The following is a 144,179-nucleotide window of genomic DNA, read 5'->3' on the forward strand; positions in this document are numbered from 1 at the left end:
TCCTAGGCCAGCCCCAGAGTCACTGCTGCTGAGGCCATGCAGTCCTGGACCGGCCCTGGAAGCGTTGCTGCCATGGCCACGTGGTCCTGGGCTGGCCCCAGAGGCACCGCTGCTGTGGCTATGCAGTCCCAGGCTGGACCTGAAGATGCTTCTGAGGAGCCTCAACCCCAATTCTGCCTCCTCCCACCACAGCCTAACCTGCTGCAGGGAAGAGGGAGGACTCTCCAGTGGCCGCACAGGGGAGGAGGGTAAGGGCTGAGCTCTTGCCCTGCATGCTGCTGAAAATTGGCTCACGTGCCACTTATGGTACATGTGCTGGAGGTAGCCCCTATTGCTCACACCATGCTCTAAGGAGTCAGGGAACCAATGGGACTTCAACAGCAAGAGGCAGGAATTTTCAGGGTGGGGAGAAGGAGACAAGATGATGCTTTATAAAGCACACAGAAAACCAAACTGTTCATCTTGCAACACCTACCATATCCTCAGCTGGCTTTTCCCGCAGCTTCTTGTGCCATCCTGGTTTTGCTTTAATATGTACACACAACACCTCTGCTTTGCTTGATGCCCAGTGCTGAAAGACAGATGTGGCTGGAAGGTCCAATCAGTGAACAAAGTTCAGTCTTAAACACCTGCTAAAATATAAGCAGAAGAATTTGGCAGTAGTGAATCGGGCATTTTTCATAGCCCAGCCTATTTGAAATTCTGGGGCATCTGAATGCTGTACAAAGCAGACTCCTAGCCCTAGACCATCCTTTCCCTGAGGATGCTATGGAACCTAATAAGTTAACTAAACTGACAAAAGTTGCAGGATCACCTCCAATGAGAACCCACTACAGAGAGAGAGTCAGCTGGGAGCCTTGGGAGCAGGAATATGCCAGTCTGCACTCAATCCACTTCAGCTACTAGTAGTAGTTAAAACTGTGAATCCTCCTGTCTGTTTCACCAGGCCAGGAAAACATTCATGGCCAGGTGGAATGGATCAGACTCAGGCACCAGTTTGCATTTTGAAATAGTTCACAATCACTGCTGGCCAGACTCTGGAGAGGGAAATTGTCAGAAAATGCTCATTTGACAGAATCAACAAATTCCGTCCAGGTGCTGGAATGGAAAGCAGACAGGCAGGCCAGCCTGAGTGCACCCAGTTCCTTGGGCAGATGCCTCCCAGGGGTGCCTTACTCCCCAGCCAGCCAGAAATTTGGGAGTCAGGCAGCTCCTGAGCTCCAAGGCCCGGGGAGCAAGCAAAAATATTCTAGTTTGGTTCTGCTGAAGTTCCACTTGACTTTGGTCTTACCAGAAAGACATTTTAAAGAATTTTTCCTTTCACTTCAGGAAGTGGACATTTTCCATCAACATTTTCCATAGGAGGGAAATTCCATTTTCTAGCTAGCTCTGCTCTCCCCATACTGGCCCACTGGCTGGAAAGCCATCAGCATCAGGCAAAGAACAGCTCTCGCAAGAGCTGCATCTCGTGGTTCTCACCCCCAAATGCTTCTGTGTCCTCTCTCCCCCTCACTCACTCTGTTGTGCTAGAGAAAGGGGAGGGCAAATGTTTCCACTTTCCGTGAACGTTGCACCGTCACATGGGACCGTATTCCCTTGCAGAGCACTGGCAGTGCTCAATGCTTCCCTCAATGTGAGGCACAAGCCTGGGATGGCTACACATACCTGATCTATTGCTTTTTGTGCGGCTGAATCTAGATGGCGTTGGGGCAGGTCGCAGTAATACTTTAAGGCTAAGTGAGTTTGGGCAGGATAGACTCACTCTCTTGGAGGGAGCTCCAGTGCTGTCAGATCATCACACACGGTCCCTCCCAGAGATCCAGAGAGCTAGCTGCAGCTCATTAAGATGTTTCAGTGTGCTCCCCACTCCATTGCAGGACATCTCCAGTGGGTGGGAATCTTTTGGGGAAATGGTTCAGGCACCCTCTTTAGTGCATGGAGGGAATAGTCCTGAGCTTCCCAAGACATAGGCACAATTGGGCTGAGTGTTCTTTTGTTCCCTTCTTCCTGCCTAACTGTGAATTGGAGCAAGGGACAATCGAATGTGTAAATGTTGGTTCCTTTTCAGTTGTTTGCAATTTATTCATTGTCATAGACTGACTACGAAATTAGCAGCATCAGCCTGGTAGCATTTCTGCCCTGGTTATGCCATCTCCTGTTTCTGGCTCTTCATTCCCAGTTGTCTCATTTATTCAAAATCTCATTTTTCTCTCAGTGACATCACCCGTCCCTAAGAAGAACCCATAATGGAATTTGGCCAGGACATTTGGCTTGTCATGCTTCCTTTGTGAGTGGCATTACTGAGCCTTTAGCAACACGTGACCAGAAAGGATGTCCGCTCTACAGGTTGTCACCACCCTGTCTCTTCTGCCTAAAGTATAGCTGCTATCTTTTGACTTGAGGCTTCACCGGAATGTCTTGGAAGTATCTAGTACAGTGCATCCAAAAATATTAAAGAACATTTTCTGGATGCACCTGGCATGTCATTCAGAACCGAAGCGGTTAATCGTCCAGTTGTGTTACTGCAACCTCTTCAACTTTTATTTCCATTCTCTTTTATAATTCTCTAATAGGCTATTGCCAAACAACCTAGACATTCTTAGTTGGTACCTGGTGAATAATAAATCTAGGGATAGTGCCCTCCAAAAGAGAGCAGATGTGAATTATGTCAGAAGATTTCAGTTGCTTGTACATCAGCACATCTTTAGTTTTCTTGCTTAGCTGGTTTAATGGGGGTGTATATTTCATTTATTTCTTAAGCCTTCTGAGTCTCTTGCACGCCACATTCTTCTCACAGGAGAAAAATACACGAACAAATTTCCAAATTAATCCAGACGCTGCAATTGCTGTAACTCTCAAAACCATAAAAATTATACCAAACAAAGCATCCCGCCTCCTCCTCTAAACATTACATTCACAGAAGGGTCAGCGGATTTTCACTGGGCCCACCTCCATGACACCGGTTCAAATCCAGCACATGTTGTTTATTATGCGCTGAGAGGTGCTAAGGGAGCCACCTTCAAATGAATTAGTGGGCTCAGTCAGTTCCTAATGGATAGAAATGTGTATAAACCAACACTATCATTCAAACAGGCAATAATTGGCACCCTTTTTGGCAGCCCCAGCAGGAAGGCCAAAGATTAAAAGTGATAGAAATGTAGCCGTGTTAGTCTGGTGTAGCTGAAACAAAAAACAGGACTATGTAGCACAAGATTAAAAGAGCATGTAAACAGAGCGAATGCCCCTAGAAATCAGTTAAGGCTTAAGGCATACTAGGAAGGCATTAGGTGGACCATTCACTGCTGCTGCCCATGCTGTCCCTGTTGTGTGGCTAAATAAAGGACTCCCTCAGCAGCTGTATCAACCCAGCACCTTACATGAACACTAAAAATCACTAAAAATAGTCACATGGAAACAGAAAACTAAATTAAGTGCTTAGGCCCATTAACATATCCAGCTAGCAGTCTTTATACTAGGAAAAAGGAAAACCATTGTAGTGACGGAAGGCCCAACTTTCAAAGAACTTTACGTGCAGCTGAGCTTGTAGGTCCTTAGTGCGGGGTGGATGCACAGAATGACGTGTGTTTTCACGGACTGGGGTAGGCACAGGAGGACTAGCACTGACTGCAGTCAAGAAATGAGTACATGTGCAGTTTGTTTTGTCCGTTTGCCTCACTGGGACTTTTAAAAGGATGTTTATTGTTATTGTCATGTCACCCTTTCCTTCTCCACTGGGTCAGGTGGGCAACACAGCGTCACCTTGTCTTGTATCAAGTAGCAATGGAAGCTGGAATGAGGTCCAGACAGTCCCATGGAACATTAAAGATGGTTTTGACCACAAGATGGTCAAGTGTAGCTAATTCTGTACAGGGGCTAACTAGGGCAGGAAGTTCTGTGTACCCACAGGGAATTTCTTTGAATTCTTTTCCCTGAATTCCATCGCTGAACTTCACAACGACTGTACACAGATCCTGCAGAGTTTGGCAAGCATGCTCAATATGTTTTAAAACTGCTTTTACTGGAGGGAGAGAGTGGGGTTGCACAGCCTGACAGGACAAGTCTTAACACAGACTATTAGAACATAAGAACGAGCATATTCTTCTGCCGCTCTACTCTGCACTAGTTAGGCCTCAGCTGGAGTACTGTGTCCAGTTCTGGGCGCCACATTTCAAGAAATATGTGGAGAAATTGGAAAGGGTACAGAGAAGAGCAACAAGAATGATTAAAGGTTTAGAGAACATGACCTATGAAGTCAGGCTTCATGAACTGGGCTTGTTTAGTTTGGAAAAAAGAAGATTAAGGGGGGACATGATAGAGGTTTTCAAATATCTAAAAGGGTGTCACAAGGAGGAAGGAGAAAATTTGTTCCTCTTGGTTTCTGAGGACAGGACAAGGAGTAATGGGCTTAAAGTGCAGCAAGGGAGGTTTAGATTGGACATTAGGAAAAAATTCCTAACTATCAGGGTGGTCAAATATTGGAATAAATTGCCAAGGGAGGTGGTGGAATCTCCCTCTCTGGAGATATTTAAGAACAGGTTAGATAGACAGGGATGGTGTAGACGGAGCTTGGTCCTGCCTTGAGGGCAGGGGGCTGGACTCGATGACCTCTCGAGGTCCCTTCCAGCCCTGTTATTCTATGATTCTATGATATTGGGTCAGACCAAAAGTCCATCTAGGCCAGTGACCTGTCTGCCAACAGTGGCCAATACCAGATGCCCCTGAGGGAGGGATCACAACAGGTAATCCTCATGTGATCCCTCCCCTGTAATCCATTTCCAGACAGACACCCTACTCCCAGCCTTCTTCTGCACTCTAACTCCCACCCTGACCCTGCATGCCCATCCTTCTCCCACTCGCTGGCAGGGCTGTCTCACACACCGAACCAGAGTACTGCCTAAGGTGTGCACCTGTGCAGCCGTGCACCCAAAATTTGAGGCCAACCCACCTCCTTAGAAGAGCCGCGCAGTGGCTGCTCAGCTGCCCCAGGGTGAGGCCACATGGTTGGTGGCACCTCCCTGTGTGGCCATGGCCCTAGCTTCAGCCCTTCCCCAGAGCTGGAGTTGGGGGCTGTGACAGATGGTCAGTGGCTGTTCCGGCAGCTTCAGCAGGCACCCGGGCCAGGGCCGGAGCCCCATGATGGGCGGCCTGTGGCTGTTCCAGCGGGCACTAGGCAGGGTGGCAGTGCAGTGCCAGTTGCCCCGGGCCAGGTGGGGATGGGCCAGGCCCCATTGCTGGGCGGGAGTGGGAGCCGGCTGCAGATACCAAGAGCGGCCTTCTCCCCTCAGACGGGGGTCAACTTTCTGCCACCCGTCGGGCTCCACCACAAGCTGGACCAGAATGGGGCATCCCCAGGTGAGTCCCAGCTGCACAGCAACTGACCACACACAGGACTGGTTCGAGGGAAGGTCCCAGCGGCAACTTGGCAGGGGATGAGCCAGTTGCAAGGGCAGCGGGGGAGGCGAGGCAGAGGGGCTTGGCCCCCTGCCCCTGTCAGGCTGAAGGCTCCAGGCAGCCTGGACAGGGCAGCTTCAGTCTGGCTGCAGTTCTGCACTGAGCTGCAGGGGGAGCGGGTTGGATAAAATATCATACAGCTCCCACAGCCTGACAGCTGGCGAGCCTCATTCCTTGTAGTGTTAAAAATCCATCCTCTGGGGATAGGGTTGCCTAAAGCCACGTGTTAATTGGCAGACTTGAGTTCGCTGTTGTTCTTATGATAAGGAAAGTCCCACTAGGGTCTCCTAATTTACTTCTTCAAAGGGTGCTGTTATTAGTCTTTTCAGGTCATCGTTTATGTTTGTGAACACGGTGCAGATGGAGGTCTGAGTGCTATTTAACTTAGATTTCAATAGTGAATGATCATCGAAAATATGTTCCTAATAGAAACCCCTCCATTTTTTATTGTGATTTTGTAATAATAACTTTTGAGTCTACATTTTTGTTTTTCTATAGCAGCAATTTATTCCTTAGGATTATTTGATTTAAAGGCTGACTGACTTCCTGGATTGGTGTCAAATTTTACTTCACTTTCCTTTGATCTGACAATAAGATGCCCTGTGTGAATTTATTTTGATTCTCTGGGCAGCACTTTAGTGCTTTTTCACGTCACCACTTATGTATATAACTATTCACTAAAGGCCAGCTTGAAAGCAACTAGTTGCTTTTGAAAATCTCACTAGTTACCCAAATACCTTTTAAAAATCTGGCCTAAGGATAGTATGCTGTCTTCTATGGAATTCTTTGCAAAGGCAAATTCCTACTATAATTTTTACTAAACATAAATACACAGCCAAGACAGACAACCACAAGAATTAAAAGATAAGGTGTTATGCACCCTAAAGTCATGAAGTTAAATAAATGTTTTGGATGGTTCTTGCTTTTTTGAGTCTTTAGGATGCAGTAGCTGGTAGCTACATGCATGTACTATTCCATCTCCCAAAAAATCCATATAAAAGTACATTTCTATAATATTCAGTACCGTTTTGGACTTCTAGTAACATCCCCCCCCCCCACTAATTAAATATTTATTACTGATTCTTGCTTTTGTAAGTAATTCCTCATCCTACAAACATTGAAACACAAACTTTATTCCTTCATTTGTTGCATGCATCTTTTTTCCTTTTCATTTTATATCCCATTATATGCTACATATTTTATGGTATATTTCAGTGATGCTCTTCATGCCAATCAGTTAACTTTTTTGTGCTGCCAAAATCAAAGACATTTTTAAAACGAATTATTCCATCACTCCTTTGCAACTTTGAGAGGGGAGGAGAACACTTCCCTCATCTACTTTGCTTTTTGGTGAAAACACGGTGTCCTGTCTCCACAATGTTTTTACAATGGGATAGTTACTCTGTGGTAGAAATGTAATCACCAGCAGGACCATTTGAACCTGGGATCTCTGGAGCTTTGTATAGAAGCCTCAATTATCTGAGCTAAAAGCAAGCTGGTTCTCAGCTCATGCTGCAGAGGTCTTTTGTTCTTAGCTGTTGCTGTGGTGTAAGTGCAACTGCATCGGACAATGAACTACACTAGGGTGTGTGGGTTACAGAAACACAAATTTTCATAGCACTCGGGAGCAGCGCTACTGGTGAGTACCACAGTGGCACACATCTGAACAAATGCACATGACCACAAGACAAAACTCACTCCGCTCACCATTGGAAAATCTTAGAGGGAACACAGCACTGAACCCCTCATTTTTGTCCCTACTCCAGAGCCTAAGGGAGGTCCAGGAACTCCAGCATCCTAGAAAAGTAAATCTGGCCTATGGGAAACCCTGAACCTCACATCTCCCTGTCTCTTCTCTTCACCCTATGAGGCTGGATCACCAGAGCAGTGAGGTGTCTCATTTGGAGACCACATCTGTGAGGGTGGGGGGTTTTGGAGGAGTTTTTTTTGCTTCTCACTTGTGTGTTCCCCAGCTGATTTTTCTGTGGGTCATTGGCCCCCGACCCAAAAAAGGATCCCCACTCCTGCCATAAAGAAAACATTGAAACTGACATAAATTAAATATTTTACTTTATTTAAAATGAAGTTTGATAACTAACATGAGAAAGTTAAAATGCTTAATCTGTTTCATAGTATAAATTAAACTGTTCTCCTGAGCGGCAGCTGGTTCAGAAAATATGGTCACTGTACCCAGTTTGCCCCTGCTCCCTTCCCCCACCTTGCCCCAGCACACAGATCTGTGAATAAATTAAATCTTGGCACACCACTTCTGGAAGGTTGCCAACCCTTGGACCTATGCCATACCTGGAAATAAAACACAGGCATCCTGGCTTCTCTGTCTTTGATTCTAATTGTTACACCAGATACACTCAAAGCAGGGTAAAAGTGAAGCAGTGGTCCATATAACCAAATTCAGCTCTGACATGAAATGTTGCACTTATTGATTTTTAATGAGAAGTTGGCCTCAGAGTTTAAACCAAAGAGAGAGCTCATGAATTCATGGAATTGTTTGCTGAGACTTTAGTGTTCATGGTCAACTCAATATTTAAAAAGTTACTGTAGCACTTGAAAATATAATTTATGGCAATGACATTGGATTATTAAAGAGCAGAAAAACTGAACTGCATTTTGGCAAGAGGAAAACAAAATCTGTTGAAAGCAGCTGAATTGACGTGTCTGTGTATATAATGGCAAATGGGATAACATCATGTGCAGTTACTCTTTTTTAGCCAAGTCTAAATAGAACAAGGACGCACATGGAAATAAAGTAAAGCAGATGCTGAGGTGTCACTTGAAGGATATTACATTTATGGAATAGCCTAACAAGCAAGTTTCAAAAGCAAAAAGACTGTGATCATTTATATATAAAAAAGATGCAATGTTGAAAGAATAAAATACCTAGAGAGCTGGAAAATGCCATAAATTTTAGACATATTTTACCATTAGAATTTTTTGTTATTATTTTAAGAAGAATAAGCTTTTGGGGCTCTCATAACGTTTTGCACTAGAGTTAAAAGAAATGTGAACATATCAGACACTAAGGACTTTGTGGAAGCCTGCTTGGGATACATAGTCATGTATTCTAGTTGGCAAAGACATTTTCAAAGCTTTGCCTAGCCCCAGTCTGTTTATGGATTTAATACACAGTTGTTTAGGACCCTGTTTATAAAGCAACACATCTGGGAAGTTGTACATGGATCCTGAATGAAACTCTGTACTTTGTACTTCAGGTCACCTTGGGCCATCAGGCCAGAACTTCAGCTGGTGTCAATCAGATCAATGATTTGATGCTGATTTACACATATTGTGCATCTGAAGTAAATGTTTCATAAGTACCTAAGCAGCCTAAAAGCTTAAAAAAAAAAAAAATAAATAAAAAAGCTAAAAACTCATATTCAGAAATGTCAGATGGGGTAGGTACATGGTAGGGCAACCACAGGCAGGATCAAATGGCTTGGTGGGCCAGAACCAGCCTATGGGCTGCATCTTGTCCACCCCTGCTCTAAACCAAGGAACCCCTATTTGCAGGGTTGTTGTAGCCCTGTGTTTCTCAGGATCTGAGTGCAAGCAGGTGGGTGAGGTGATATCTTTTATCGGACCTACTTCCATGAGTGGTGGGTGAACCCATGGCCCTGCCCCTTTTCTGCCTACCCGGGCCCATCCCATCCCCAATGTGCCAACTGGTCCTGGTCTACTGCTCCAGGGTAGCTGCCCCAGGATAGCACGACTCCAGTCTTCCCAGAGCTCCAGAGACCTGGCAGGCAGGGCCCTAGCCTAGGGACAGGCAGGCAGCATGGTTGCAGTCTGCCCCAGCTCCTGAGCTCCAAAGAGCTGGCAGGCAGTATGGCTGCAGCCTGCCCCGGCCCTGAAGTGCTAGAGAGGGCAGCCTCAGCCTCCCTGGGCCATGACTGCCAGCCCAACTCCCAGCCATGAAGCTGCCCCACACACCACAGCCAAACCTCCAGCCCCAGAACTGAGAGGCCAGAACAACCCCACTGGTGGGAAGACAGGTGGCATGGTGCAGCCCCCAGCCTGCTTGCCCTAGCCTCTGGCCCTGGAACAGCAGACTGGAGGAGAGGGTCTGGGAGAGGAGCATAGGTGGGGTCCGGTGAGGCGGTTTTAGGATATCTGCTGTGCAGGTCCACTTCCGTTGGTAAATGAGGCAAGCTTTCAAACTTCACAGAGCTCTTCCTCAGGTCTGAGAGAGGCACTCAGAGTGTCACAACTAAATACAAAGTGGGACAGATTGTTTAATATAAGGGACACATGCATGTGCAGGTGACCATTTAAGGAGAAGTGGGCAATTCATCCAATTGGGTCCTGGGAAGAAAACCCTACAGCTGTCTTTCTCCATTCTGAAACCGGGGGACTTCTCCCCTGACTGGAACTAGGGGTTTAAAAGCCTCTTTATGCTGCTAAGGTATCATTTTAACCTGTGTAAAGGCTGTCGGGGACCTAAGAATCTCACCCAGAATGTTTTGTTTAAAAGAAGCTAAGCTAATTTTCAGGGCCCAGATCCAACAAAATAACCATCTACTGAGGAAGAAGGACGCCCCTAGAAAAGCTGTTCCATTTGCTGCAGAGTTCGTTAATTTTTATTATTTCGATTCAGTTTGCAATCAAACAGGCTGAGCTCAAAGAATAAAAGGAGCCACATAGCCAAAGGAACATAAAAGAGCCAGGGGGATACTCTCCAGATTGGGATGGAAAGGTTAGAATGGAGTGGAAGGATGGGAATGTGGATGATTACAAGAGCTCTTGCAGACTTGGATACCAGTCAAAGGGAGATTGCTTTGGGGTTAAACTTTTTAACTAGTATGGGAAGCAGTAATTTTTGTACAAGCCAAACCATCTCGTCCCAAATGCTTTAACTAATGCCACTCAAAGACTGTTTCACAGTATGAGACATAACCTTTTTGGGAGGCTGGTGATGACAGGGAAGTTTTCATCTATATTACCCAGAGAGAAGTTTTGCGTTGCATTTCCTTCATGCACATTACTGGATGGCACAGTCTCACACTGGCATATAGCAAGAGTAACTCCACTGAGGTGAATGGAATTGCACCCTTCTAGAATTGGTGTGAGAAGAATGAGACCATTTTCTGCAGGCTTTATATGTAAATAAATGTTCACTTTCACCCTGATCCTGAAAGAGATCTAACCTCATGGACCTATGTAAAGTTTCTCTGCCCACAAGCATCTTGTCTAGGGTTTGCTTTAGCCAGCTGTCCTTCATCCATGAGCTGATCTTTCCAAACATGGAGTTGTCTGGGTGGCATGCTATGGCCCTATGTGGCGACAATAGGTAAAACTGCTTGTCATCTGTACGTGGCTGCCACGTGAGTCTATGTCATTTAACTCTAACTCACCTGTCTTCATTTTTGCAGGATTGGGGCCTTTACCTTAATAACTTAATTCCTTAATAACTGGAGTGCACTTGATCTAATTTGCAACAGACATGTGAGTGAGACACATGCATTACCTTATCAACCAATGTTTCTTCAGAAGAGGAATTTAATCTTTTTTTTTTTTTTTTTTTTTTTTTTGCTTGAATTCCTACCTTGCATACAATTGATAATTATAGCTTCACTTCGCTACCTTTTAGACATCTGATAATTCTTGATTATATATCTGGTAAAGAATCTTGGGAAGCAATACATAATATCAGGCCTGTACATGGGGGTGGGGAGAAGGGTGTGAACGTACCTCCTGTGATCCCCAAAGTCAGCATGAGGGGGCTATGCGGCCGTCTTCCTGGTGGCCCGCAGCTCGAACTCAGCTCCCCTCCTCTTCCCTGCAGCAGGGAGCCTGCACTAGCAGGGAAGCCTTGCCCTCCTGCCATCCTCCCCAAAGTAGTTGGAATGCCAGCATCAGCTTCCTGCTGGGAGAAGGGAGGAAGAGAGAAAGCCCTGAGCCTCGCTGCATGATCCAGTTCACGGGGAAGACGCGCTCCCCCAGCCAGGGGACAGGACGAAGAAGAGGTGCACTTCTTCCTCGCAAGCTGGATCACGTAGCAGTGGTCGGGGTTTTCTCTCTCCCACCCCCAGTGGGAAGCCAGTGCTGGCACTCCTACAGAATTTGGACAATGGAAGCAGCAGGAAGCGATGCTTAGGATTGGCCCGGGGCAAGAAGGAGTGAGTGTCCCCACCCCCTCATGTCCAGACCCCCTCCACTCCCAGCCCCCTCATGCACGACCACCCCGCTGAGACCCCGCACTCCCAGCCCGCTCCTGCCTCCATCCTCATGCCCAGACACCCTACCCCTACCCTGCTCCTGCACCTACCGCTGCTCCTGCAGTCTCCCTCCTGGCCACACATTGCACCTTCCCTTGCTCTTGTCCCCTCCTCCTGGCCAGACACCTTACTCCCAGCCTGCTTCTGCACCCTGCTTCCCATGCAGACCTCATCCCCTCCTGCACTCCACCTCCCACCTAGATCCTGCACCCCCATTCTTTTCGCTGGTAGCCCTGTCTCACACACTGAACCCCACCCTTATTTTTGTCACAACCCCAGATTGTAAGGGTGTCCACAAAATCCACTAATCCTGGAACCCCAAAAGAGTAAATCTGGCCTATGAGAATCCATGAACCTCAGTCCTCCCTGATCCTCTCCCTCTCAGTGGAGCTGGCGCACCAAAGGAGTGAGGTGTCTCTGTTGGGGGCTGAAGGATAAAAGTAATTTGTTGTCAGTATGACCTCTGTATGATCTGGAGGTTAAGCCTGGTCTTTGTAAAGAGGTACGTGCTTGAACACAGGTATACCATCAGAAGGGGATAGGTGAAACTGGTATAAACCTGTTTTACTGGTTTGAACCGTATGTAAGGCCTGAGAAGGGAATGTGAGGGGGTAGGTAATGATTGGAAGAGATTTGGTGCAAGGGCATGATCCGTGTATGCATGCAACTGTAAGTGGTCAGTGGGAAAGGGGTGATTACCATGTAAGATAGTACAAAAGACATTGCCTTTTGTTTGAGAAGTTGTGAAACTTTTCCTGAGAGTATCCTGGAGATTTTTGCCCTGGAATGCATTCCTGAATAATCTGGTTGCTTAAGAAGGATGTCTGGAATTAATTGGGATGGGCTTGGACCCCCATCCAAACCCTCAGATTAAAATTCTCCATCAGGGCCACATCAGTGAGGGTTGGGAGGTTTTTAGAGGGGTTTTTGTTTTGCTTCTCACTTGTGTGGCCCCCAACTGCTTTTTCTGTGGGTCAGTGGCCTCCCGACACAAAAAAGGTTTCCTACCCCTGTCCTAAATAAAGAAAATGTGGGAAATTTTTGTGTTGGACATAAATTAAAATTTTATTTTATTTAAAATGAAGTTTGATAAGCTAACATGATAAAGTTAAAGTGTAGTGTGTTTAATCATTTAAATTAATATTTTCTTTCTTACTGTTTAAATTAAACCATTCTCCCTCGCTGCAGCACTAGCAAAATGGCTGGGGCGTAATTATGTAATTAACAGTGATTTTCCATTAGCAACTGGTGGTCTGCGGAAAGGTTTGCATTAAGCCAGGTGAGCCACGGGCCAAAGTGTTTGAGAACCACTGTATTAGGGGGATGGGGCACCACTGGGTTGCAGGGCCATTAGAGAGCAGGGCTGGTGGCAGCATGGCAGGGCAGAGGCAACAGCACCTCCCACCTGTGAGGCAGCACAGCTCTGCCCCACTGGCTGTAATCCCCACCCACCCTCACTTGGCACTGGCCTTGCTCAGCAGGTAGAGCAGCAGCAGGCAGAGGCGGATGAGGGAGCGAGGGGAGGCCGCGCTGCCTGCCATGATCCCAGAAGGTAATTTCTATAAAACCTTTATTACTGTATACATTTTTAGTGTGTTCTAACAAAATCATTTTACTTTATCGCTGTTTCCACTCCAATTTTTCATTAACCTCTCTTATGCACACTCATTGCATGACTATTTTGAACTCCTTTATATTTAAAAAAATTGCAGTCCACATTTATTTAAAAAGTGCACACACACCCAGATATTCCTGCGTAGGGGCCTGAATATCAACCCCAAACTTAATAATTTGCTTTCTCCAACAATATTTTTAGAGTCAGTATCTTAAATTCAAAGTAAATGAGGCTAGTTTTAGATGATGGAATAAGCTAAACATCCAAAACAGCGAGCATATTTTCCCTCACACCTCTGGTTTGGCTGGTAAGTGGCAGACATTACTCAAGCAGAAGATGGCTACAGTGTATTTAATTGTTACTGAATTACTTTTCATGAAGAAGTATGGAAACACATCTGTGATTTCCCAGAGTCTCTAATGAAGTGCAGTAGTCATTTTTTCCAACTGTATTTCAAAACCCAGAGAATACGGGAAGGTAACAGAAGTTATTTATGTGCCAGATAAAGTTTGATCGAGAATGGCCTTATTGTAGATTTGAAAATAAGCAAATCCAGTTTCTGCCCACCATTCCCAAGTTTACCCCACTGATTATGACACAAAGCTTCTATTCTTTCTACCTAGCTTAATATTATTTATAAGGATATCTGAACAGTTTTTCAATTCACTATTTGCTGTATTTCCAGACTGCATGGATGCTACCAGTTCCCTAGCTGCACTAAGACTTTCCATAGCACCCTTCTCTACCTAGGGTAGTTAGCATTTAATGTCTTTATAATATACTCTTCATCACCCTCCTTAATTTACCTTAAATTAAAGTTTAAAATTTTATCTTGGAGTTGAAATACTTTGAAGGTCTTGAAAACCAGGCAGATCCATAGGCTTGAGTGTTCCTGGAAGAAACATTAATACAGTAAACTTCTGATAACCTGGCACCTTTAGGACCCAGGAGGTGCTGGATTATCAAATATGCTGGACTATCAGAAGGGGGGGGCTATGAAAGGTCTTGGGTGGGGGGGATGCCACCCGAGACCCCTTATAGTCCCCCCTTCCAATAGTCTGGCTCTGCCCCAGGCGTCAGCCGCTGCTGGTCAGTTTCAGCAGCGGCTGAATCGGGGATGCCTGTGGCAGAGCAGATGGGGTGCTGCTGGGTTGGTCCAGTAGCACCACCTCTCGGCATTGTGAGACCCACCCGGCAGCACCCCAGCTGCTCTTGGGGATGCCTGGGACAGAGCAGCTGGGGTGCTGCTGGGTGGGTCCCGCAGCGCCGCGGGGCGGCGCTACTGGACCAACTGGCAGCACCCCAGCTGCTCTGCCCCAGGCGTCCCAGAGTCAGCCGCTGCTGAAACTGATCAGCGGCTGACTCCGGGAAGCCCAGGGCAGAGCAATTCTGCCCCGGGCTTCCCGGAATCAGCCGCTGGTCAGTTTCAACAGCGGCTGAATAAGGGCGCCTGGGGCAGAGCAGCTGAGGTGCTGCTGGGTTGGTCCCGTAGCGCTGCCCCTTGACACTGCGGGACCAACCCGGCTCTGTTCCGGGCGTCCCCGAGAACAGCTGGGGTGCTGCTGGGTGGGTCCCGCAGTGAGGGGCAGCGCTACAGAACCAACCTGGCAGCACCCCAGCTGCTCTGCCTCCGCTTCCTCAATTCAGCTGCTGGTCAGTTTCAGCAGCAGCTGAATCGAGGAAGCCCGGTGCAGAGCAGCTCCAATTGTCTAGCTGCCCCGAGCACTTCCAGATTCCTGATGGCTCCAGACCATCAGGAGTGCTGGAGCATTGGATGCCGGACTAATGGAGTTTTATTGTACTGAGAGATCACTTTTGAGAAAGATTGGTATGCTTAGCTGAGAAGAGAGTTTATCCATCACTGAGATCAGCTATTATTACGGTATGGAGTGCATGATCAGTTTACTAAAGTACAATATTATAAGAATGAGCCACATTTAGGAAACACTAACTTTTCTGTTGCCTTCTTGAAAATTACATTATTAAAAGGATTGTATAATGTAAAGTACGGTATTTATTAGGTCAGGTTTATCTTGTAGCATGATAGTTTACAACTTAGCTACTGACTGGTAACATAATTTTGTAAATGTGTAAAGTGTTGCAATAAATATATTTCTATATATATCAAAAGTTAATTGCCTTTTGAGGGCTAAGCATTTGTCACTGAGCTCACTAACAAGTTTTACTGGTGGTATAAAATTTACTGCATTGACATATCCTTTAAAACACTAAATACTTCAGAGCTAGCAAAATGCCCAGATGACATTACAAAGAATGAGTAAAATTTTATATTAATTTCCAGCCTCTCATTTTCTTTTGCATAGCAACCCAAATTAAGCTCCAGAAAAAAAGTGACAACACTTGCAAAGTAAAGAAGTAATAACTTTTTACCAGAAGCATTCACAGTAAATTTGTAATGAAGCAATGTATTTTCAGCGAAGTCCAGGACACAGCAAAATGGGCTTCATTATGTAGGGCATTTGTTTGAAATATCTCAGCTCTGCAAGCCTAAGATATACAGGACCTTTACATTTGTCAGATAAAATGAACCTCTTAAAGACTTCATTGCAGAAGTGCCTTCTGATTTGCATGAAAAGAAATCTAGTGTTATATTTTCTCTTGAACTGACAATTACTGCAAATTTTACCCAGGAGAAAGGCATGCTGGCATCTTGTAGTTTGACATGACTATCAAGGAGGATTTTTTTTCAAGATAGGAAAAAAGGGGAATAAAACATATCACACTGATGGAAAATCTCATGAAAAGAGTAGTCATTTGAAGTAAAATCAGAGAGTTGAAAATTGTGCCATATAACTGTAAAAGAATACATATGCTATATAGAAAAATAAAACCCATGAACACTGTCTTTAAGAAAGACTCCTTGAAAAATCAGGAGCACCAGGAAAGGTGAATTTTCCTAAGCTCATAATCTAAGTAATGTACAATTTTTATTTTTAAAACTTTGATTTAATCTGTTATCTTTTCATGTGTCTTTTATTCTAATGAAGAGCACTTTCTTAGACACAGCTATTCGCGTACTCAATTTTGCTTAGTGATAGGAATGGTCAAAATCAAAATGACGCCCAGGCCTGATAGACTTGATTGCCTTTGATCCTTTCAGGCAGCTTCAAAAGCCATGTTATTTTAAAACATTCTGGAGGCGTTTTGCAGGCACCCTGTGGGAAACTAGAAAACGTAGCTTCTACAACAGCCACAATAAGGTTAATGACAGAAGGCTTCTTGTGAAAAAGAAGTGTCACAAGAACGCACTGAAGGTATGAGGATTGATTTTTATTAAAAGGAAGAGAGAGAAGGAATGTACTCAGCTGTTAATAAACAGCTATTCCTTAAGAATGCACGCACACACAGGCATGTGCAAATAATGTTACATGCTTTTCCAGACAATGGGATTTTATGCATTCACTCCAAATTTTCACTATGTTAAAAACTTCAGCAAAAACAATCGAGGTGATGAAGAAAAGAATAACTCGCCTCCCTCATGAAAAATAAATCTCTCCCCCTTTTTGATTCCATCTAGTGAACAGTAGAAATGGTTCAAGGTCTATTTGCTTATTGCTATGAATTGCTTGAGATGTAGCATGATAAATTAAATCATGGTTATTGCTAGTAATATAATATTGGGGCCACACCCCCAAGGGCTGACAATTTCAGAATATGTCCAAAGATGACATCTGGAGAAACAAGCAAAGGAGGAGGGCACGGAGACACAAAAATGGAGGCACAGTTAACAGCAAAATGTCTGTGGTTGGTATAAAACCAGGCAGTTACCACAAACCCAATGCTTAGTCATTGTAACATTCGGAGCTGAAATGCTGTGCATTAAGACTTTTTTCATTTATGTTTATTTTACTTTCATTGCACAAGAAGCAAAACATCACCAACAGATTATAAGATGAACTACAGCAGAAGGACATCTGGGCCAGGATGGTTACAACTGAACACATTCTAACCAGAGAAAAATCTATTTTTTAAATAGCAGACACCCTGGGTGCACCCATTTTGTATTAATGTCGTGGTCATATTTTTACTGAACTTTCACTGGCTGGGATAGGACCTCAGGTCTGGCTCCTTTATGCCCAGTGCAGAGCTCCAGTCAGAAAAAGGGAAGGTAAACCAGCAATTATCTTTAGCTGGCGTTTTAAAATGAGGTTTCAGCATGCTTTGTGCTGCCCTTGTGGCAAATGTCAGAGAGGCTGAGGTTTTGACTTATTACATCTCACCGATAATTATCCACAACTTTGTTCCAGAAATTTTTAGAAATCCAGCCAATGCTACATAATTATTTTTGCCAGCTATTAATTTTTCCATTACTTACCCGGCTTGTGCTCTCTTCCCAGTTTTCCATGGTCAGCAAAGATTTTTGGCTCCATTTTGTCTGTTTTCATACATGAGCCCTTAATGTTCAACCTTTTTGTCCATATGTGTCTATTACTGGGAGACATCATAATACAGTATTGTCATTGGATCGAGGGGACAATGGAGACAATGCAGTTACACAGAGCCCTATCTGTAGATGTTTAGAGCTAAAGTCAAAAAGTTTAAAGCTAAAGTCAAGATGAAGAGTTAAATTTTTTTCATCAGACTCTTTTTACCTTTTATGTATGCTGGGATGGGTGAAAACATACAGAGCCTTTCCCTGGGTCTCGCCCATGTGCATCTTGGGCCTAGGTCAGCAACAAATTTCATTGTAAGATCTTTGGCACAAGGAACAACCATCTTTTTATGGTGTGTGCAGTGCCCTGTACTATGAGGTCTAAGACTGGGTTTTCTAGGCTCTACTGCAATGCAAATAAATAATAAATATCATAGTGCAGGGATTATATCCTTCAGGCACCTGCTGGTGCACTTCCTTAATTGCAGGCCTGTTTCTGTCAGGCACAGCCTAACCCTAAGGCTGCGTCTAGACTGGTAAGTTTTTCTGCAAAAGCAGCTGCTTTTGCGGAAAAACTTGCCAGCTGTCTACACTGGCCGCTTGAATTTGCGCAAGAAAACTGACAATCTAATGTAAGATTGTCAGTGTTCTTGCGCAAATAGTATGATGCTCCCGCTCAGGGGTAAGCCCTCTTGTGCTGTAGACAGGTAAAAAGTGTTTTATGCAAAAAAGCCCCGATGGCGAAAATGGCGATCCGGGCTTTCTTGCGCAAACCCGCGTCTAGATTGGCACGGACACTTTTCCACAAAAAGTGCTTTTGCACAAAAGCACCCATGCCAATCTAGATGCTCTTTTCCACAAATCCTTTTAATGGAAAAACTTTTTCGTTAAAAGCATTTGCGGCAAATCATGCCAGTCTAGATGCAGTCTAAATGTTTTTGTGACTCAGAAAACATTAGAAGCAGGAAAACTACTACAAAACTAGCTGGGCCACTGGATAATCAAGAAACTAAAGGAGCACTGAAGGATGATAAGGTCATTGCTGAGAAACTAAATTCATTTTTTGTATCAATCTTCATGGCTGAGGACATGAGGGAGATTCCCAAATCTGAGCCATCCTTTTTAGGGTAACAAAACTGAGGAACTGTCCTAGATTGAGGTGTCATTAGAGGAGGTTTTGGAACAAATTGATAAATTAAACAGTTATAAGTCACCGGGACCAGATGGCTTTCTCCCAAGAGTTCTGAAATAACTCAAATATGAAATTGTAGAATTATTAATTGTAGTCTGTAACCTATCATTTAAATTAGCTCTGTATCAAATGATAGGGAGAGAGCTAATGTGACACCAAATTTTTAAAAGGACTAAAGAAGTGATCCCAGCAATTACAGGCCAGTAAACCTACCTTCAGTACCTGGAAAACTGGTTAAAACTACAGTCAAGAACAACATTGTCAGACCTATAGGTGAACTTAGTTTGTTAGGGAAGAGCCAACATCATTTTTTAAGTGAAACCATGTCTCTCTGATCTACTAGAATTCTTTGAGGGGGTCAACAAGCATTTGGACAATGGGGATCCAGTGGATATAGCGTATCTAGATTTTCAGAAAGCCTTTGACAAGGTCCCTAACCAAAGGCTCTTAAGCAAAGTAAGCTATCATGGGATTAAGAGGGAAGGTTCTCTCTTGGACTGATAACTGGTTAAAAGATAGGAAACAAAGGGTAGACATAAAAGATCAGTTTTTATAATGGAGAGAAGTAACTAGTGGTGTCCCCTAAGCATATGTTCTGGGACCGGTCCTAGTCAACATATTCATAAAGAAAGGAATAAACAAATGGTGAGGTGGCAAAATTTGCAGATGATACAAAACTATTCAAGATAATTAAGTCCCAAGCAGACTGCAAAAAGTTACAACAGGATCTCACAAAACTGGGTGACTGGGCAACAAGATTGCAGATGAAATTTAATGTTGACAAATATAGTGTAATGTGCATTGGAAAACATAATTCCAGCTATACGTATAAAATGATGTGGATAGTTCTCTGAAAACAGCCACTCAGTGTGCAGCAGTAGTCAAAAAAGTGAACGGAATGTTGGGAATCATTAAAAAAGGGATTGAAAATATATTGCCATAATAAAAAATGTTTAGTACATTCACATATTGAATACTGTGTGCAGATGTGGTCACTCCATCTCAAAAATGATATTATTGGACTTGTAAAAGGTTAAAAAAGGGCAATAAAAGTGATTAGGGCTATAGAATGGCTTCTGTATGAGGAGAGATTAATAAGACTGGGAATTTTCAGCTTAGACTAGAGAAGACTAATGGGGATATGACAGAAGTCTATAAAATCATAGTTGGATAGAGAAAGTAGATAGAGAAGTATGATTTAGTCCTTCACATAACATAAGAACTAGGAGTCACCATATAAAATTAATAGGCAACAAGTTTAAAACAAATAAAAGGAAGTATTTCTTCACACAACATACAGTCAACCTGTAGAACGGCTGTGAAGGCCAAAACTACAAGAAGTTAAAAAAAAAACCTGGATACATTCACAGAGAATAGTTCTACCAATGACTATTAGCCAGGATGGACACACATGATATCGCTAGCCTGGATTTGTCAAAATTGGTCATGAACAATAAGAAATGGATCACTTGATGATTACTTGTTCTGTTCATTTTCTCTGGAGCACTTGGCACTGATCTCTGTTGGGAGACAGGATACTGGGCTAGATGGACCTTTGGTCTGACACAATATGGCCAGTCTTACATTCTTATGAAATTGGAAGGGTGAGGTGCCGGTATATATACACATGCCCAAAGCCTGAATTTAGTGGCAAAAAATATTCATGATTGACATCCAAGTGCCATAAATAAAATTAGTGGCCATCATTCAAGCAGAAAGTTATCATAGGATGCTGCTAAACAAATACAGACTAAAAGTGGAATAGAGATTTTTTAAAATAATGGATGTATGAGTAATTTAACTAATCACTATAGTTAGACTAGCAGAGCACGTTTTTCTCATACATAAGCAAATAGAAATCTGGAAAGTTATGAGCACCACATTTACAGATTAATTTTAGAATATAAATGTCACCTGTGCAAAACTCCTAAATCCTTTAATTTTCTTTTTAAATTATAGGTTCATTCAGTTGTTTTATGTGTTTAATCTAGACTTGCATCCCAGAAACTCAAATGCTGGTGAAACAGGGAAGAAGAGGAAATGTCTTTTAACCTTCTAGTATCCTGGGAACACCCGCATCCAATTCTTGACCAGGCCCTTGGAATCAGCAAAGCACAAACCAGTCTTAAAGAAACTGACGCTGGACTTTGCAGGATGGTGAATTAGACACCAGCCCTCTACAGAGCAAATATGATCAAAGACTCTCATAGTCATGTACTTTCCCACTAAATCTAAGGGTATGTCTACACTACAATGTTAGTTCGAACTAACGGATGTTAGTTCGAACTAACATTCATAGGCGCTACACTAGCGCTCCGCTAGTTCGAATTTGAATCGAACTAGCGGAGCGCTTAGTTCGAACTAGGAAAACCTCATTTTACGAGGATTAAGCCTAGTTCGAACTTACTAGTTCGAACTAAGGGCTGTGTAGCCCCTTAATTCAAACTAGTGGGAGGCTAGCCCTCCCCAGCTTTCCCTGGTGGCCACTCTGGCCAACACCAGGGAAACTCGTTTGCCCCCCTCCCGGCCCCGGACCCCTTAAAGGGGCACGGGCTGGCTACGGTGCCCGTGCCAGGTGCAAGCCTGCCAGCACCCAGCCAGCAGACCCTGCACCTGGCACGGCACAGAGCCACCCACCCGCTGTCCCCCAGCCCACCCCCGCTTCCCGGGACCAGGCTGGCGGCTCCCGGGAGCTTGCCCGGGACCGCAAGAGGCAGGCACCTTCCTGGGCTAGTGCGGACATCGTGGATCTTGTCCACGATCTCCGCACTAGGCACAGGAAAGTGGCTGGCTAGGGCAGGAGAGCTGCCAGCCTGGCCACCAAGGAGCAGGTGTGCATGATAATCAAGGGGGTCCACTGAGACCCCCGACCCTGAGCCCTGAGCTTACAATGGCCGTCCTGGGTCAGACCAAAGGTCCATCTAGCCCAGTAGCCTGTCTGCCAACAGCGGCCAACCCTAGGGACCCTGGAGGGGATGGACCGAAGACAGTGACCAAGCCATTTGTCTCGTGCCATCCCTCTCCAGTCTTCCACAAACTTTGGGCAGGGACACCACTCTTACCCCCTGGCTAAGACTACTCCATGGACCCAACCTCCATGACTTGATCTCACTTGCCTTTAAACTCTGTTCTAGTTGTAGCCTTCACAGCCTCCTGCAGCAAGGAGTTCCACAGGTTAACTATTTGCTTTCTGAAGAACAACAACTTTCTCTTACTAGTTTGAAGCCTGCTACCCATTCCTTTCCTTTGGTGTCCTCTAGTCCTTCTTGATGGGAACTCAGGAAGAACTTTTCTGAATGCACCCTCTCCACCCAACCCCTGCTTTTAGAGACCTCTATTCTGTCCCCGCTCCATCTCCTCTTTTCTAAGCTGAACAGTCCCAATCTCTGTAGCCTTTCTTCATCTGGGACCTGTTCCCAACCCCTGATCATGTTAGTTGCCCTCTCCTCTCCCAGCCTTTCTCTTCCCCTCTCCCACCTCCTTTCCCAGTCTCCCCCAGTTTTGTTCAATAAAGACAGAGTCAATGTTGGAAGAAACGTTATCTTTATTTTGTACATCAGGAAGGGGGGCTAGGGAGGGGTAAGTGGAAGTAGGTGAGGGAGGAATGGGGTACACACCCCCGATGGGGAGGACTGGGCTGGCTCTGCGGGCTTCTGGGGGTGGAAGCTCTCCTGCAGCCCCCCGATTGCCCCCTCTCCCCAGATGGCAGCCTGCGGCAAGTGCAGCCGGGCTGATGGCCGAGTGCTGTGATGTGCCCAGTGTGGGCACTCCGGGCACTCCAAGCCAGGACTGGTTTTCAAGCAGGGCACCCCTGAGAACTGTCTGTCCGGGGTGGGGGTCGGGTCCCTTTAAGCGCAGCCCTTGGCTAGCCTAAGACAGCATCTCCACGCTCTAAGTCCTCCTCTGATGCCCTGCCGGCACTGCTTCCGGCCATCCTTAAGCCCTGTTCAGGGTCCACTCAATGTGGACATGCTAGTTCGAATTAGCAATACGCTAATTCGAACTAGTTTTTAGTTCTAGACGTGTTAGTTCGAATTAGCTTAGTTCGAATTAACTAATTCGAACTAAGTTAGTTCGAATTAGAGCTGTAGTGTAGACGTACCCTAAGTTATTGGGAGGGACACAGTGGCAGCTTTGACTCCAAAACTGAATCATCAAAATGAGCGCTGGTGTCATTTGTTTGTTTAGACTTTAAAATTAATCATTTTAAATAAGAGGCTGGGCCCAAGAGAGTGTTCATTGCCTGCTTTGCAAAAAGGCAAAATGCCCAACAACAGGCCTGAGCAAAATACGGCCCACGGGCTGAATTCAGCCCAACAAGCCACTAGATCTAGCCTGCATACACTGCGGGGAGCCCCAGGCAGGCTCCCTGCTTGCCTTCCCCCACCTGCATGCCACTCAGGAAAGTGGCTGCCAGGCTGTTTTTCTTTCAAAACTGTGTGCCTGGAGGAGGGTGGAGGGGCTTCAGGTGCTGCACCTGCACCCAGCACAATCCCACTGGCTGTTTCTGGCCAGAAACCGGCCAATGGGAGCTGCCTGTTGTTTGAATAACATGCAGCACACGAAACACCATGCCCCTTCCCCTCCAGCTCATAGTTATCCACACACGTGCATGGCCCTGCAGCCTATACAAGGGCGGGTCGGGCTTCCTGCCTGAGAAATGTGCTCAGCTGCTGGCCGGGAGTCACCCAAATAAATCTCCTGGCTAGATACTGGCACCCCAGCCCCTCCCTTCTCCAACCCTCTACTCCCCATTCCTGCCCCCCTACTCCACATACCCAAACCCTCTGCCCCTTTACTGCACCTATACACACTCCTAGATCCGGAATCCCAGTCTCCTGCCCCAGGTCACAACCCTCACAATCCCTTCCTGTCCTAGTCACAACCCAAACCCCAGCACCCAAGTACAGTACCCCAGGACACAACCTCCTCCTTCACCCAAAGTCCCTCCCAGACTCCACTCTCCCTCCTGCACCCCAATCTCTTATCCCCAAGCTCCCTTCTGCACATAGCCTCCATCCCAGACCCCACACCTCCTCCATTAATATGGAAGAGTGCAGCTTTCCACAATCTTGGAGTGCCCTGCCCCTCCAATCAACAATTATTGCCCACCCCTGCCCTACAGGCTGCCTTTGAAGGGCACCAGGAGGATTAATATTTAGAGATGGCTTCAGAATGGAGTAAACTGAGGTGGTGGAGAAAAGCACAGTGAAATGCTATGAGGAAACGTTTCCTTTTTAATAACCTCTCCTAATAAGGCAGCCATTCATTATCCCTAATAACCTTGTCACCCTTTTCTGAACTTTTTTCAATGCCAAGATGTCTTTTTTAAGATGAAGTAACCACGTCTGCACACAGTATTCGAGATGTGGAGATATTATAGATATATAAAGAGACAATAAAATATTCTGTATCTTATTCTCTTTCCCTTTCTTAATGACCCTGCTTGTTTTTTTGGCTGCTGCTCCACAGTGAGTGGCTGTTTGCAGAGAATTATCCACAAGGACTCCATGATCTTGCTCAAGCTAATCCCCGTCATTTTATACATTTAGTTGGGATTGTGTTTTCCAATATCCATTATTTGTATTTATCAGTTCTGAAACTGAAGGAATATTCTCCCTCCTCAAACACATGACTGGTGCTCCACAGCTCTTTGGTCAGTCAGAGTGGGTGCTTAGTATCAGCTCCTCTCCATCACCCCCTTTGGCCACTTGCCAAATATCATTTTGCCTCCTACAGCACATTTCCTTTCCCCATACAAGCTGCCAGTAAACAATGGCCATTACTGTCATGTTCAGGAGTGCTGACTGCCATTCAGTGACTAAGGGGTTAACTCAAACACCTAGAAAAGTTTCGGCTGGGGGGGGGGAGGTTCAGGCAATCAGCCAATAACAATGCAGGTAGGAATTTCAAACTGGAAAAGAGGGGTTTTTCTCTCGCTTTTCTTCGTTTGAGATCAGAACAGTTTCTCCCAGGTACTGAGGGACATGGGAGATGTTTTCTCTCTCCAAGAATGGACTTCTTGATATGTGTAAGTAGGGAAAAGTTTAGATAGTCCATCGGGGTTTATTGTTTTCCTTGTTTGGGGGGTTTGGAAATCAAGTCTGAGCTGGCTAATTGTTTTACTCTTTTGTAACTAAGGATTACAGCCCAGGGACTTTCCCTGAGTATCTATATCAAATTGTGGCTATATATCACCTCGCCAATTTACTATGCTTGCAACAGTAGTTTTGTTTTGATAATAAGAGTTTTCTTTTTATTCTAATTAACCCGTATTGGTTGATTGTTGTGTCCTTAGGACTAAGTTCCTAGTTACAAGATCAGAGTCTATTGTTGTCTGTGGATTCCCTCTGCTTCCCCAACTCCAAGCAAAATGGAGGTTGGGGTGGGGGGCGAGCTTAACCTTAGGGAGGGGATTCCCAAGTGACTCTTCCCTGTTTTTCTCGGCATCACTTGGGTGGTGGCAGCGAAGAACCCGTCCTGTTTTCTTTTTGGAATCTCAAAGGGCCTGAGATTGAATAGGTTTGTCTCTGGGAATCACAGAGACAGGTTTTGCAGAGATTAGTCTGTTAGCTGGCCCCCATCTCTGCACACATCCTGTCAGGTTGGGAGATTGAGCCGTGACAATTACTATTTCACATTTCATTTTGCCTCTTGCTTCTTTCAAAGTTACCTTAAGGTTGAAGGGCCTAGTCCTGCTCTTACTAAAAACAAAGACAAAATGCCCATTGGCATCCAGTGGCTTGAGCCAAAAAGCTGATTGCTGTCTAGAGTTCTCTTCAATAAAGAGACAGAGTTTGTTTGCTGGGCATGCTCTACCTGAAGTTCTAGCAACTGGCCTCATCATCCTTCCTCATATAAACAGTCTTGTTGGGTCAGCCAGATCTCATTTATCCTGATTTGAACCTGGCGTAACTCTTTTAAAGTCAGTTATACACCAGCTATGCACCAACATAGTAAGATTAGAATCTGGCCAAATGACTTTAATTAGCAGGGCTTGACAAACTGCTGTTTCTACGCGCCCGTGGTGACTAGATTTCAGCCGGTTGCTCCGTGCGCTCCATTCAATGGCGCCACGCGCATGTGCAGTTCTGGGCTGGCGCATGCGCGGTGCGGGGCTGGCGAGTAGCTCTCACCGCAGTTGGTTGAGCCCTGTTAATTAGGACTATCCCTGTAAAGGATGACAGCATGATCTGGCCTTTAGTATGAAATTCATTGCAGCTTCCATTTAAGTAGAGATGGTTTGCATTCACAGAGAGTATTTTGTGCTGTTTTGTAATATATGCAGTAATTATGCAGCTAATGGAGCTGCACGTACCTGTTATTTTATTCCTATACATAAATTAACAGAAGGTTTTGTATAATGACAGGATAATGAAGGCCTAGGTCATTGTCATTCATTTGTCGATGGCCTTGAGAAGTTAGGGCAAGGAAGAATTATTTTATTATTTAGCTACCACAAATATAGATCTCTGCTAATTTATATTTTAATCTTATTATGTTTCAAGTCTACTATTAACCCTATGACCAATGAAAACTTTTTTGATGCATGAGGAGAAACATCTTTCCCTAAAGACAGAGTCGGTGCAGGGTTCACACTGAGGGTGATCAGATGTCACGATTTATAAGGACTATCCTGGAGGCTTTTTCTTATATAGGTGCTTATTATCTCCCACCCCATCCCGATTTTTGAAATGGGATGGCGAGACCTGTATGCCCTATGCCAGCAACCTGGCACGCGCCCCACAAGCGGCACGCGAGCTGATTTTTACTAGCACACGGGCCAGGAGATCAGCCCTGCCCTTCCAGCCCCGCCCTTCCCCTGCGCAGCAGCTCCAGCCTCAGCAGTGCAGCTGCAGGCTGGAGCACCAGCTTTGGCTTCCCTGGCTCTGCTTCCTGCTTCGGGAGGGGGCTGAGCTGGGCCTGCTCCTCACAGCTGGGGCTGGGCAGCCAGCACACGTGTCATGCTGGGGCCCAGGCTGTGCCACGCTGCTCCACACAGGCTGTATGCGAGGGCAGGGAGCCCCTTCCCCAGTGCCCCGCTGTGCCTGGCCAGGCTGGAGACAGCCTGTAGGCAAAGGGCTGGTCTGGGCAGGGAAAAGACTCAGTTCCACCTCCCACCCCCCACCTCTCCTTGCCCTAGAGCTGCTCCCAGCACTGTTGCCCTGCTGGGGAGTATACTGGGGCACAGGAATGTGGGGGGCAGGATGGGAGGGGCCAGGGATTGCATTGAGGGGCATAGGATGATGCAGGGGATCAGGCTCAGGGGATCATGGGGCTGAGGGGAGCAAGGCTGGAGCAGAGGGAAGGTGTGAGGGAGGGATACAATTTTACTTTGCAGAAGCTGCACTTTCCTTTACTCCCTGCTTCTTTGCCTCCCTCCCCAACTAGCTATTTGGCTGCATTCTCACCCTCTCATCTTTTCTGCATTATTGCCCCAATTCCCTCTCTCCCCGCACAACTCCCTCTCATATCCCCACCCCACACCCTCTCCTGCGCCAACCTCCCTTCCAGATTCTGACCTCCTCACCCTGTCCTGAACCCCACCTACTGCCCAGATCGCTGGCAGCCTTCTCCTGCACGTTGAGCCCCTCATTTTTGTTCCCACCTCAGAGCATAAGGGGGGGTCCACAAAATCCACTAACTCTGTAACCCCAGAAATGAAAACTGGCTCATGGGAAGTCTGGAACCTCAGGCCTCTCTGCCCCTTCCCCTCATCCTGGGGGAGCTGGAGTACCAGAAGAGTGATGTGTCTCAGTTGGGGCCACATCAGTGAGGGTTGGAGGTTTTGAGAGGAGTTTTTTGCTTCTCACTTGTGTGGTCCCCAGCTGATTTTTCTGTAGGTCAGTGACCCCTGACCCAAAAAAGTTTCCCTACCCCAGCCATTAATAAAGAAAACTTTGAAACCTTTTGTGTTGAACATAATTTACTTCATTTAAAATGAAGTTTGATAAACTAACATGGGAAAGTTAAAACACTTAATCTGTTTAATAAGTTAAATTAAACCATTCTCCCCAGCTGCAGCAGCAGCAAAATGGCTTGGGGATAATTATGTAATTAATGTGAGTTTCCATTAGCAACTGATGGTCCGTGGAAAGGTTTGTCACCCAGGTGGGCCATGGGGTGCATGGTGGAGAGAGCCCCTCCAACCCAGGAGAGCAGCCCGGCTCATGGCAGGAGAAAAAAAACTGCAAGCAAATGGTCTGGTAGCACTTTATAGACTAACAAAACACGTAGATGGTATCATGAGCTTTCCTGGGCACAGCCCAGACTTTGGAAAGGATATTGACCCCTGCACTATGCCAAGTGTGGGCATACCTTGGATTTATATAGTGGCATTCGGATATTTTCTGTTCTAGAATATTTCATTCTTCAATGGTTCCTCATCTTTCTATTAGCTGTTTTGACTGCACATTGAGCAGAAATGTTCAGAGAACCAGCCACAATAATGTCAAGATCTTTCTTGAGTGGTATCAATTAATTTAGACCGCATCATTTTATATGTATAACTGGGATTATGTTTTCCAGTTACCAACACTGAATTTCATCTGCCATTTTATTGTGTAGTCTGCCAGTTTTGTGAGGTCCCTATGTTAGTCTTCATGGTCAATTTGGAGTTAACTGTCTTGAGTAATTTTGTATCATCTGCCAACTTTGCCACCTCAGTGTTTATCCCTTTTTCCAGATCATTTATGATTATGTTGAATAGTGCTAATCCCAATTGTCACCGAGGCGTGTGGAGTCGCTCAGCCCTGCACGACCCCAATCCACAGTCAGAAGAAACAGCCAGCAGGTAGAACAGAAGGTTTATTGGAATACAGAACAGGAAACAGGAACAGTCAGTATAACCCATTTCAGGGAGAAGGGACCCTGTCCCCTGTTCCCCTCTCCTGCTCCAAGCCCCTTCAGAAAAGGACCCACACCCTCTGCAACAGCTCCCACTCTGCAGGCAGTCCTGCTTTCCCCTGTTCAGCTTCTTGGGCAAAAAAATGTCACCTGATTGCACCTCCCCCATCCAAGCTCAGGTGAGTATAAGCCTGGGCTTACTGAATACATGATAGGCTGAACATACTTCCTTAGTGAGTCATATCCAGACTTCCCCTCCTCATCTAGATAGTGCTGCAGTGCCCAGGGAAACTGAGGCACACACACAGGGTGGCAACAGGACAGTAGAAATCCCATGTAACATAACAAAGCAAACAGAGGGTATGTCTACACTACCCTCCTAGTTCGAACTAGGAGGGTAATGTATGCATACCGCACTTGCTAATGAAGCCCGGGATTTGAATTTCCCGGGCTTCATTAGCATAAGCGGGGAGCCGCCATTTTTAAATCCCCGCTGCTTCGAACCCCGTGTAGCGCGGCTACACGGGGCTCGAACTAGGTAGTTCGGACTAGGGTGCCTATTCCGAACTACCGGTACACCTCGTTTCACGAGGAGTACCGGTAGTTCGGAATAGGACCCTAGTCCGAACTACCTAGTTCGAGCCCCGTGTAGCCGCGCTACACGGGGTTCGAAGCAGCGGGGATTTAAAAATGGCGGCTCCCCGCTTATGCTAATGAAGCCCGGGAAATTCAAATCCCGGGCTTCATTAGCAAGTGCGGTATGCATACATTACCCCGCTAGTTCGAACTAGCGGGGTAGTGTAGACATACCCAGAGTGAATACAATCCCCACTTTGTCACAGCAGTATAGTTCCTTGGGGTGGGAGGTGGGTCCTTGCTATTTACCTCTTTAAAGAGTGAAGAGTGACCCTTTATCTCATGCAAGACTTTAGCTTTGCAGACAGGCAGGCAGGCTGGTTTAGTTACTGGCTGGTAAGCCTCCTGGCCAGAACCTGCCTCTGGCACCTCAGTCTCTCCCTTCCCCAACCCTCTGCCCCACATTCCTGCCCCTCTACTCCACATGCATCCATACCCACTCCCAGATCTGACACCCCAATCTCCTGCCCCAGATCACAATCCCCTCCTATCCTAGGTCACATCCCAAAACCCTGCACCCCACTTCCCTGCTCTAGGTCACAACTGCCTCCTTTACCCAAACTCCCTCCCAGACCCCATTCTCCCTCCTACACCCTAATCCCTTATCTCAAGCTCCCTTCTGCACCAAACCTCCATCCCAGACCCCACACCTCCTCCGTTAATACCATGGAAGAGTGCAGCCCTTGACCACTTTCCAAAATCTTGGAGTGCCCCCTCATAAAAAATTATTGCCCACCCCTGCTTTATCCCAATCTTCTTTAAAAAAAAATCTTTTCACTAGTTACTGATCAATGAACGGACCAGGCTCGTCTACGTGAACATCCACTAATGTGATATATGCTATCGAATGCTAGCACTTCCCTTCTGCTATGTATATTGACCAGACCGGACAGTCTCTATACCAAAGGATAAATGGACACAAATCAAACCTCGGGAATAGTAAAACATATAAACTTGTAGGGGAACATTTTAGCCTCCCTGGACGTTCAGTTATGGATTTCAAAGTAGCCAACCTTCTACAAAAGCATTTGAAAAACTGGTAACAAAGGGAAACATCTGACCTGGAATTCATTCACAAATTCAACACTATCAATTTATGGCTGGAATAAGGATCACAACTGGTTAACGCATTACAAAGGCACTTTCCCCTCTCTGAATATTCACATCTCAAGAGCGAAAGCTATGAATGACCCACTTCCACCCTGAATTGATTAGCGTCATTAACACAAGCAACTTCTTTCTTATGAATACTCCCGCTTCTGTAACTTACACACCAATTCATCTGATGAAGCTTATGTCCTAATTAGGGCTGTCAACTGACATGTGTTAATGCCTGCAATTGACACAGTCTAGGATTAATACATTAAATTTTTCAACCTAGCTTAGAGGGACATGTTTGCCAGAGTTAGCCTCTCTGGAAAACACTTTCTTGCAGTTTTAGCTATGATGGAAGAGAGAAGACACCAGCTCATAGATGCATATCAATCATTTAAACTACTTCCTTGTGAAATGTAGAGTTACTGGAGCTAGAAACGAGGACTTATAGAGGGGAAATAGTGAGAAGGAAAGAGTAAAGAATAATGTCCAGAAAGCTGTAAAATACTTGCTACTTGTGTCCACTCTTGAACAGTAATCTCTATATAAGCATTGTTCCTCTCTGATTGGGTTTAATTACCTAAAGTCCTGTTTTGTTTAGTAAAAGTGATCAGTTCTGGAGATTGTTACAGCACCATCAAGCCTATACTTCTGACTGCTCAGGTACCAGCTTCATGACAGAGCCTGAGAAATCTGACCTTTCTCCCTCCCCACCCCCATTCTCATGATCACCCCTTCATCTGTTTCCACACCCATAAAACACGTGTATGATTTGAAACAAACTCAAACCTTTTCAGCTTTGAAAATGGTTCAGTGGACATAATAATGGCTGCCATCTTGTATTTCCTCTGTGAAGGAGAGAGTCTAAGGCACTGCTTTAGAAACTTAAAGATTCATGTCTTCCCTTAACTTTAGTTATACTTAGTATAACAGAAGGACAGCTTTTGCTCCAATAATGCTTTGTTGAGTCAGAGATATTTCTGTCAATTTCCTATCAGAATGTATCCATCAAGGTTGCAGACTCCATTATGGCAACTTGCAATCTGTGACCTTGATCCCATAATCTGGCCCACCAGTTTAATCTTCCATGACTGCATGGAGTCCCATTGACATTGGTGGGACCATAAATGTATAAAGGTCTATCATACAGCTGAGATTATAAACTCAGGATTTGTAATGTCCTCACTTAAATTTGATAGGCTACTGTATCTAATAAGAAAGCAGACTAGATCATGGTGTTTATAGTTTTTGCTTTACATAAACATTCAGCTGTACAGCTGTAAAATACTTTCAACATACTTTTAAAAGGTTAAAATTAATTATTCTAATTACTTATATCATCACAGGTAAAATAGAAAAAACATCAAGAAATACATTAACATGTACATTATAGTGAAAACATTATAATTTCTTACATGTTTTTAGTAGCCAATAAATTCCTAATATTTTTGTTTGCAAAGTGTCAATCTGTGTCAGAGTCATAATCATTTAACTCAAGTGCCATACCTGAGCAAACTTCTAATAAAATTACATCAAAAGCACATATTTATAATAACTTTAAAAGTATGAAAGGTAAGCTAGAGATTTATAAATGAAAAAAGGCCTGAACTAACTAGTAGCTTTCAATTGAAACACTACACAGGCTCTAGTTCTATCCGTTTATCAGTAACAAGCCATTCTATGTGATTAGTAGTATCAGCACACTCCCTGCTAACCAAACCAGGAAGCATAAAGAGGTTAGAAAGTATTTAAGACTATAAGCTCCTAGATCTCCCTCTGAAGGTGTCCTGCTCTTCTTTTCTAATTCATTAGAGAATAAATCTGTGATAAGCAAAGTAAATTAGATTCAGTGACATTCTGCTAATTGAGTCATCTCCTTCTGCCTGGCTTGGCTGAGTTTTTAATTACCAGCTAATCTCATCAATATGGTGGATGACTGGCAGTGTGTAGAACACTGTATTACAACCACAGTGAATTAGGAAAAGAAGTTTATGGCTCATTGCTTGACCCAGATCCCTCTTGTCACACATAGAGGAATAAATTGGGCAATCTGCTGGTCATCTAGTGACCTGAGATTGTGGAGCAGGGAGAGGCTAAACAAACAAAAACACCAGAATTGTGTTGGAGTCACGGCAGTTTTAGGCATGTTGGAGCACCAGGGGCACAAACAGAGCAGAGATTATGAAGTGTGTGCTATAACAGCCTAGCCTAGATCAGAGAGGGACGCCGATTTATAAATGAACTAATATTTAGTTTACACTGGCTAGCTAAAGTGTAAAGAGTCCCATGTGTAACCTGTTGCAGGACTGCATTCTAAAGAAACCTTCACAACATCATCAAAAGACAAGCCTGAGAGCTTAAATTCATGACTTTGTTAGATACCAAAACCCATGACTCCATCTACCTGTGGTCTAGCCCCTATCCTGCCCCTTCTGCCTGCAGCCCCATCTCTTTCTGTCCCTTCCTTGTGGCCCCCATCCCTTTACAGCATGATTACTTTGTGAATATTATTTGCCCATGAGCAATATGGTGGTTTGTTTTTTTCTCTGTAAATTCATGTGAACGCATGGTAATTGTCTGGGTTCACCCCATAGTACCACAATTTGGATGCACTGGCAGTATTAATACACTACTTTATGAGAGCAAGGCAGTGTGGCCAAATGGCTAGAGCACTGCCCTTTATCTCAGGAGATCGGGGTCCAATAGCTGGTATTGCCAGTGTGTGATCGTGGGACTTCTGATGTTCTGGATGAGGTACACCATGGGTTGGGATAAGCCTTTGTAAGACCCACAGACCTTGAAAGGTATGTTGTGAAGTCATACTGATCATCATAACAGTAGTGCGAAGTCTGCACGCTTTGCATCATTTGTTCTGGCAGGGTCTGGTGCCAATCTGAGTTGAGGTCCTGGTTTGTGAGACGCTAGCTGTGACGGACCGGGCCGTGTCTGGGCACAGCTGAGGGCATCCGCTCAGGGCAAATTGCTCAAATCCGGGGTTCCTTACAGCCCCCGACTGGCGACCTCTCCACACAGGCCACAAACCAGTCTCACAGAGCGCTTCAGCTGCCTGCCTGAAGCCTCCCGAGCAAAACCCCTCCGACACCCCAGCAATATCCGTGCCCCAGATGGCCCCGGGCCTATACACAGGTGGGGGGTCCTAGCACCCAATCCCACCTACCCCGAACAAGTCCTGTCCGGTTCCAAGAAACCAGCCACAGATCCCTGGTCAATTTACCCTCTGAGTCTTACCCACAAATCACGCTGGGCCAATCCTTTAGAATCTAAAACTAAAGGTTTATTAACACAAGAAAGAAAAGCATGAGAGTAAGGTTATTAAAGTACAGTACGTTACATGCACCGAATCTCCCAGTTCTCGATGCAGGCTCTAGCAGAGGTGTTGCAGCTGCTGGTTTAAAAGTTCTTATTGCACATCCTGAGATCAGGATGGGTTCACAGGTCTTCCGGGCTCTTCAATCCCTGCAATGCTGCCTCTAGGATGAAGTGCTGAGCTGAGAACAAAATGGCATCGACCACATGGCCTCTTTATACTCCTTCCTGGCCTCTTCTAGTATGTAGCAGGTCACCTGGTCCTCAGCCTTTCTGTGTTCCCTGCTGGCTGCTCTCAGGACAGCCCCCATTCTTTGGGTGTGTCTTTGGCCCATTGAGAACCATTGTCCCACAGGTAATTAGCATGTCCACAGGCTCCACAGGCTCGGCCCTGCCCAATGCTTAACCACATGCAGGGAAATCTTCAGTTTCCACACAGATTACAGATCTACACACACAGACATTATATACTCACATAAACAGTGTACACAGGATCAGAAAACAACAAGCTCCCATTCAATACCCCACATGGCTCCCTTTCATACAGATTTCTGGGGCCAACACCCCCACCTAGGGGTGCAGCAGTGATCTGGCTGCTTCCCTCCAATTCGGTAATGTGACACTTGCTTCCAACGATGAGCATGACACAATTGGGCATTATTTGACAGCCAGAAGACTGTGTTCAGGAAAGATTCCTTTCATGGTTTGGTCCCTTTCAAATATACATTGTAATAGTTCATTGAGAGCTGGCAGGTATATTGAGCAATAAATAACATATGCTAGCATTTCCCCATCCCTCTTTCCTTTTAATTTAAAGTTATTTTTACCTTAGCAGTAAATACATGTATTTGTTTAGGAACATGAGAATTTCTGTTAAATAACAGTGGATCCATTTCAGTTGCATCTTAATTTATTAACATTGGTGAGTGTGCCTAGAGGTGGTTGCTGTATTGTGTGATCATAGGAAGTGTCTGTTGATTATCCTCCTAACACTATTATATATTCAGAGCCATTATTTCACTCTGCCAATCTCTGTTATAATAATGCAAAACCCTCTTATTTTTTTCATTTTCAGTTCACATTGGAAGACTGCATGTCTGATTAGTTTCTTCTAAGTTCCCATATTTCATTTGTTGTATAGCTCAGCCAAAGAATAAAGGTGTATTCAGGATGCAAGAGCTGCTTTGCAGGCTGTGATGATATAAATAAAAATTGGAGGAACATTCTCCCTTTAGAGTATCACTTGAAATGAACAGCAATCCCAGGAAGTCCTCAGGTTATGATATTACTTCTCCTCTTTATAACCCGTTCAGATTATTTTTAAGAGCTCCATGTTTAATCAGACTAGCATATAGATTTCTTTTTGTCCTGCTTCCTTTTTTTCACCCTACTTAGGTTGCACTCTTAGGTCACATTTTCTAGATGGATTTGCTTTATTAGTACTTGCAAGTTCAATAACATACAGCTCGCTGGGGAAGTATAACAGGAAGCTCAAAGCCCCTGCAACAAAAAACTTCCTGTGTATCCAACCTGTCAGCTTATCAGGCAGCAGAGTTCCAGATCAAAAGAGACGGAGAGGTGGAAATACAGAGCTCTGGTATTTTAACCAGCTTTGTGTAGCAAGCACACACTGCCCTCAATAAAAATGGTATTTGTATGTAACCCCCTTTTTCCTCCCTGGGTTACTCAGGAGCAGGCCACACTCACCTGTGTGTCTGATGTTTTTAACATAAAAGGAGATCCTGCGTACCCTAGTGATGATGATGTGTAGTTGCAGATTCCCTATCCACCGCCTTGCTGCAGTTTCTTGCTCCTAAAGACTATACACATTGGCGGTGCCTCCACTTGGCTGGCCCTGTACACACTTAATGTGCCTTGGGAGCCTCCAGGAATAAACTTATTCCAATAATAATCTGGATCTAACTCCAAAAACCACTATTATAACTAATATACATCTAACTGATGACATTAGAAGTAACACACCTTTACTTAACTGAGGGTATGTCTACACTAGCCCCCTAGATCGATCTAGGGAGGCTAATGAGGGCGACCGGAATTGCAAATCAAGCCCAGGATTTAAATATCCCGCACTTGATTTGCATGTTCCCGGCCGGTTGCCATTTTATAAATGGACTAGCCCTCGTGGAATGAGGTTTACCATCTAATTCGATTTAGGGCTTTATTCCAGAATCCCGTTTCACTGCCGTGTGTAGACCCGGGCAGTTACTTCGGGCTAGTCAATTTGTAAAATGGCGACTTGCTGGGAACGTGCAAATCAAACGTGGGATATTTAAATCCCGGGCTTGATTTGCAATTCTGGTCACCCTCATTAGCCTCCCTAAATTGATCTAGGGGCATAGTGTATATGTACCCTTAAAGAAACGGGGTTTAACAGCTTATAAGTGAATAAAATCAATTAACAAAGTGCATAGAAATAAAGGAAACTTATCTAACTGGCATTTACACTGCCACCATTTATCCCACCCCAGGGTGTGCACTCCTTTGGATTCACTTGCTTATGTGGGTGCGCTTGAAGGTCTGCAGCTGGAGTGGAGACAGCACTGTGCAGACTCTGTGTGTTCGTCCAAACTGAGCAGCCAGCTGCAAAATCCCTCTGCCACTGGAGCAAGCCCTTCTCAGCCACAGGCACCCACAGCCTCTGAAGCAGTCTGCTCGATCCAAACCCCAGCAGGCTCTTGGCTCCAGCAGCAGTTTCTGGACTGGAAAAAGGCTCCATGCTACCAATCTGGCTCCTATCTCCCAAAATGAAGCTCATCAACTCTCTCCTTGCATAGCCTGGAAGAGACACCATTCCCTTCTTTTTCCCAAGGGTTCCTCGGAGTTGTAGTCTCTAGGGCTAGATTTCAGCACAAAGAATCCTCCCAGTAAAAGTCAAAGGCTTACCCTGAAAGACTACTTACCCTGAAAGATTATTATGACATCCTTTTGGAGAGCTCTATTTACACTACATTTACAGGGTCCCGTCCCACCCGGCTTATCTGTAGATTTTGTCAACTTTATTTCAAACCCTTTGATTCAAATCACTGTGGTTTTCAACTTTAGTGTGGCTTCATGATATTTTGTGAAAGAATTGAAGTGACCATGTTACTCACTTATACTAACAGAGGCTCTTATTGACCTTTTTCTTCACAGTTGGTGGGCCATTTCAGTTACATGAGGATCATGTGCTGCATAGAAACACACACAATGTGGCATCACCCTGACTGGATTGTTGAAACAATAAATACACAGAGACACCTGGGGCTGTTGATTTTTCCAGTTGTTTTTTGAGGAGCTCACAGGAAGAAAATGAATCTCCGTGAGGGTCAAGTGCTGGAGTCCCATGGATTGAGTCATTTAAGGACTAGTCGACACATACAAGTTGACAACTTGAGCTATATCAGTGTGCTTCAACCAGCAATATTGCTATTAAAGGTGCTTTATATAGATATAGCTTTTCCCATATGGGAAAGGGAACAAGCTATACCTGTTGATGGCACCTTTATACTAAAATAATTGTCTACAACAGCCTGTAATGGTATATTTATATCATTAAAATAATTAAACTATTACCTGACATAAAGTCATAGAAATGTAGGACAGGAAAGGATCTTGGGCAGTCAAGTATACCCCCTGTGCCATGGCCTAGTAAATCTACTCCATCCCTGACAGATTTTTGTCCAAGTTGTTTTTAAAAACCTCCCATGACTGGAAATTCTACAACTCCTTGGGAACCCTATTTCAGAGCTTAACTACCCTTCTGGTCAGGAAGTTTTCCCCAATATCTAACCTAAAGCTCCCTTGCTGCAGATTAAGCCCATTAATTTGTGTCCTACCTTCATTGGACATGAAGAACAACTGATCAACACTCTCTTTATAACAGCTCTTAACATATTTGAAGTTGGTGACTAGGTTCCAACCTTACTCTTCTCCAGACTAAAATGCCTGTTTCAGGTGGTTTTTTTAAACCATTTCTAGTTTTTGTTGCTCAGCTCTAGATTCCCTCAATTTTGGCCACATCTTTGCTAGTGAGTGGCAACCAGAATTGGAAGCAGGATTCCAACTGTGACCTCAGCAGTGTTGAGTAGAGCAGGACAATTACCTTCCACGTTTCACATACAACATTCCTGTTAATACACTCTAGAATGATATTGGCCATTTTTGCAGCTGTATCACCTGTCATGTTCAATTCCCAGATCATCCTTTTCAGCACTACTACCACTTAGCCCCATTTTGTAGTTGTGCATTTCATTTTTCATTTTTATGTGAAGTACTTTGCATTTGTCTTTACTGAATTTCATCTTGTCTCCTTTCTTTTCTCGAAATCATAAAAATCTATCATTTCATTGTCATTTTCTCCCAAATGGCCATCTACCTTCAGTTTCATTACTAATTCCTGTTGGTCAGAATGGCTGTCCCCATGACTACTCTCTCTTCTTTGGGGACAAAAACAGATGTTCCCAATACATCCCAATAACTTATTGGAAATTTTATATTTTGCCTTATGACATTGTATACTGGTAGAAAAAAATGTTTAGATCAGGACTGAGTACCAGACAGCAGGTGCGATTGTTAAAATCCTTGTGAGGAAATTATGTGTTCTGTATTTCATAACTTATCCATGTTTTAGAGGGTTTTTCTAATTTAAGCGCGGTTATCATTTTGTCTTCACTTTCAAACTCCTCAGATATGCTTCAGTGTGTTTACTCCAATTTAGTCTGTTTGTTCAGGTTGAGAGTTGGTTCGTGAGGTGACTTGTTCATGAATTAATCTTGGTTTTTTTTCTGATGTGTTCAGATTTTTGTAAACATTTCCCAAGGAGTATGGACGAATCATTTTCAGATGCAGGGCCATTTACAGGCACTAATTTGCCATTCATTAATTGTGCTGGGCCCTGAATCTGCAATGAGCTCCCACTGAAAGCCTTGAAAGTCATGTCTTGCTCTGGACATGACTTGTGATTATACTTGTTTTGATCTCACTGTAAGGCAGGTGGGATGGTGCACAGAGCTAAGAATGAGGGGCTGCTGAATTTTATCCTGGTACAGGTTCTGGTTAGCTCTTAGATCTTAGGCAAGCAACTGACTCTTTCCAAGACTGAGTTCCCTATTACGGGAATCAGGATAAAAACACTTATCAACGTTGGTCACCATTAACATCTTTACAATTGACATCTAGAAGTGACTAATGTTACCAGCAGGTGAAAGTAACTTACAGGTGCTGCTGTCCTATTGTACCTTAGGTCCCTGCCAGCTCTTTAAATAGCTTCCTGCTGGCTTTTGCCACAGCACAGCCAGCTCTTGCTGGAATTGTACTCCAGGGAGCTCCCTCTTACTTTCACCTATGAACGTTACCATGCTATTCACAATAAGCTGCAAACACCAGGTTAACTTGAAGTAGCCCTCTTGTATTTTAATGGCAATTATTTGCCTAATTGGAGTGCATACAGAACATGGGCAGTTGCTGCATGCTTTAAAATACTGGGCCAGATTGTTTGCTCTGGGCAAAGTGTGCTTGGCACAACACCAGAGGTAGCAATGAGATAAAAAGCCCATTATGCCAACTTAATGCTTCCCGAACCCTAGGGCCATCAGGCAGTGGGCCAGTCTCTGGAACAAAGTAAAGTAACCTGAAGTAGAGACACTTCCCCCCACTAAAATGACCCATTTCAATAGAAGGGGATAGGGTAGATTTGGAGCTCTCTGGTCATATTCCGCTTTTCTCCTGGAAATGCTCTTTGTGCCAGGGGCTGAGAAAGGAAGGGGTGAAAAAGCCAACAGGACAAAACAATTACGTAGAGCAAGTAAATATATAATATTACATGCTCAGCTGAGTTCTATTGTCCTTGTTTCCTGAGTGGCACCATAACATTTCAATTACATAATTATTTGTAAAAGTTTGATGTCATTCCTGTATTATGATAAGCCTCTGTAAGGTATCATTATGGTTAGTTACACTATCAAGGGTTATTTCCATTGTCAATGTCAGTGTTAAAAATAGTAATTAAGGAACAAAAAAGGAAAATGTAAACCTCCAACATTCTTGACACATTAGATGTTGTGTAGTACAATGTCCAGGCGTTTGAAATATAATATGCTGGCTAATTTTCATGCACAGTAGAACCTTGCTAATTCACATGTTGTTAAGCTATATGCCCTATAATTTGCATACATAAACTTGCTTTTTCCTTATTCCTCTTCAAAGATTTAAAAGCCCAGCTCTGTGCTGACAGCTGAGATCAATAAGTCTTCATTACATTAATGGATGATGGCTCACAACATTTACTAGTTGGAATATAAATAATTAAAATTAGTCTACATTTATTTTTAAAAAACACCATCATATGCTGCAGCAGCCTCTCTTTTCCGTATGTTTGCTTCCTCAGTAATTCACAGTATTCATTGATTCACTCTACTCCTCTGATATATCTTATATGTCACCATATCTATTTTCATCCATTTTTATGGTACTGTAAACATGTGAAAGAATAGCAAGGTGCAGACTAAAGCCACATCACCACAACAGATACTTCAGTATAACTATATTATTCAGGCATGTGAAAAAATCCACACCTAATCTCTGGTACAGACTACTGGGAGTGCTTCTCCTGTTGACATAGTTACTGCCACTTGTGGAGATAACTATGCCAACTGGAGAAACTCTCCTTCTGCGTAGGAGCATCTTCACATAAGGGATACAGTGGCAGAGCAATGCAATGATTTGTGTAGACCTCTCCTAAGAACAGCCATTATTGCAGCACTTTATTTTGGGTGCATTCTGGCTGCCAATTCATTTTTGGATTAGATCAGTATTTTGTCTTGTGTTACCAGTGAGCCATCAAAGGGGTATCTTTGTCTTTGTTTCATACATATCAGCACACTCTTGAATAATGCTTTCCTTTTGGGATTCTCCCTAGAGTTCTCCAAGGGAAGAAGGGGGCAGAACGCAGATCTCTCCTCTTCTGTTAAAAACAAAATGAGGGTGGCTCCATCTGCCTGCCCCCAGAACTCTCCCTCCTCCTTGACTGACCCAGTAAGATTTCCTTTCTTGCTTCAGTCCATTGTAGCCACTGGATTACTCTAGGGTCTGGAATGTATTTGCTTCGTTTCAATTTATTTGTATTTTAATTTCGCTGGCTTTTTCTTCACATTTCTGCTCTCACAGAACCTAGGGCAAGATAATTTACCTATGTGAAGGCAGAGGACTGGCAATATGAGCAAGGGCTTCAGCCTTCAGGAGTCAAGGATCATGGGGCTCAGAAGATGGGCAGGACCATCTTTGCTATAGCATTCTGCTTCTGCACTACTTCCTGGTTCCAAACTTCAGGCCACATAACCCATCCTCGGTTCTACCAGCAGCTGCCCATGCAACCTCCTTAAAGAGTGCAGTGAGCTCCGCAATTTTGCTCTATATTCATATCCAGACAGTGACTGATGTAGAGTTAAAACAAAAGGAAAAACTATGTAGCACTTCAAACACTAACAAAATGGTTTAATAAGTGATGTACTTTCGTAGGCCAGACCTACTTCCTCAGATCATATTCCTCAGAGTTAGGGGGCCCTGTACTCAGCTTCATTTTTGTCTCTCCCTTTCAGGACCCAGCCAAGAAAAAGATCATTCTCTTGTACCCCTTCATTTTTCATTCTTTTTTTCTTCAGCCGTCTCCTAGTTTATAAATAGGAAGTAAATGAAAATAAAGTGAGTTATCTTGATTGCTTTTGTAATCTAACTTTTTTCCCCAGAATGCTTGAAAATCCTTGAGGGTCTCCATAGACCACTTTATGATTTTTCCAAATGTTTGTACCATTAGCTGTTGTAAAGTGCTTTGGATAAAAACACTTTATAAAAAACAAACAAACATTTCCTTGGTCCACCTGAATGGAGTTCAGACCACAGTTTGAGAACTTCTGGTGTAGGTGAAAGCTTACATCTGCATTATGCTTATGTAAAAATGTGTACAAATAAAAAGTATAGGTGATGTGCAACAATTATTTTATTATTTTCCTCAGCGTGACTTACAGGAAGGGCAATCAAAATCAGCCTGGCAGAACAACATGCATGAGAACTGTTTCTGGTCACATAAGCAATTGATCACAATCTGCTCTCTTGTTGGACCAAATCTTGTTCCCACTGAAATCAAAAGGAGTTTTGCTATTGAGTTCAGTAGAAATAGGATTTGGCATTTGGAGAGGAAAGACAAAAACCATTCAAGCAAGGGCTGTGTTGCATACCACAAGTATCACAGGCTGCTGAGTCATGTGAGAAAGTCAGCAGATCTCTGATCTTTGTCCATTGCAAGAGAGAAATCAACAATTAACAAAGCTAGAAGAAACTTAAAAAACAACAAATAATCCTGCAGCATCTTAGGGTATGTCTACACTACCCCGCTAGTTCGAACTAGCGGGGTAATGTATGCATACCGCACTTGCTAATGAAGCCCGGGATTTGAATTTCCCGGGCTTCATTAGCATAAGCGGGGAGCCGCCATTTTTAAATCCCCGCTGCTTCGAACCCCGTGTAGCGCGGCTACACGGGGCTCGAACTAGGTAGTTCGGACTAGGGTGCCTATTCCGAACTACCGGTACACCTCGTTTCACCTCGAGGTGAAACGAGGTGTACCGGTAGTTCGGAATAGGCACCCTAGTCCGAACTACCTAGTTCGAGCCCCGTGTAGCCGCGCTACACGGGGTTCGAAGCAGCGGGGATTTAAAAATGGCGGCTCCCCGCTTATGCTAATGAAGCCCGGGAAATTCAAATCCCGGGCTTCATTAGCAAGTGCGGTATGCATACATTACCCCGCTAGTTTGAACTAGCGGGGTAGTGTAGACATACCCCCAGAGACTAACAAAAATGTAGATGGTATTATGAGCTTTCGTGGGCACAACCTACTTCTTCAGATGAATGGAGTTAAGGGGTCCAGGTAGCAAAATAAGCAGAGAAAGAGAGAATGTATGGGTAGGGAAAGAGAAGGGGGGGGGGAATGTCAATTAGAGTGTCCATGCTAAATGAAGCTGATCGAGTGTGTTCTAAATACTCTTAAGTACCTGGTGCTTGGCTTTTTATGTTATTAGGATGTAGCCGGTAATCCAGTTAAGGTCTTTATGCAGGTATCAAACTTGTAAATGAAATTAAGTTCTGCAACTTCCCTTTCAAGCTGGTTTTTGAAATTGGCTTTTAATAATACGGTAAATTTGAGATCTATTAATGAGTGCCCAGGAAGTTAAAATGTTCCCCAACAGGTTTCTGTGTGTTGCGTTTTTGAATATCTGATTTGTGTCCATTAATCCTTTGTCACAGAGACTGTCTAGTTTGGCCAATATACATGCCAGAGAGGCATTGCTGGTGCTTGATGGCGCAGATCACATTGATCAATGTGCAATTATATGAGCCTGTGATGCGGTGGTTTATGTGGTTACATCCTGTGATGATGTTGTTAATATAGATGTGTGGACAGAGTTGGTGCCAAAGTTGATTGCAGGGGTGGGTTCCTGGATGAGTATGATGGAGGTGTGCTGCGTGATGGCTGGAAAGAATTTGTTTGAGGTTAGGGAGTTGCCTGTAGGCGAGGACTGGCCTGTCCACCAAGGCTTGTGAGAGTGAGGGGTCATTTTCCAGGATAGGTTGTAGATTGTTGATAGTGCATTGGAGGGATTTAAGGTGGGGACTGTAGGTGATGACAAGTGGTGTTCTGTTGGGCTATGTCTCTACTACGCTGTTTTGCGCAAGGAATATGCAAATGAGGCGAAGAGTGGAATATCATCATGACTCATTTGCGTAGTTAATGAGCGGCTGCTTTTTGCACAAGAGGCTTTTGCGCAAAAAGCAGCCATCTATATAGCTCCTTTTTGTGCAAAAACCCCCTCTTGTGCAAGAGCCATTCTTCCGCATTTTTTTCAGGAAAAATGGCTCTTGCGCAAGAGGAGGTTTTTGCACAAATAGGAGCCATATAAAAAGGCTCCTTTTTGCATGAAAGCCTCTTGTGCAAAAAGCAGCTGTTCATTACTTATGCAAATGAGGTGCTGTGACATTCTACGCTTCCCCTCATTTGTATATTTCTTGTGCAAAACAGCGCAGTATAGACTTACCCTTGCTGGTTTTGTTCGCATTGCCACAGGAGCAAACAAACATATAGCACAAAGCTAGAAAAGGAGGCATTTGTTTTCCTTGCTTTGCTGCTCCGGTGTGAGCCCTCTCCCTTCCCCCAGCTGTTTGAAACCACATACCTCAGCACTTTTTGTTTCATGGCAATTCACCCCTGTGTCCACCTGAATTCCCTACTATTTTACAGGGGGAAGATTACATGAGCAGTCTTTCCTATCCGTCTGTGATTCCCCTCATGGCCACAGCTCTAGCCTCTTATCACCTGCAACTCTACAATCCTATGAATTGAGCTACTGAGTCAGCAATTCCACACGGAGAGGAGGGAGACCTAGGCATGGATGTCAGGTGTACAGTTAGACATACCCATGCCTTGCAGAAAGCCCTAAAACATATTGCCTCATACGCATTATGTCCCAGCTACTGAGGACGGATAACAGAAGTGGCCAAAAAAATTAATTTAATTTTTAAACAGAATTTTGAATTTTTTTTAATTTAAGGAGTTCCATTTTACTTTTCTTTAAATTATGAAAAAGGTATTGAAACATGTATTGATTTTTTTTCGTATATTGAAACATTTTCTCCAGCTCCATTGAATATTACATTCCCTTTCCAGTGCCCATGACTTGCACTTGTACTGTTGGATGAAATAAAGATTCTGAATCATCCCTAAGGTGGTTTGTGGGAGACAGTATGACTTACACAATCACAGAAGATTAGGGTTGGAAGAAACCTCAGGTGGTCATCTAGTCTAATCCTCTGCTCAAAGCAGGACGAACCCCAGCTAAATCATTCCTGCCAGGGCTTTATCAAGCCTCACCTTAAAAACTTTTAAGGTTGGAGATTCCATCACCTTCTTTTGCAGCTCATTCCAGTACTTCACAGCTCTCCTAATGAAATAGTTTTTCCTAATATGCAACCTAGACCTCCCCCACTGCAACTTGAGACCATCTGAAGTAGTGGGCTGTGCCCATGTAAGCTCATGATGCCATCTACATGTTTTGTTAGTCTATAAAGTGCTGCTAGAGCATTTGATGTTTTTTCCATCCTCTTTGGAACCCTCCTTCAGGTAGCTGAAGGCTGTTAGCAAATCTCCTCTCACTCTTATCTTCTGCAGACTAAATAAGCCCAGTTCCCTCAGCCTCTCCTTGTAAGTCATGTGCCCTAACCCCCTAATCATTTCTGTTGCCCTCAACTTCACTCTCTCCAATTTGTCCACATTCTTTGTGTAGTGGGGGCCTCAAAACTGGACACAGTACTCCAGATGTAGCCTGACCAGTGTTGAAGAGAGGGGAATAATCATTTCCCTTGAGCTACTGGCAATACCCTACTAATGCCACTTAATATAACTCCTACTTATGTTGAGCATCTCAGACAGAACAAAAACATGGCTGCACAGTGAGCAATTCCCTTCTCCTCACTGGACTGTGATGCCCATCTGTGTGGGAAGCTGTGGCTCATGATGATGTTAAAACACTTGGCCCATTACCTAGACAGGAACATTATTTTGTTTACGTTTTTAGCACATTTCCTGTTTCATCCTGTTTACTGATGGCCCTTTTCCCCAGCCACCAGTTGTTAGAGCAGACAAGGAGCAAAGCAATCCGCATGGCCACAGGGTTTAATGCAGTGCCTGTTTTGTGACATAACAATAATGTTCTGAAATACTGCCATCTTGTGGCACTGAAGAGTCATTTGCTGCCGGGCACGCTACAGTTGTTGGATTTCAATCTTTCCTTACAGCAATGATTCTCAACCAAGAGTATATGTACCCTTGGGGGTATACAAAGGTCTTCCAGTGGATAGTTAATAGTTGCCTAGTTTGCCAACAGACTACACAAAAAGCATAAGTGAAGTCAGTACAAACAAATTTCACACAGATAATGACTTGTTTATAGTTCTCTATACTCACTGAAATGTAAAATATTTATATTCCCATTGACATTTTATAATTATATGGTAGAAAAGAGATATTGAGAGGTTTGATATGTGCTGTGACACTCCTCTATTTTTATGTCTTATTTTGTAAGCAAGTAGTTTTTAAGAGAGGTGAAACTTGGGGATACATAATACAAATCAGATTGCTGAAAGGGGTATAGCAATCTGGAAAGGCTGAGAGCCTTGGTTTATAGTATCTGTGTTGCCAGTGTCTTTAAATCTCTAAGGGTATGTCTACACTGCAAAGTTAATTTGAAATAACAGCTGTTATTTCAAATTAACTTTAATAGTGTCTAGACGTGCAAACCGCTATTTCGAAATTAATTCGAAATAACGGAGTGCTTAATTGTAAACTTCATTCTACGAGGAGTAAAACCAAATTCAAAATAGCTATTTCGGATTAAGTGCTGTGTAGACACTAAATTCGAAATAGGTGACCTCCAGCCCTTTCCAGGGAGCCCTGGTGGACACTCTGGGCACATTGAGGAAAACTTACTCTCCTCTCCTCCAGCCCCGGAGCCATTAAAGGAGTAGACCCTGGCCACAGTGCCTGTGCCATCCCAGAACCATAAGTGGCCACCGGAGCCCCTGACCCAGTGGCCCCAAAACATGAGCCAGCCCTCCACTGCTCCCCAGTAGTCTGCCAACTCCCAGGAGCCTGACAGGGGCTGGAGAAGGCAGGCGCCTTCCTGGTCCAGGGTGGAGATCATGCCCCCAACATCCATGATCTCTGCACTAGATGGAGGAATGCGGCTGTCTATGGCAGGATAGCTGCCAGCCTGGCCACCAAAGGCCACATGCGAACCCAGGAGCAGATTTGCATGAAAATAAAGTTGATCTGGTGAGACCACCAACCCTGGGCCCTGAGCTTCCCCTCCCCCTTCTTCCCCTTGCTTCCCCCTTCCAGCTCCCTCCTCCCAGGTTTCCCCCTCCCCTCTCCCACCTCCTTTTCCTAGGCTCCCCAGAGGTTCATCCCCTCCCAGTTTTGTTCAATAAACCCAGTTTCTATTTTTGAACATATGTGTCTTTTGTTTGACATCAGGAAGGGGAGCCAGGGAGGGGTAAGTGGAAGGACATTAGGGAGGAATGGGACACGAGCCCCCAGTGGGGAGGACTGGGGTGGCTCTGAGGGCTCCTCGGGGTGGACGCTCTCCTGCAGGGCCTACAGGATCCTGACAGCCCCCGATGGACCCCTGGATGGCAGCCTGCAGCAAGTGCAGCCGGGCTGATGGCAACGACCCCACGAGATGCACCGGCGTGCCCAGGGGCAGCTCTGGCTCCATGTGGCTGAGTGCTGTGGTGTCCCGAGTGTGGGCACTCCAAGACAGGACTGCTTTGCTGTCCCTCATTGAGGTAGACAAGCAAGCAGAGAACCCTGAGAACTGTCTGTCCAGGGTGGGGGTAGGGTCCCTTTAATCACGGAGCTCAGTTAGCCTCAGGCAGCAGCCCCACACGCTAAGTCCTAACCTGATACCCTGCTAGCACTGGTTCCAGCCAGCCTTAACTTCGGTTCAGGGTCCACTCATTGTGGACACGCTATTTCAAAATAGTAAAACGCTATTTCAAAATAGTTTTTGTGCCTAGATGCATTATTTCGAATTAGCTTAATTCGAATTAACTGTTTTGAATTAAGTTAACACAAATTAACGCTGTAGTGTAGATGTATCCTAATATTAGCTATCCAGTGTCTTTTAAATCTTTCATAACATTTCAGTGATATTTATGTTTGTGTTTTAATATTTCATTCTCACTTTCCATGCTTTTTGTCATTTGTAATTATGTGCCTTACTGACTCAAAGATACCAGGCGACACTGAGAAACTCTTGCCTTTTTTGGCTGTCCTTCAAAAATCCTTGAGATTGGCTTTTTGGCTATTGCTGAGACAATAAGTGGAGATGTATATTAATTATGGAGTTAAAAATTTATGATGGTTTGTACCTAATGCAATCACACTTAGTAGGTGTGCTACACTAAACAGTCTATCTAGCTTTATAAATGGAAGGGTGTCTCATAAGATTAACAAAGGGCTGAAATCAGTTATTTCCCTAAGGAAAGCTTTTGCAGCAGTACTCTTTGCAACACCTTGTTTCTTCGAAGAGAAAGAGATTGCTACTCTTATTTATCCTGAGCAATGTTTTGCAGGTTGCCCAATATGAAGTTTGGATCCTGATTTCTCCCTAACTTGGGGGTTTTAAGGTGCAAGCAATTGATTCATCCCACTTAATGCAATAGTAAATAAAAACTCAGCCAGATCAAAACATCTCCAGAGTGCAGGAGTCTCTGAGGATTTTTTTTCCAGCCCACCTCTGAAACAGGGCAGACAAAGTTTCTCTTTCTGTTAGCTTTCCATCACTATGGAAAGTAGACAGAAGCCAGGTCACTGTAGGGTCTTTGTTCACAATACTGAGATGCCTGGGAGGCATAGCAAAAGACCGCAAGTCCTGAAGTCCTACTTTCAAGTAGGAATAAGGGATCTTCCGGAAAAGGGTTTATTTTCCGCAAGATCGCATTTAGACTGGCGCTTTTCTCCGGCAAAACCCCAGCCGGAAAAAAGCAGCAGCCATGTTCATGCAAATATCACAGGGGATATTTAAATCCCCGCGGAATTTGCAATTCCGAAGTGTCTCATTAGCATCCCTTTTCCGGAAAAGGGTGCCAATGTAGACGTAGCCATAATGTAATATGATTTTCTTAAAATACGCTATTAAAATCTCTAGGATTGCTTCACCAGGAGATTCCAGGCCAATGCTGGAGGGCTGGCAACCCTACCAGTATATAAGAAACTGTAACACAGAACAATTGGTCAGCAAAGCCTCTTTAGTGTCATTACCCCTTCAGTTTCTCTTGTAATCTAGATCAGAGAATTCTCACAGCGGGAACAAATACTTGTTTATAAAGAGCTATGAACACTTATCCTTCCGAAACTGACTGGTAAAGAGATGGGATGAGACATTCCTAGCATAGATTCATAGTGCATATTGTTTTGCACACAGGCAAACACCTTCCTCTGACTTCTAAGGAATTTGTCAATATTTCTACCATCCTAGCTTCTCCTCCAAATGGTGCCTCTTGCCCTGTTATACATGGGTATATCCCTTTGGACTCCATGTCCTTTCAATTGTCCAGTGTACTGACCTCTATCAATATTCAGGCTTCATAATCAGTTTTAAAGGCCTAGGGTCACAAATTATCTATGGGGGTTAAAAATGACTGGACTGCAATGTTAACATAGAATCATAGAACACTAGAACTGGAAGGGACCTCGAGAGTCCAGTCCCCTGCCCTCATGGCAGTGCCAAGTGCGATCTAGACCATCCCTGATAGACGTCTATCTAACCTGAAATATCTTTTTGCACAAAAGTATCCAAGCTAGTGTAGATGCTCTCTTGCGCAAGAAAGCTCCGATGGCCATTTTAGCCATCGGGCTTTCTTGCGCAAGAAATTGATGTTACCTGTCTACACTGGCCTCTTGCGCAAGAACACTTGAGCAAGAGGACTTATCCCTGAACAGGAGCGTCAAAGTATTTGCACAAGAAGCACTGATTTCATACAGTAGAACATGGCCAGTGTAGACAGGTGGCAAGATTTTGCACAAAAGCAGATGCTTTTGCGCAAAATCTTGCCAATGTAGACACAGCCCCAGTGTTTAACCACCCTGAGAGTTAGGAAGTTTTTCCTAGTGGCCAATCTAAACCTCCCTGGCTGCAGTTTAAGCCCACTGCTTCTTGTCCTATCCTCAGAGGCCAAGGAGAACAATTCTTCTCCCTCCTCCTTGTGATACCCTTTTAGATACACAAAAACTGCTATCATGTCCCCTCTCAGAGTTCTCCTTTCCAAACTAAACAAGCCTAATTCTTTCAGTCTTCCTTTATAGGTCATATTCTCTAGACCTTTAATCATTCTTGTTGATCTTCTCTGGACCTTCTCCAATTTCTCCACATCTTTCTTGAAATGTGGCACCCAAAAATAGACTCAATAACCCAATTGAATCAGGGCAAAATAGAAAGGAAGAATGACTTCTTGTGTCTTGCTCACCACACTCCTGTTAAAATGCATCCCAGAATCATGTTGGCTTTTTTTGCAACAGTGTCACACTGTTGACTCATATTTAGCTTGTGGTCCACTATGACCCATAGATTTCTTTCTACAGTACTCCTTCCTAGACAGTCGCTTCCATTCTGTATGTGTGAAACTGATTGCTCCTTCCTAAGGGGAGTACTTTGCATTTGTCCTTATTAAACTTCATCTTATTTACCTTAGACCATTTCTCCAGTTTGTCCAGATCATTTTGAATTATTATCCTATCCTCCAAAGCAGTTGCAACCCCTCCCAGCTTCATATCATCTGCAAACTTAATAATCACACTCTCTATGCCAATATCTAAATTGCTGATGAAGATATTGAACAGAACCAGTCCCAGAACAGAGCCCTGCGGAACCCCACTTGTTACTCCCTTCCAGTGTGATTGTGAACTGTTAATACCTACTCTCTGAGAATGGTTATCCAGCCAGTTATGCACTCACCTTATAGTAGCCATATCTAAGTTGTATTTGCCTAGGTTATTGATAAGATGATCATACGAGACCATATCAAATGCCTTACTAAAGCTTAGCTATACCACGTCCATTGCTTCTCCCTTATCCACAAGACTTGTTATCCTATCAAAGAAAGTCGAAGGGAGGGTGTGCGCCCATCAACCTCCTGCTGTGTGGATGGCGCCAAAATGTGATATGACCGAAGGGATCTGAATGAGGCATGGGAGACGTAGACAAATGTTTAGTCTAGTCAGCCCCTTATACTATCTGTGGGAAATAGGAAACTCCAAGAATGTTATTCCCTTTCACTCCATAATTATTTGTTGTCATTGGCAAAGTCCAATCTGGCTGCCACATCCAAGAGCAAAAAGCAAGAATTTATACAGCATATATCTCGTTATCTATACTCATGTATACTCATGTTGTTCTTTTTTAAGGAATATGAGTATCTTTCCCTCTACTTGTAATATACTTCAGAAAATATTACATCTCCCCTTTTAGAAAAAGAATTGTGTCCTTTCTTTATGAATATCAGTCCTCTAGAAGATGTGATACTATTCCTAAGGCTAAGGATTACTTTCTTACATTAAAAAAAACTAAAAACGAATGATTCTCTAGCATCTTAGGCTAGGTCTACACTAGGGAATAAGTTTGAATTAAGAGACTTAACTCCAGCTACGTTAATTGAGTAGCTGGAGTCAAAGTATCTTAAATCACATTTTGGCGCCATCCACACAGCGAGAGGTTGACGGAAGCACACCCTCCCTTCGATTTTCCTTTCTCTTTGTAGGAGCAGGACTACCAGTGCCTCTCAGTTCGAATTAGTGTGTCTTCACTGGACCCATTAATTCAAATCCTAGAAGTTTGAATTTTTTTCAATAAAGTCAATTAATTTTATTTTCACCTTATTGTTTTGGTTTTTATATACTTTAATATTACATAAAAGTTAAAATAGTAAAGTTTGAAATGAAATGGGTTTAACTATATTGCAATGAAATATTTCAATAATTTCTTCTGAAAATTTCAACAAAATACGTTCCCGTGACATGTTTCAATTTCTTCCAATTAAGTGTTTTTTGATAGAAAACCATTCATTTCCAACCTCAACTAATCAGAAGCGCTATTTCATTAACTCCCATGATCAGTCAAAGATTAAAATCTTCCATGTTAGACATGAACTCAAACCAAAATCCAGGATCTGAACTTAGACTGGGATTTATAAAAGAATCTTAAAAGATTTAAGCACTCTATAGAAAGTCAATGAAGGGGATAGGCTTATACCTCTTTCACCATTCCAGTCTTGATAGTGACTGACTCATCTCTCTCTAAATTGGGAAACCAACCCCATGGATCCCCAAGTCCCCAAACATAACATGAATTTTGAACTTTATGTTTTGAGCCCCTATTTGCTAATAATCCAGTAGCTTTGTTTTTAGCTATTGTTTTTATTTGTCTTTTGAGGGGGGCTACTAAGGTTCTTTTAAAGGCTCAATTTTGGACTCTACTGAATGTATGAAGCATTTATAATATAGAAATTGGCTATTGCTTTAGAAAGCAACTGATGTATGTGCACAGGTGCTATATTTCTAAACTGCCACCATTTAGCAATGGTGGAAAACATTACTGGTAATTAAGAATAGCAGGCTGCATGGTGTTTGGCCGCTATTCAGCATTATATAGTTGTATTAAAAAATACAGTGATGATATTGTTACAGTGCGGACAGCTAGGATTTGAGAATTTAGTTACGCAATATCATTTGTTCAACTGCAGTTGCTAAATCTACCTTTGAAAGGTGTCTTTGGAGTTGTCTGCCATTATGGACAGGGAAGCCACTTTACCTTTTGAGAGTTCTGTGGAGACTCAGCCTTTCCATATATTACAAAAAAGAGCAATGATCAAGACTAGTACAAGTACAAAGGACAGGATGCTAAACTATTTTACTAGAGATTCATCCTCTCATTCTTCCAAAGTAATGTAATTCAGGCAGACCGTGCTTGCCATATGGAAAAAACAGTGTTACAAAGAGAAATTCTGCAATAATATTAGTTGAGGAAAATGTTAGCTACTACCCAACATATGATTTAGCAGCTGCTTTTGACTGGGACAGTTGGTCAAGAGATTTTTGAAATGTACAGCACTAGAGTACAGAATCAAGGTTAATATTTTGCACAGGAGGAATGCAGCTTTTGATAAACACCAGTTCTGACAGACAAGCCAATTGGAACTGGAGTGTGTAGGTTTGGTTTATAATGAGACTCAGAGCCATAATAAAGAAAAACACAAGCTATGAGTATGGCATTTTGCAGGATGATATGAGTGGAGATTGGTTTATTGACAAATAAAGAAAAAGCAAGCTCAGACAAATTATTTAGGGAGCCCCTGACACTTGATATAAACCTAGTTAATGCCAAAGCAGGAGAATTCAAAGAGCTGTATCTCTCATGCATGGAAAATAAATCAAATGGATTCCAGCAGGGCCACAATGACTGTTATTTAGCATGACAGTGGTAGAGATAGAGGACTCAGTGGAAGAAGATAGCCTAAACAGCGGATAATATGCTTCCATTGCGGGCAAACAGTAAAGCAAAACTTATATGAAATTACACCGCATAAGGTAGGCTAAGTCACATCTTCAGGCATTAATGTATAAAAGCATGTGGTCAACTGATACAATGAGGACAAGTGACTGAGATGAGTACACAGAAGGGAAATATGAGTCCTTGCATGGTGATACATTTATCGGACTGGGATGACACAAATGCACATTGCTAATGAGCCAGCACCAGGTGCAAAGTTCATTGCTTTGGGCTGTAACAGCAAAGTAATGCTCATAGACTCATAGACTTTAAGGTCAGAAGGGACCATTATGATCATCTAGTCTGACCCCCTGCACAGTGCAGGCTACAGAATCTCACCCACCCCTCCTAGAATAATCCTCTCACCTATATCTCAGATATTGAAGCCTTCAAATACTTTGAAGACCACAAGATGCAGAGAATCCTCTAGCTGTGATCTGTACCCCATGCTACAGAGGAAGGCGAAAAACCTTCAGGGTCTCTGCCAATCTACCCTGGAGGAAAATTCCTTCCCGACCCCAAATATGGCGATCAGCTAAACCCTGAGCATGTGGGCAAGACTCACCAGCCAGACACCCAGAAAGTTCTCTATAGTAACTCCTATCATCCCTCCATTGGCCTATTTCCCACTGATAATGAATGGTCAATTAGTTACCAAGATCATGTTATCTCATCAAACCATCCCCTTCATAAACCCATTTAGTTTAATGTTGAAACCAGATAGATCTTTTGCCCCCACTACTTCCCTTGGAAGGCCGTTCCAGAACTTCACTCCTCTAATGGTTAGAAACCTTCGTCTAATCTCAAGTCTAAACTTCCTACTAGCCAGCTTATAAACCTGAAATTAGAATGGTCAGAAGATATAGATGGAAAAAACAAATCTATGCCTTATACTGCAGGAGAGATTGAGCCTGACACAGATAGAGAGATGTCACATAAAGATCAAATTTAACGTATGTTAGCCTAAGAGGGAGAATGTATTGTATTAATTAGGAAATGACCTAGTATTCCTCTAGTGGACTAATGATAGTTGGACTTATCTTTACAGCCACAATGTGCCTCACATCTATTAGATTGCCCTTTCATACTTTTGAATACACCAGACACCGCCTAATGTGCCACCAATTTCACTACAAAAGCAACAGAGCTAATGTAGTGGAGTGCAGTGCAAGCGTTAAAAATGAGGCATGAGGAAAAAAACCCTGATCAGCAGCACCTGAGAACCTTCTACTGATCTAATCACTTAATGAAACTAATAAACTCGCAGCCCCAGGAAAATGCACAGAGCAATTAAACCAAAACACAGTGCAACAAATAAACCCTATAGAGTGATGGGCCAGATCACCAGTGGGTGTAACTCCACCCGAGTTCAAGCAGTTGGCCCAGTGTTGTGATGACAATCTCTGTATTGCCACACAAAGCCTATGGGAAAGTGGTCATGGAAAGGGCTCTCCTGATTGGAGTGCATTTCATGACCACTATTTGTAATGGAGATGAAAAAGTGTGCCTGGGATATATTGACTAAACATAAGCTGATCTCACAATATTTGCACTGTGCCAGAACACAGCATGGCACTAAGGAACAGAAGGGTTACTTAAAACAAACATAGTCACTCCAGGCCTCAGAAAAGCAGAGTAATAAGGATTGTGCGGGGAAAGATTGTGATAAAAAGATTATGAGGGATGTCGGAAAGCAATCCCTTTATGTCCAAATAGCTAAATTAAAGGTTAAACCTGCAAAACGAAAGCCAGCTGATCCCATGAGCTGCCCAGAAATTTAACCACATGGCAATGTTTGTGGCTGATTCCTCTCAGGGGAATGCCACCTCAGGTAGATTTCTATAGTCATTTGACAAAAGCAGAAGCCACCAGTAGACATTGCTAAGATAATAGTGTACACAGCTTTGCTGATGTCCTTGCTGCAAGCATTCATCTATATCAGGGATGTTCCATTTCCAATATAACCATGAAGAAGTAAGGGAGTGTGGAACGGAAGGGACATTAAGGCTATTACATGAATGAAGGGGCAAACAGGGAGAAGAAAGAAGGTGGTATAATCTCATCTCAGTGTGCAGGGATTGGCACATGAGCTTCCCATTAACACTAAAAGGCAGTTGCAGTAGGAGTCCCATAACATTCATTTCCCAGAGGTATTTGTCAATATTTTCTACCCAATATTTCAAAATAATTGAAGTAGAAAGCTGGAGTATATTTTCCCTTCATGATGCACTGCAGCATACATCACTGTAACATGGGAATATCTGCATCTGAATATTTATTGGGGGAAAGTCCATTCACAAAATCTGTTGTCTCTGTAATTTCAATTGTACGTCTATCATGTCTTTCTTATTGAATGTATCCAAAGCACTTTACAATTATATATTCCCAGCACAACTGAAATGCAGCCACATCTGGGATGGAGGACAGCAAGCATCCAGATCATAGGACCTGCACAACATTGAGGAAAAAGTGTATTTTAGTAAAAACATCAATGAATCCCTGATTTTATACCAAAAGAGCTTTAATGTCCATTTACAAGAGAGTAGACTTCTGGTTTTAATTACAACATCAGTGCTAACTAAAGCACTTACATACAGCCTTTCACATGCAGATCTCACAGCATTTTGCAAAGGAATCTTCTACAGGTGCGAAAATCTGGCCAAAAGGTGAAGTGGCTTTGCCCAAGGTCACAGCACAGTTCAGTGGCAGTGAATTTTGCACTTTTCTTAATGGCAGAGCTAAGCTAGAGCTTACAGAGTAGATCCTTGGGTGTATTATCGTGGCTCCAGTGACTTCAATGAATTGTAGTGCTCTTGACTTCTCCTGGTCCTGGGCCAGCATCCTGAACCTGTTTGTCCCTTAAACACACAGGCTATATCTACACTATAGCCTCTTGCACAGGAGACAAAGCATGGAATATCGCCGCACCTCATTTGCATGATTAACTAGGCTCTGTTTTTGGGAAAGAGGCTTTTGCGCAAAAAGGAGCCATCTACATGGCTCCTTTTTGCACAAATACCCCCTCTTGCGCAAGAGCCGTTCTTCCTGAAAAAAATGCGGAAGAATGGCTCTTGTGCAAGAGGGGGTTTCAGGGCACAAATGGAGCCTTATTAATTATGCAAATGAGGCTTGGCGATATTCCACGCTTAGCCTCATTTGCATATTTCTTGCACAAAATGGGTGCAGTGTAGACATAGCCACAATGTACTGTATGGTGCTCAGATTTTCTACCCTGGAAGGGCCTATTCCCACTTATATCTTCTAGGGAACAGAGAAGTAATGCTCATGGAATCAGTCTCTGGATGTGGTGTCCCAAAAGATCAAGTGCATGCTTTGGAAATAAGGACAATCAGAAAATATTGGAAGCCCCAACCCAAGAATAGATTTCATAAAAAGGTGGTGGGTCAAAACTGCAAAATTCAAATTCAGATTCAGACCTGTAATGCTGAAATGCAAAACTGGGCAGGGAAAGTATCCAAATCCTTTATTGTGGGGGAAGGGTATGGCTACACAGGGTATGGCTACACAGCAAAGTTATTTCAGAATAGCTGATGTTATTCCAAAATAACAAAGAGCGCGTCTACACTACAAGCCTTTATTTCAACATAATGTTGAGCTGTCGGACTTCTCTGATTCATGGTAACCCTCATTTTACTAGGAGTAAGAGAAGTTGAAGGAAGAGTGCTCTTCCTTCCACTTCCTGCTGTGTGGACAGCACCAAAAAGCCGAAATAGGCTATTTTGACTTAAGCTACACAATTAATGTAGCTGAAGTTGGATAACTAATTCCGATTTTAGCCCTGCTGTGTAGACGTACCCTTAGACAAAAATGGGGCTATGGGGAAAGAGACCTGGCTAGAGATAGTGATTGTGAGGCCACAGCAAGAAATAAACCACCTGTCAACCAGCAGAATAGTACAGAAACAGCCATAGGGGACTCATTTTGTCCAGTAAATGTAGAACTTCTAAGAGTACCTGGCCTGGCAAGCATACCATAGCAATGACTGAACAGGGCACTGCCACATCAATTTGTACAACCTTTCTTTGTTTGACAGATGTATTGTGAAGCTGCAGGGACTGTTCACGGCTATGTCTGCCAACTATGAAGATACTTAAACTGTGAAAGAGGATCTTAACTGAACAGGCAAAGGAAACTTTTATTAAAAGTGACTGCTTATTTTGTCACAACCTTTGCTGATCCTTGGGAGCACTCTGCAGATGGAAAATACAGTATTAAGGATCCATGCAGATCCATGCAGATCCCACTTCTTGCTCTTACACTCAGCACCTCCAGCAGCAATACACAAGGCATGATGCACTTGGAGGCGTAGCCTATAGAGATATTTGTTTTTTATTTTCAGTAAAAGTAGCAGGATTGACAATCCCGGAGACAAACTTCTTCTCTGTGATCACACTACAGGTATGTGTTGCCTTCTAATGTACCTCGGCAATGCCTAGGAGCAAAAGGGAAGTTTGGTATTCAGGCCCAATCAGCCCTTGGCATCTCTGATACAAGTAAACAAAGGGGGGACAATTATGATAAAGCATGAATTATTCACAGAAAACCCAACTTTTAATATTTATTGAGCCAAATGTACCGCTGGAGGGATTACTTTTGAGAACTGGCAGACATAAAATAGTGCCTGATCATTAGCATTGCTGAATCATAGACTAATAGGACTGGCAGGGACCTTGAGAGGTCATTTAAGTATTATCTAGACCATCCCTGACAGGTGTTTGTCTAATTTGCTCTTAAACATCTCCAGTGATGAAAATTCCACAACCTCCCTAGTACTCATTACTCTGTAATTTAGGAAGTTTTCTTAACATCCAACCCTACCTGGTCTTGCTGCAAGTTAAGCTCATTGCTTCTTGTCCTAGCCTCACAGATTAAAGAGAACAATTTCTCTCCCTCCTCCTCGTAAGAACCTTTTATATACTTTAAAACTATCATCGTGTCCCCTTCCAGTTTTCTCTTCTCCAGACTAAACAAACTTGGATTTTTCAATCTTCTCTCATAGCGCATGTTTTCTAGCTCTTTAATCATTTGTGTTTCTCTTCCCTTAACTTGCTCCAATTTGTCCACATCTTCCCTGTTGCAATCATTTCCCATTTTGTATGTGTGCAACTGACTGCTCCTTCCTCAACAGAGTCCTTTGCATTTCTCTTTATTGCATTTCATCCTATTTACTTCAACCAATTTCTCAGTTTCTTGAAGTAATTTTGAATTTTAATCTTATCCTCCAAAGCACTTGCAACCTCTCACAGTGCGATATCATATGCAGACTTTATAAGTGTACTCTCTATGCTGTTATTTAAATCACTGATAAAAACGTTGAACAGAACTGGACCCATAACTGATCCCTGCAGGAACCCATTTGATATGCCCTTCCAACTTGACTGTGAACCACCTTATAGTTGCTCCACTAAGCTTGTATTTCTCTAATTGTTTCATGAAAAGGTCATGCGAGACTGTTTTAAAAGCCTTAGGGTGCGTCTACACTGCAGGGTTTAACTCAAAATAAGCTGCGCAAATTGAGTGACATCAATTTCATATCTTATTTCAAAATAGCTTATTTCAAAATAGGGAGCATCTACACAGCACTTATTTTTAAATAGAGTGCTCTTTCTCTGACTTCCCTTATTCCTCCTACAATGAGGGTTTCAGGAGTTGGAGTAAGAAGTCCTCCAGCTGGACAGTATTTTGATACTATTTTTAAATAACTGCCTGCTGTGTAAACACGGACTAAGTTATTTCGGAATAGTGCTAGTTATTTCGAAATAGCGTTGCAGTGTAGATGTACCCTTATTGAAGTCTAAATATACCACATCTACTGCTTCCCTCCACCCCCATCCACAAGGTTTGTTACCCTGCCAAAGAAAGCTACTAGGTAGGTTTGACAAGATTTGTGCTTGACAAATCCCTGGTGACTGATACTTATCACCTTATTATCTTCTAAGTGTCTGCAAATTAATTGTTTAATTATTTGCTCTGTCTGTAATTCCCCAGATGGTCCTTATTCCCCTTTTTAATGACTTGCACTATCTATATTTGTACATTTCCAGTCCTCCTTTGAAACTTCTCCTGGAAACCAATTTAAGCTCCAGGTATATAGTGGAGCTTGAAAACACCCTGGTACCTTAGAGACTGTCTGTGTACTGTGTATATAAGACTATTCTTTTGAATAAAAAATGGTCTCCTCCTTTTTCATTGGCAAAAAGGTAAGGATATCATTGTCATTTCTTTCAGTCTTATCACCTTTCTTGACAACTCCAGGAATGCAAATAATGGCATTAATAATGCCACTGGGGATTTTGGTAGAAATCTCTGGGAGGCAGGATAAACCCCTCTCTTATCAGGCCATGCTTTGAACTCCATGATATAAGAAACCTGTGTTCAATTAGATGCTCTGGTCTGTTTTAATCTAGGCTGTCAAGAACTAAGGGAACAGAGGGTACGTATAGACTACATGGCTCCATCAACGGAGCCATGTAAACTAGTTTACCCGGCATAGTCAATGAAGTGTGGATTTAAATAATCCCTGCTTCATTAAAATAAAAATGGTCGCTGCGCTGTGCCGATGATCAGCTGATCCGGCACAGCTCAGCAGTCTAGACGTGCCGCGTTCGACAAGGGAAGCCTTTGCCGACCACTCCGGTAAACCTTGTTTCACGAAGTATGCTCGAGTGGTCGACAAAGGCTTTCCTTGTCGACCAGGCATGTCTAGACTGCTGCGCTGTGCCGGATCAGCTGATCGTCGGCACAGCGCGGCGGTCGTTTTTATTTTAATGAAGCGGGGATTATTTAAATCCACGCTTCAATGACTATGCCAGGTAAACTAGTTTACATGTCTCCATTGACGGAGCCATGTAGTCTAGACATACCCAGAGGGAACAATCTGCAAGAGTCTTGACTCATTTCACTGTGACCCTCTTTTTGGTCTAACAGACTACTGAGTGAATCTTAGCCAGCCCCTCTTAACCACAGGGGGATTATGGCAAAACATGAAGTGAGGCATTATGAACCAGTGGGAAATCGGTAAATACTCCAAAGCAGCCCTATTCCCCCACAAAAAAACTCTCCTCCATCTTGGACTTTATACTGGGCATTTTAAATCCCAGACCAACTGTGCTTCCTTCAGCATAATTACAAAGCAGAGGTTGGTTAAAAGCCTTATTTCCTGCTACTATGAAAAATGATTTATGTAGACACTATATTTTATGTTCCTCACTAGAAGCAGGCAGGTTGTAAGTATGATTGCGGTTCATCAGAAGAAACTCACCTGTCTGAAAGATGACAGTTAAAAACAGTCCAAAATTCTGATTGCATAGTTCCAACAGAAGAGCTGATCTCAACTATATATAGGCTGTCTCAGATGGCATTTCTGCTTTAGAACACTGCTCTTATAGAATAGAAAGGAAAAAGTCATCCAGCTATATTAGAGAGTCTTAAGAAACTGCTCTTCTGAGAGCTAGTGACTCATTTGTCTGTTTCAAATGCTATATTTAGGAAACAAAGAACTTATGCCCCTTCTGGTACAAATATTAGAAAGGAAGTGTTATTTTGTTTATATTAAGTACTATTTTATCATTTTTAAAAAATCTAGGTAAAAAACTGCCTTTTAAACCTAACCCCCAAAATTATAGTCACCATTTCATTGCACAAAGTAAAATTAAATAGATATAAAAATGCTTGCCATGGACAAGCGTTAGCTGTGTCTGTTGCTTGCATACATAAGATGACGAGACACCCCCCCCCCCCAACAAGCTTACAGTTTACATTATTCAATAAAAAGAGAAACAGGAGGTGATGTAGCAAATGGGTCATAAAATGCATGTGCTGCAGAGTACACATCTAGTTAATTTCAGCTTTTCTTCATTGTGAGTTACTAATTGTTGGCAGTTTAAAGTGAGGTAGCTGAGCAAGTAGATGACACAGATGAGATTAGCAGTAGAAGGCTGGTCCTTTTATTGAGGGATTTGTTTAGCAGCCTCATGCTTCTCAGTCAACTCTCTCAATAAAAGGGCTGCTCCAGGCAAAGAAGAGCATCATGAAACGCTATAGATTTTTCAAAGCTATAGCAGATCAAACTATTGCTTTCTTCCAGAGATATTAATGAGGTAACCAGCCCCAGCACAACTATGGCAAGTCAGAAATAAGGAAAAAAAATCTCTCTTGTCTTTAGAAGTCAGTGGTAATCATATTTACCTATAAACAGCCGATCAAGACTAAGTCCAGGAAACTACATTTGGAAGCTTCTGTCCTCAGTTTGTCATTAACAATGGGTGGCTGCAGCAAGCAGGCTGACCTTTATTAAACATACTGGAGGCCAGTGTTGCATGCTGAGACTGCGGTTTACCTCCAAGCCACACTTAAGAGCAGCTTTCAAGAGCATGTCTGCATGTTCACTACTGCAGCAGTGCAGCTGTACCATCACAACTGCGCTGCTGCAGGGCATTGGGTTTCTATGCCGACAGGGGTTTCTATTCCTCCATGAATAGCAGAAGCTTTGTCAACATAAGTCACCCAGGGGTGGTTTATTCTGTCCACTGAGTTGCCTAAGTCTTATATCTGCATAAAAGACTTAAGGGTACATCTACACTGCATGGCTATTTCAGGCTATTGGAGGTATCCCAAAATAGCTACCCACCATTTATACAAAATATTTTGCGAAATAATGCGCGTTCAATTTCACCATCCTGGTAAACCTCGTTGCACGAGGGATAAGGGATTGCTCAAAATAGCAAGTTATTCTGAAATTTGGTGCTGTGTAGATGCACCAAATTTCAAAACAACTTATTTCAAAATAGATTCTAAATAAGCTACGCAATTTTCAAACATAGGGTACTGTGTAGAGCGATACACCTTAAGTCTTATATTCCTCAATTTCTAGTCCAGCACCAGTAAAATTCCTGGCCCTCTTTTCTCCAGCTCCACTTCTCACATGACGTTCAGTATGTCTAAAGGGTGCGTCTACACAGCACAATTATTTTGAAATAACTGACATTATTTCAGAATAACAATGCGAGCATCTACACAGCAATTCCGTTATTTCAAAATAAATTCAAAATAATGGATGACTTATTCCAACTTGGGTAAACCTCATTCCATGAGGAATAATGCCTATTCTGAAAAAGCCCTTTTGTTGTAACTACTATTCCCCTCATCACACCTACGAAGTCACTTTAAAATGCCCTTTAATGCCCTCAGCAAAAAGTCTAATGAGCAAAGCTAGGCATTCTTTCAGCTGCAATGATGAATACACTGTCTCCACCACACACTAGAGCCTGCCAGCTTGGAGAGGTGGAGACTATGGTTGAAAAGTCAACCAGACCTCAGCTCCAGGCCAATTCAGAGCACCTGACTGGGCCAATAACTAACTATTTGCTCAGAGATAGCACAGCAACGTAGATCAGACATATTCTTTGAAGGTAGTAGGTTTGTGTTTAATTAACTAGATATAGGTTGTACCTCCCTGATCTGGCACCCTCAGGACCTGACTGATCCCAAACTAGGGAATTTGTTGGACCAGGGGAGGGCAATCCTGGCCCCACCGCTGCCACCAGCTGTGGGGCTCTGTTCTGGTGGTAGCAGAGGGACTAGCATTAACTGAGCAAGGATTGACCCCAGAGGGAGCTCAGGAGAAGAGGCTGGGTGTCTGTGGAGGCCTGTTCCTGGGGGCTAGGAGCTCAGCCCTGCAAGAGGGAATCAAGCCCTGTGGCTGTCGAGCTGTGCTCTGGCCCCCCAACTTTGGGGCTCTGCAACCACCCTGCCTCTTCACCCTCAAGTTTTGTCCCCCAACTCTCCTACTCCTCCCCTTCCCCTGAGCTTGCACATCACAAATGTGCTACTTATGGTGCTCCGGAAGCTCTGGTAGCCAGGGGAGGAGTTGCTGAGCGCTGGGCTTGGCTTTTCCCTGCAGGGATGCCAAACCACAGACCAACCTGTATGCTTTTTCATTTTTAGAAAATAAGCTTAGGTTTGTAATCTCATTATAACTCTATTTCAGGTGAGTTTATTTGGAAATAGTCAAGAAATGTAGGTCTTCATTTCCAGATGGGGTTTCTGTGACTGATTCCCAGATATTCAAATTCTGCTTTTATTTACACTTAGGTAAATCCAGAGTAACTCCTTTACTTCAGCAAAGTTCCTTTGGATTTGCCCTGGTGTAACTGAGATCAGAATCTGGCCCATCCCATCTCCTCCCCAGAACTAGCACAAACTGAGCACAACATGGCATGAGTGGCAGTCTGTATCTCCACTCCGAAGCTCAAAGTGTGAATGCAGCATATTCACACAAACTTTAGCCATGCCCTCACTGCTAAAAAAAAGCCATGTAAATGCAGTAGTATAGGCTTCACCATGGGCTGTGCTAGCCTGACTGGAAGCAAGGCTACCTATTGGAACTCAAGCTACCGCATTTCCATTGCAATTTCTAGCAACGCTAGCATGAGTATGGCCACTCAAGCGGCAATCACACTTGGGAGTGCTGTGTAAAGGTCCGCTTTGCTATGTGGAATCCCCCCTCCTGCCAACTCAGTCCTGCTCACAAGCTGGCAACAGTTTCTGCTAATTTACCTCCAGACAATCTGTTTCAGAGGCAGACGGAAATCACTTCTGCTTGGTATGCCTGGCCCCTCAGAAATCATTCCCACGCCATATTGCTTCCCAAGTCCTTCTGCTGTGCCATCGCTGTAGGGCCAAAATACTAACCTGAAGGTTAACTCACAAATCTAAAATCCAGCTGGCTTGTAAGCGGCCCCAAAATGTAGCCGTATCTATTTCTAAGAGGTAAAAAAGGAGCCTCCAGAGTCACTGTTACTGAACTAATCCATGGAGAGATGAAAAGATCTCATGGAATCAGCACCCTTGCCAGTAAATCAGATTGTTACCACCCCACAGTCCCAATCTCAAGTAGCCAGGAGAAGAGCCAGCATTCTAGGGCTTTTATCAAGCCAGTGCAGAACTGACTGTTTGGACATATAACCAGTGCATTTTTTGTTTAAAAAAAAAGAAAGAAAAAAGGTGCCGGTACTCCAGGGGAAAAGTTGTTGAGCTCTGACTGGAGGTGCTGGTACTACATCTGGAGGTAGTACCTCACAAAAAAAGCACTGCATATAACCTATTCTGACCACTCTCTCCAGCAAAAGCATCACGTGAATAATAATGCAGAGTATAAATCACTGCTCTTCCTCCTTGCTCTCTGATTTATGGGATGTGTTGAACAAATATCCTCTAATTTGGCACAGCCACACTTCTCATTTTAAGCAGCACTTTCAGGGCATGAGATGACCCCAGTGCTTATGAACTCCTTGTCCCCTTTCATGATGCTGTTTTTCAGATGGGCATTCCATTAAAATCAATGAAGTATAGACTCATGTGTGGTAATTTAGCAGCAATGAAGCAGTCAAGAACATTTTTAAATATACTTTCACAACCTGACCCAGTGAGTAGGGCATTGGTGACCAGAAATATGGATTCTTTTACTAGGCGAATTTGGACGTAGTTACTCCATCTGTAAAATGGGGATAATAGTAATTCCCTATTTTATAGGGAGTTTTAGAATATATTCAAGACAAAGAAGTGGTCAAATATTGTGGGAATAGAAGTCATAAAAGTACAGAAGACAGATAAAATGAGATCTGAATCTGGCTCAAAACCTTTGTATTCCTTTACCAATCAATTCAGTCCTTCAGAAATTATAAATAATCAAATGCCAAGTTACAAATCACTTAATCTTTTCCAACAGTCTCATTGCTGTTCTTCATAAGTTATTTTCCTGTTAAGATGCAGAGCCAGCCACAGAATGGTAGTGAATAGGCTCATGCATTCTTCCTCTCAATATTCATACAAACACATATCAGATCAGAAAATAATTGTCCATCTGTAGAGTGTTAACACTGAACTAACTTTGCAAGTCAGGTTTTTCGATTACTCATTCTAGATAACTTTGGATTCATACTGTCATGAGCTAGCTTCACCAAAGTGAAAACTAAATACCATCAAGTATATGTAAATGTTCTGCAAAACAGAAATGTAAAAATGGGATTATTTGATTAATAAAAATGTGCACAGGTGAATCAGGTGACTTATTCTCAAGAAAGCGGTGTGACATTTCACTTCAGGGCCTTTTTGTTGATTTAGACCATAAAAGGAACATTTTTATGCAGAATTTTTAATGGAGGTGAAATCAGAAGAAAGATTTGCATTTACTCCAAATAATATTTTTCACATTATTTCCACTTGAATCTGCTTAACTATTATATTCTACTACATGCCATTATTTAAAACTTTCACATTAAGTTGTAGCTGCTGTGGGATTAGGAAAGCACTCAACTGAATGTAGCTCTGTATAAAATTATAACAAAAAGCAACAGTATTTGCTCATGTTGCCTGATGAATGAAAAGAGAGCTTACATGATATCACTGTTTCATCTCAATGATGCTATTGATAACTGAGTCTATATTAGAAGAATAAAGGACTCAGGCCAATGAACTAAAATGGAATAATTCAAGAGAAAACCAATGTTTTGATTAAAATTCACTTATTAAGTTATATCTAGTTATCTCTTTTTATTCCTTTTTTAGCGATTAGTTAGAATGCTATAAATTGCAAAACCACTCTTCTTTTCTTCTCTGTTTTGTACAATCAGCAATGTAGATAGGCTATGCAAAGATACTTACTCCTTAGTGATAGAAATGTATCCGTGTTAGTCTGGTGTAGCTGAAACAAAATACAGGACTATGTAGCACTTTAAAGACTAACAAGATGGTTTAACAAGACGATGGATCTGGCCCACGAAAGCTCATCATCTATTAAACCATCTTGTTAGTCTTTAAAGTGCTACATAGTCCTGTATTTTGTTTCACTTACTCCTTAGTTAGTCTAGGGTTGCCAGGTGTCCAGTATTCTACCGGACAGGCTGATATTTGCGCTCTTTGTCCAGTAAAAAAATCAGAGAATATCGGACATGTGCAATGTCTAGTATTCTCTGATTTTTCCGCCTGCGCACTGGACAGAAGCCTGGAGTGGGCGGGGAGAGTGGCTGGAAGGCGGGGCCATGATTGCCGATAGGAGCCTGTGATTGCGCAGAAGCCTGGTGGGGGCGGGGGGAGTCCCAGCCACTCCCCCCAGCCACTCCCCACCTTTACCAGGCTTCTGCACAATCACAGGCTCCCAGCGCCGATTGCGGCCCTGCCTCCCAGGACAAGAAGCAATGGGCTTACAAGTCTACTCAATCCTACTTCTTGTTCAGCCAATTGCTAAGACAAACACATTAATTTATATTTATGGGAGTTTCTTATTTACAATGTCACCTGAAAGGGAGAAAGGCATCTGCTTAGCAATTTTGTAGCCAGCATTGCAAGGTATTTACATGCCAGATATGCTAAACATTTGTGTGCCCCTTCATGCTTTGGCCACCATTGCAAAGGACATGCATGCTTCATGCTGATGATGCCTTCCAAAATCTGATAGGGATGAGGAGTGGAGCATGGTTTCAGAAGTCTTAAAGATCAGCATTCTGATAAGGAAACCTGAACCACCAAAAAAGAAAATCAATCTTCTGCTGGTGGCATCTGACTCAGATGATGAAAATGAACATGCATCAGTCTTCACTGCTTTGGATTGTTGTCGAACAGATCTGGTCATAATCAGGGACACCTGTGCTCTGGAATGGTGGTTGAAGCATGAAGGGACATATGAATCTTCAGTACATTTGGCACATATATGTCTTGCAATGGTGGCTAAAACAGTGCCACCTGAACACCTTTTCTTTTTCCAGGTGATATTGTAAACAAGAAGCAGGCAGCAAATGTAAGCAAGAAGTAGAACCGAGAGGACTTGTAGGCACTAAAGTTTTAGATTGCTTTATTTTTGAATGCAGTTTTTTAAAAACATATTTCTACATTGGTAAGTTCAACTTTTACGATAAGGAGATTTCACTAATGTACTTGTATTAGGTGAACTGAAAAATACTATCAGAGGGGTAGCCGTGTTAGTCTGAATCTGCAAAAGCGGCGAGGAGTCCTGTGGCATGCATCTGACGAAGTGGGTCTTTTCCCACGAAAGCTTATGCTTCTACACTTCAGTTAGTCTATAAGGTGCCACAGGACTCCTCGCCACTTTTGAAAAATACTATTTCAATTTGATTTTTACAGAGCAAATATTTGTAAAAAATAATCAAATGAGCAGTGTGCACTGTTGTAACTGAAATAAATATATCTGAAAATATAGGACACCACCAAAAATATTAAGAAAAATGGTATTCTGCTATTGTTCAACAGTGCGATTAATTGTGATTAATTTTTAATTTCTTTATTCATTGTGATTAATTTTTAATCCTTTGACAGCTCTAAGAGCAGAACCAAAGAAAGATAAACAACTCTAGGACAATGCAGACAAAGCATTTGTGATCTAAGGGGTTCAAAGAAATGTCATGACATTATTATGAAACTGGGGCAAGGTTAAGGAGAAGATCTTAGCCCTGCCTTTGCCTGCCATCAATTTTTTCTAGACAGATTTTCACAATGGATTTGGCCTCATAGTTTTCATTAATTTTAATGAATTCAGTACTAGCAGAATTATATCTCCTCAAAGTGGCATGTCAAAATGCATAATTCCTTAGGGCTGTTGATTTCTGATATGAAGTTCTATCGTAGGACCCCATTAGTAGGTGCCCTTATTACAAAAAATATCAATAAAGGGATGGGCTATAATTGCAACACTTACTACAACCCTTCCTGGATAACTAACTTTTTATGTTTTATGGTTAACATATCCACAATGATGGGTGAAGAATTTTAGAAAGAACCAGAAATGTCTGTTGCCACGAGTAACTCTGAACATCACTTATCCAGAGAGCTCGTTTCATTAGAAGTTACATTTTTATCAAATACAGAGTCTGACTTAGGGAAATCACCCCAGATTCTTTTTGAAAAAAAAAGCAGTGGCAATGCCCGGATAGTAAACGCTTTATACATCATATGTCAGATACAAATGCAGTCCATGCATGGTACAAAATTTCTTTGCATAATACAAAGCAGAATGCTGTCTTTAATGAATATTTGAGCACTGATTAAGATAAACACGGCTGTGTTCAGAAAAACCTTCACAGTGTGAAATGGTCCTCTGCAGTAAAACTGCACCAGAATTGCAGTATGTGAAATATATTTTAAAAAAATACAGGAGATAAAATATTCAGAAGTGCCTTAGGGCTAGATTTGTAAAGGTATTTAAACATCTAAGTCCTACTGATTTCAATGAGTTAGGTACTTAAATCCCCTTTTAAAAATCTGGCTCTAAGGCTGTGTCCAGACTCAGGGTTTTTTTCCGAAAAAGTAACCTGTGTCTAGACTGCAGCCGCGTTCTTTCGAAATTAAATCGAAAGAACGCGGCTTTTCTTTCGACGGTGGTAAACCTCATTTTACAAGGAAGAACGCCTTTTTTCGAAAGTGCTCTTTCGAAAAAAGGCATTCTTGAATGCAAACAGGGGTTTTTCAAAAGAGAGCATCCAGACTGCCTTTCAAAAAAGCGGCTTGCTTTTTCGAAAGTTCCGCTTGCAGTCTAGATGCTCTTTTTCAAAAGAGGCTTTTTCAAAAGTATCTTTCGAAAAAGCCTCTTTCGAAAGAGGCTTGCAGTCTAGACATAGTCTTAATGATTTGAGAGCTTAAATCTCATTCACTTTCAATGAAGACTACTTAGATATAAACTCTTGCAGGCAGGGACTGCCTCTTTCTTCTGGGTTTCTACATCACCTAACACAATGCATCTTGGGCTCCTACGTGCTATTGCAATACAATATATGCCTAAGCTACTTTTGTAAATGGGACTTAGGCTCATAAGTCACTTTGGTGTTTTTTTAACATTTTATCCTAGTTGCAGTTGTTGAGAAATAGAGAAGTGAGAGAAATTATCTATTACTATATAAGAAAGAGCCATCTTCCACCTCTCTTTACAAAATAGCTCCATACTCTCAGGGCTGGCCTTACCATGAGGCGAACTGAGGTGGCTGCCTCAGGTGCCAGACTGTGGGGGGGCACCACTGTGTGGAGGACCCAGAGTGTAGAAAATTGTGTCTTCTGCTGGTACATATGTATTCTCTGCTCTAGATGCACAGAGATGGTGAAGTGCTGTGCTGGAGGAAGGAGGGCACAAGAGACATAACAGGCAGGCAGGCAAAAAGGTGAGAGAGAACAGAAAGCAGCAAGAGCTGCAGGGAGAGAGAGGAGGAGGAGCCCCTTATGCACCTGTCTAGCACCCCCAGGAGCCTGTACTGATTAACACCAGCTTCTCAGGGAGCTTCCTGTTTCCTGCAGCTTCCCTGAACCCACTTGAGGAGATTAGGCAGTCAACTGAAGTAGCAGGAGACAGTTAGGCCCTTAAGACCTGATATCTTCCCTCACTCAGGCCCTGCTACCAGCCTGCTTATTTGTCCCCTTCAATTGAGTGTTGAGAGCCACAATAGCTGGCACAGAACAGCAGTCATGAGTGAAAGAAGAAAACACCCCTCTGGGGCAGCATTCAGAGAAAGTAAGCAAGCAAAGGAAGCTTTTCTATGTAAGCAGAAAGGAGCTCTCCTGAGATACATAAACACAAATGTTCCCAGTGAGCCTTCTGGCCCCGGTGAGGATGTGAGTGGTGAGGAGATGCCTGATCTTCCAGTCAGTCAGAGTGCAGGTGACCTGGCAGCTACTACAGCATCCATATCGCAATCTAAAATGGATGTAACCATGCACATTCCTGAAGAAAAGTGTAGGTCAGAGAAGTGATAGAGATGTAGCCGTGTTAGTCTGGGGTAGCTGAAGCAAAATGCAGGACAATGTAGCACTTTAAAGACTAACAAGATGGTTTATTAGATGATGAGCTTTCGTGGGCCAGACCCACTTCCTCAGATCAAATAGTGGAAGAAAGTAGTCACAACCATATATACCAAAGGATACAATTTAAAAAAATGAACAAATATGAAAAGGACAAATCACATTGCAGAACAGGAGGGTGATGGGGGGGGGGGGGGGGGAGGAAGGAAGGTAAGTGTCTGTGAATTGATGATATTAGAGGTAGGGAGAGTGGGATGTTTGTGAGTTAATGGTATTAGAGGTGATAATTGGGGAAACTATCTTGGTAATGGGTGAGATAGTTCAAATGTTTGTTGAGTCCTTTTTGGAAAGTGTCAAATTTTAACATGAATGACAGTTCAGAGGATTCCCTTTCAAGTGCAGATGTAAAAGGTTTTTGTAGCAGATGCAGGTGGTTAAGTCATTGAGAGAGTGTCCTTTCTGGTTAAAATGGCAAGAAACTGTTTTCTCTTTGTGCTCTTGTCTGATATCTGTTTTGTGGGCATTAATCCTTTGGCGAAGTGTCTGAGATGTTTGTCCAATGTACATAGCAGACGGACACTTTCGGCACATGATAGCATAGATTATATTTCTGGATGCGCAGGAATATGTGTTCTTGATCTTATAACTCACTTGGTTAGGTCCAATAATGGTATCAGCAGAATGAATATGTGGACAAAGCTGGCAACGGGGTTTGTTGCAAGGGAAGGTACCAGGGTTGGTATTAGTGTGGTATGTCCTGTGGTGGTTGGTAAGAATCATCTTGAGGTTAGGTGGTTGTCTATAGGAGACTATGGGTCTGTCTCCCAGAGCCTCTTTGAGTATGGTATCCTGTTCCAATATAGGCTGTAGTTTATTGATAATGTGTTGGACAGGTTTAAGTTGGGGGTTGTAGGTGATGACAAGTGGTGTTCTATTGTTGGTTTTCTTGGGTCTTTTTCTTAGGTCAGAGAAGAGTGTGGTGAAGGCACAAGAAACAGCTGCTGCAGAGTTTAGTTCCTTAAGTCTAGATCAGTGTTTCCCAAATGGTGCTCTGCAGCACCCTGGGGTTCCACAAAGTGAAAGTAAGGGTTCCGCGAGAACCTGATCACTCCCCCACCCAGTTAGAGATAGAGAAGAGCCCTGCATGAAAAGACGCTGGCTCCTTCTCTGGTTCCCCGCTGGCCTTTCAGACACCTTCCTCCTCCACCCCCCTGCTGCCGCTCTGCCTTTACCAAGGGACCTAGCAGCAGCAACAGCTGCTGGTCCCGCTTCTCCCAATCAGCCCAAGATTCCTCTCTCCCCATCACCTGCTCTGTCTCTCTGCTTTTACAAAGGGACCAGCTGCTGCTGCTACTAGGTGTTTGGGTGGGTTGTTTTTTTGTTTTTTGTTTTTTTTTGGCTCGACAAACTTTTTCCCTGGCTGTAGGGGTTCCTTGAAATTTTTCTGCGTTTAAAGGGTTCCATGTCAAATAAAATTGGGAAACACTGGTCTAGATGATCCAGGAGTATGGACCCACTTGAGCTGTAGCCTGAGGGACTTCCTTGTACTGCATGGGCCACAACAAGTGAAAAACTTCATATTCCTCAAAGACAATGAAAATAGAAGTTTCCATCCAACACATTACTGGCGTGAAATCCCCAACGGTGACAAAGTGGAGAGGCCATGGCTTATGTACTCAAAAACCCAGAATGCTATATACTGGTTTTGTTGCAAACTCTTCCAGTCTAATGTTCCAGCCACACTGGGGCTTTGTCTAGAATACACCTCTCTGCTGACAGATTAGGCACGTTGGAATTGCTAATGAAGCAGAGATTTAAATATTCCGCAACAAATGAGGTTTACAGGATCTGTCAAAAAAGGGTTTATTTTCGACAGATCCGCCTCTAGACTGCCGGGGGAGGGGGTCCGTTTCAAAAAAATGCAGTGGCCATGTTTATGCTAATGAAGCATGGGAAATTTAAATCCCTGCTTCATTAGCAATTTCAACGTGCCTAATCTCTCTGTCGACAGAGAGGTATAGTCTAGATGTACCCTGGGTTCTACAGGAACAAAGGACTGGAAAAATCTGGCTAAAAATCTGGCATGCCATGAGAAGGCAGCAAATCACCAGAGAGCACTCCATAGGTGGAAAGAGCTGGAGATGAGACTAAGGTTAAAGGCCACCATAGATGATCAGCATCAAGAGAAGATTGCATCAGTGTCTCTTTACTGGCAATATGTTCTGAAAAGGCTCATTGCCATTGTGAGAATGCTTGCTACCCAAAACATAGCACTGCGTGGCACTTCAGATCAGCTGTATGTGCCAAACAATGGAAACTTCCTTAAAATTGTGGAGCTGATGGCTGAGTTTGATTCTGTACTCCATGAGCATCTAAGAAGAGTCACGACCCAAGAAATGTACACACACCACTACCTTGGGAAAACAATTCAAAATGAGATCATACAGATACTGGCAACAAAAGTCAAACAGAAGATTGTGGCAGATCTGAAGTCAGCAAGATATTACTCTGTTATTCTGGACTGCACACCTGACATTAGCCATACGGAACAAATGACTTTAATGGTGCATTTTGTAACAACAGAACCTAGTGAAAATGTCCCTGCAATGGGGACCGTCAGAGAGCATTTTCTAGAATTTATTGGCATTGATGATACTACAGGAGCTGGCATGACAAATGTGCTTCTTGAAAAGTTGGAAGATATAGGAATTGTGATAGCTGACATGAGAGGTCAGGGCTACGATAATGGTGCCAACGTGAGAGGAAAGAACAGAGGAGTGCAGACACAGATCCGAGAGTTAAACCCTCAAGCTTTTTTTGTCCCATGCAGTTCTCATTCATTGAACTTGACGGTCAGTGATGCAGCATGAGCTTCTAGTGAGGCTGCTGAATTTTTTAATGTAATTCAAAGCATCTACATATTTTTCTCTGCATCAACTCATTGATGGCAAATTTTGAAACAACATCTGGGAACATCCTCTCTGACACTGAAACCACTGAGTGCCACATGATGGGAAAGTCGAGTGGAGGCGATAAAGCCTATCAAATACCAAATTGGGAAGATAGATGGTGCCATAGTTGCCATTATGGAGGATAATGCTATGACAGGAACTGTTCATGGGAGAACAGTGGCAGAGGGAAATGGAATCACCAGAAACATACATAACTTCAAATTTCTGTGTGGCTTAGTGTTCTGGCATGACATACTGTTTGAAGTAGATGTTGTGAGCAAGAGACTCCAAGGTGTTGAGCTTGATATATCTGGAGCAATGGAACAACTGGACAGAGCAAAATCATGCCTACAGTCTTACCTGTCAGCTGAGGGATTTCAAAACATTCTAAAGAGTGCACAGAAGTGGCAGAGGAACTTCACACTGAAGCTATTTTCCCAGCCATTCAAGAATACAAGAATCACCAAAGAAGAAGACATTTTGATTACGAGGCACGGGATAATCCCATAAGAGACCCCAACCAACAATTCAAACTTGAATTATTTAACCAGGTACTAGATTGTGCAATACAGTCAGTTGAAGAACATTTCATGCAGCTCAAGGAACACAGAAGTATATGTGAGATGTTGTATGATATTCTATAACTCCTCACTATACCTGAAGAAGCCTTACACCAGCAATTCAGGGCACTAGAGACAGTGTTGATACATGATGACATGTGCAATATTGATTTGAGTGAGTTAGGTGATGATCTGAAAGCCCTTTCAAGATACATTTCAGCAGGATCAACTCCAAAGGCTGTTCTGGAATATATGTGCACAAATAAGATGACCATCCTCTTTCCAAATGCTTTTGTTGCTCTGCACATACTTCTAACACTTTCTGTAACAGTTGCCGGTGGAGAACGCAGCTTCTCCAAGCTGAAGTTAAGAAAAGCACATCTGTGCTTCACAATGACACAGGAGAGGCTGGTCGGCCTGGCAACCATCTCAGAGAACATGAGCTGGCCCAGACTGTGGACCTTCAGGAAGCAGTTCAAATCTTTGCAACCAAGGAGGCATGGAAAGCGCCACTTTGATTATTCAAATAGATAAAAATGCCAGTGTTTACTATTCAGACAAGAAAAGTTACATTTGCTGTTCAGATGTTTGAATGTTAAGTGTTACTTCACATTTTTGAACAAGGCATTTTAAGTTGTTAGTTCTCCTTTATTGGGGTAGGTAGCAGAGCAGTGCCACGAGAGGAGTAAAACAGGAAGAAGGCAGAACTGAGACCTTTCAAAGTTCTGGCCCAAGTGAGAGGGCATGAGAGTGTCATTTACCCGCCTCAGGTGCCAAAATGTTGTGGGCTAGCCCTGCATCCACTCCAGAACTTGGTGCTGGGTCCCACTAGGGCTCCTGGATGACAGGAGCTTGCTCTCGATGGGTTACCCATTCCTGTCTAGGCGTGAAAGACAGAGCACTGGAAATGCACACCAAATATTCAAACCAGAGCTGCTCCAGACACAGAAGCTTCAGGTTCAGACTATTCAAAATACTCTTGGCAGAGCAACATATCTTCAGTTAGGAACACATAAAACTATTCATGCAGGAAACTCACAGTGTAAGGAAACTTTCCTCCACTGAAAATAACTCCTCCTATCAGCTCACCAACAAGATTCTTTCTGTGGGACACGGAAAACTTTGGGACTCAATGAAGTTCACTTGAGAGCTCTGCTGACAGTGAGGACTGGAGTATTTACAGCCGTGAATGCTGTCGCCTACCACTATGGAGCTTTAAAAGCTGGAGATGTAGAAAAGGGCTTAACAGGAGTGCTGAGCCATACAGTGATCCTCTTTCCCTGTATGAGGGCCTGCCTTGTGCAGGGGCGGCTCGTAACCCTATGCAGACTAGGCAGTCACCGAGGGTGCTGCTGGCTCGGGCACCCAATGATGACATCAAGGTCATTGACGGCCGTGCGGGCAGGGGCGCCGATCGTGCCTTCCGCCTGGGGCACCAGCTGCTACAGCCGGCCTCAGGCCGCTCCTGGTCTTGTGCACTAACTAAAGTCAGATCCTTTCAGAGGCTGTAGCTTGATACCCCATCTCTGCCTCTTGAAAGCCTATGTAGAATCTTCACAACGGTAGGCTTGTTGCGCTGGGCTTCTACCAAGAGTTATTTGGGATCTGGTAGGGATGGAGTTGCTGGAGAAATGGGCCTTCAGGACAGCTGAAATTGTAAAAGTCTTCAGCTCATTTTTCCCATGCATTGCTCCTTGTGGAGTTTACGCACAGTCGGGCTTGGAAATGGAGAGACTGCTTTTCACTCAGATTTGGCCTGTTTATGAGGCACTTTCTCCAGCAGAGCTTAGGGATCCATCTCCTAGCTCTTCTCCTAGCTGCCAGTTGCCAGCCCAACATGGGGCCAGAATGAGGAAGTTCCCCACAGGTACTGTATGTACATCTGAGAAAAAAACAAAAAAACGAACAAAGGCACCTTCAGCCATTGTCTGTGGGTGAGTCCAGTGCCAGTTCTGTGTACCACAGTCTGAGTACCAACGGGGCAAAGAGAATTCCATACTTGCTGTGGGAAAGGAGAGAAAAGACAGGAAAGCAACTCAGGGGACTTAATTCATGGGGCATTTCAAATAGACATTGTGCCTGATTTTGACTATTCTCTAAATTTTCAGCAGAAAAGAGATAAACTTTCCCATGGCCCAGTCCTCCAGGGGAGTGTTTGGGTACCCTGGTGGAGGCTGCCTTTGTCAGCCCCTCTCATACAGCATTTTTATTCCCCATGGACCCACCCATATTTACCAGCTTCAGAGCACACTTTGCAGGATTACCATTAAACATGCTGAAGAGTTTCTCTTGTGTGGCAGGAATGTCTGCAGGCAGCCTGATAAGTGGAATGTTTCCATAGCTGCTGGCCTGGTTAACCTAAAGGGGAATATACAGCAAATCATTCAGCTTATCTAGCAAATAGCATCCTAATGTATAACCCATTTTCTGTATTCCTATATGTTTATTCTGCACAGGGCTTGCACATCAGCGTAGGTTGATTTCTTCCCTCTAGTACTTGATCCCAGAGCAGAAATTTGGGCTCTGTTCCAAAGTTTTTTGGGGGGTGATATCGCAAGAATTCCCAATGATAAAATGTATCATTTTAAGGCAGAATTTAAAAATGAAAGACCGTTAGTTGGAGGCACATTCCTACATTTTCAACAGACCAGGTGCTTCATACCGAAAGTCATTGGCATCATTTCAGCATCCATTAGAAAGACGGAAACTTGATTTCAAGAAACAAAGCCAGAATGACACCAGATGATTTTAATCTCAACATGGAGGAGCTGCCAAAAACCCAAGTCTAGGCATCCACTCAGCTCTGATCCAGGAGCACTGGAAGCTCCCTAAAAGTGGGGGAGCCACCGGTGCCTGAAACATGCCCCCACACCACCATTCTCCCCCAAAACTCTGTCCCCACAGTGCCCCTTCTTCCTGCCACCTCTTCCTCCCAAAACCTCACCCCCTGCTCACTCCTCTCCACTCCTCCCCTTGTTGCTTGCCCTTAAGGCTTCAAAAAGCGATGGGGAGATGCCCTTCCTGCTTTGACCACACCTCCCTAAGAATCTGTGCACACAACTACGTGTCCAAATTTTCAGAACAGATAAATGTTAACAATGACATTAGAAAAGCTATATGCACATAACCATTTATATTTACCTTTCCTTTTAGGCCTATATGCTTCAGTTTTGAAAATCCACTGACTGGGTTTACTTCACCTTTGACCTCTCCCTCCTGGGTTTTGTGGGCACTTCAAGGAAGAGTATAGCAATGAATTCACAGGTACATGACTGACCACTTCATAATCCTTGGAGCACTGGAATGACTACTGAGTGAGAGTGGGATCACCTGGCTGCTTCAACCCTCCTCATGCTTCCTGGCATGACAATTAAGATCAACTAAGCTAAGTTATGGAACATCACTGAATAACATCACCCTCGTGTTGCATCCGATCTACTAAATATCTGCAGAAATACCCAGCAGCCTATTTGCTGCCTGAATTCTTTGCTAACTGCTAAATGGTAATTCTGGTTTGTGCTTCATAGCAGCATGTAGAAAATTACTTGAAAAGCTTTTATTAATCTTGAGAATGATAGCTGATGTCACCTAAGGTGGCTTCATAGAATGAAGTCCATGTACTTTGGCTGAGAAAACGTTTTGACCTTAAAGACAGGTTATTCTGAGTGGCTGTGTCTAGACTGGCCACTTTTTCTGGAAAAGCAATTGCTTTTCCGGAAAAACTTGCCAGCTGTCTACACTGGCCGCTTGAATTTCCGCAAAAGCACTGACGATCTCATGTAAGATTGTCACTGCTTTTGCGGAAATACTAAGCTGCTCCCGTTCGGGCAAAAGTTTTTTTCCAAAAAACTTTTGGGCAAAAGGGCCAGTGTAGACAGCAGAGATTTATTTTCCGCAAAAAAGCCCCGATCGCGAAAATGGTGATTAGGGCTTTTTTGCGGAAAAGCGCATCTAGATTGGCCACAGACGCTTTTCCGCAAAAAGTGCTTTTGCGGAAAAGCACCCTGCCAATCTAGACTCGCTTTTCCAAAAATGCTTTTAATGGAAAACTTTTCCGTTAAAAGCAGTTCCGGAAAATCATGCCAGTCTAGACGTAGCCAGTGAGTATAAAGTTTTGTTTATGATATTTTGTTTGTTCTTCTTCGCACTCGGTGAAGGCTCATTGGCTGTAATGCCTATCATTTTATACAACTCTCTATCTCCTTCCCACTAGATTTGAGCACACTCTTCACCAAGTGTACATCGTCACTGGTCTACAGCATGCTGGAGAGGAAAAGGAAATACACTAAAAACCATAAACTCAAAATGTGTGAAATATGTTGTTAAGTGTTTCTTAGCAAAGGAACCTGTGTATGATACATAAACAATTATAACAGCAATATGGGTGTGGTTTACATGATAAATAATTATTAAAGAATCTTCAAAATATGGAGATGGTGGGAGATTTGGATATCTATTATTAGGCTCCAAGACCCTTGTGATAGGTCATCTGCCCTGCACTGGTCCTTTAAAGGTTAAAACCTAGGCTTGGGAGAGGGCTGTTGTGGTGGAGCTGTGAAGCCAGCAGCTGTGTCAGATATGAGCCAATAAGGACCCAGCTGAGGGCAGTATAAATAAAGGCTCCTGGAGAGGAGGAGACACAGATTCACTCTTGTTCCAGCCTTGGAGTAGGAGGGACCTAGCTGCCAGGGAACCTAGAGGCTTCCTGACTTAGAGCAGGGCTGAGGAAGCTCTGGCCAGGCAAGATCCCAGGCTGCAGGGCCTGAAGCAAGGCCTGAAGCTCCTGGGGCTACAGGGAGGCAGCAGGTCCACACTGCCTTGCGAATGATGAGTGGCCATTTCAGACTGCAGTCTGCCCGAGGTAAGGGGCTAGATGAAGACTGGCAGTGGCTCACTGAGGCTAGGGGGGCATAGTGGGCTGGGGGTTCCCAGAGGGGAAGGACTCAGCGTTTGGGGACACTGCGGCAGGGCAGTATCCAGAGGGAAGGGCCCCACAGTCTGGGAGAGACATGGGTCCTAATACACAGTGCTTGAGGAAAAAAGGTAACAGCAGGTGAGATACCAGCTGAGACACCAACCAAAAGGGGGTGCTCCAGAGCTGAAAACTAATTCCCCAAGAGTCTGGCGGAAGGTGCCGCGGTGGTGAGTCATGTGCTGTGTTACACCCTGTACAGAGTCTTAAAACAACAACCATGGGTGGCAGTGGCAGGAACAGAAATAATAGACATTGTCTCAAATTCATGCATTAAACATTGAAGTGACAGGTGTAAAATGGGCATAACAGAGAGGAGACTGGAGACCTTAATGAGCATGTTTTGCTCTTTCTTTCAAAAGGTGTTGTAATGACTCACTTTTGTAAAAGGGCAGACCAGTGATAGGACCAGGCTGGTCCAGACACTCTTTTATTGGCTCCCAGCTCAGAAAAATACCTTGCACAGTTTCCAGTCTGGGAAGAGGAGTTAAAACCTCAAGATTCAGGTGAGTAACTTGAAGTCAGACGCTCACTGGGGCACGTCGGGCTTTGGAGACATCTGAGTGGCTTAGGAGCACCAACGGCTTTTGAAGCCACCACGTTAAATGCCCTTACTGGCACTGAGCACATGCACTGTGCTGCTGCTGCCCTCGGAAGAGACTAATTGCCACTGGAACCTGAGAATGGGCCCCGCAGCATGATCCGCTGTTGTTCAAGAGCAAGCCCCTGCTGCAGACCCCTATGCTGGAGTTGTTGCTCCCAGGGAGAGAGGTTTATTGATGCTAGGGAGAGACGCTGCCGTGCAGGAGTGAGAATAGCTATTCCTGGGCACAGAAAGCACCTGCGGCTCCTGCTGCTATTACATGACTTTGGTGTTATTGCTGTCAAAGGACATTTCATCTCGTTTTTGCTTATTGTCCCACAGCCAGTTGTGCTCAGTTATTGTTTTTAGTTCTCTGTATTATTGTTACGTTATCTCATCTCCTCAGTCATCATAAGGCCTTTAGTTTCTTTCCCATTGCTTCCCCCATTACTAGCTGTGCACCTGTGAAGCTGTATATTTAACCCCCTGGGAAGAATTTAGATAAGAGGTCTCCAAACCGTAGGGTAGGTTCAGGGAGGCACGTAGAGGGCCTGGGACAACTCACCCCCCATAAAAGGGTAAGGAAAGGAGTGCCGTTCTGCCCACACTCCAGCTCCAATCTCAGCCACAGCGCCACTCCATCCCGACCCAGTTCTGCCCCCTTGCTCCACCCCGACCCAGTTCTGCCCTCATTCCTTCTCCACCCCCAGGCCAGCTCTACCCTAGCCCCAACTCCTCCCACAGCTTCACCTTCAGCCCAAGATACTCTGCTGAGTCAACGGTGCATTGTGGGGTGAGGGTACGTGCAGACAGATCCCATTGCCAGTGAGGGAGCACAACAGGAAAAATTTGGGCACAGCTGATTTATACCAATCCTGAGGCATAGGCACATCTTTGAGAGAGAGATAAGTCTATCAATGTCTGTCAACTAGTATAGTGGTAGAAATGTAGCCGTGTTAGTCTGGTGCAGCTGAAACAAAAAACAGGACTGTGTAGCACTTTAAAGACTAACAAGATGGTTTAATAGGTGATGAGCTTTCGTGGGCCAGACCCACTTCCTCAGATCAAATAGTGGAAGAAAATAGTCACAACCATATATACCAAAGGATACAATTAAAAAAATGAACACATGTGAAAAGGACATATCAAATTTCAGAACAGAAGGGGGATGAAGGGGGGGGGGAAGGGAGGGAGGTAAATGTCTGTAAGCTTCCCCAATTATCACCTCTAATATCATTAACTTACAGACATTTACCTCCCTCCCTTCCCCCCCCTCCCCCATCCGCCTTCTGTTCTGCAATGTGATTTGTCCTTTTCACATGTGTTCATTTTTTTAATTGTATCCTTTGGTATATATGGTTGTGACAATTTTCTTCCACTATTTGATCTGAGGAAGTGGGTCTGGCCCACGAAAGCTCATCACCTATTAAACCATCTTGTTAGTCTTTAAAGTGCTACACAGTCCTGTTTTTTGTCAGCTAGTATAAGAGAGATTAGTCTATCATTGAGACATAGCAACAAACATAATTAAATATAAATATAACAAATTAGGACAATATCATTGGGATAAATCTGTCTGTCTAATCCCCATTCACTGGGTGTCCTGGTAGTGTGTTAGTCTGCACTCTGTGTTTTAAATTTTAAGCTGCTGGAGGCAGGAACTGCTTTTTCATTTGTAATGTGCATTGCTCAGCATAGTGTTGATGCTAAAATAATTAACATTAATAATGAAAATGGATGTCTCCAGTATATATCTTGTGAGTGACCTCTGTCTGACAGAGTGTACTTTCTCATGCATTGTCAGCTCCAGTTTGGATAATCTCCAGATAATAAACTACAATCTCTTTTCTTTTCCTTAAACACACTACAAATAAATGATGGTCATAGAAACACCAACCTGTACTGGAAATCTACTGGCCGTTATTTTTACCTACATGCCTATAGCTTCCATCCAGGACAGATCACGCGATCGATTGTCTACCACCAAGCCCTGAGATACTACTGGATTTGCTCCAAACCCACAGACAGAGACAAACAAATACAAGATCTTTATCAGGCATTCTTAACACTTAATACTCACCTGAGGAAGTGAAGAAACAGATTGACAGAGCCAGATGAGTACGCAGACATCAGCTTCTTCATGATAGGCCCAACAAAGAAAACAACAGATCACCACTGGACAGCTGTGGTGATCTGTTGTTTTCCCCTGCTACCACAGGAGGTAAACTGATTGCTCCAGATGGGGGCAATAGAGATTGTACCATCACATCACAGGTGAAAAGGGTTCTACTCCACATACTCCCTCACACTAAAAAAATCAGGAGGATGGAGACCCATATTGGACCTGCTCAGACTGAACAAATTCCTAAAAAAACAAAGATTCACCATTGTAACATTATCAAGGATAATTCCTGCACTGTAAAAAGGAAACTGGACCTGCCGGATAGATATTTTCACATAGCAACATGACCATCTCACAGAAAGTTCCTGAGGTTCGCCCTAAAAGATCAACATTACCTGTACCAAGTCTTACCCTTCGGCCTAACCGTAGTACCCAGAGTCTTCTCCAAGATTCTCACCAGAGCAGTTGCCCATCTAAGAAAATTGCCTGATAGTGGCTCTGACAGAACAACAGGCCAGGCAATATACCACGGACATAGTCCAACTCCTCACAATGCTGGGGCTTCAAATAAACACCCAAAAGTCACCTCGCCCATCTCAGGAGTTGGAGTTTATAGGTGCTACTCTGGACTGCATACACGCACAGGTGTTACTGCCATTGCAAAGGTTCCATGCATTAGCCACACCAGCCAAAACCATTATGAACAACCCCACTGTGTCTGCCAGACAATGCCTGTAACTCCTCGGCCATATGTCTGCAGCCATATACGTCGTTCCCCACGCCAGGCTACACATGCGAAGCCTGCAGGCGTGGCTACACACATGCATTCGGCCTCACAAACATCCTTTACACAAGAGACTGACTCCTACAAACAAGGTCAGGGAATCCCTCACATGGTGGTTGCAGGTCAACAATCTCTGCTCAGGAGTTCCCTTTCAACAGCCAACTCCATCCATTCACGTAACTATGGAGGCTTCCCTGGAGGACTGGGGGTACACACCTGCGGACACAGCACACAGGGAAGATGGTTGCCGAAGGAGGCAAACCTACACATCAACATACTGAAGCTCTAGGCTGTAAGAAGAGCTTATGAACATTTTCTTCCTTTAATTCAAGGCAAGGCAAAGAGAATACACACAGACAACACTTCTTGCATGTTCTACATAAATTGACAGGGCAGAGCCAGCTTATATCACCTTTGCAACGAGGCCACAACACTGTGGCCGTGGTGCATCTTCCATCAGATCACCATATCAGCAGTATATCTCTCAGGTGAACAGAACGTTGCCACGGAACAACTGAGTTCCATATTTCACCAAAAACACAAATGGGAGATACACCCGTAAGCCCTACACATCTTCCTCAGGTGGGGCTTTGCAAAATAGACTTATCACCACATTACACAACATCAAGCGTCCCAGGTATTGTTCCAGGGTGGGCCAGGCCAAGGACTCCATGGAGGATGCCATGTTAAACAAGTGGTCTAACAACCTACTGTACTCAATTCCGCCTCTTCCCCTCCTCTGAAAGGTTGTACACAAGATAAAACATAACAGGGCCAGAGTAATCATGATAGCGCCCGCTTGGCCCAGACAGGCCTGGTTCACTTACCTGTTCTTCATCCTGAGGCACACAAGCTCCATCTCATGGCATGGCTCCTCCAGGGATGATTATACAGGACCCTACCTGCTTGGAGGAAATCCACATGATAATTCTGAACTGTTGCAAGCAGAGCACACAAGCTTCTCCATGTGGGCCAACCACAGAACGCTCCAACCTCGATCAGCACAACTGGCAATTGTCTTAGAATACCTTATTGCATTAAAAAGACAAAATCTCTCTAATTCATCAATAAAGGTCCACTTGTCAGCCATTACAAGTGAGCATGATCTGGTGGACAGCCAAACTATATTTTCACATCCAACCACTAAGAAATTCTTAAAAGGTCTCATAGTCATAGTCTTTAAAGTGCTACATAGTTCTGTCTTTTGTTAAAAGGTCTCAATAATACTTTTTCTCCAATAAAAGTGGTAGCTTCATCTTGAATCTCAACTTTGTCCTGTATGCATTGACCCTCCCTTCATTTGAACCGACGGCAACATGCTCCTTGGCACATCTCTCCATGAGGTTGCTTTCTTAATAACAGTCACAATGGCCAGAAGCGTCAGCAAGTTGGCCACTCTCATGACCAACCCACCATTTATGATCTTCCACAAGGACAAAGTCATACTAAGACCACATCTGAAATTCCTACCACAGATAGTTTCATGCTTCCACTTCAGTGAACCTATATACTTACCAGTTTTCCATCAAAAGTCTCACCCTTACACCAATGAGCCAGACACGCTATTGCCTTTTATCTAGATAGAATAAAATAATTGATGCATCTCAATGACTGTTAGTTTCAATAGCAGATCACTCTAAAGGACATGCAATATCCAGAGACTTTCAAAATGGATAACAAGCTGCATTAGAGAATGCTATGACATCAACAGAGTGACACTATCCACTTACCCACTGGCACACTATACTAGAGTGATGGCCGCATCTACGGCCTTTCTTCAGGAAGTGCTAATCAGGGACATTTGCAGGGCAGCAACATGGGCTTCCACGTATACCCTTACAAAACATTATGCAATAGACACTTACGCTTCATAATGTACCACATTTGGAGCAGCAGTCCTCTCAGCAGCCAACCAATGAGGTCCAAAGCCCTTTCTTCCAAAGGCTCAGGGTACACCTCCATAGTCACCTACAGGGGGCACCCACAGGGACACTCCTCGAAGAAGAAAAGAGAGGTTACTCCCCTTGTGCAGTAACTGGTGTTCCTCGAGATGGGTGTCTCTGTGGGCACTCCACGACTCCCCCTCTTCCCCTTTTCTTCAGAGCTTTAACATCTCTCCACAGTAAAGAAGGAACTGGAGGGATGGTTGATGGAGAGCATGCATTGGCACATTTGCTACAACATGGGCGGTGCAATGTGTGTGCACTGGCACCCGGGGGGAATAGTGCTGCTAAAATGTTCCAAATATAAGTGCAGGGGTGCCAAGACACTTACAGTGGAGTGCCCACAGGGACACTCATCTCGAAGAACATCAGCTGCTGCACAAGGTAAGTAACCTCTCTTTTCTTCTACAAAGGAATTTCATTAACCAATTACAGAGAGAGTCTGCAAAGCTGGAATTTATCTACAGATTTGATAACGTTACCCTGGCCTTAAACAAAGACATTAATTGGTTGGCACATTACAAATCCAATTTCTCCTACCATTAACATCTGCATTCCCACATCAAAAGCTATGTATCCAGCCCACATAATTAGCCTCATTAATACTAAGGATGTTAGATATTGATTAACTGAATAATTGTGTAACCAAATCAAAACTTTGCGGTTACATGATTATCCAATAGTTCCCCGTGGGGCAGGGCCAGCAGCCAGTGCACTTCTGGCACCACTTTCAGGATGGCAGGTGGGAGCTGGTCTGTCGGTGTGATACAGAGGAAGCAATGTAAGGTAGCAGCAGTCCCTGTCCATGGGGGGCCCGAGCTCCCCATGGACAGAAGCCACGCAGGCATATCATGGAGCATCCTCAGTCTGCAGCGAACGTGGGCCCGCCACAGACAGAGGCTGCTCTACAACAGCCTTCCTTGCCCCCAGACATGCTGCTGCTTCTGATGGAGGCAGCAGTGCATAAGGGGGCAGGCGGTTCCATGGAATCGATGCCCATGAGGAGCTGGCTTTTAAGTCAGGTCCCCCTGAGCACCGACTCCTGCCTGCCCCCCTTCTTGCTGCCTCTGTGGGAGAGGGGGCGGGCGGCTCTCCGAGAGCTGATACACATGGGGAGCTGGTTTGAAAGTTGGCTTTCTGTGTGTATCTACTCCCGCCTCCTACCTCCCACCACCATCTGTGCTGCTGCCTCTCTATCAGAGACAGCATCTCTAGGGCAGGCAGGCAGGCAGGCAGGAGGCTCCCCACAGGTACCAGCTCCCACCTCCCCTGTATTGCTGCCTCTGATACAGAGGCAGCAAGGGAGGGAGAGTGCATATAATCAATAGGATTAAGTGATAAGCCCAGGCTAATCAGTTAATCGTGTTCTCAAGTACATGTTCACATCCTAATTAACAAGGGTCCTACAATTGACAGGTACTTTTTCTGCTCTTATATATAACCCTTGGTTTCTGTTATTTCCACTCCAATTCATTTGATGAAGTGGGTTTTGCCCATGAAAGCTTATGATTCTCTATATTTTGGTTAGTCTCTAAGGGTATGTCTACACTACAAAGTTAATTCGAACTAACGGACGTTAGTTCGAATTAACTTTCATAGGCGCTACACTAGCGCTCCGCTAGTTCGAACTTAATTCGAACTAGTGGAGCGCTTAGTTCGAACTAGGTAAACCTCATTTTACGAGGATTAAGCCTAGTTCGAACTAGCTAGTTCGAATTAAGGGGTGTGTAGCCCCTTAATTCGAACTAGTGGGAGGCTAGCCCTCCCCAGGTTTCCCTGGTAGCCACCAGGGAAACTCGTCTGTCCCCCTCCCGGCCCCGGACCCCTTAAAGGGGCACGGGCTGGCTACGGAGCCCGTGCCAGGTGCAAGCCTGCCAGCACCCAGCCAGCAGACCCTGAACCTGGCACGGCTCGAGCCAGCCACCCGATGCCCCCCAGCCCTCCCCCTCTTCCCGGGACCAGGCTGGCACTAGGCACAGGAAAGTGGCCGGCTAGGGCAGGAGAGCTACCAGCCTGGCCACCCAGGAGCAGGTGTGCAAGAGAATCAAGGGGGTTCACTAAGACCCCCGACCCTGAGCCCTGAGCTTACAATGGCCATCCTGGGTCAGACCAAAGGTCCATTAGCCCAGTAGCCTGTCTGCCGACAGCGGTCAACCCTAGGGACCCTGGACCGAAGACAGTGACCAACCCATTTGTCTCGTGCCATCCCTCTCCAGCCTTTGGGCAGGGACACCACTCCTACCCCTTGGCTAATACCACTCCATGGACCCAACCTCCATGACTTGATCTCACTTCCCTTTAAACTCTGTTCTAGTTCTAGCCTTCACAGCCTCCTGCAGGAAGGAGTTCCACAGGTTGACTCTTTGCTTTGTGAAGAACAACTTTCTGTTACTAGTTTGAAGCCTGCTACCCATTCCTTTCCTTTGGTGTCCTCTAGTCCTTCTTTATGGGAACTAATGAAGAACTTTTCTGTATGCACCCTCTCCACCCAACTCCTGCTTTTAGAGACCTCTATTCTGTCCCCCCTCCGTCTCCTCTTTTCTAAGCTGAAAAGTCCCAGTCTCTTTAGCCTCTCTTCATATGGGACCTGTTCCCAACCCCTGATCATTTTAGTTGCCCTCCCCTCTCCCAGCCTCTCTCTTCCCCTCTCCCACCTCCTTTTCCCAGTCTCCCCCAGTTTTGTTCAATAAAGACAGATTCCATTTTGGAAGACACGTTATCTTTATTTTGTACATCAGGAAGGGGGGCTAGGGAAGGGTAAATGGAAGGAGGTGAGGGAGGAATGGGGTACGAGCCCCCAATGGGGAGGACTGGGCTGGCTCTGCGGGCTTCTGGGGGTGGAAGCTCTCCTGCAGCCCCCCAATTGCCCCCTCTCCCCAGATGGCAGCCTGCGGCAAGTGCAGCCGGGCTGATGGCCGAGTGCTGTGATGTGCCCAGTGTGGGTACTCTGGGAACTCCAAGCCAGGACTGCTTTGCAAGCGGGGCACCCCTGAGAACTGTCTGTTCGGGGTGGGGGTCGGGACCCTTTAAGCACAGCCCTCGGTTAGCCTGAGACAGCATCTCCATGCTCTAAGTCTTCCTCTGATGCCCTGCCGGCATTGCTTCCGGCCATCCTTAAGCCCTGTTCAGGGTCCACTTAATGTGGACATGCTAGTTCGAATTAGCAAAACGCTAATTCTAACTAGTTTTTAGTTCTAGACGTGTTAGTTCGAATTAGCTTAGTTCGAATTAACTAATTCGAACTAAGTTAGTTCGAACTAACTCTGTAGTGTAGACATACCCTCTGTCTGGATCCGTTAGTTCGAATTAACCTTGTAGTGTAGACATACCCTAAGGTGCCACAGTATGACTCATTGTTTTTAAGTTACAGACTAACACAGCTACTGCTCTCATAGGGTATGTCTACACTATCCTCCTAGTTCGAACTAGGAGGGTAATGTAGGCATACCTCACTTGCAAATGAAGCCCGGGATTTGAATTTCCCGGGCTTCATTTGCATAAGCGGGGAGCCGCCATTTTTAAATCCCCACTGCTTCGAACCCCGTGTAGCGCGGCTACACGGGGCTCAAACTAGGTAGTTCGGACTAGGATTCCTATTCCGAACTACCGGTACACCTCGTTCCAGGTTAGGAACCTAGTCCGAACTACCTAGTTCGAGCCCCGTGTAGCCGCGCTACACGGGGTTCGAAGCAGCGGGGATTTAAAAATGGCGGCTCCCCGCTTATGCAAACGAAGCCCGGGAAATTCAAATCCCGGGCTTCATTTGCAATTGCGGTATGCCTACATTACCCCGCTAGTTCGAACTAGCGGGGTAGTGTAGACATACCCATAATTCTTACAGAGATTATGTAAGAATAAGCACTGCTGCTAAGATTCAGCTAAAGAACGTTGCAAATGCAAGAATTTAATATAAGCGTAATTCAGTTCTTTCTTTGACTTTCTGCTGCCACTTCTCAGCAAAGAAGCACACAAGTGGTACTCTAAGCTGGATTTCCTCTTCACTGTAACGTATGTCGGAATTGGGCTAGCCAGATTTGGGTTATTTCAAAAGGCAGTGTCAGAAGCTGCTGCTCTGGCCTACCAAGTAGCAGGTGTGAAGAAGAGAAAGACTCTTAAGGTTTGTTTGTTATTAAAAAGGAGGGTTTTTTTATGCTGAGCTTTTCAAAACATGTGACTTACTTTTTTATTTAAAGCGACAGTCTTTTTTGGTAAGTGTGTTTCTTCCCATCAAATTATTCTGGTCACCAGTAGTCAGTTCTCCCTTCTGTGGCTCATTTATAGCAAAGTTAATGAACCATCTGCACAGCATTTCCCTGCTTTCATAAACTGGTACAGTACATTGTCATTAGTGAACTGTCCACTCAGCTTTTTTTAAAGCTCTGCCTGAACATCCTAGTAAGCAAAAAAGTCTGGTTGGACGTCCTCTGAAATCTTTATACCTTCCAGTAAGGAATGTATAATCGGACTTTATTGACTCCGTGGATGTCATCAGAAATGGCATCTATTGTCATGTGAAAATTCATTTTGTGGTTGAAACTTTTCATGTTGTATAAATCGTTGTTTAACCACAGCAATTGTTCCAGGGACAAGAGAAGGTGGAGATATTTTGCAAAAGTTCAAAGCTGGGATTTAACCAAGCACAGGAGAACTTTTTCAAAAGCCCCGATGGTTAAGAAAAAATATTTCATAAATTCCTGCTTAAGCTAATTAGTCTCTTATGAACACTTAAGTAATCATATTTTATTTCATCTTGTACATATTACTTACTCCTGAACATCTGTTTGCTTATTCCCTTTTGTTCCTTGTGCCATCATAGATCACAACATTTTCTAATGTGAAACTTATTATTGAAAAATTGTAATACAAATTGTAATTACCAGAAAAGCTGCCACATTTTATGACATGAACAAGTATCTGAACAAATATGCCAGTGAGGATGCTGCTGCAAATTGGGCCAGATTCTGCTTTCATAGGCCTTTGTTTTGATTCTGGCAAACATAGAATCTTAGGCTATGTCTAGACTACATGGCTTCGTCGACAGAGCCATGTAAAATAGTTTATTCGGCATAGGCAAAGAAGCGGGGATTTAAATAATCCCCGCTTCATTAAAATAAAAATGGCTGCAGCACTGTGCCGACAATCAGCTGATCCGGCACAGTGCGGCAGTCTAGACGCTCCGTGGTCGACAAGGGAAGCCTTTGTCGATCGCTCCAGTAAACTTCGTTTCACGAGGCATACTGGAGCAGTTGACAAAGGCTTCCTTTGTTGAGCACAGCACGTCTAAACTGCCCCGCTGTGCCAGATCAGCTGATCGTCAGCACAGCATGGTGGCCATTTTTATTTTAATGAAGCGGGGATTATTTAAATCCCCACTTCTTTGCCTATGCCGATTGAACTATTTTACATGGCTCTGTCGACAGAGCCATAGAATACAAGAACTGAAAGAGACCTCAAGAGGTCATCAAGTCCAGTCCCCTGCCCTCACAGTAGGACCAAGCACCATTTAGTTCAGTGTTTTTCAACCAGTGGTACACGTACTCTTAAGGGTATGTGAGAGAAGTCTGGAGGGGTACCTCAACACAAGTGAAATTTGGCAAAAAATGTCCGGGATCAGGGACGGTGGCATATGCATGGCAAATGGAACATTTGGAACCGTGTGCCTGGATGCCAACAACCACTCTGCACACACACCCCAGCGCCTGGTGGGGAAAGTGTGTGGCTGCAGTGGCCACTTCGGTGAGACCCAGGGCAGTACCAAGCTGGAGGGTGGATTTGGTTTGGGAGGGAAAAAAAATCACGTCCATGGCCACCTCTCTTAGCAGCCTGGCTCTGGGGAAGGGGTGGATGCATTGGATTAGAACAGGGGGGCTGGGTGTGTCTTCCTCTGGGGCCGTGGTCACCAACAGGTCGATTGCGAGCTACTGGTCGATCTCAAGGCCTTGACCAGTCGCTCGCGAGGCATCCTGTCCACCCCGCCCCCATTTCCCTCCCACCCCACAGAAGCCCCACTACTTACCTCAAGAGGTAGTGTCGGCTTCAGAAGTCCCGCAGCTTAGCGCCACTTCTGGCAATGCCAGAAGAGCGCTAGCTGCTCTGCCGGCCCCCTGCACGGCACAGGAGGGATGAGTCAGCCCCGCGGGAGGCGCACAGGGGGTTTCCCGGCGCGCACTGAGAGGGGCGGGGGTTGGCCCCAGGGCAGGCGTTCGCGCGGGGCTTCCCTGCGCGGGGGAAAAGGGGATTCTGGCCCCGGGGCAGGCGCGCGCACATAGGGCTTCCCTGCACGGGGGGGGGGGGTGTCGGCCCCGGGGCAGACGCGCGTGTGCGCAGGGCTTCCCTGCTACAGAATGTTGTCCCCACTCCCATCCCCACTCCCCTGTCCCCAGCTACAGAATGCTGTCCCCACTCCCCTGTCCCCAGCCACAGAACTCAGTCCCCATTCCTGTCCCCTCTCCCCAAACTCTGTCCCCACTCTCCTGTCCCCAGCTACAGAACTCTGGGTATGTCTACACTACAGCACTAATTCGAACCAACTTAGTTCGAATTAGTTAATTCGAACTAAGCTAATTCGAATTAGCGCATCTAGACTTAAAAACTCATTAGAATTAGCATTTTGCTAATTCTAACTAGCATGTCCACACTGAGTGGACCCTGAACCGAAGTTAAGGATGGCCGGAAGCAGTGCCGGCAGGGCATCAGATTAGGACTTAGAGCGTGGAGCTGCTGTCTCAGGCTAACCGAGGGCTGTGCTTAAAGGGTCCCAACCCCCACCCCGGACAGACAGTTCTCAGGGGTTCCACGCTTGCAAAGCAGTCCTGGCTTGGAGTGCCCTGAGTGCCCACACTCGGCACATCACAGCACTTGGCCATCAGCCCGGCTGCACTTGCCGCAGGCTGCCATCCGGAGGGGGGGTCAACCAAGGGGCTTCAGGAGAGCTTCCACCCCGAGGAGCCCACAGAGCCAGCCCAGTCCTCCCCATCGGGGGCTCGTACCCCATTTCTCCCTCACCTCCTTCCACTTAGCCCTCCCTAGCCCCCCTTCCTGATGTACAAAATAAAGGACACGTGTGTTCAAAAATAGAAACTCTCTTTACTGAACAAAACTGGAGGAGACTGGGAAAAGGAGGTGGGAGAGGGGAAAAGAGAGGGTGGGAGAGGGGAGGGCAACTAAAATGATCAGGGGTTTGGAACAGGTCCCATATGAAGAGAGGCTAAAGAGACTGGGACTTTTCAGCTTAGAAAAGAGGAGATGGAAGGGGGATATGATAGAGGTCTATAAAAACATTAGTGGTGTGGAGAGGGTGCATAAAGAAAAGTTCTTCATTAGTTCCCATAATAGAAGGACTAGAGAACACCAAATGAAATGAATGGGTAGCAGGCTTCAAACTAACAACAGAAAGTTCTTCTTCACAAAGCAAATAGTCAACCTGTGGAACTCCTTGCTGCAGGAGGCTGTGAAGGCTAGAACTTTAACAGAGTTTAAAGAGAAGTTAGATAAATTCATGGAGGTTGGGTCCATGGAGTGCTGTTAGCCAGGGGGTAGAAATGGTGTCCCTGGCCTCTGTTTGTGGAGGGCTGGAGATGGATGGCACGAGACAAATGGCTCGGTCCATCTCCTCCAGGGTACCTAGTGTTGGCCGCTGTTGACAAACAGGCTACTGGGCTAGATGGACCTTTGGTCTGACCCAGTACGGCCATTCTAAGCTCAGGGCTCAGGGTCGGGGGTCTCAGTGGACCACCTTGATTTTCATGCACACCTGCTCCTGGGTGGCCAGGCTGGCAGCTCTCCTGCCCTAGACGGCCACTTTCCTGTGCCTAGTGCGGAGGTCGTGGATGAGGTCCACGATGTCTGCACTCGACCAGGCGGGCGCCCGCCTCTTGCGGACCTGGGCAGGCTCCCGGGAGCCGCCAGCCTGGTCCCGGGAAGAGGCAGAGGGCTGGGTGGCAGCGGGTGGCTGGCTCGAGCCGTGCCAGGTGCAGGGTCTGCCCAGAGTGGCCACCAGGGAAAGCTGGGGAGGGCTAGCCTCCCACTAGTTCGAATTAAGTGGCTACACAGCCCTTAATACGAACTAGTTAATTTGAACTAGGCGTTAGTCCTCGTGGAATGAGGTTTACCTAGTTCGAATTAAGCGCTCCGCTAGTTCGAATTAAGTTCGAACTAGCAGATCGCTAGTGTAGCGCCTATCAAAGTTAATTTGAACTAACACCTGTTAGTTCAAATTAACTTTGTAGTGTAGACATACCCTCTGTCCCCATTCCCGTCCCCACTCCCCGAACTCTATCCCCACTGGCACCCTGTCTCCAGCTGCAGAAACCTGTCCCCAGTGGCACTCTGTCCCCTGCTGCAGAACCCTGTCCTCTTCCCTCCCAGCACCCTGCTCCTTCTCCCCTGCCCCCAGCTGCAGTACCGTCCCCACAGAATGTATAATTATAAATGCTTCATTTTAGATTTAAATAGCATGAATAAAAAACAGACCATTTATTTCATAACTATAAACACGTGATTTTAATTGTATGTAGCGCATAATTTAAAAATAAACTGTTTATCAGAGTGTGTAAGTAAGGGCTGGGGATAGCAAGTGATGGACAGGAGGAGAATAGAGAGGGCAGGGCTTCAAGGAAGGGGCGGGGCGGTAGATCTTCGCCTGTTCTGAGATTTAAAAAGTGATCTTGGGTGTAAAAAGGTTGGAGACCACTGCTCTGGGGGTACTTATAATTTTTTTTTAAAGGGGTGGATTATTTAAAAAAAGGTTGAGAAATACTGATCTAGATCATCCCTGATAGGTGTTAATCCAACCTGCTAGTAAGTATCTCCAATGTTGGAGATTCTACAACCTCCTTAGGCAATTTGGTCCAGTGTTTAACCACCCTGACAGGAAGTTTTTCCTAATGTCCAACCAAAACCTCCTTTGCCATAATTTAAGCCCATTGCTTCAAGTCCCATCATCACAGGTCAACAACATCTAAGAATACTATTTGGCATTTATAATGCCTAAATGAGAAAAAATCTTCTATCTTCCTACTATTTGTGTAACAATAGCAAAGTGCTGTTATTGCCAGAAGAATTACAGTGGGGGTATAAGCACCTGTAGATAAAGCAGGGACACAAAATTGTGAAAGACAACACTTGCTAGGAATCTAGAATTTATTCTCCTACCAGCACAAATCCAAAGGTCATGCACAGTTGTAGATTTTAGATTTACAGGAGCTGAGATTTTTATAAGATGACTCATGGATTTGGATGCCCAGCTACCATTAAAGTTTAATGTAACTGCATATTCAAATCGTACTGGTAGATTTGGAAAACTCTGCCAGAAATTGTAAGACCAGAGGTACCATTGTGATCATCTGACACACAAATGACACAGGGCTGCAAAGAATCAGTTAGCCAAGTTTAATGAAAGGGGCATGTGCAGCCTATGTCTAGTCAAGGACAACTCTGAATATTATGTGCATATTTCTTGTATTTTTGCTTCACAGATTCTTCATTCTTTTACTTAGGATGGTTTGCAGTGGTGGCCTTTTGTATCTTTCCTGCTTCATACAACAAATCACGTTTTAGTTAACTGAGTAGCAATGCCATCCTTTATGCTGTTCTGACCTATCCACACACATTGCTGCCATCTCTGGGAATTAAGGCAGGAATGTGAAATTGCTAAACCTAAGATATGATCAAATAAGCCACGTGTGGCATGTCAAACCTGTCATATGCTTTTAGGTGGATGTTTGCAACTTGTGGGTATGTTGAATCAAGCAGAGACTATTATAATCAACAAAGGTGGGGCAGGATTAGTGATGTTCTACTGAGAACCAGAACAACATTCCCACAGTGTATATACCATGTAGCTTTCCTTGAGACAAGATAATTCTCTCCTTTCTCCCCTTTTCCTCTGCCAAATCAGTACTATTTCCTGCAGACGGGCAACACTCAAAGTACAAGATATTAAAAGAACAGTTTTCAATTTCAGTTAACCTTTACAGCGGTAACACTAATTTGCAGTCCGTTCAGACTGAATGCTAAAGCCTGTTTCCTGCTCTGAATTTAATTCTGCATCAATTAACGTTATGAAGTCAGTTTAATAATGATGTATGGTTAACACAGGGTCTGTGTCTGAGAGCTAAGTGGAATGGAAGGAGATTGGATAATTAAAACAGTGCCATTCTTGAAATAGGTTTAAGGTTTTCTGTTCCTATTTTCTTTTCCAATAATATAGATCTCTACCATAAAAAAAATGTTTCAATGGGAAAGCTAGGAAAACCCAGGAGAGGAAAGTTCTTAGTGATTGTCAAAACTAAATAAAATGGTTCCGCAGGTTTTGAATGGAGTGTGATAAGGGTAAAAGGAAATTTACCATTCTAAACTTTGTCTAGCCCTCCAATACTTACACAGATTTAAAACAACCCTTTTGTTCACACTAACACACGTGGGCACAGAACAGTGTTGTGCAATGGTTGCTAAGTTCTCTGGCTTTTTATTTTGATTGTAGCCATAAAATCTTGCCACAATACATTACAGTCAGCCATAGGCTTTCACTAGAGATGAAATTCTTGGCCAGCTGGTAGGATATAAAGGCACTGGCCCCATTCAGTCAGTACAGAGATCCACTCTCTGGCAGAAGAACACATGGGGACTTTGGACCTGATTCACCTAGGGTTGCCAGATAGTTTAAAAAAAAATACTGATCGTGGTGGGAAAAAAATTGGTTGAGAAAAAAAAACACATCATAAAAGAGAGTCACGGTGCCTTTAAATCACCACGATTCTCACAGCCCCAACCACATGTGGCAGGGGAAGAATGTCCCAAGCAGCCTTCCACCCGAGAAAAGCAGAAACTACTGGACATTTTTCATGTCCGGTATTTTCTTTTCTTTTCTTTTGTTTTCTTTTCTTTTCTTTTCTTTTCTTTTCTTTTCTTTTCTTTTCTTTTTATAGGACAGAAGCCACAAATACCGGACTCTCTGGGCCAATACCAAACACCTGGCAACCTTAGATTTACCCTAGCTGACACCAGCTGTCCAATGGTATTTCTCCATGAACCACAGAAAATGAGAGGAGAATCAACCTACTTCTGCCTGAGGAAGGTTGAATCCTCCACAGGGTGTGCTTTGGAATGGTTCTGAGTACATTTCCCCTTAATGGCAGCTATGATATTGGTGGGGTGGGGTGGGCTAGCTATGAGCACAGACCACACCTTGCCCCTCTCCCTGTGCTAACACCAACGTTGTAGCCAACAGAAGACTTAGGGTCCTTGGTGTCTCCCAGGTAGCACACAGTGTTCTGCTGGTATGTCATTTATTTAGGTCTTTTGCTAACCACAACAGTATAATCCTCACTGAATTAATTGTGATGTAACAGTCCCTCTCTGTACCCCTGCTAGCTGTTTCTTTTCTTTCCCTCCATGCATCTGATTAAGAGAGTTGCAACTCAGGAAAGCTAATGCCATAATAAAATTGTTAGGCTGTGTCTACATTGGCATGATTTTGCACAAAAGCAGCCTCTTTTGTGCAAAAACATGCTGCCTGTCTACACTGGCGGGGAGTTCTTGCGCAAGAACACTGACATTCTAATGTGTGAAATCAGTGCTTCTTGCGCAAGAACTATGATGCTCCCACTCAGGAAAAACCCTCTTGCACAACTGTTCTTGCACAAGAGGCCAGTGTAGACAGGCAACGTGAATTCCTTGCACAAGAAAGCCCGATGGCTAAAATGGCCGTCAGAGCTTTCTTGCGCAAGAGAGCGACTACACTGGCACGGATGCTTTTGCGCAAAAGCACATCTCTTGGGCAAAAGCACATGCCAGTGTAGACACTCTCTTGTGCAAATACTTTAACTCAAGAACTCTTGCGTTAAAAGTATTTGCGCAAAATCTTGCCAGTGTAGACGTAGCCTTAGTTTTTAAGGTGCCACTGGACTCCTTGTTTTTGCTGAAACAAACTAACACGCCTACCTCTGAAGCCAATATAACCTCAGCATTGAGTATAGGGGTAGCTGAGGGTATTAGTAGCTGCAGCATGGAATGCCAGCTCAGTTAGTTTTCTGGAATGGTGAATTGTATTCTGAGGCAGATAAACCTTTAACAACTTTTGACTCACCTAGCAGCATTAACACTGGTCCTGCAATTGACAAGTAAATACTTTTGCTGTTATACTATGGATTCTGTAATTTTCACACCAGGTCATCTGATGAAGTGGGTTCTACCCACAAAAGCTTGTGTTCTAATATATTTGTTAGTCTCTAAGGTGCCATAGGACTACCTATTGTCTTTAACACTGGTGTTAATTTGTGTTCCCGTAAATCAGAGCATGAAAAAACACAAGGAGATAGGGAAAGGCAATGATCTACAGACCCTTTTATATGCAGAACAGAAGTAAGACATTTAGCATTAGCAAGCAGCCTTGTCAGAAACACCTAGCAAACATGGGGCTCGGGTGTGTAAATTGCAGCCTTGGGAAATAATGGAGCGAAACTTGAAGAAAATTAATTGTAGAAAAAGACATGGGGTTGGGGAAGGGAAATGCTACATGCTACATCAGTAAGTTATATTTTAAAAGCCAAGTTTATCTCAGAATGTCAGGCAACATACTTCCATAACAACAAACAAATTCAGGGGCAAAGGGAATTTTGTGTTGCTAGGGTGAAAAACAACAATTAGTCAGTCTCCTGTTACAGCTTGCTTAGATTTTACAAACATACTCTTTGTAAGGAGTAGAGCGGAAAATGGCCAGCATGAGGAAAAGGATAATCAGCCAAGGAAGAGAGACATTTAGGAGTCATTTCCAATGACTGCTAACCCTTACCTGCAAGTGCCCCATTTGTATCACCTGTAGAGAGATGGATTAATTGCATTAGCTGCAATACAGTTTAGATGTAATGTAAGGCAATCACATATACTGTAACTGACTCATTTGCTGGGGCTCCTGTGAACACCATGATACATACAACAACGTTTTCATATATTTAACATCCTAAGTGTGGCACAAGTTAAGGAGAAATAGCTATAGGCACTCCAGTCACTAGATGCACTAGGCCAGGGCTACTCAACTTTGGAAGCCCCAGGGGCCACAATGGTACTCACAGCACATGCCAAGGGCTGCAACGTAAGTATGCTTGCATATACATGCAAATATATATGCAAATAGCTTCTTTCACGCTGACAGGCATGAATACAAAGATTAAGGAAAGATGACACAATACACAGGTCCCATTTAAGTCAGTTCTTCTGACATTAATAAAATGCAATAGTTACCCAATTTCTACCCATATGACAGCACTTTTAATGCACAATGACAGTCCAGGAATTTAACTAGTAAAACGCATAGCAGCAAACGACCATTATATTGCATACTTTTTCCTTTTGGTTCCCACCCACAAGCCTCAAACAAATGGGCCGCAGGCGTGTTGAATAGCCCTTCTCTAGGCCATACACATTGATGGGCTCCCAGTAAGCATGGACACATGCATAGCTAGGATAGAATCACTTCCTAGAGCATGCTCAAAGTGTGCGGCCTAGCATAACAGAACAAAGGTCACACGGGCTTTTTGGCTCCTCTAGCTAGGTCCTGGCTCAACTCTCCCTCTCTTTCTGTCCCTAACTCTCAAGCTATCTGCCGTTGCTGCTGCTGGATCCACATGAGTCAGCACTTATCTCCCTAGACTATGGCTCTCTGTGTCCCGGAGGTGAGGAAAAAAGCATGCTACCAGGCACAGAATAGATGCAAAAGATACATCCTAGAAGCCAGAAGACTGGAGCATAGAGAAGCAGAACAGCATTGACTTTTTCTAGTTCAGTCATTTCTGCTGTGTTGTTTAATCCTATTTGGGCCAACATCTCATAGGCCTTGTATGTCAGTCAGGAAACAATGAAAATAATCCCCGTGAAACTGGAAATGCGCTCACATCATGTGCACCTACAGACCATGACATCTCTCTTGATGAAGAAAAAAACTTCAAAGGTATTGCCAGGATATGCAGTTTTGGTACACTGTACATTCAATGGGCTTTGCTGAGGTATAGAACTGCAACTAAGCAAATATTGGAGAATATAAATGTTGGCATTTTTCTGTAGGCTTAGTAATTAATTTGCATCAACTTGGTTCACCCTCCTTAGGTGTTTACTTTACACACATATTTTAGTGAAGGAGTTTGCTGGCAGGAATGTTCATGGAAGGACTGAGAAGTATAAGAAGGCATTTAAGTATTTTCGGAATGAAAGAAACTCTAAGGATATGTCTACACTAGCCCCCTAGTTCAAACTAGGGAGGCTAATGTAGGCATTCAAAGTTGCAAATCAGGCCCATCTGTCTACACTGCACACGCGTTGTTGTTCAAGTAAATCTACAGTACAGTGTTGGAAAACAGCTTCTTGTGCGAGAGCTCTGACGCTCCCTCTCAGGAAGAAGTGTCCTTGTGCAAGTGTTCTTGCGCAAGAGGCCAGTGCAGACAGGCAGTCAAGAGTTTTTGTGCAAGAACCGGCCTCACAGGAAAAAAGCCAAATGGCCGCTTGGAAGCTCCGTAGCATTGCTCACAGCTCCATACTTCCTGGTTACCGGACCCCCCTTAAAGGCACATGCAGACTACAGACACCACGCAGCAGCAGCAGCAGCTCAGCCACCAGCTCTCCCCAGTGGCTCTGCCCTGCTGCAACCACAAACCCCATCAGGATGTCTGCTCCAGGGGGACAACAACAGCCTGCGCCTGCCCCCAGCAGACACCCCAGGGTTCCCAGGAGGCCCCAAGGGGCACCAAGAGGCATGCCCCGTGCTGGTCCCAGGATGGGGTGGAGGCCTTTCTTGACCTGTGGGCCAACGAGGAAGCCCTCCATGACCCCCGTGCCCGTCGGCAGAATGCTGACTTTTTTTGCTGCATGGCCCAGGCGCTCTCCGAGCAAGGACATCCAGCCCGGACCCTTGAACAGGTCCGGGCTAAGGTAAAGGAGCTACGCCTGGGCTATGTCCGGGCCACCGAGGGTCAGGGGGCAGAAGCCGACACCTGTCCCCACTACAATCGCCTCCACACCATCCTCAGTGAGACAGCAGTCTCAGGACCCTTGATGCCAGTGCACACAGACAGCATGCAGCCATGCCTGGCTGTGAGACACAGCAGCTGCTCTTGGGAAAACCACAGTGAACCAGCCCTGTAAGCACAGCCCCCACGGAGCCCCTCGCCTGCTCCAAGCCCCTAGACTACCCCAGAGGGAAGCCCCACACACTTCCCTGGGCTACTTGTCTGAGGGCTAGTGGGAGGAGGAGCGAGGAAGCGATCAGCCTGGCCCTATGGCCACTTGAGTTTTGCTGCAAGGACGGTACACTCCCCAGTCACCCTAGCTCTGTCTCTGAGGACATCAGTTGACAGGGGTCTGAGAGCCCAGACCTCATCTGCCATACTTGTTCCCATGCAATGTGGGGATTTATCTAGCTCCTCTGTGAACTCTGTTAAAAATCCTAAGCCTTCACAGCCTCCCCCAGCAAGGAGTTCCACAGGTTGCCACAACACATGCCAAGTGGCTAGGACACAGGCAAGGGGTTACAATTCATGGAGGATCACTTTACTCCGGGGGAGTCCTGTATACAAACATACACACTGCGGGGGACTGACTGGGCCCTGGGCTCAGGGCGGAGGGCATGGGGTAAAGGGACCGTGTGGGCAGGTCTGCCTGACCAACCCATTATTTCCTCTGTTCTCTGCAGCAGGACCATTCAAGGGATGAGGGACCCTCCAGCAGCAGCACCCCCAACCTTCCAGGCACCAGTCCGTCGGGCCAGGCAGCGGGACCAACTACTACGGTGGCACGTCCAGGCCATCAAGAGAATTGAGGAGGCGATCACCAGGAAAATCGATGCAGACCTGGAGTGGTGGCAGTAGGCATGGGAACAGTTCCTGCACCGGTGTGACCGCATGTGCAATGCAATTACCACCCTGATGTCGGTCATGCTGTGCACTATGGCATGGCCTTGTCACATGCACCTGCCCTCCCTCTCCTGCCCATGCTCATGACCCCTCCTGCCACCCCTCTTGCTGCCCCTCCTGCTGCCCCTCCAGCCATCCCTCCAGCTGCCTCTCCTGCTGCCGCCATGCCCCCACCTGCTGCATCTCGTCCTGTCCACCTCCACGTGCTGCCTGCCCCGCCCCGGCCTGAAGGCCAGTGAGGCCTCTGCCCCCGCTGAGGCACTGGCAGGAGCCACCCCTCCCACCACTAGCTCCCCTTCCCAGTTCAGAGCCCCCTCCCGCCTCCCCCTCCCAGTTTAGAGGCCCCTTCCACTGTCCACCCTTCTTCCCTATTGTTAAGACAAATAAAACTTTTCTGTTGTTTGAAGAAAAAACTGGTTTTGTTTATTAGGAGGTGGGGGAGGGAGGGAAGGGATGGGGATGGGAGGGAGATGTAAATGGGAGACAGAAGAGACCCTACTGTGGGGCCTGGGAGAACATGTCCTTCAGGGCCTCCCGGATGTGCATTCCGTCATGGTGCGCCTGGCGGATGGCAGCTGTGGGGGGCTGTTCAAACACCTGGGCCTCGGCTGCCATCCACTCCGGGAGGAAGGCTTCCCCCTTCCACTCCACGATGTTGTGGAGCACACAACATGCTGCCACAACTTCAGGAATGTTCTGCTCACCCATCTCGAGATGGGTGAGCAGCCAACGAAAGCGGGCCTTCAGCTGGCCAAAGGCGCACTCGACCTGGTTGCAGGCCTGCTTGAGGTGGTCATTGAAACTTGCCCGGCCAGGGTCCATCCGTGCTGTGTAGGGCCGCATCAACCAGGGCATCTGGGGGTAGGCCATGTCCCCCACAACACAGAGCAGCATGTGGACGTCCCCAATGGTAAATTCCCTCTGGGGGAAGAAAGTGACCACCCCCAGCCTACAATACATTGTCTTAGGATGCGGGCGTCATGTGCCCTGCCGGACCATCCCACATAAATATCTGTGAAGCAGCCACCGTGCTCCATGAGGGCCTGGAGCACAAAGGAAAAGGACCCCTTCTGATTGATGGGCTGCACGATGTTCTGGGGCACGAATGGGGATGTGGGTCGCAGCCAGGGCTCCCCCACAGTTGGAAAACCCCAGGGCAGTGAAGCCAGCCACCGTTGCTTCCACGTCCCGAAGGTGGATGATTCTCTGGAGCAGGATGTCATTGATGGCATGGACAACCTGCAGAAGGGAACACAGAAACACAGGGAATGCACCCAATGAGGCCCCTTGAGGGGTGCCCACCCTCCCGTGATGCCCTCTATCCTGAAACACACCAGGGCCCCCTCACCGCACAGGCCCCCCCATACCAGCAGGCCTGTGTGAGGGAGGGATGGCACAAACCCCTGGGAGACGGGGCATCCCCCACTCTCCCCACCCCCCCAGCCTGGGGTTTTCCCTTCCCCTGGGCAGGGAGTGCAGCCCCTCTCCCCCACCCCTCCAGGACTTACCTGCATCACAACGGCACTGACGGTGGACCTGCCCAACCCGAACTGGTGTTCCACCGAGCGGTAGCTGTCCGGGGTGGCCAGCTTCCAGAGGGCGATGGCAACCCTCTTGTTGACCGGGATGGCGGCCTGCAGCCAGGTGGTACATTTCTGGAGCGCAGGGGCGAGCCAAGCACAAAGCTCCAGGAATGTCCGCTTTCGCATCCTGAAGTTCTGGAGCCATTGCTGGTCATCCCATTGCTCCAGGACCAGCCGGTCCCACCAGTCGGTACTGGTGTCCAGTCTCCAAAAATGCCTCTTCACGGTGGGGTGGGGATGCCCCAAGGATTCCACCGCATCTGTGGTGATGGAGTCCAGCTTGAGCTCAGTCTTGAGGTCCTGCAGGAGTAGTTCAGCAGCATGGAGCAGCAGCTGCAGGCACTCCAAGATGGCCGTGTGGGGCCAGAGCAGGCACAGGGCCACCCCTGGCTCCATGGCACAGCAGTGAGAACGCCAAAGGCACAAAAGGCACTAGGGAAGAAGCTGTGGTGTCCAAAGAGGCAGAGGACAACCACAACTAGAACCGCTACAGCTGTCAGTCCCTGCAAGAGGTCCTAAAGCACCGCAGCAGGAGAGAAATGGCTTTCCAGGGAGATCCCTTTAAGCATGCGTCTCAAAGGAGCTCCAGCCCCCACCCCCGGAAAGTCCTGGTGCCCTTTTGTCCTCTGCAAAGTAGTTCCGGGCTGAAGCTTTTGCGCAAGAACATCCTGCCAGTATGGATGCTCTCTTGCACAAAAGCGCATTGTTCTTACGATGCGCTGTGACCAATGTGGACGCTCTCTTGTGCAAGTACTTTTGCACAAAAACTCTTGTGTGAAATAGTACTTGTGCAAGAAGCGTGCAGTGTGGACACAGCCATTCAGTCTGGTAATGGAAACATCACATGTGAATTACATGTCCAGTCAAAACAGCTTGAATTCTGAGTAACTTCAGAGAACCTCTTGAGAGCGCACAGCAGACCAAGAAGAATGCACAGAAATTATCTGGTGAATCATTTTGAACAAGTTAGTTTGAGAAAGTTGTGCTGTGGTCACAGACAATTAACAAAAAAAGGGGAGGGGAGGGGCCACTGAATCAAATGATTTGCTACATATTGTTCGCCCAGAGCCAGTGAAGTGTTCTCCTCTAAAGACCTATACTATTTTACTTTATGCTGAAACATAATTAATACTATTAAAAGGCCCTCTAACAGCATAATTAGCCAAATAAAAAAAATTATAATTAATCAGCAAGACAAAAAGCGAACAAACAAAGCAGCCCCTCTTTCCTCTCCAAACCTTGACAAAACACTTGTTATTTCATGACAAAAAACAGAAAAAAATGAATTTTTGAGTTGGGGTAATGAGAATTTTATAACTTAACGAAACACAAATGAACAATCCTGTATTCTCAGGTGGAAGACCAAAACTCACTACCTCAGCTGCATAGAAATAGGACTGCTTTTAACTGCAATACATATGGGATTTGGAAACTTGCTGAAGTTAAGAAAACAGAACAAAGAACTGGCTAAGATGAGTTGGTATGAAATGGCTATCGCCCGGCAACCCTGCAGGAGCTCAACAAGTCAGGCACATATTGGAGAGGGCTCATGACACAAGATTTCTTTCACAGGCTAAGCAATGCCTACCATTCTTAGCTAAAGCAATCATAAGTCAACAGTGTGATGCTGTTGCAAAAAAAGCAAATATGATTCTAGGTTGTATCAACAGGTGTATTGTAAGCAAAACTCGTGACGTCATTCTGCCGCTCTACTCTGCACTAGTTAGGCCTCAGCTGGAGTACTGTGTCCAGTTCTGGGCGCCACATTTCAAGAAAGATGTGGAGAAATTGGAAAGGGTACAGAGAAGAGCGACAAGAATGATTAAAGGTTTAGAGAACATGACCTATGAAGCCAGGCTTCATGAACTGGGCTTGTTTAGTTTGGACAAAAGAAGATTAAGGGGGGACATGATAACGGTTTTCAAATATCTAAAGGGGTGTCACAAGGAGGAAGGAGAAAATTTGTTCCTCTTGGTTACTGAGGACAGGACAAGGAGTAATGGGCTTAAAGTGCAGCAGGGGAGGTTTAGATTGGACATTAGGAAAAAATTCCTAACTGTCAGGGTGGTCAAATATTGGAATAAATTGCCAAGGGAGGTGGTGGAATCTCCCTCTCTGGAGATATTTAAGAACAGGTCAGGGATGGTGTAGACGGAGCTTGGTCCTGCCTTGAGGGCGGGGGGCTGGACTCGATGACCTCTCGAGGTCCCTTCCAGTCCTATTATTCTATGATTCTATGATTCTATGATAATGTTATGAAAGTGTGATCCTGAGGTGAAAATGGGATTGAAAGCTGATGTGTTAATACTTAATTTAGGAAATTCTTTGTTTTTTGTCTGTCTATCTGCCTCCCTGGAAACCTTGCCTTCCAAGAAACAAGGCAGAAGATGCCAGACTGCTTTTGTAACCAGTGTATTGAAGCTGCAAAAGAACAAGGCACCTAAAGGCCATATAAATCAAAAAAGCAATATTGCCGAGACTGAGGCAGTGATAACCAGGCCAAAGGAATAATTCAGCAGAAACAAAGAAAACTCTAGATGCCTCCAGTTTGCTGAATTAAAGTTTAAATGCTGGGCCATCCGCAACGTGCATCTTTTTGCCCACGGATGACAAAGGTAGACATTGCCATAGGCTGTGTTTGATGCCTAGAGTTTTTCCAAAAGTTCTCCACATGAGGACCAAGAGAAACTATGGGGTTATTTATTCTTCTTACCTTGATTCTTACATTATCCTTGGTATTGAGCACCCAGTTGTAATGAGAGATACAGAGTCAAGCAGTAAAAACATGCCTTGTGGCTGCAGGCCAGACCCTCACGTACTGCAACCTGACACAGTTCTGTTGTCTTCAGTACAGCTACACCAATAATCTACTGTAGCAGAGGCTCTGGCCTGCAGTATTCGTAAGGGGAACAAAGCACAGCACAAATTGACATGTGCCTGTCAGAAGCACAGAAGATAGAGAGGCTGACAGAAGGAGATAGAGTAATGTGGCTACAGTAATCTCTGCAACCAAAATCTAGTGAGGAAAGGAGATAAAGCTTGATTTTCAAATTGTGTTCACATGTTTACCATTTCCCATACAGAAAGGCTCTTTCTTTCTCTCTTTTCTGAGGGATAAAAGGGACAGAGAGCGGAAGCTAATTTACTTCAAATCAGTAAAGGGAAAACAAGCCTGGATGTGCGATACCAGGCTCAGCAGGACAAATTCAAACTTCTGTCTTCATAGCAGTCCCCCTGAGATGAGCATCTGAGTTCTGCTGGGTGGTTTGAAAGGTTTGCTTTCCTTATCTTGTTTCAGCAGAGTGTAGGTGCACCAGGCACAGAACAGCAAAGTGCATTGAAAGGCAACACAAATGTTTCCCTCTTTTAAACAAATAGATCAAACATCCAGGATTACACAAATCCGCATAAATAAAAAAGTGTGCAAGTTGCTGGCTATGCCAGGTCTCCAAGTGGGCCTGCTAGCATGTGAATCAAAAGGAAAATCCATTCAGTGAAGTTGAGGGAGAGGGGTTAATTCTGTCTAGTGAAATATTGTTTCATTCTTTTTATGCTGCCATTCTTGTAGGGCATGTCTACACAGCACGGCTTAACTTGAAATAAGCTATGCAACTTGAGCTACGTCAATTGCGTCGCTTAAGTCGAAATAGCTTATTTCGAATTTGGGCACATCTGCACAGCACTTATTTCGAAACACAGCACTCTTCCTCCGACTTCCCTTACTCCTCATACAATGAAGTCAGAAGTCAAGAGTGAGAGGCCTGTTATTTCAATTTCTTTCAAAATAACGTGCTTGCTGTGCACATGCACAGTAATGCTGCTGTGTTGACATGCCCGTATAGAGTAAGCAACAGTGGGCTGGATTCATCGCCTGGTCCCTGTTGATAACCTGGGCAATTGGGCCCCATTAATAACAGAGAGCATTCAGCAGAAGTTTGTGGGACCAGGCAATGTGCTCACAGCCTCTCTTATAAGGGGCCTGCTGGTGACTAACACAGCCCTGGCAAGTGATGAGTCAACACATCCATGCTGCAGCTTCCCCTGGCAGAGGTTGTAGCTGCCAGCACTGGCCTGCCTGAGCAGCATCACTGCTACTACTAAGTAGTAAGGACACAAAAAAGGGCTAAAAACAGTAACCGTGTAACTGTTAAAAAGTCCTAGCGGTTACAGAATTAACCGCTTTGGGGGCTCTATGGCTGGGTGGGACTAGGGAGGGAAGGATGGTGAGGGATACCTCTGCAGGGGGCCAGCTGCTGCCCCATGCTGCAAGCTCTGCAGTATAAGCAGAAGTATAAGCCTTATACCACAGAGCCCGTAGCCAGAGAGATGGGGCCCCCCCCGGCAGCTGGGGGCAGGTGTTAACTGTAATGCAAACTGATGAGCTGATGCTTATCAGTTAACGGTTAAATGGTTAAAACACTGCTACTCAGTAGATGAAATCCTGACCAGTTTGCTTCAGCCCCAGGGATCCTGTTTGGACCAGTTTACAGAAAAGATCTCTCAAACTGAACCCTGCTCTGTAGAATATTTTCCTACTTGCCAGCAGCATTCTGTCCAGTGGCCTGTTATTCAAAGGCTTATGAGAGTTTCCATTATGAATGTAAAAAACAACAAATAATCTCCCAGCATCTTAGAGACTGACAAAATATGTAGCTTTCATGGGCACATGTAGCAGAAGGGAGGGGGGGAGAAGGAAAAAGAAGGGGGAAGGAAAGGAGAGAAAAAAAGGGAAAATAATACTCAATTAGAGTGTCCATGCTACAGGAAGCTGATAGAGAAGGTACTAAGGGTTCTTAAGTACCCATTGTTTGTTTTTTGTCATTAGGATGCGGAATGTAGCAAGCCAGCCATTCTTTGTTCATATCTTTGTTGAAGGAATTAAACTTGTAAATGAAGTTGTGCTCTGAGGCCTCTATGTGGAGTTGGCTTGTGAACAGGAGCGGCCCGAGGCTGGCTGCGGCAGCTGGCGCCCCAGACAGAAGGCACGATCAGCGCCCCTGCCTGCACGGCCGTCAATGGCTGTGATGTAATCATGAGGCACCCCGGCACCCCGTGACGTCATCATCGGGCACCCTGGCCGGCGGCACCCTAGGCAACTGCCTAGTTTGCCTAGCCTCACGGGCCACCCCTGCTTGTGAAATTGGCCTAAAACAATACGGAGACTTTGTGATCCATTTATGAGTATCCGGGCAAGTTAAAATGTTCCCTAACAGATTTTTGTGTGTTCCCTTTTCGGATATCAGATTTGTGTCCATTAATTCTTTCTTGTAGAGACATCTTCGGATATCAGTTTGGTCAATATACATGGCAGAGGGGCATTGCTAGCATTTGATGGCATAGATCACTTTGTGTGCAGTTAAATGAGCCTCTGGTGTGGTGGTTTATGTGATTAGGTCCTGTGATGAAATCGCTGGTATAGATGTGTGGAACATGGAACTCAAGAATTATCATAATTACATTACGAATGTGTAATTCTAGAATTATCAGCACATCTTGTGCAGGGTGAAGCCTGACAAACTAGGTTCCTCACATAAACTGTCAGTCTCGCAGGATTATTGGAATGTCGGTGGTTCTAAACAATCCCTTCTCAGGCTGATTTAGGGTTTGTTTAAGTGAAAATGTAATTGACAGCTAGTTTTGGTGTGTGTCTTCCCATTTGTAGCCTGCTGTGCAGTATATCTGTGTGGACCATGCTGACTCAAACTTAGTGCATTTTGACCTACTCCCATTTTAAAGCAAAGTTGATACAAGCGCACAAACTGTCAGTGTGTATCAAATGGGTCCACATGGATAGTTAATGCATGGCAGGCTAGTATAAAAGAAAAAGATACCCTGGCTTGCCACAGATTAAATGTCAGTGTAGACAGCCCTTAGTCAGGGCTAGATGTCACCTCAACTTTAGGATATGTTTACCCTGGAAATGGAGGTGTTATTTCCACTTGAGGTAGCCATATCCATGCTAGCTCTGACTGAGTTAGTGTAATAAAAGTGTAAGCCTCAGGAATCATGAGAAAAGTAGCTGGAAGGACAAGCCCTATGAGTACAGGCAGTCCCCGGGTTACGTACAAGATTGGGACTATAGGTTTGTTCTTAAGTTGAATTTGTATGTAAGTCGGAACTGGCTCCAGAGTCAGCTGCTGCCACTGAAACTGACCAGGGGCTGACTACAGGAAGCAGGAGGCAGAGTTGCTCTGCCCCCAGCTTCCTGGAATCAGCCTGATCAGTTTCAACAGCTGCTAAATCTGGAGCCTGGGACAGAACAGCTGGGGCGCTGCCCGGTAGGTTCCCACAGGACCAACCCGGCAGCACCCCAGCTGCTCTACCCGAGGCGTCCCGCAACAAAAGCCTGGTCTGCTGGAGGGGGGGGCGCACTAGCTGCGCCCCCTCCCCCCCAGCAGACCAGGGAGACCCGAGCAAAGCCGCACAGGCGGAGGGACCCTGCTGCCCGTGAGGCTTTGCTCCTGTCTCCCTGGGGTGCTGGGGGGAGTCCCCCAGCACACCAGGGAGACCTGAGCAAAGCCGCACAGGCGGAGGGACCCCGCCGCCCGTTTGGCTTTGCTCCTTTGCCCCCGAGCAAAGCCACAGAGGTGGCGGGATGCCGCCTGTGCGGCTTTGCTACTGTCTCCCTGGTCTGCTGGGGGGGGTTCAGCAAAACCGCTGGACCCCCCCAGCAGACCAGGGACACCCGAGCAAAGCTTTGCTGGACCACCCGAGCAGACCAGGGAGACTGGGAGAAGCTTTTCTCGCCCCGGAGGACAAAGGCGGCGACCCGCCGCCCGTGAGCTTCGGGGCGAGAAAAGCCCCGTTCGTAAGTGCGGATCCGATGTAAGTCGGATCCGCATAAGTCGGGGACTGCCTGTATGTATGTAAGGTCCAGTTTGGGATCATACTCAGGGCAGCAGATCATCCCGCTGAGTCTGTCACCATGGCTACACTTCTGTATGCTGATAAGCAGACAGGAAGGGCTATAAGGAAAGACCCATGTTAAAAATGGTCAGAAAAATCTTCCTCTGAACCATTTTCCACTGGAGAATGTGATCCCATTGACACTGAAACACATCATGAAATTATGTCAATTTTACTGAAATTTCATGGAGGAGAAAAACTTGGAAAAATACCAATCACGTTGAAATGTCCCCTTTTCTCATTTTTTGAATGAATTTTTGTTGTTGTTTCTGTTCTGGAACAACTTAATTTTTTAAAACTTAAAAAACAGTGAATAGTCCTGGTGCACTTTAGAGATTAACAAAATATGTAGATGGTATCATGAGCTTTCGTAGGCACAACCTACTTCTTCAGCTTACCCCTGGACTGAAACTCATCCTTGCTGTCAGAGATACTCAGTCAACACCACAGATTCCACAATAAAAATTCCCATTATTAAATTTTCTGTGTGTAATAAATCTCTTTTCCTTCTCTGTAACTAAGCTCACAGAATAATTTCACTAGACCTTTCAAGGGCCTTGAGCTGAAATGTTTAACAGCTTTAATTTTCTAGGTTTCTCTTCCATAAATGACAGGATACTATGGTCTGTTCAGACAGGTAACATAGCCAGAGGATTACATACTCTTCTAAGACTCCAGGGGACTGAGTTTTGGTTCCTGGCAGTGATACTGAGCTGAGGCAGTATTGAACTCTTTTCCCCTTTCCCTGCCTGCTACTTGTGTATGTAGATTATAAATTCTTTGACCCATGTAAAAACTTAAAAAACAGCAAATAGTCCTGCAGCACCTATGGGTATGTCTACACACCATTTTTATTTTGGGAGAAGGATGCAAATAGCATTGCGCATTTGCATACTTCCTCTGAGGTTTTTTTTTTTTTCAGAAGATGCTCTTCCAGTATTTACCCGCATCTACACGTGGCTGAATTTTGAAATAAATCCCTATTTTGAAAGACCCCTGTAAACCTCATTGTAGAGGAATAAGGGGTCTTTCAAAATAGGGATTTCTTTCAAAATTTGGACATGTGTAGATGCAGGAAAATACTGGAAGAGCATCTTCTGAAAAAAAAGTAGCACTATTTGCAGGGCTCGCCGAGCCGTGCAGATCGCTCCACACCGGCTCTTCCGGGGTGTAATCTACTCGCCATGAGCGAGTAGATTACACTATTTGTCGAGCCCTGACTATTTGCATCCTTCTCCCGAAATAAAAATTGTATGATACCCCTCAAGATTAACAAAACATGTAGCTGGTATCATGAGCTTTGCGGGCACAAGCCACTTCAAGCTCATGATACCATCTACATGTTTTGTTAGTCTCTCAGGTGCTGCAAGGCCATTCATTGTTTTTCAAGTTTTTTCAGTTACAGACTAACACGGCTACCCTCTGAGACTTTTGAACCATGTGTTTTTCTGGAGGCTAACACCATGGACATCTAGACACTACCGGAACAAAATTAAAACCCACTGGCCCAAATTCATCCCTGATGGAATTCCATTGAATCAATGGAAAAACTAGGGCCAAATATGTCTTATATTGTTTAAGAAAATGAAAAGTTCCTTCTCTAGCTAACTGATTGGAGGGAAAGTCTGACACTTTCTGAAATAATCTTACCTCTTCTTGCTTGAGGCATGAGAGACAGCTGGTTTCTAGCCATGGTGAAGGAGAAGGATAGATGTCTCTCTGCTCACAAGAGATGCCATTAGAAATCCTGGGGGAGCAGAGAGGGCACAAAAAAAGCAGAACAAGTAGAAAGAGAGAGGTGCAGTTAGACTATCAGAAGCTATTTGTGATAACTGTGGAGCCCATCTGGGGCCTATACACACTCAGACTCCAGACATTTACAAAATAGAGTTTTTACTCCAGCTATCGGAGCAAGGGGTCTCCTATCTGCACTGGGGAGTGTCTATTCTGTGTTGGATACCTGGCCTTCCCACTTCTCAGATCATCCGTTCTTCTTATGAAACCCAGCCTGTCCATGTATTAATCTAGGATCTTACTTGTGTATCTTTCATGAGTGGTGTGGAGAAAGTGAATAAGGAAAAGTTTTTATTTGTTCCCATAATATAAGAACTAGGGGCCACCAAATGAAACTAATGGGCAGCAGGTTTAATACAAATAAATGGACATTCTTCTTCACACAGCGCATAGTCAATCTGTGGAACTCCTTGCCTGAGGAGGTTATGAAGGCTAGGACTAGACCAGGGTTTAAAAGAGAACTAGATACATTCTTGGAGGTTAAGTCCATTAATGGCTATTAGCCAGTATGGGTAAGGAATGGTGTCCCTAGCCTCTGTTTGTCAGAGGGTGGAGATATGGCAGGAAAGAGATCGCTTGATCATTTCCTGTTCGATTCACTCCCTCTGGGACGCCTGGCATTGGCTACTGTCAGCAGACAGGGTGCTGGGCTCGATGGACCTTTGATCTGACCCAGTACGGCCATTCTTATGTTCTTATGTTCTGACATTGTCACTGCTAGACAAGTTCTTCAGCGATGCTCTAAGTGGAGGCAGTAGGACAGAATTTATCCTGCATGTCCAGCAAGGAAATGAAATTGACTAATTACCACCGGAAGATTAATGGCACCCTGTCTATTACTTAGCACCAGAATCACTGCACAGGCTATGTGCTGAAAGACAGATCTGCTTGCTGCCTTAGTAGCGCAACAGTACCTCTAAAATCCAGACCACGATATTATTCTGTGGGCTGAGTCCATTCCATCACCACTTTAAATGGTTCCCCCTTAGCAGTCAAAGACATTCTGCAGTTGACCTGCAATATGGTCACTAGGGCCAGATTATGGCAATCCAGAGCCCTAGGAGCACCTCCACATGGGGCCTGTTGTGGCTCTGCCCTTACAGCCCCAGGACCAGGGCCTTTCCCTCACACCTGGAAGCAGAGCTGTCCTGCTTATTGGATGGTTTGGGCTGGCCACCTCATGCACTGCACTTTGGGGTGCCTCAGATTACTGTGGAGCCTGGCACCGGCAGCAGGGACCAGCCCTAGTCCCTACACTCACCAGCGGTGGCAGGAGCCACAGGAAACAGAGCAACCAAGCAGCTTCTCTGCTCTGCCATCTCCCAGCTGGGTCCTCCACTTCACCATTGTGGTGGGAGCAGAGTGTTCCAGCGCCAGCCCACTCCGCTCCCCTGAGTGACACAGCAAGGAGCCAGGCTCTGGAGAGGTGCAGAGGGCTGGGGCCGGGTCACTCCTCTTCCTGCTGCTGTGGTGAGTGCGAGGGGGGACCCTTGCTGCTGGCATCAGCTCCTGGTGTTGCTGGGTTGTGTCACGTGGGGGAAGAGGCTTGAAGGAAGGGGTGGAATGGGAGCAGGAGGATGTGGAGCAGGGAGGAGCAGGGTCAAAGCTTGGGGGAAGGGGTGAAGTGGGGGCAGAACACGGGTGGGGGCAGGGCTTGGGGAAGGGATGGAGTGGGGGTGGGGAGAAGCAGGGCTGGGGGGCAGGGGCAGGGGCTGGGGAAGAGAGGGGTTAGTCCCAGACCTATCCCCCCACCCGGGGATGGCACTGCCTGGAAGAACAAGGGCACTGCAGATTCCCCCCTCCTCCCCGCAGCTGTAACAGAGGCTTTTGGTTCTTAAAAACAGTAGGTGAGGCAGCCAGGGCCCCTCCCCTCCACAGAGAGGTTGGGACAATGACAATCTAAGGCTGACAATTTTCTAATCACACAAAACAGCACCCTTGTCCTGCCCCTCCCCTTTTCTAAGGCCCCACTCCTCCCTCTCCTCCCCGCCCCGTCCACTAACTCACTCATTTTCAACAGGTTGGGATGCAGGAAGGGAGAGGGCTCTGGCTGGGAGGTTCAGGGTGTGGGAGGAGACTTGGGGCTGGAGCACAGGAAGGGGTGAGGGCCCCAGCTTGAAGTGCAGGCTCTGTGGCAGGGCCAGAGATGAGGGTGCAGGTGGGGGCTCAGGAATGGGACAGGGGGTTGGGAAATGGGAAGGGGTTGGTGTTATGTTATTGGATTTTAGGGGGAGCAGCCAGATCACTGCTGCAGGGGGCGCGGGGTTGCCCCAAAATCTATACAAAGGGGGCCGTGTGAAGTGTCAAATGATTTTATATATGCTACTCATGTACTTGTATGATGTCTGTATATGGAGTTACGAATATGGGCTCTGGGCTTGTACTGTGTATGTTCTCTGCCTGAGACAGAGCAGTGGGCCTGGACTGCCTGTTGTAAAGAACAATTGTTCAGTCAATGACTGTGCTAATTAGCTGGGCCCCAAGGACAATGGCTCTCAAGGTGGCCCATACACACCTGAGGAACGTGTCTGGAAACCTGAAAAACCAGTCAGTATCTAATGGCTGCTGGCATGGGACACAGGGATAGCTCACTTGACCGTGTGACCCGCTCCAGCTTGGAAGGTACCAAGAATGGATATAAAGTGCCATGAGGCAGACTCTATCTTGTCTTCAATTTTGCTACTGATCCTAGATGCAGCCTTGCGAGGAACATAGAGCGGGGAAGGATTGTCGACCCATCCTGACATAGGATGTACATGAGAGACTTTTTAGCTGGTAGTTTGTAACATCTCTGCTGAAAGCCTGCATCAAGAACTTGGTGATTGGTGCATGTAATGTATTCTCCTTAACAACCTTACTCTCAACCTTTTCTTCTTTTTATTAATAAACCTTTAGATTTTAGATTCTAAAGGATTGGCCCAGCGTGATCTTGTGGGTAAAATCTAAAGTATAACTTGACCAGGCTGGTTCTTTGGGATTGGGAGAACCTGTTCAGGGTAGGTGAGATTGGGTTCTATAACCCCTCACCAGTGTGTAAGGCCAAGGCAGATTGTGGCACAGGGAGAGCTGGGGTGTCTGAGGGGTTTTGCTCGTGAGGCTTCCTGCTGGCCAGATTGGCAGCTGAAGCACTCTGACTGGTTTGTGACCTGTTTGGGAAAGGTCTCCAGTCTGGGGCTGTAAGCAGCCCTGGTTTTGAGCAACTCGCCCTGCGGGGACGCACTCAGCAGTGCCCAGACTCGGCCCAGTCCGTCACAGTTGGGGTGCAGGTTTTTGGCAGCACTTACCTCAAAATGGTCCCAGGAAGTGGCAACATGACCCTCAGCTTCTAGGCCAATGGGAGCTATGGAGCAGTGTGGAGGGCGTAGTGTGCAAAGCCCCCCAGCGGTCCCTATGTCTAGGAGCTGAGGGACATATTGCCACTTCCAGGAAGCCTGCCAGCCCCATGCCAAATAGTTCAGTCAGCAATGCTGTCCAGGCTGTCAGGGTCCCTTTTTGGCTGGGTTTGACTTGGCAACCCTAGCAGTGTTCCCTCTAAGCTGTGTGGCAGCACAGCTTCAAAGGCGATTAATCAGCCTTGCCCAGTCATAGGCTCAGGGCTCTTCTTTTGGGCATTTGTTGGAAGACCCCCACACCAGAGCAGAAGGCTTTTTAGTTAACACCCTAGTGAGATGCATAAGGTGGTTAAACTGACTCAGAACTAGTTTCAGGCTCTCTGCAAATTAAGGCAGATGTGGCTGCACTGGGCGACGTTTTCAATCTCCTCACAACCCTGGAGGCTAGAACTTTCTTTTAAATGGAAGTTGATGTTCTGTCCTCATAATGTGTCTCCAAAATTTAGGGGCCTCTGTCTTATGGCAACCTCTGAAACTGTTTATACTCTAGAGAAAGCTTTCTTTTCTACTTGTATTTGGAACAGTGCCACTAATTTCACATCGTTAGTTTAATGGTGATTGTATATCAGCATAATTGAGGCACTGTCACTTTAATAGTTAAGGTTATTGGGACAGCAACTTAATTGATGCATTGTCACTTTAACTTCTTTTTCATTTGTGGTGTTTATTAGAGTGCAGGGGAATTTAAATAGAGTAATTGAAGCGTTTGAATAATTAACTGAAGTAGGATTTTGACATAAATACACCTGCTGATATTTTGCAAAGAAGGGCTTCTCCGTGAAGGGCTTATTTAAATGCAAACTACTCAATGGCTCAGAAGAGTATTCTGTGTGATGGGGTGAGGACATTGTATATTGTAGTGTGTTCCCATCAGGCCATAATTCATCTTCAAGAGAGGAAGCCTCAGAGGAGACTCCATGGGCCAAACTGACTCTTGGGTCCAATCTGATGGTCAGTCTTGTTTAAAAACAAGATGCTAAGAACTTCTGGGAAGCCATAAGCAACACTAAAGAGACCTGTTTAGACCAGTGTTTTCCAAAGTGGTCTGCGGATCCACTCTGAGAAACCTGTTTATTTACCAGTTCACCAGCCATGGAGCCTCATGGTTCTCATTGGCTCTGGTTCATCATTTGCAGCCAAGGGGAGCTGCAGGAAGTGGCAGCCTGGCCCATGCTGCTTCCCATTGCTCCCCTTGGTTGAAAACAGCAAACCGGAGCCAATGTGAGCCGCGAGGCTCTGTGGCTGCAGAGCCGGTAAATAAACAAACTGCAGCAGCCAGTTAGCAGGTTTTTCTCCGGGTGGATCCACAAATCACTTTCAGAAACACTGGTTTAAACTATAGACCATATTGGCAATGGACAGACACGTTCCCCAAATGGTCACAGCAAGCACATCCCTGATTTGCCCACTGACCACCTCTATTTCTTGCTTTCATCCATAACAGGTGCAGAGAAAGCAGAATGACTTTTCATGTACTACAGGAGGTTTCTGAGGCATTGCTGATAGGCTCAATTCAGGGTGAATTGTTTAGGGCAGTGATTCCTAACCTTTTTGAGCATATGGACCCCTTTTCAATCTGTTAAAATTGTATGGACCGCCCCCCAAGAGGAGCGGTGGGAAGCAGCAGCCAGCATATCCCTTGTCCCGTGCTGTGTTGTCAGCTCCTGCCCTCTCCGTCCCCTGCCTATCCACAAAGGCTACAGCAAAGGGGCTTTCATGGACAAAGGCAGCTCCTGCCCTAGCACTCCGTCCCTGGCTGAGCACGGAACCCTGGGGAGAAAAAAAAAGAAAAGTAAGGATCGGGCCCACCATGAAACTGGGAGGAGGGAAGGATGGAGCATAAACGGCAGTGCAGCTGGCAGCAGGAGGATGGATAACGCCTCCTGGAGTATCAGTCCTATCCCAAGTATGGGAGGCAGTATACGTGTGGCCGGTCATGAACGGCGAGCCCCGGGCGAGAATTGCTTTGACAGAAAATGCCAGTCATGCGGTGGGCCCAATCCTTACTTTTCTTTTCCTTTCCTTTCCTAAACTTTCCACAGACCCCCTACAGTATCGTGTGGATCCACAGACCACAGGTTGGGAACCACTGGTTTAGAGACAGGCCCTCTTATAACCTAAGAATGAGGGTCTTCCACTATTAGTCACACCAAACCAGTCACAAAATCATTTCTAGTCACCACTAGTGGTGGCTAGCAAGATATGATACAAGCAATTCCCTTAAACATCTTGTTAGTCTTTAAAGTGCTACATAGTCCTGTTTTTTGTTTCAGCCAGACTAGACTAACACGGCTACATCTCTATTGCTATTCTTAAACACTCCAGCTTTCCTGATACTGCCAGTACCAGTCCTTACACAGATGAGTGTTATGAAAATCAATCCCAGCAAATCAAAACAGGTTCTTCTGATCCCAAAGGACCAGCCACTTTCCCAGGTCAATTTATAACTCATATCTAACTCAAAAGAGCATGCTGTGCCAGTCCTTTAGAATCTAATAGCTAAAGGTTTATTAATAAAAAGAAAGAAAAAGTTGAGAGTAAAATTGTTAAAGGAATCAAATTACATACACCAATTGCACAGTTCTTGGTAGCAGAGATGAACTAATCTGCTGTTTTATAAGTCTCTGGAGTACAGCCTCTGTTAGGATGGGTCATCAGTTCTTTCGGGCTCAGTTCATAGTAAAGATGGTCCAGAAGTGATGAGCTGGAATGAAGACAAATGGAGAAACCTCTAGGGCCCTTTTTATAACCTTGCCCATGCAGAGAGAATTTCATTGTTCTTGCTGTGTGAAACTATGTTACAAGATGGAGTTTGTCACAGGAGCAAGTTACCTGTTCATGCATGACTTGGTCCATTTTAGGCAGCAGCCATGACTTACGGGCTGGTCTGAGCATTCACAGCAAAGTTCCTCAAATGTGGATTGGCACCATTATCAATCAAGTACCATTATTCACTTGACTAGCAACCTATCACAATAGGTTGGCCAAGGCTCCTACTGATAATCTCCCAGAAGCAACATTTGAAATGTAAGTAAATAGACAGTTCCCATATCTTCAAATACAGACACGATACATGCATATGAGCAGGATAAACAGCATCACCAAAGCATAAGCTTTTGATAGACACCTCACTCGGCCCACTTGGTATAAGAGTTGAGGAAAACATATAACAGTGGTTGCAACAGTGTTTCGTATATTAACATCATAATTCAATAATGTCACACCACAGTATCTAGAAAAACTTAGAAAACAACAGATAGTCTAGAAGCACCTTAAAGACTAACAAAACACGCAGATGGTATCATGAGCTTTCGTGGGCATAACTAGGTTCATCAAAAGAACAGGAGGCAGATCTGAGCGCTATCCATACACTGATGATACTGCATCTTATGATGCCTCACAATCACATGTACAGGTCATGTGTATACAGTGCACAGAAGGTGTGACATAATCAGAATAGACAGCTTCTTTATTTGTAGTCTGAGCTGTAGAAACATGGCTAAGCCCATGAGAAGGAGAAACATGAATGTGCTGCTTTTGATATACAAACACACACACCCTACCTCATCCTGTCCTCAAAACAGCAACATATACAGTAGAGAAGAATAGAGGAACATTGCAAAACCTAATTAAAAAGAAATAGTCAAAAGCTACACTTGAACTCGAATGTTATTTAGTTTGTGTTTCTCATTGGGGGCTATGAAAAGGGAAAGGGAACTGAGAGATGGGGAAAAAAGTAATAGGAGGAAAAGATGACTACAGATCAGAGAGGAAAAGCAAATACAGAGAGTATGAAAACAGAGAAAGAAAAAAGCTGATGAAAAAAGTCAATGTTGTGTATATACACAAACATATCATTTGCTTGATACAGATACACATGGCAACAGTGTCTCCCAAATCTGCAAAAACAGTAACTCACTTTGGGTATGTCTACACTAGCTCATTAGTTCAAGCTAGGTAGGTAAATGAGGGCAACCGGAGTTGCAAATAAAGCCCGGGATTTAAATATCCCGGGCTTCATTTGCATGTTCCCGGGTGCCGCCATTTTAAAATCCCCCTTAGTCCGAACTCCATGCCTGTGGCTACACGCGGCACGGAGTAGGTAGTTCAAATTAGAGATCCTAATTTGAACTACCATTACTCCTCGTTTCACATTCCACAAGGAGTAACGGTAGTTCGAATTAGGATCTCTAATTCGAACTTCCTACTCTGTGCCGCATGTAGCCGAGGGCATGGAGTTCGGACTAAGGGGGATTTAAAAATGGCGACGCCCAGGAACATGCAAATGAAGCCCGGGATATTTAAATCCTGGGCTTCATCTGCAACTCCGGTTGCCCTCATTTGCCTACCTAGCTCGAACTAATGAGCTAGTGTAGACGTACCCTTTGTGTCACTTACTATCTTTTAGTCACAATCTTCATGTCTGTGTGCACAAATGCTTGGGGAATGGCTGTTCTTCATAGAACAACACCTGCACCATAGGTGTACAAAGAGCATGAGAAAGAGCATTCAACATTGTTGTTTCTTCTATTTTAAAAAATGTCAGTCATCCATTCACAGTGCAGCTACAATAGCATGTGACTTAGGAGGTGATCAGTCACATGCCACCACTAGCAAATAATCCCAGGGAAAAGCTTTCAAAGGCCTCACGGATTGAAACTGGTTCAGGTAAATTATACAATGAAAGCTTACAAACCAAGCCATTTGTAGAACAGGTTTATGAGTCATTCGTGTACAGGGGAGGAAAAGGGCTAAATTCATTAGATGATTTATTTGCAATGAATAATTCAACACATTCTTAATATTAAAGCATAAGAACATAAGAATATAAGAATGGCCATACTGGGTCAGACCAAAGGTCTATCTAGCCCAGTAGCCTGTCTGCCAACAGTGGCCAGTGCCAAGTGCCCTGGAGGGGGTGGACCGAAGACAAAGATCAAGCGATTTGTCTCGTGCCATCCATCTCCAGCCTCTGACAAACAGAGGCCAGGGACACCATTCCTACCCCCAGGCTAATAGCGTTTTATGGCCCTAACCTCCATGAATTTATCTAGCTTCTCTTTAAACTCTGTTATAGTTCTAGCTTTCACAGCCTCTTCTGGCAAGGAGTTTCACAGGCTGACTATGTGCTGGGTGAAGAAAAACTTTCATTTATTAGTTTTAAACCTGCTACCCATTAATTTCATTTGGTGTCCTCTAGTCCTTATATTATGGGAACTCATGAATAACTTTTCTTTATTCACTCTCTGCACACCACTCATGATTTTATATACCTCTATCATATCCCCCCTCAGTCTCCTCTTTTCCAAACTGAAAAGTCCCAGTCGCTTTAGCCTCTCTTCATATGGGACCCGTTCCAAACCCCTAATCATTTTAGTTGCCCTTTTCTGAACCCTTTCCAAGGCCAAAATATCTTTTTTGAGGTGAGGAGACCACATCTGTACACAGTACTCAAGATGTGGGCGTACCATAGTTTTATACAAGGGCTAGAAACATGGCTAAGCCCATGAGTAGGAGAAACATGAATATGCAGCTTTTGATATACAAACACACACACCCTAACTCATCTTGTCCTCAAAACAGCAACATATACAGTAGAAAAGAATAGAGGAACATTGCAAAAACTAATTAAAAAGAAATGGTCAAAAGCTACACTTGAACTCGAATGTTATTTAGTTTGTGTTTCTCATTGGGGGCTGTGAAAAGAGAAAGGGTAAGATATTCAGTGTCTTATTTTCTATCCCTTTCTTAATAATTCCTAACATTCTATTTGCCTTTTTGACCGCCGCAGCACACTGTGTGGACGTTTTCAGAGAACTATCCACGATAACGCCAAGATCTCTTTCCTGATTTGTCATAGCTAAATTAGCCCCCATCATACTATATGTATAGTTGGGGTTATTTTTTCCAGCATGCGTTACTTTACACTTATCCAGCATCTATACACTCTTGACACTGTGGTGAAAATAAGGTAAACCATAGACAGAACTGCTGGTTCCAGTCTATATTTTGGTAAATTCTTCCATTCTCAGCACATAATATAAGGTTCCACTTAGCTGGTTTTTTTCAAAAAGCAGAATCTCCTACTGGGGATAGAAAGGCATTCAAGTTATAGGGGAAAACAAAGATCACAATCATTTTGCAAAACATGAAAAAGAAGATTTAGGAGGTTCACAAAAATCTCAGCCTGCCCAAGGTTCATTCATTCCTAACTGACAATGAAAAACGAATCAGGAGGATGCACCTGACCAGCATGTTCAATCAGGTTTAAAATAAAAAGGGGAAAATGCTATAGAACCTTAGATCTTTGGTATATCAACCATAATGATTTTTCCATTATATGTGTTGCAAGCAGAGGGAGTAACACTTACAGTGCAACATTCTTCACACCAGGGTCACATAGGGGACACAGATAACTACTTACACCAAGGCATATTAAAATGACAGTGACACACACACCCTTCTGTAGTGATCACCATTATTGCCTGCTTAAGGGTTGGTTTAAGAAATGATCTGTGAACTTAATTTTTAACTAAGCCAGGAGCCCTAAGGGCCTTTTGAGTTCAAGCATGGGAGGGGGAACCATCAATTTCTCGTGAGGGAGAGGTCTCCTAGAATCTAATAGGCCTGGATAATGTATCAAGAAGCTTTTAGGCTGCGTTTAGACTGGCAAGATTTTGTGCAAAAGCAATTGCTTTTGCGCAAAATCTTGCCGCCTGTCTACACTGGCCGCAAGTATTTGCACAAGAACACTGACCTTGTACTGTACAAAATCAGTACTTCTTGTGCAAATACTGTGATGCTCCCATGGAACCTTATAATATAAGGTTCCACTTAGCTGTGATGCTACCATGGCATCATTCTTATTTTGCCCCTTTTATCTTTATCCAGAAACTTTGAACTAATCTGTCTCTCACCTCGTTCTGGACCAGTGTATATATTTTTGATGTATAATACAGCACATCTTTCCTTTTTTTTTTCTGCCTGTCCTTCCTGAACAAGCTATATCCCTCTGAGTGAAGTTTTCAGTTCCATGTGTAATTTTAGATAAATATTTAAACTGTTTATTTGGCTACCTGGACTACAGGACCAAAAGCTGTCCTTGAAGGCACACAATTCCAATGCATATTAACTACAAAAAAGCTGGTTGGAAGAAAAGTGTAAGAAAAGAGAGATGAATGGCCTTGTATTAACAAATCTTCCTTTCTAAGAAACAAGTCATTTATCAAAGCAGTGTACTTCCACCAACTGTCAAAACACTTGGTCTAATTACATGTGATGAACAATGAACTAGAAGTGCAGGCAAGAACTGTAGCAGTGATAAGATTGGAGAGAAATCTTTACTACGCTTGAATTTAGACCACAAATCATTAACCAAAGTCAAGAAAATGCTTTGAAGTGGGGTCTTGGTTTGTTTTGGTTGTATTTTGAAAGACACTCTGAAGCCCTTCTTTTGAAAGAAGATAAAGCATATACAGAAATTGTTAAAATGCAACAGAAGAGCTGATGGCCTGGGATGTCCATTTTCACACTGTTATTTATTTTAAACCTATTTCCGTAAGAGATGTACTGACTTCTATTGTACATGTGATGTTACATGCGAATGATGCTTTTTGCTGGCCATTCACTCTTGAAGCAAGATAATCATTGGACCTGATTTTACTAAATTTACTGAAGTTGAGTAGCACCTTACTCTACAATGCTTTCACTGGGATGATGTGGGGAATAAAATGCTATTCAGCATGAGTCAGGTGGGCAGAGTCAGACACATAATAAACACCCATTGCATGGGGAAATGTGCAGCTGCAGCTTATGCTGTGAGAGTTTTATAGGTCACCTTACATGCCTGTCTTTGCAGCTGATATCAAAAAACTTTGCCGTGTCACTAACACATGCCACAACATAAAGATGGGGGGTGGAGAGGAAAATGAATGATGAAGGAAACAATTCTGTCAAGTACAAACCTGTGCACCATGGAAGAAAAAATGATGCATGTGAATTATTTGTTAGATGTTGCTTCATGCCCTCAACTCACTGGTTTTACTGGGACCGCTTACAGAGTATGTCACTGCCACTCCTCCTGGAGAATGACAGCAGAATGTGATATTAATGGATGAAAATAAAACTTTTAAAATTAAAAGAAACTACCTACTACTTAGGCAAGTACAAAGAAAACAAATGAAATATTTGGTATATAAACAAAGGAATTTATTACAAAGGCAAGTAAATAATGCTAATACTGCACAGTGACTCTTAGGATTCAGTATGTGCATGTAAATGTCTATGAAAAATTTCCAACTTTAAGAAGGAGACTATAGGAAGGCAACTAGATAGATGTTGGTAATGGAGGTAAAGCAGCTCAGGAGGATGTAGAAGATTGAGAGAGCCTATGCCAGTATTTAAAGGGGTTAAGCAGGGATAGATGCTCTGAGGCAGGAGAATGGCTGGGCAGTGAACAGTAAGTACACTGGACCAGGAAGGATTGTCCTATTGTCTCGCGTTGACATCATGCTAGGATAATAGAGAGGGAAAAGGGAATGTGCCAAGTCCTGGGCTATCTGTTACAGGCTGGCTTACATTAGAGTGGATCAGGAGTAGGTCTAAGGTAGCCCTGAGAACTACCTAGGCAGCATGACAGAGAAAAGCACGCTCACCTCCTGCAATACGCTCTCTTCACTTGGGCCCTACTCAGAGGTCTGGGGATCCTTAGGAATTTAGGAGTAAACAATCCTCTCTTCCTTCTACAGCATGGACTCACTGCCCGTGACACTTTAGCTTAATGAAAAACTCCGCTGGCATTAATTGTCATAGCTCCATTCACTTCAGGAGTACCTGTAGAGCCCTGCAAATCTGCAGATATCTGCTTTATATCTGCAGCTTATTTTTGCACATACAGATGCAGAAGTGCATTCAAATGTTGTATCTAGAGCCCTGCAAATTTGCAGATATCCGCTTTATATCTGCAGGAAGTGTTCCCTGTAAGCTAAGCACTTGGGCATCTCAGGAGAGATTAGCACGGCATCCACAGACAGCAGCATGTGTTTCTGCTGATGGTGCACATCTACACATACCTTGGTGCACATAACAACTTTTATTCCACACATGGATGGAAAAAATTAAAGTGAACATTGTCTGTGACATGGATACAGATATACGTGGCTCATTTTTGCAGATATGGATGAGGATACAAATTTTTTATCCATGAAGGGCTCTAAGTATCTGTCCCACAGTGATCTTTAGACATGGGGCTGGAGAAATAAACAGGGCCATTGGTGAATAGAGGTATTTTAACATAGTATTTTGTGAATAACATGGAAAATATTTTAAAAAAATAAATTTTGAAAAAGGGAAAAGATATTGATGTTCTAGACCCATGGTGTCCAACACACTAGCCTCTAACCACTTGTGGATATTTGGCTAGTTGAGTGTGGCGAGTTCGCCATAGTGGCTACTGCTTCAGAAGTGGTTGGATACCACAGTCCTAAACTTTACTAAACCTGAGGCTAGAAGAATTAGCTGGACCAAGAGATCTACTTATGATCTTTACTAGGGATCCACTTAGGGAAAACAAGCTGAATAGCTGGTGATGGAATACTTTTAAAAACTCACAATTAAACAGCCACTTGGCCTATGCCAGATGATGAGCCAGCTATGGGTTTTGAACTGTATTGGGGATGTACCCAAATGTCATCTCGGGTTCTGCATCACATCAACACACATTAGGGTAGGGAATAAGCTCTCCATTAATACACGCTCCATTAACATGCACAGTTTCAGCACACTATTTTTAATAAGTTATTTTAGACCTGAGAGTTTAAGACAGATTCTGCACTCAGACACACTTGCATACACCCAAAGGGACAGAATAGAGTTCACATGCCCATAGCCAACAGCACTTCAGTGGGATTTACATACACACACCCCAGGACAGATTTTGGTTCTAGCACTTATTTTACAGATACCTTTAAACAAAATGAACACTTCAAAGAATAGGATGAAATACAAACCGATTCCATAGTTGCTTTTATTAAGCATGAAGCTGAAGGTTACATTCTAACTTGTGCCACTAGCATCAGTGACTGGACTGAATATGCCTGTGTGACGTGATATTTATGTACCGCACAATGTCTCGAAAAGTGCTGGGTGGAGTAGATCTTGCTTTGCTTTCGAGCAAGTATTTATCCCAATGTGCTCCTGTCAGCAGTTCAGTTGGCCCTCCCTGATCCAGCATCTTCGGGACCTGGCCGGTCCGGAACAAGAGACTTTGCCAAAATAAGGGAGGTCAGTGCCAGCCCCTCTGCTGCTGGTCTCCAGGCTCTCCCAGGGAGCCACCAGCCTCATGGCTGGACTCCCCTCCTGGCTGCTAGCTCTGCTGCCAGCCTCAGCTAATGGGCTCTGCTTCTCCCTGGCTACCAGCCTAGCTCATTGCCCCAGGCTGTCAGATGGGCACTGCTCCAGGCCCACCAGCCAGGCTCCCTGCCCTTGGGCTGCCAGTTGGGCTCCCTACTCTGGCGTGATGGACAGGCTACCTGCCTCTGACCTACTAGTCGGGCTACCAGTCCCTGGCCCTAGCCTATCAGCCCAGCTGCACTACTGGCCCACTGAATGGGCTCCCGGCCTCCAGCCCAACAGATAAGCTCCCTGCCCCTGGACTGTTGTCTGGACTTTGCTCGCAGCTGCTAGAACCCCGGGCTGCCAGATCGGCTCCACTTCTGGCCACTGGAGATCTCTTCCACCACAGCTCTCTGGTCCAGGGGCTCTATTATCCAGGACCAGAGATGTTCCACCAGTAATAACTTCCCATATTAACCCCACAATTCATGTGTCTCTGTGCTTTCTGAGTGGGCACACTGTGGGGATCCTGGGTCAGGACATTCAAACCCTCTAGCTCATCCACACAGAAGCAAGTGTAATCTGTCATGAAGGAGGGTTCAAATTCTCTGCTTAGTAGCCAAGAGCCACATTTTACTATTTGTTGCAAACTAATAGAGTGAATTGTGTCCCGGGTTTGAAATATCAGTCCAATAGTCACAGAAGGAAAGCCCTCAGTTTGAGTAAAGTAATGAGGATCATCTTCTGAGCAAAGTCCCTGGAAAATTTGAACACAAGCACATGGATCAAAATGTAGAAAAGTTCTAAATCCTGCTGCCATTGAGGTCAATGGCAAAACTTCCATTGACTTCATTAGGGCCAGGACCTCTTCTCAGAAGTCCATAATTAAAGAATCCTTTTTAACTAAGGTGTGAGGAGGCTTCCAACCCTTTTGGCTGGGCATGTAGTCTGAGTCAGAACAAGTTTCCAAAAGAACCAAACTACTGTCTAAGGGCCAAATTGTGTGGGTATTCCAGCAATGCTGCCTCCAGTGGGACTACTTATGTTAGTAAAAGTTCATCATCACGAGCCCTATAAAACCGTGCAGGATAAATAAAAGCAGGTCAGGGTGTTCATCATGTACAGAGCCCACTGAAAGCTGTTCAAAAACAAATGTGAACTGAGATGTCCTTGCTCTATAATACAGCCTGTTAGGGTATGTCTACACTACAGCACTAATTCGAACTAACTTAATTTGAATTAGTTAATTCGAACTAAGCTAATTCGAATTAGTGCATCTAGACCTAAAAACTAATTCGAATTAGCGTTTTGCTAATTCGAACTAGCATGTTCACATCAAGTGCACCATGAACTGAAGTTAAGGCTGGCCGGAACCAGTGCTGACAGGGCATCAGGTTAGGACTTAAGAGTGTGGTGCTGCTGCCTCAGGCTAGCCGAGGGCTGTGCTTAAAGGGACCCGACCACCACCCCGGACAGACAGTTCTCAGGGTTCCCCTCTTGCTTGTCTAACTCGATGACTGACAGCAAAGCAGTCCTGACTTGGAGTGCCCTGAGTGCCCACACTCGGCATATCACAGTACTCGGCCATCAGCCCAGCTGCACTTGCCGCAGGTTGCCATCCGGGGTAGGTCAGTCGGGGGGTTGTGAGGATCCAGGAGGCCCTGCAGGAGAGCTTCCACCCCGAGGAGCCCTCAGAGCCACCCCAGTCCTCCCCATCGGGGGCTCGTGCCCCATTCCTCCCTCACCTCCTTCCACTTACCCCTCCCTAGCCCCCCTTCCTGATGTAAAAAATAAAGGACACGTGTGTTCAAAAATAGAAACTCTCTTTATTTAACAAAATGGGGGGGGGGAATTAACCTCTGGGGAGACTGAGAAAAGGAGGTGGGAGAGGGGAAGAGAGAGGGTGGTAGAGGGGAGGTGGAGACCTGGGAGGAGGGAGCTGGAAGGGGGAAGACAGAGGAAGGAGGAGGAGGGGAAATATAAAACTATGATACACCATCTCTTCAGTACTGTGTACAGATGTGGTCTCCTCACCTCAAAAAAGATATTTTGGCCTTGGAAAGGGTTCAGAAAAGGGCAACTAAAATGATTAGGGGTTTGGAACAGATCCCATATGAAGAGAGGCTAAAGAGACTGGGACTTTTCAACTTAGAAAAGAGGAGACTGAGGGGGGATATGATAGAGGTATATAAAATCATGAGTGGTATGCAGAGGGTGAATAAAGAAAAGTTCTTCATTAGTTCCCATAATATAAGGACTAGAGGACACCAAATGAAATTAATGGACAGAAGGTTTAAAACTAATAAGCGAAAGTTCTTCTTCACACAGCACATAGTCAACCTGTGGAACTCCTTGCCACAGGAGGCTTTGAAGGCTAGAACTATAACAGAGTTTAAAGAGAAGTTAGATAAATTCATGGAGGATGGGTCCATGGAGTGCTATTAGCCGGGGGTAGGAATGGTGTCCCTGGCCTCTGTTTGTTGGAGGCTGGAGATGGAAGGCACGAGACAAATTGCTTGGTCAGTGCCTGCGGTCTATCCCTTCCGGGGTAGCTAGTGTTGGCCGCTGTCGGCAGACAGGCTACTGGGCTAGATGGACCTTTGGTCTGACCAAGTACGGCCATTCTTATGTTCTTATGTTCTAAGCTCAGGGCTCAGGGTTGGGGGGTCTCACTGGACCAACTTGGTTTTCATGCAAACCTGCTCCTGGGTTCGCATGTGGCCTTTGGTGGCCAGGCTGGCAGCTATCCTGCCTTAGACGGCCGCATTCCTGTGGCTAGTGCGGAGGTTGTGGACATTGAAGGCCTCCCCCCAAACCTCGATGAGGTCCATGATCTCCGCACTAGACCAGGCAGACGCCCGTCTTTTGCGGCCCCGGGCAGGCTCCTGGGAACCGCCAGCCTGGTCCTGGCAAGAGGCAGAGGGCTAGGTGGTGGTGGGTGGCTGGCTTATGCCATGCCAGGTGCAGGGTCTGCTGGCTTGGTGCTGGCAGGCTTGCAACTGGCACAAGCACTGTAGCCAGACCGTGCCCCTTTAAGGGTTCCAGGGCCAGGAAGGGGGCAGAAAAGTTTCCCTGGTTTGGCCCAGAGTGGCCACCAGGGCAATCTGGAAAGGGCTAGCCTCCCACTAGTTCGAATTAAGTGTCTACATAGCCCTTAATTCAAACTACTTAACTCGAACTAGGCGTTACTCCTCGTAAAATGAGGTTTACCTAGTTTGAATTAAGCGCTCCGCTAGTTCAATTTAAATTCGAACTAGCGGTTTGTATGTATAGCCGCTATTAAAGTTAATTCCAACTAATGGCTGTTAGTTCGAATTAACTTTGTAGTGTAGACATACCCTTAGATACTATCACATGGATTCACAACTATTTTCACCACTAGACAAACCACTAACTTAATTGTAGTATGACTGAAGAAGGCATCATTAATAGAGCTGGTTGAAATTTTGAGTGAGGTGGTGGTTGCAAAAACAATTTCAAAAGATTTTTTTCATACCCTCCTCCCGATTGAAGGAAAATTCTAACTGAAGTTTTCAAAACAAGAAGAAATAGATCCATTTCAGAACATTTTGTTTGGAATATTCAAGATTTTCCTCCCTTTCTTTTACTTTAAAACATCTTTTCTCTCTAGTGAAGAAAGTGAAAAAAATGGAGAAAAGCCTCACTTTCTCTCACTTTATTTTACGTTTACATTTTCTCTACCAATAAACTAAACAAAATAAACCTTTGAAAATGGATTACCATTCTCCCACAAACATACACTCTCACTTTTAAAAAACAAATGTTTTTCCAATTTTTCCATGGTGAAAAGAGAGAGAGAGTCTAGAAATTACTATGAAATAAAAAGTTTACAAGTTCACTAAATTTTAAAATTTTTGTAAAAAAAAATCCCTAAGGGGTTATTTTGAATTTTTTTAAATAATTTTATCCAAACTATATTTTTTTCATTAAAGATTTATTTTTTATATAAATCCATTTTTGACCGTACCTCATTATTTATTATTGGCAAGAATATGATATTCATGAAAATATTATAGTACCCTGGAGTTCCACAAATTTTGGTGCCAATGATTATTTATATGAAAATTCACTACTTGGTATTCAGTATTTCCTACTCTTCCAATTTTCAGTCATCCAACAAGGAAGAAAAACTGAGGTTATCAGTCTATCAGCATGAATATTAAATAATCTAAATAAGCCCTTCACAAAGAACTAATCAATTGAAAATTATTTGTGTTAGCTACTTGACCATTGTTTACACAGAAGAAAAGCAAAATCTGATGCACAAATGATCTGCTGCATAAAATAACTGAATTTATAACATAGTACTTGTAATGAATAGGTTAGCCCACTTCACAGATGCACAGTAAATATGCAGCATTTGTCTCTCTAGGCTGTTTGGGTATGAGTTCTTCTCACCTAATGTTTTCCTCTTGCAATCTTTTCTCAGCTGTTTGATGGGGATTGTATCTACCTGACAGGAAGTATGTACATGTACGTGAGTGCAGTTTCTACATGACAACAGTTGTATGATTTTAATTTAGCACCATATTGGATCTCAGCTGGAAGTAGGACACTGACTATGAAAACCAGATGATGTGCTGGCAAGAACAGAGAATTCCAAGTAGCACAGATAGTATGAATCTCAAAGGGTGTGCCCTTGAACAAAAACTTGCTTCTGCTTAAAACCAGAGCTTTCCCAAATAGTGCCTTAAGATCAGAGCACAATGGCAGTGACTCAGACACCACAAGGGATAATGAACTGATCTTTTAGAATTATAAAGCAAAGTATATGATGCAGTTTGAGGCTGTTTAGCCTATGACCCAGATTTTGCTCTGAAATGCAAATCTGAAGTCAATGGAAATTGTCCACATTCATCCAGGCATAGAATTCCAAGTTCTTCCATTGTGTTGTATAAGGACTCATATCTCACTCCAATTCAAATTAACAGCAAAACTCCCACTGGACACAGGAACATAAGAATGGCTCTGGGGAGCCAATGCAGTGGTCTATCCAATGTCTTGTCTTCCAGCAGCGACCAGTGCCAGATTCTTCAGAGGGAATGAACTGAATGGCGCAATTTCCAGCTGGATCCATCCTTGTCATACTCTTCCTGTTTCTGGTAGCGAGCAGCTTGGGATACTTAGAGCACAGGGTGGCATCCCCAACCAACTGGGCTAGTTGCCATTCATGGACCTACCCTCCATAAATTTGCAGTTTTGTAACTCAGTTATAGTTTTGGCCTTCACGGCATTGTCTGGCAATGAGTTCCACAGCTTGACCATGTATTGTATGAAGAAGTACTTTCCTATTTTAGTTTTAAACCTGCTGTCTATTTGTTTCATTGGATGAGCCCAGTTCATGTGTTATGGAAAGGGATAAATAACACTTTCATGTTCACTTTCTTCACACCATGATTTTATGGACCTTTATTATATTCCTTTTAGGCTGTGTCTCTTTTTAAAGCTGAGGAACAGTGATATTTTTAATTTCTCCATACATGGAAGCTGTTCTATATCCCTAATAATTTTTGCTGCCCTTCTCTGTACTTTTTCCAGTTAAAAACTTTTTGACATGGGTTGACCAGAACTGCATGCTGTACTCCAGGTGTGTGGGTACTATGGATTTATAAAGTGGTATTATGAAGTTTTCATTTCATTATCTATCCCTGGGATGTCATGCTCCCGGCTCTGGGCCATTTCTAGCCAGAGCAATTGAACAATCTGCCCCAGGAGTCCCAGCTGGCGGGCTGTCCGTTCCCATCCCACAAGCTCCACCCCCTCCTGCCATCACCTCGCCATGTCCCCCCATGGCATCGCATCTTCTGAGGGAGCAGCCTCTGGGATTTTCAGGGGAGCCTGGGGTGAGGTAGCAGCAGCAGTCACCCCTCCATACACATAAACACACTCCCCTTGGCTGTGGGAGCTGCAGGGAAGAGGAACCATAGGGAAGGGGACCCAACCACTACTGCCAACCTGCACCAGGCCCTCAGTTAATCCCCAAAGCTGGATGCTTGGGGGACAGGGTGCCATGGGGGGAGAGAATGGAGCAGCAGCAGTAGGGAGCATTGCTTGGGGGATGGGAACGGAGAGCCACACACACACCCTAGATTTCCAGGCCAGGTTGCACAATTACTCTAGTTGGAGATGGCCTGTGGCCTGGGAGACTGAAACCCCTGTTCTATCCCTTTCCTAAGATTGCTAACATTCTGATAGCTTTGTTGACTGTCACTGTGCTTTGAGCAGATGTTTTCAGAGAACTAACCACACTGACTCCAAGATCTTTTTCTTACATGGTAACAGCTACTTTAGGCCCCATCATCTTGTATTATGGCTGAGATCATGTTTTACAATGTGCATTAACTTGCATTTATCTATATTGAATTTCATCTGCTATTTTGTTACCCACTCACCCCGTTTTGCAAGATCCTTTTCTAACTCTTAGCAGTCTGCTTTGGACTTAACAATCCTGAATAATTTATTACCGTCTGTAAATTTTGCCACTTCACTCCTTAATGGTCTTTTCCGATAATTTGTGAGCCTGTTAAACAGCATAAGGAGACCTTGTTATTTACCACTTTCCATTGTCAGCTGACCATTTATTCCAACACTTTGTTTCCTGTTTTTTTTACTAGTTATTGATCCATGAAAACAAATTTCCCTCTGCTCCCATGACTGCTTACTTTATGTTCCTGTGGTATGGGACCTTGTCATGGGCTTTCTGAAAGTCCAAGTACGCTATATCCACTGGAACACTCATCCACAAGCTTGTTAACTCTCTCATAGAATTCTCGTAGATTGGTTGGGCACGATTTTCCTTTACAAAAGCCATGTTAAACTTAAAAAACAACAAATAGTCTGGTAGCACTTTAAAGACTAATGAAACATGTAGAGGGTATCATGAGCTTTCGTGGGCACAACCCACTTCTTCAGATGACCGGAAGCCATGCTGACTGTTTCCAACATATGGTATTCATCGATATGTCTGCTAATTCTCTTCTTATAGTTTCAGCCAATTTGCTTGGTCCTGAAATTGGACCTACTGGCCTATAGTTGACGGGATCACCTCTAGAGCCTTTAAAAAAATATCAGTGACTATCCTCCAATCAGCTGGTACAGAAGCAAATGAAGCAATAGATTGCATACCAGCTAGTAGTTCTGCAATTTCATATTTGAGTTTCTTCAGAACTCTTGGGTGAACACCATCTGGTTCTGGTAATTTATTACTTTTTAATTGATTCCCAAGCTTCTTCTACTGACACCTCAGTGTGGGACAGTCCCTCATCTTTGTCACTTAAAAAGAATGGCTCATTGGTGAGAATCTCCCTTACATTCCCTGCAGTGACCACCAATACAAGGAATTCATTTAATTTCCCTGCATCAGCCTTGTCTTCTTTCAGTGCTCCTGAAGCACCCTGATTGTCCAGTGGCCAACTGCTGACCATTTGGCAATCTAGCCCTAAGGGAAATCTTTGACTTCTATGTGATTTTCTTTCCACACAATGTGTAAATATTTTCCTTTGGGCGAGGACATGTAGCATGTATGCTAAAATCTAAAATAAATAGTTCTGTTGATTAGTAAAAAAGCCAGTATAAAGGAAACACGTAGTTATTCAATATTAGTATTAGAGAACCCACAATTAAACAGATTCCTTTACAACTGAAGACAAGTTCCAGACTGTAGGCAGAAAATATATTTCAAACAAATATTCAGCAGTCAGTACCATCTGTTCCCTCTTGGTATGAAGTATATTTATTTGCAGTAAGCAATGCATCTAAACAGGTTTTAAGAGGTTTATTATTAATAAATGAATCTGGAAAAATTACAAAAGAATTTGCAGCATGGATTTACTTAACACTTCAAGTCAATGTTTTCAAATCAGTGTTTAGTATTTGGCTTCTAATCCAGAATTAGACTCCTAGATAAGAGTGACCTGATGTTCAGAGGAGCTGGGAACCAGCAATAGCTATGTAATAGCAATTACGAGAGGAATCGATAAAGAAGTTCTTCAGCTGAATCTTCAGAAGGAATAGAGGAGTGTGTTGGCAGAATGGAATTAGTCAAGCTGATGTTGGCCAGGATCATGACTGTGTTCCTGTGAAGAGTGCCATGGGGATAGTTTAAGAAGAAGAAGTAGTTAAGACCTTTAAGCTGTGTCTCAGTTGAAACATGACATCTCCCGCTGCACATTGCTCCACAGAACCACACGAAGAAACTGTTTTCAACACAGACTCTGAGATAAAAGAGATCCCTACTGAAATGTCAGCACCATTTTCAGGAGCCTCCAGGTTCCCCTTGAAGGTCAGCCATCCATCCAAGAAAAGGGAAACATCACTTTACTTCTCCTGCGAAACAGTTTAATCTTCTGAGGGCTTTAACACTTGGGTCTAATTCTAGTTGTTGGGCTCAATGTGGAGGTGGCTGGGTGGTGGCTGGGAGGTGGCATGTAAGTAACTGTATGAGTCAGTGGGTTTTCTGTAGAGAGTGGAGTCTAATGGATCCATTTCCTGGACACCGCAGTACAAATCAGCAATGGAAAATTAGACACCACTCTCTACAGAAAACCCACTGACTCATACAGTTACCTACATGCCTCCAGCTCCCATCTAGAACACACCATACGATCCATCATCTATAGCCAAGCCCTTCGATACAACCACATCTGCTCTAATCCCACTGACAGAGACCAGAAACTTCAGGATTTCTACCAAACATTTGTAAACCTCAACTACCCACCCGGAGAAATAAAAAAGCAAATTGAAAGAGCCAGACGAATACCCAGAAACCATCTACTTCAAGACAGACTCAAGAAAACTAACAATAGAACACCACTTGTCATCACCTACAGCCCCCAACTTAAGCCTGTCCAACATATTATCAATAAACTACAGCCTATACTGGAACAGGATACTAAACTTCAAGGCTGTGTCTACATTGGCACCCCTTTCCGGAAAAGGGATGCTAATGAGACACTTCGGAATTGCAAATCCGCGGGGGATTTAAATATCCCCCGCGGCATTTGCATTTACATGGCTGCCGCTTCTTTCCGGCTCGGGGTTTTTGCCGGAGAAAAGCGCCAGTCTAGACGCGATTTTCTGGAAAATAAGCCCTTTTCCAGAAGATCCCTTATTCCTACTTGAATAGTATCAGCAGAGTGAATATGTGGACAAAGCTGGCAATGGGGTTTATTGCAAGGGAAGGTACCAGAGTTGGTATTAGTGTGGTATGTCCTGTGGTTGTTGGTAAGAATCATCTTGAGGTGAGGTGGTTGTCTATAGAAGACTATGGGTCTGTCTCCCAGAGACTCTTGTGCTGTGTCTTCATTGGCACCCCTTTCCGGAAAAGGGATGCTAATGAGACACTTCGGAATTGCAAATCCGCGGGGGATTTAAATATCCCCCGCGGCATTTGCATTTACATGGCTGCCGCTTCTTTCCGGCTCGGGGTTTTTGCCGGAGAAAAGCGCCAGTCTAGACGCGATTTTCTGGAAAATAAGCCCTTTTCCAGAAGTTCCCTTATTCCTACTTGAATAGTCTAGACTGGCGCTTTTCGCCGGCAAAAACCCCGAGCCGGAAAGAAGCGGCAGCCATGTAAATGCAAATGCCGCGGGGGATGTTTAAATCCCCCGCGGATTTGCAATTCCGAAGTGTCTCATAAGCATCCCTTTTCCGGAAAGGGGTGCCAATGAAGACACAGCACAAGAGTCTCTGGGAGACAGACCCATAGTCTTCTATAGACAACCACCTAACCTCAAGATGATTCTTACCAACAACCACAGGACATACCACACTAATACCAACTCTGGTACCTTCCCTTGCAATAAACCCCATTGCCAGCTTTGTCCACATATTCACTCTGCTGATACTATTATTGGACCTAACCAAGTGAGTTATAAGATCAAGAACACATATTACTGCTCATCCAGAAATATAATTTATGCTATCATGCACCGAAAGTGTCCGTCTGCTATGTACATTGGACAAATGTCTCAGACACTTCGCCAAAGAATCAATACCCACAAAACAGATATTAGACAGGATCACAAAGAAAAAACAGTTTCTTGACATTTCAACCAGAAAGGACATTGCCTCAATGACTTGATTACCTGCATCCTGCTTCAAAGACCTTTTAAGACTACACTTAAATTAATGGAGATTGCCTATCTCCTAGAACTGGAAGGGACCTTGAACGGTCATCAAGTCCAGTCCCCTGCCTTCACAGCAGGACCAAGTACCATCCCTGACAAATTTTTGCCCTAAATGGCCTCTGCAAGGATTGAACTCAAAACCCTGGGTTTAAGCAAGCCAATGCTCAAACCACTGAGCTATCCCTCCCCTTACAAAAAGTGGAAACTTGGACAAATGACCAGGAGGGGTTTAAATGTATAGCTCGAGAGTGCCGGGAGGTTATCAGGAAGGCGAAAGCGCAGATGGAATTGCGACTGGCTAAGGATGTGAAGGATAACAAGAAATGTTTCTACAGGCATGTTAACAAGAAGAAGGTGATCAGAGAGGGTGTGCGGCCCCTATTGGATGAAGGAGGTAACCAGTGACAGATGATGTGGGGAAAGCTGAAGTACTCAATGCTTTCTTTGCCTCTGTATTCACGGACAAGGTCGGCTCCTGGATTTCTACGCTAAGTGACGCAAGATGGATGAAGATGGACAACCCGTGGTGGGTAAAGAACAGGTTAGGAACTATTTAGAAAAGCTAAACATACACAAATCCATGGGTCCGGACTTAAAGCATCCAAAGGTACTGAAGGAGTTGGCAAATGTCATTGAGGAGCCTTTGGCTATTATCTTTGAAAAGTCGTGGAGATCGGGATAAATCCCGGATGATTGGAAAAAGGCAAATGTAGTGCCCGTCTTCAAAAAAGGGAAGAAGGACGATCCAGGCAACTATAGGCCAGTCAGTCTTACCCCGGTTCCTGGAAAAATCATAGAAGGGATCCTTAAGGAATCCATTTTGAGGCACTTGGACAAGAGGAAAGTGATTAGGAATAGTCAGCGTAGATTCACAAAGGGCAAGACGTGCCTGACCAATCCGATTAGCTTCTATGATGAGGTAAATGGCTCTGTGGACATAGGAAAGTCAGTGGATATTATATACCTTGACTTTAGCAAGGCTTTTGATACGGTCTCCCACAATATTCTTGCCAGCAAGTTAAGAGAATGTGGATTGGATAAATGGACGGTAAGATGGATAGAAAGATGGCTAGAAGGCCGGGCCCAGGGGGTAGTGATTTATGGCTCGATGTCAGGATGGCGGTCGGTTTCTAGCGCAGTGCCCCAAAGTTCGGTTCTAGGACCGGTTTTGTTCAATATCTTTATTAATGACCTGGATGAGGGGATGGATTGCACCCTCAGCAAGTTTGTGGAATACACTAAGCTGGAGGGAGAGGTAGATACGCTTAAGGGCAGAGATGGGGTCCAAAGTGACTTAGACAAATTGGAGGATTGGGCCACAAGAAATCTGATGAGGTTCAACAAGGACAAGTGCAGAGTCCTGCACTTGGGATGGAAGAATCCCAAGCATAGTTACAAGCTGGGGATCAACCAGTTAAGTAGTAGTTCTGCAGAAAAGGACCTGGGGGTTACAGTGGATGAAAAGTTGGATACGAATCAACAGTGTGCCCTTGTAGCCAGGAAGGCTAATGGCAAATTAGGTTGCATTAGGAGGAGCATTGCCAGCAGATCCAGAGATGTCATTATTCCCCTTTATTCGGCTTTGGTGAGGCCACATCTGGAATATTGTGTCCAGTTCTGGCACCCCCACTACAAAAAGGATGTGGACGCATTGGAGAGGGTCCAGCGGAGGGCAACCAAAATGATTAGGGGGCTGGAGCATATGACTTATGAGGAGAGACTGAGAGAGTTGGGTCTGTTTAGTCTGCAGAAGAGAAGAGTGAGGGGGGATTTGATAGCAGCCTTCAACTTCCTGAAGGGAGGTTCCAAAGAGGATGGAGAGAGGCTGTTCACAGTAGTGATGGATGGCAGAACAAAGAGCAATGGTCTCAAGTAGTGGTGGGAGAGGTCCAGGTTGGATATTAGGAAAAACTATTTCACTGGGAGGGTGGTGAAGTACTGCAATGGGTTACCTAGGGAAGTAGTGGAGTCTCCATCCCTAGAGGTGTTTAAGTCTCGGCGTGACAAAGCCCTGGCCAGGTTGATTTAGTTGGGATTGTTCCTGCCTAGAGCAGGGGGATGGACTTGATGACCTTATGAGGTCTCTTCCAGTTCTATGGTTCTATGATTCTATGAAGAGTTTATCTTGGATCTATGCCTAGTTTACCTTCTTGGGGACCTTTCTTCCCATCTGTGACAGGGTGTACTCGCCCCGCACTGGCCAAGGGGAGGCAATTCAGGCCTGCTGCGCTAAGAAGGCCCCTCCCCCGCAGCCCTGCTGGGTATGCTCCGCCTGCAGGCCCAATATAAAGGCTGAAGGAGTAGCTCAGTTGGGGCTGACCTCCAGAGAAGAAGGAGTTCCTGCCGGAGCATGGGGGTGGCTGCCCTTGATGCTGGAGCTCCAGCCACCGCACCAGAAGGAACGACAGCCGCAGCCGCCATGCTGACTGTGTCCAGACCCCACGCCGGACGCCATAGCGGTATTCATCCACACATGTGGGGACTATGCCAGCCAGGGAAGTGGGGTAGGAAGCAGCCCAGGGCAGAGAACAGGAGGATCCCTGGCGCATTTCGGGGGGGAACTCCCCACCGAATCAGTGGTGGGAACCGCCAACCACTAATAGGGCCCTGGGCTGGGGCCCAGTGGAGAGGGAGGGCCTGAGCTCCCCTACCCTACTACACCCTTAGACCCCTTGACAAGGGGCATTAGATACTCGGCCACTGGAACATATTGACCCCCAGACTGGGGGGAGCTAGAGACTCGGCCACGGGGACTGCAACCCCGTGACCAACATATTGAAGCCCCCCTCCAAGGGGCATGGGGTGGATGAACCCGTGACACCATCTGACAAGCAGGTCACCATCAAGCTTATGCAGCCTAGTGCATTTCAGCAACATTTTGCTGTCCACTTGGGGCCCAGAATACTCCACAGTTTCCATTCATACTCTGGGGGTATGTCTACACTAGCCCCCTAGTTTGAATTAGGGAGGCTAATGTAGGCATCTTCCTGTCTGGGCTCCATTTCTAAATCCCCTTAGTCCTACCTAACTGCCCGTGGCTACACGCGGCAGTCAAACGTTAACTCGAACTAAATCCTTAGTTCAAGTTAATTGTTACACCTCGTGGAATGAGGTGTAATAGTTAATTTGAACTAAGGATTTAGTTCGAGTAAACGTTTGACTGCCACGTGTAGCCACGGGCAGTTAGTTCGGACGAAGGGGATTTAAAAATGGCGTCCGGATGGGAAGATGCAAATAAAGCCCAGGATATTTAAATCCCAGGCTTCATTTGAAACTTTGAATGCCTACATTAGCCTCCCTAGTTCAAACTAGAGGGTTAGGGTAGACATACCCTGGCAGGCAACACAACCCAAATATGGCTCGTAGCAACAGCACAGCTCGCATCATGCAAGCCTGGAGTTTGAGACCATAAGCAGAGATCACGTCACTGGTACTTCTAACCCTGCAGTGTGGTCCCAGGTGTCAGACAACAGAAAGCCTGTGATGGAACAACATCACCATCTCTTCCTGTTTCAACTGCACCAGGAGCAGTTGCTCGGTGGTATCTTGTTGAGTTCGTTACAGATATATTAGGGCTTCTTGGACAATTCCTGGTGTGTGTGTGTGTGTGTGTGTGTGTGTGTGTGTGTGTGTGTGTGTGTGTGTGTGTGTGTGTGTGGACCTGTGCAATGAGCTGGAAACAGTATGAGACAGGCCTCTACTTAGTTTCTACTTCTCCCTCAGCTCTGATCTTCAACTTCTTTTGCTTCCAGATGCCAACAAAGGAACTTACTTATCCTTTCAGCTAACAATCTAACTACCTGGTCAAGTGATCTGCAGATCCTGGAAAAATTACAAATGGGATTTATACGTTGGAATCTGGCTCTTTGAACCAAAGAGCAGGGACCGGCTGGGAGTCTGGCAGCAGAGTGGCCGACACGGGAAGCCAGGCTGGGAGCAGAGCCAGTCTGGCAGCCCAGGGAGAGGGAGCCTGGCTAGGGTTGGCAGTGAAGCTTGGTGTCCAGGACTGTGAGAAGAGCAGGGCTGGGAGGCTGGTAGCCCCTAGGGACAGCCCAGAGGCTGGCAGCAGAGGGGCCAGAATTGACCTCTCCTGGTCCAGCAAACTCACTCATGTGGGACCAGTCAGGTCCTGAGGGCGCTGGACCAGTAAAGATGATCCTGAGTGCCTGGATGTGAAATTCCCTAAGGCTCAAGTGAGCACGGAGGCTGAGCAGGTGCCACTTGGTGGTCGAATGCCCCTTTGGAAGACTGAAGGTGAGCTGGATGTGTCTCTGACAGGCTAGAGCTCATTAAGAACAATTGTCCCATGGTGAGCACAGCTCGTGGCGCTTTGTATGGTTTGTGTGACAGGGAGGAAGGGTTATGTGCTTGGGGTGGAGCACTGAGGCACAGAGCTTGGCTGCAGAGTCTGAGCAGCCAGACATGAGGGTTGCCAGAGGAGCTCAAGTGGAAAGGGATGTGTGTTGGGGAACTAGGGAGTGGGAATGCTGAACCGTTGTGATGGGCCTGTGGAAGGGGGCACTGGCAGGAGCGGAGTGCAGCGCGCTCTGCTTCTGGTGGCGCTGCGGCCATAGGGAGTTGGGGGGAATGCTGAGCCAGGGAGCTGTGGGTTTGGGCATGGCCCTGCCCTCAAGGGAACGGGGCATGTTGGCTGCACTGGTCTGGCCACGCCCCTGTGTGTCTGACAACTGCCAGTTCGTAAATAATGCCCTTGCCCATGTCATGCCTCTCTAGCTGGCCCCTTGCTCTGGGGACTGACCTCCCTGCACCATAATGTTTGGCCCCAGACCCTAAGAAATTGAACCTGGCCCTGAGTCTGCCCATGGGCTCCAGAGGTTTCTCCCCCACAGGGAGCATTGGGCATGAAGGGTTAAGCCTTGCTGCTCCCAGCTTGAAAGAGACTTGAAAGAGAATCCTCTGAACAGTCATTCATGCTTAAATTCGACACTTTATACACCTAAGCTTAAACAAAGAGATCAATTATCTTACCCATTACAAAGATAGCTTCCCAATTATCACCTCTAATATCATTAGCTCACAGACATTTACCTTCCCTCCCCCCCATTCCCCTTCTGTTCTGAAATTTGATTTGTCCTTTTCATATGTGTTCATTTTTTTAATTGTATCCTTTGATATATATGGTTGTGACAATTTTCTTCCACTATTTGATCCGAGGAAGTGGGTCTGGCCCACGAAAGCTCATCACCTAATAAACCATCTTGTTAGTCTTTAAAGTGCTACATAGTCCTGTTTTTTGTTTTAATTATGGAATAGCGTGTGTGCACAAAGTGTGAATAGAAAGATACGGAGCATGTTACGTATACACAATTGCTGATACAGATAATACCATTAGCATTTACAGAATGGAAGTTAAATGAAAAAATTCCTAAACAGCAAGATCTTATTTAATTTATGACAGGAGGCAAGATCATTGTTAAACACATTCAGCAATGGTTCTATGCGAGCACAGCAATTTTCAGTCAATGTATTTTCCCTGGTTCCTATTGAAACTCTCTTTTGGACAAGACTGATGGGTGAAATACATTTTCTGGCAGTTGATGCATTATCTGCAATATAGAGAAAAATCTTTTCCCTTGCTTTTTACTTTTCTCACACTTGGAGTGAAAGTTCTGCTAAAAAAAAAGTATTTTAATACGTATCTGCTTTTCTGCTTCTGGGCACTGCCATAGTGTATAGCTTCTAGTTACTATAAGCTGATGGAATGAAGATTACTGTGCTACAGTTTATCAATAGCATGATAGGAGATGTATTGCAGAGGTAGTGGGAGGAGACAAGATGGAGGCATCACTGTACATCCTACACACAAAGGCAACATTCAACCAGCTGTTTTTGATCTAGAAAGGTCAGACAGTAAGAAGACCAAAACTATCCGTATTTTCTTTAAAATTATCCTAAGAGTCAAGATTTCTGCAAACATACTAACTACAAAATCTCTCAGCTGGGATTTTCAAAAGAGTTTAAGAGAGTTTGGGGCCCATCTCATTAATTGTCAATAGCCACTGTACAAAGGAAACACTAATTGAAAACTAGAAGTTGAAATAAAAGAAACCAAAACAGTGGAAATAATTGTCATGAAGAAATTTAACCAGGAAACAACCAAGCAGGAACAAGGCTACAAAAGTAATAACAATGGTGAAGGTCTTTGATGGAATTCCCTTTAAAAACCTGCCTAACTGAGAGTTGAGCTTTTCTGAAAATCTGATCCTTATTGTGAAATCAGTACCATCTTACAGAGAATAGAGCAAACTAAAAAAGCAGAGTAACAAAAGCAGAGACAACTCTCCAGTTTTTCACTGTGTTCAGTTCTTAATGGAAAATAGGGAAGGAAAATTCTCCTTGTGCCTGCCTACTGTATATGCAAGAAATGATGTAATGAGGGTATTCCTACCAGGTAATTCCCTCTTCAATGCCAACAAAAAAGCATAGGTACCCAACTCCACTGAACCTCCACTGCCCTGACCAATTGCAACCCTTCGAACATTTGATGACATATTGCAGCCTGTTGACCTTAGAAGTGATATTATTGTTAAAGCCATAACATGGGGATAATGATACAAATCTTTGTGAATCTTTGAGATTCACAGCAAATATTATTAATATTATTAATATTTGCACAGGTCTAATACCAGGAAAGCACTGTTTGTCAAAGACTCCTCAAAAAATGTTAGTAACGTTAGTAATGTTAGCTCGAACCAAGGGGTTTGGTTCGAACTAATGCATCCCAGCGTGCACTTTCACTTTCGAAACAGCTGTTGATCAGAGTAACACACTGGCAAGATCATGCTAATGAAGCGCGGGATATTCAAATCCCCGCTTCACTGACTATTTCGAATGCCTACATTTGCATCCCTAGTTCGACCTAGGGTGCAAGTGTAGACATACCCATACACAATGGGAAGCAACTATTTAGGAATGAATACGCAGAAAGGGATCTGGGGTCATTAGTGGACCATAAGCTAAATATGAATCAGTAATGTGATAATGCTGCAGAAAAAGGGGGGCGACATGATTCTGAGATGCATTAACAGGAGTGTTGTGAGCAAGACTCGAGAAGTCATTCTTCCGCTCTACTCTGCGCTAATTAGGTCTCAATTGGAGTACTGTGTCTAGTTCTGGGCACCATATTTGAAGAAAGATGTGGAGAAATTGGAGAAGGTCCAGAGAAGAGCAACAAAAATGATCGAGGGTATGTTTACGTGACAGCCTTATTTTGAAATAACAAGGGGTATGTCTACACTACCCCGCTAGTTCGAACTAGCGGGGTAATGTAGGCATACCACACTTGCAAATGAAGCCCGGGATTTGAATTTCCCGGGCTTCATTTGCATAAGCGGGAAGCCGCCATTTTTAAAACCCCGCTGGTTCGAACCCCGTGCAACGCGGCTACACGGGGCACGAACTAGGTAGTTCGAACTAGGCTTCCTAGTTCGAACTACCGTTACTCCTCATTTCACGTGTAGCCGCACTGCACGGGGTTCGAACCAGCGGGGTTTTAAAAATGGCGGCTCCCCGCTTATGCAAATGAAGCCCGGGAAATTCAAATCCCGGGCTTCATTTGCAAGTGCGGTATGCCTACATTACCCTCCTAGTTCGAACTAGCGGGGTAGTGTAGACATACCCAAGGTGAGCATCTACACAGCAAGCCCATTATTTTAAAATTATTTTGAAATAATGGGCTTCTTATTCTGGAATAATAAACCCTCGTTTCATGAGGAATAACACCTACTTTGAAATAGTGTGCGTGTACGTCAATAGGAGCAGCTGGGGTCATTTTGAAATAACTGGTCTCTGGGGCTTCTCACAGCTGCCCTGGTAGTCAATCTGTCCACACCCATCAGAACTCTATAGTTCCCCTTCCCCTGCAGCCTTTAAAGTTGCATCCACCGGGGAAACAATTTGTGGCACAAAGCAAGCCCTGCCAGCTCTGTGCCACACAGAAGCACCCTGGTCTGCCTTCCCTGGTGCCATGGTAGACCCCCCACGTTCCCACTGAGCCCGCCACAGCTGCAAGCAAGCTGGCAGCCAGCTCCCAAGCCACTGGCTGGGGGCGAAAGAGGAGGGCACCATCCTGGTCTGGTGTGGAGATCCTGGATCTCATTGAGGTGTGGAAGAGGAGGCAAACCTCCAGGATGTCTGAACCAGACACAGGAATGTTGGTATCTACGTCTGGATGGCTGAAGAGCCACATGCTCACCCAGGAGCAGGTGCACATGTAAGTGAAAGAGCTGAGGCAGGCCTACACCAAGGCCAGGGAACGGAACTCCCACTCAGGGGCAGCATCCCAATCACACCCCTATTACAAGCAGCTCCACCGCATCCGTGGAGAGAGGTTAATCCCTTCCACCCACTTGTTATAGACTCTGGACTGGAGACACTTGTCGTCAGCCTCCCGGAGGGCATGGTTGTGGATGAGGAGGACAAGGAGGTGAAAGAAGAGGAAGACGAGGCCAGCCAGGAGGCAATGCCTGCTAGCTAAGAGGTCAGCCTGTCCCTGGAAATGGTACCCCTCTCCTAGCATGTCACCCAGGGATCAGACAAAGCTAGGAAAGGCCCATCAGGGGAGTTCCTGGGACAATAACAAGAGAGTCATACCTACATGAGCAGAGCCCTGATGGTTCATCTCCCCATGTCGAACTGGTATCCGATGCAGCGGTAGCTGTCCCGCATGGCAAGCTTCCAAATGGCAATGGCAACCCCCTTCTGGAGGGGAATGGTGGGTCACATGTGAGTGTCATGTCACCTGAAGGCAGGGGCGAGCCACTCACGGAGCTCCAGGAAGGTGGCCTTTCGCATGCGGAAGTTCTGGAGCCACGAAAGAACGCGGCTGCAGTCTAGACGCAGGTGAAGTTTTTTCGGAAAAAGGCTACTTTTCCCGAAAAAACCCCTGAGTCTGGACACAGCCCAGGGGGATGCAATTCTCCAGCAGCAGGGAGCTGATCCCAGAAAAGAAATTTCCCAGGTAGCAGAGCCAGTTGTGCCCCAGAGCAGCAGCACTGCAACCCCACAGCAGCCAGCCTGGGCCTGAGGGAGAGGGCACCCAGTGACTTCCCAGCTGGACCCGAGGCAAGGGGATCTTATAGGCATCCTGCCTCCATTGTAGCTCACTGTACCAGGGAGGTGTGTGTGAGTCAGGGCTGTAGTGGCCAAGAAAGGAACAGAACTGAGCTAGTGCAGGGGTGGAGATGGCTCCCAGAAACAAGTCAGAAGAGACCACTCCTATTCCTGCTGAGCCACCCACACTCATTCTGGGACTAGAGGTTTTAAGGGGCTCTCTGTGCTGATGGCCTGATGCAGGATGGGAAGGACAAAGGTTGTTCCTACTGAACCAGAAGCAATTGGTGCAGGGACAGAGGAAGGGGAGATCAAGCTGGGGCAAGGGAAGAAGAGCCCAGCCTCCCTATGGCTCTGATTCTCTCCTAGCCCACCTGTAAACCAAGTGCCTCCAGCCTCATGACAGATCATCCCCCTGTAACTTCCCCACAGCAAGACACCACGTCACCTCCACTTCAGTTACCCCAAAGGAACATGCCCAGTTTCCCACGCACCAGCGTAGCTGGCATATGAACACAACCCCCCCAAACCAATCAGATCCTCCTCCTCGTGCAGTGACCATGTCCTTGGGCTCCCCTGTCCGAGTCTGGCATGCCCCAGATCCCATGCAGTCTGTGGAGTTCTCAGGCAGTCTGATGAGGGTGGCATCCAACCCCTTGGCAGGGGTGCTTGGGCTCTGGACCAATGTTCCCCACATCCTCCAGCTTGCCTTAGGCCTTAAGCTGCCCACCCCTCATGTAAAACGAACTTCTACTCCAGCTTCCATGGCCACACTTCCCTGCAACTCAAACTTCATCTGGAAATGGAAAAGGTAACCGAATGGGTCTGGGTTCTCCAGCACTGACACCTGCACACAAGACGCATCACTGCCTCGGGGAGCTAAGCCCACTGTGCTTCGCCCATGCCAGCTGTGAAATCTACTAAATGTTCTCTCTGTATATTTCTTCGTGCACTGTGATCTGTCATAAAAATAGTTTTGCTTAATTTTCCAACATCCTAACAACATTAAGGCTGATGGGATAGTCACCTAATGCCTTTATTTTAAAAATCACCTTTATTTTAAAAAGTCACCTTTATTTTAAAAAAATAAATTCAGTGTGTAATTTGAAATCCAGAATGCTGTACACTACATAGAAAACAGCAAGGGGTAGGACTAAATAGACATAATGTTCAAAACAGCATTCAAATGAAGAGTACAAAAAAAAATCTGTAAATATAAAGCCAGTGTTACATCTGGGCAAATGCCTCAACCAGCTTGAATTAATTACTGTTTTTTGATTGCCTACATTACGTAAAGCTTTGTTTTTTCTACAGTGATTTTTCCTCAGAATGACTAATTTGTGTGTCATGCAATTAGCCATGTTCTTCAGCTCTTATATTT

At 44.8% G+C, this 144,179-nt stretch overlaps 1 long non-coding RNA gene across 1 annotated transcript; it reads left to right on the forward strand.

Moving 5' to 3' along the window:
• Nucleotides 1-24,817: 24,817 nt before the first annotated feature.
• On the forward strand, nt 24,818-99,944 carry LOC106732956 (uncharacterized). Its single transcript, XR_012896052.2, has 3 exons — nt 24,818-24,915; nt 76,419-76,529; nt 99,352-99,944. It is a non-coding gene; the product is annotated as an uncharacterized LOC106732956 (long non-coding RNA).
• Nucleotides 99,945-144,179: the final 44,235 nt, after the last annotated feature.

Source organism: Pelodiscus sinensis, chromosome 15, assembly GCF_052426305.1.
Source record: "Pelodiscus sinensis isolate ZL-2025 chromosome 15, ASM5242630v1, whole genome shotgun sequence".
Taxonomy (NCBI): Eukaryota; Metazoa; Chordata; order Testudines; family Trionychidae; genus Pelodiscus; species Pelodiscus sinensis.